This window comes from Mesoplodon densirostris, chromosome 6 (assembly GCF_025265405.1).
Source record: "Mesoplodon densirostris isolate mMesDen1 chromosome 6, mMesDen1 primary haplotype, whole genome shotgun sequence".
NCBI lineage: Eukaryota > Metazoa > Chordata > Mammalia > Artiodactyla > Ziphiidae > Mesoplodon > Mesoplodon densirostris.
The window spans coordinates 42573845-42703760 of record NC_082666.1 but is presented as its reverse complement, the minus strand read 5'-3'; the positions used below and the strand labels follow the sequence as shown (position 1 = coordinate 42703760).

General features: G+C 37.6%; 2 protein-coding genes across 4 annotated transcripts; both read left to right on the top strand.

The window, feature by feature from the left end:
• The first annotated feature begins 10743 nt into the window (after positions 1-10743).
• Positions 10744-11299, top strand: LOC132491622 (2-acylglycerol O-acyltransferase 3-like). The gene has a single exon (XM_060100476.1). It carries the CDS (start codon positions 10886-10888, stop codon positions 11297-11299), a length of 414 nt encoding a protein of 137 aa, XP_059956459.1. The 5' UTR covers positions 10744-10885.
• Positions 11300-26605: 15306 nt separating this feature from the next.
• Positions 26606-124784, top strand: NAA35 (N-alpha-acetyltransferase 35, NatC auxiliary subunit). 3 transcript variants are annotated; one of them, XM_060101652.1, is made up of 23 exons: positions 26606-26723; positions 27520-27648; positions 38840-38873; positions 44718-44832; positions 45901-45975; positions 48233-48400; positions 66369-66435; positions 66752-66795; positions 68006-68056; positions 68719-68802; positions 69631-69745; positions 90262-90440; positions 96340-96399; positions 99679-99785; positions 109789-109855; positions 111238-111336; positions 112164-112342; positions 115304-115440; positions 117165-117232; positions 119394-119534; positions 120158-120280; positions 123477-123557; positions 124391-124784. In XM_060101652.1, exons 2-23 carry the CDS (start codon positions 27525-27527, stop codon positions 124448-124450), a joined length of 2178 nt encoding a protein of 725 aa, XP_059957635.1. In that variant the 5' UTR covers positions 26606-26723; positions 27520-27524; the 3' UTR covers positions 124451-124784. The 3 variants fall into 3 exon arrangements, with proteins under 3 accessions (XP_059957635.1, XP_059957636.1, XP_059957634.1); XM_060101653.1 differs by having other exon boundaries at positions 26606-26854; positions 48233-48373; XM_060101651.1 differs by having other exon boundaries at positions 26606-26854.
• The last annotated feature ends 5132 nt before the right edge of the window (positions 124785-129916 follow it).

Genomic DNA, 129916 nt, shown 5'->3' with positions numbered 1-129916 from the left:
ACTTGGGTGGCTATTTCCTTTCCCATGTTACGGAAGTTTTCGACTATAATCTCTTCAAATATTTTCTTGGGTACTTTCTCTCTCTCTTCTTCTTCTGGTACTCCTATAATAAGAATGTTGTTGCGTTTAATGTTGTCTCAGAGGTCTCTTAGGTTGTCTTCCTTTCTTTTCACTCTTTTTTCTTTATTCTGTTCCACGGCAGTGAATTCCACCATTCTATCTTGCAGGTCACTTATCCGTTCTTCTGCCTCAGTTATTCTGCTATTGATTCCTTCTAGTGTAGTTTTCATTTCAGTTATTGTATTGTTCATTTCTGTTTGTTTGTTCTTTAATTCTTCTAGGTCTTTGTTATACATTTCTTGCATCTTCTCGATGTTTGCCTCCATTCTTTTTCCGATGTCCTGGACCATCTTCACTGTCATTATTCTGAATTCTTTTTCTGGACGGTTGCCTATCTCCACTTCATTTAGTTGTTTTTCTGGGGTTTTATCTTGTTCCTTCATCTGGTGCATAGCCCTCTGCCTTTTCATCTTGTCTATCTTTCTGTGAATGTGGTTTTTGTTCCACAGGCTGCAGGACTGTAGTTCTTCTTGCTTCTGCTGTCTGCCCTCTTATGGTGAGCCTATCTAAGAGGCTTGTGCAAGCTTCCTGATGGGAGGGACTGGTGGTGGGTAGAAGTGGGTGTTGCTCTGGTGGGCAAAGCTCAGTAAAACTTTAATCTGCTTGTCTGCTGATGGGTGAGGCTGGGTTCCTTCCCTGTTGGTTGTTTGGCCTGAGGCAACCCAGCACTGGAGCCTACCCAGGCTCTTTGTTGAGGTAATGGCAGAGTCTGGGAGGGCTCACGCCAAGGAGTACTTCCCAGAACTTCTGCTGCCAGTGTCCTTGTCCTCATGATGAGACACAGCCACCCCTCACCTCTGCAGGAGACCCTCCAACACTAGCAGGTAGGTCTGGTTCAGTCTCCTATGGGGTCAGTGCTCCTTCCCCTGGGTCCCAATGCACCCACTACTTTGTGTGTGCCCTCCAAGAGTGGAGTCTCTGTTTCCCCCAGTCCTGTCAGAGTCCTGCAATCAAATCCCACTAGCCTTCAAAATCTGACTCTCTAGGATTTCCTCATCCTGTTGCCGGACCCCCAGTTTCAGAAGCCTAATGTGGGGCTCAGAACCTTCACTCCAGTGGGTGGGGTTCAGTGGTATAAGTGTTCTCCAGTTTGTGAGTCACCCACCCAGCAGTTATGGGATTTGATTTTATTGTGATTGCGCCCCTCCTACCATCTCATTTTGGCTTCTCCTTTGTCTTTGGATGTGAGGTATCTTTTTTGGTGAGTTCCAGTGTCTTCCTGTCAATGATTGTTCAGCAGTTAGCAGTGATTCTGGTGTTTTCGCAAGAGGGAGTGAGAGCATGTCCTTCTACTCCGCCATCTTGGTTTCAGCACAGTCTATTTCAACAGCATTGCCCTCCATCCTCAACACCCAACAGCACAAAACTAGTTACTGGTGAAGCTCACTTCTCAGCGTTCTCCAGCCTTTTGTGGTGCCTGTCCAATAGTAGCACCATCCATGCTTGCCCTGGTCTCACTGTCAGGACACGTATTTCAGTTCATCTGCATTAGCCCCATGCTCGGTTCCCCTCAAGTTAGTGTTTTCATTATCTTTGAGTAAATACCCAGAAGTAGAAATGCTGGATCATATCTTAATTCTATTTTTAATTTTTTGAGGAACCTCAATATTATTTTCTGTAGTGGCTACACCAATTTACTTTCCCACCAACAGTGCACAAGGGTTCCCTTTTCTCCACATCTTCACCAAAACTTGTCATTTTTAAAAAAAAATCTTTTTGATAATAGCCATTCCGACAGGTGTGAGGTGGTATCTCTTTGTGGTTTTAATTTGCATTTCCCTGATGACTGGTGATGTTGTGCATCTTTTCATGTGCCTGTTAGCTATCTGTATGCCTTCTTTTCAAAAATGTCTATTCAGATCCTCTGCCCATTTTTTAATCAGGTTCTTTGTTTTTTGATATTAAATTGTATATATTCTTTATATATTTTGGATATAAACTCCTTATCGAGTATATGATTTGCACATATCTTCTCTCATTCAGTAGGTCACCCTTTCATTTTTGTTGATGGTTTCCTTAGCTGTGCAAAAGCTTTTTAGTTTGATGTAGTCTTGTTTGTTTTTGCTTTTGATGCCCTTGCCTGAGAAGACATGTCAAAAAAATATCTCTAAGAGCAGTGTCAAAGAGCTTACTGCCTGTGTTTTCTTCTAGGAGTTTTATGGTTTCAGATCTTACATCCAAGTCTTTGATCCATTTTAAAATTATTTTTGTATGTGTTATAAGATAGTGGTCCAGTTTCATTCTTTTGATGTATTTGTCTAGTTTTCACAACACCATTTATTGAAGAGATTGTCTTTTCTCCATTGTGTAGTTTCACCTCCTTTGTCATAGATTAATTGACCATATAACCGTGGGCTTATTTATGAGCTCTCTAGTCTGTTCCATTGATCTATGTGTCTGTTTTCATGTCAGTACCATACTGTGTTGATTACTATCGCTTTGTAGTATAGTTTAAATTTTAAGGGCACATGATACCTCCAGCTTTGTCTTCTTTCTCAAGATTGTTTTGGCTATTTGGGGTCTTTTGTGGTTTCATACAAATTTTAAGGTTCTTTGTTCTGGGTCTGTGAAAAAAATGCCACTGGTATTTTGGTAGGGATTGCACTGAATCTCTAGATTGCTTTGGGTAGGATAGACATTTTAACAATATTAATTCTTCAAATCCATAAGCACAATATATCTTACCATTTATTGGTGTCCTCTTCAATTTTTTTCATCAATGTCTTATAATTTTCAGAGTACAGGTTTTTCACCTCCCTGATTAAATTTATTCCTAGGTGTTTTATTCTTTTTGATGCAATTGTAAATGGGATTGTTTTTTTGTTTTGTTTTGTTTTAATTAATTAATTTATTTGTTTTTTGGGGCTGCATTAGGTCTTCATTGCTGCGCACAGGCTTTCTCTAGTCACTGTGAGTGCGGGCTACTCTTTGTTGTGGTGCGTGGGCTTTTCATTGCGGTGGCTTCTCTTGTTGCGGAGCATGGGCTCTAGGCATGCAGACTTTAGTAATTGTGGCATGCGGGCTTCAGTAGCTGTGGCACGCAGGCTCTAGAGTGCAGGCTCAGTAATTGTGGCGCGTGGGCTTAGTTGCTCTGCGGCATGTGGGATCTTCCTGAACCAGGGCTCGAACCTGTGTTCCCTGCATTGGCAGGCTGATTCTTAACCACTGTGCCACCAGGGAAGACCAATTGTTGTATTCTTTAACTCTGGTGGGTTCTTTATTATATTTTCTAACTCTGTTGAAGTTTTCACTATGTTATTTCATTCTTCTTCCAAGTTTGGTGAGCATTTTTATGACCATTACTTTGACTTATTTCTCAGATAGATTACTTTTCTCCCTACTGGGGTCTTTTTTAAGGTTTTTGTCTAGTTCTTTCATTTAGTACATATTTCTCTGTTTCTTCATTTTGCTTAGCTGTCTGTGTCTGTTTCTATGTATCAGGAAAAACTGCTACCTCCCAGTCTTTAAGGAGTGGCCTTGTATAGGTGATGATCCTTCTCATTCAACCATAGCTGTTGGTTGCTTCTTAAATCTTTGTGGTTGTCTACACTACCTGATTTATTCTGAATATACCCCTGTTGTTGAGGTTGTATTGTCAGTGTTCCAAGTAGAGGAAACTCATTTTGCACATATTTTCAGGCTGATTGGATGACAGACCCTTAGGCAGCTCTTAAAGTGTACAGATATGTACAGTCCTGTGGGACTGTAATTGTAATCCTGCTGGACTCCAAACCAAGAGATCTGGAGGTGCCCCTGCACAAGAATTGCAAAAATCAGGGCTCCTGACAAGTGTATATGCTCCTTTCTAGGGAGTCTTGTCAAGCTGTAGTGATACCAAGTGAGTGTACAAGGATAGTATCTCCCTGCTTACATTCCCCAAGAGCACCTCCTTAGCCTGTAGGCATGTGTGAGACCTATACCCTCTCCCTCAGGATAGTGTCATTATGAACTCATGGATTTTAAACATATTTGAAGTATTTTTATACCTTGCAGTTATCATCCTTATTAGTGCTCAAATTTCTCCATCTTTGGCCAGTGGAAATCTATTCAAATTGGTTTTAAGTCCCTTTGATACAACCCTAGTAGTCTTTGGTAGTTTTCCTATTGTCTGGTATTAAAAGATATTCCAGCCTTTTATTTTCCTGTCCCAAACATGGAAGCAGCCATTTCTCCAAGGAATCCTGGTGCTCTTTCCTACTCAGTTGAAAATACCTAAAAACAATAATCAACTGTATAGCAATGAGGACCTGTAGTAGACAGATCATGGTCTCAAACTAGCACTTTTCAGTACATCATTGTTTCTAGGTCTTTTAAGCAGTGATAAGAAATTATGGTAAATTGCAAAAATGGACACAAGTCCCTCCCCTTCCTGTATACCACATGTCTCTGACCTTGACACTTCTCCCATTGAGATATGGATCTATTTCTCTAACTCTAGAATTTAGGCTTGGCCATGATACTAACCTTGGCTAGTGGACAACAGGAGAAGTGACAAAAACATAGACTTGAAAAGCACGTGTGCAATGGGGGCTTGATCAGGTACCACTGGGAACAAGCCTGGGTCAGCTTCCTTAAGAATAAAAGACCACATGGCGAGAAGCACCCACCATCCTGGCTGTCCCAGCTGAGACCCCATACATGTGATTGATGCTGTCCTACCCAATCCCTCCCCAAATTGGCCTCCCAAACCAGAAGAACCACCCAGCTAACCCACAGAGTCATGAGAAATAAAAACATTTGTTGTTTTAATCCCTTAAGCTTTAGAATGGTTTTGTTAAGCAGTAAAAGCCAACTGATACAAAAATATGTATTTTAAAGCTAACGTGTATCATGTGTTCACATTAATACTTTAAGCTAAAATCCAATTTTACAGGGCTTTTACTTAAGCCTTGATCTTTCACTGAAACTCCTTTCTCTTACTCCAAAACTTCTTATTTTAAACAAGATGAACATGATTAGTTATTTGTTTTATCCCAAACTATACGTCTAAAGGTCTCAGAACAATAGTACAGTCGTCCCTCGGTATCCCTGAGGGATTGGATTGGTTCCAGGAGCCCCCATGGATGCCAAAATCCACAGATACTTATATCCCTTATATAAAATAACGTAGTACAATGAATACAGTTGGTCCTCCACAACCACAGGGTTTGCATCTGCAGATTCAGCTAACTGCAGTTGAATCCATGAATGCAAAACCTGTAGATACTAAGGGCCAACTGTACTAATGCTACCTCTGTCACAGGTTGGGTTTTCTGGAAGCAGAAACTGAGATGGAGTTTAGGATACAACATGAGAAAGGAAGGGGGAGGAAACAGAATTGGGCAGAAGCCAGATCAATGTGACATGATGTGATCAAGTCCCTCCAAACCTTGGCTAATCCACGGAAAATATGGGATGGATAATGCCCATCACATATGTCTCATATTGGACTGAACTTGCCAGAACTTTATATTCCTGTCCTGCTTGGTCACCAGATGTGGGCTGCACCAGGAAGGGCATGCACCAGGCAGGGCGGCTCTGAACTTGAGGTTAACCCTGAAGGAGTTGATAGCCCAAGGCTAGCCACTGACCATACTCCCTGCTCTCAAGGGGAATCTGGGCAGCACTTCTGCATGTCTACAACAACCTCCAACAATATGATTATTGAAAACAGTTTAGGATTATGTTAATAGTTTTTTATGTCCCTAGGGTATATACTTTAGGTATATACAATCAAATTACTATATTTTAAAGACATTTGGAATAATGTCTCTGTCTGTAGTTAATACTAATAACTGGATCTCTTTTTTAGTTTATTTGTTTATATTTTAATTTTTACACTTAATTTTATATTATGATTATGTGGAAACATTTACATGGTTCCAAAATCAAATATATGAACAAAATGTATTTGAAAAAAATCTAACTTTTTTCTCTGACCTCAGCTTACAGGTAAACAATTTTTTAAATTTAATGATTTGTCCTGCCATTTCATTGTTACTTCTAAATCACTTCACTAAGCAATTTTAAATAAATCATTTCATTGGGTAATTAGAGTAATTTTGTTAATTACATTTGCCTAGAACTTCAGTTTACAGAAGTCTTCTTTGATCCATGATTGCATGTGTAAAGGGCTTCCAGAAGACAATGTACCATTAAGTCTCTTTATGGACCTACTCTCTAGTGGGATGTGCTCCTAAAAGACACATTCTCCTCTCCTGAAAATTATAAAGACTTAGGCAATTTGTACTTTTTGGATCCAAGTCATCACATAGAAGTATGCATGCCAGCATATCAGAATGAGCCCTCTGAAAAATGATGTACTGTAGGTTCACAAATCTTTTTTCCAAGTGTTATTTGGCTCAGGACCCTCTCTTGGTTCCACTCCAACAGCTATATCAAATGAATAAGAAATTGTAATTCACTTCCACAATGCAGCACATACAATTTGGAAGGTGGTCGCTTGGTACAGTGGAGATACAACCAAAAAGACAAGGAAGGCCCAGTGCCTGACTCCAGAAGCTAGGAATCAAGTGGATTTTTTTAAAATTTAACTTCATTTATGTTTGGCTGCGTTGGGTCTTTGTTGCTGCGCCCGAGCTTTCTCTAGTTGCGGCAAGTGGGGACTACTCTTCGCTGCGGTGTGCGGGCTTCTCATTGCTGTGGCTTCTCATGTTGTGGAGCACGGGCTCTAGGCACATGGGCTCAGCAGTTGTGGCTCGCGTGCTCTAGAGCAAAGGCTCAGTACTTGTGGCGCACAGGCTTAGTCACTCTGTGGCATGTGGGATCTTCCCGGACCACGGCTCGAACTCGTGTCCCTGCCTTGGCAGGCGGATTCTTAACCACTGCGCCACCAGGGAAGTCCCTCAAGTGGATTTTAAAAAGCAATTCCAACAACCTCCCAGAATTTTTGTTCATTGAAAACAGTCCTGCTTCACATAGAATTTGTTTTCTAGGAAGCTTCATCAAATGTAAGACTTAGAACCAGAGTTTGGGAATATTTTTAAATGCCACTACTTCTTTATTTTTCTCCAGATTGATTGTGGAAAAACCACTTTGTGACTTTAGGATCACACCCATGGTTCTGTAAAAGCATACCTATGGGTTATCAACATTTCTGTGCAGGGTATTAGCAATAAGGTAACAAAGTGGCTCCCTCCAACTCAGAATGTTCCCATTGTGAATTTAGGAAAAAACAAACTAACCATGCTATCAAAAAGACTTACATAACATTTCCACATAGCAGCAGCTGTTTTCTCTCTGTGGTTTTAGACCACAGTCTCCAGAGAAACTTCTCTAAAACAAAGCTGAGGAACTTCCCTTGTTCCCAGATACCTGGGAATCTTGTTAAACTGCTGATTCTGATTTAGGGACTTCTGATAAAATCTTGATTCTGATTCAGAAGATCTGGGGTTGGGGCCAAGAGTCTGCATTTCCCACAGGAAAAAAAGTCCATGGACTACACCTTGACAAGCTGTGTTTGACTGAATTGCAATGGAAATTCATAAGAACTCTCTACATTTGTCTGAGCTTATCTGGAAGTGTCTAGATTAAATTTTCTGATATCAGGCAGAAAGGGGGGCTTGAGATAAAAGTTCAGTTTTGGGGGAAAAAAATTCCATTTTTATATACCAGATTTTATGACTTGAGAAATCTAGACTCACTTTTACTCTTCACTGTCCAATTCAAATATGCCCTCCTCCCCGAAGTCTTTCCACATATTTCCATGGTTGGGATTAACTATTCTTGAAAATTCATCTCTCATATGTTAGGGACTGAACGTTTGTGTCCCCCCAAAATCCATATGTTGAAATCTAACCCCCAGTGTGATGGTATTTGGAGGTAATTAAGTTATGAGGGTGAGGCCCACATGAATGGGATTAGTGTCCTTATAAGAAGAGGCCAGAGACCACAGCTTGCCCCTTTTTCAGCCATGTGAGGATACAATGAGAAGTCAGCCGTCTGCAACCCAGAAGAGGATCCTCACCAGAACTTGACCAAGCTGGCACCATAATCTGGGGCTTCCAACCTCAAGTACTATGAGAAACAAATTTCTATTGTTGAAACATCATCGAATTGATGGCATTTTGTTATAGCAGCCCAAGCTGACTAAGACATCATGTTTCTTGTAAGACTCATTTTAGTATATATTCCACACATTTCATGCATCAGTGTTAGGGAGGAAGAATTTTCCTCTACCCCTCTAGGTTCTTCTGGCTGGTCTAAGAATTAAATTGACATGAGACAGATTAATACGAGGAAATCAAACAATCATTTAGTAACATATATACAAGGGAGGGACCCAGGGAAACTGAAGTAACTCTTCCAACTGGCTGAAACCCTCACTTTAAATACCATCTTCAGCTAAAAACAAAAGAGGATGTTGGCGGTAGTGGTTTGGGACTTCAAGGGGAGGAAGGCAATTCATGTGGAAATGAAAAAGCAAATGTTTGGTAAACAAATGTTTGCTGGGCAATGCAGAGACAATGGGACACAGAAAGGAATTTTAACAGACTCTGTGTGCTAGGTTCCTCCTTGTCTACACACCTAATTCACACTGTAGTTATATCTATGGTGATACCACCCTTCTGGTCCCGTATCTACATTCTTGTAGGCAGTTAGGGGGAAAGTCAAAGGTTCTTTTGGACCTTGACTGTTTTCAGTTTGAAATGCTTAATTGTTATTAATTATTATTAATTAATAACAATTAATTATTATTAATTGTTATTAGGGCAACAACAAATTTTGTTCCCCTGCAACAGTTATTTAGTATAATGGCAGAGATAGGGTTATCTCCTCTCTTCTTCCCCAAGCAAAGTGATTCACAGAAGAGTAGTTGGTGATTGCTCCTTGAATTGAAAATGTTGGTTTAAAATATACTAGCAATAGAATGAGAATAGTATCGCAAAAATTAAGTACTGTGTCATGAAATCAAGCATTAATCAAAAAACATTTGAAAAGACAAAAATGAAAACAGTGACTGTTGGCTGGAAATTTCTCTAAGCAACAGAAGAAAATGTTCTCACAGTTTGGGGAAAAAGGATGATTCAGCTGAAACAAGTCCATAGTTGTTTAGGTAATAAGTATTTAACCTTTAAGACAGCTAAAAGACTTTATCTTCAGTAAATCTAAAATTGTCTTGTAAAGACTGTAAAGCTAATGACAGTTATCACATGCAAACTTAAAAAAATATATATTATCCAAGTTAGTTTATACCTTACAGAAAGCTGCCAAGCTTAAGTTTTCTTTCAGCAATCGTATTTCAAAAAATTAGGTATAGTAGAATTGTTCTATACATGAAAGTTAAGTTCTAATATAAAAGACCAAAACTGAGGTTAATCCAAATTCCTCTTTAAAATCCTTTAAGACATCAGTAAGATATATTATATGTATATAGTTGTAATCAATTTTCTTTTTTTGTCAAGTACATGTAGTTGAATTCATATAATTTAGATTCACGCAGTAAGCTAGATCTCCACTCTATAGCACTGGGAAAATAACAATGTTAAAAATGTGTCTCATTAATATCTATTTATAATCTGTTCTGTTTTTGTTCAGAACAGCAAAGAGCTGTTAGTCATTTGGCAAGTAAATCTAGCATGGACAACAAAGAAGAAAAGCTCTTCTTGGTTAGAAAAAAAATATTCCTCCATTCCCTGACATTAAGATTAAAGGATCTGAGCAATAAATTGTATACAAATTCATGTGCTCACATAGGATGGGAAGACATGAGCTATGAAATGATCATTGAAAATCTAGAACCTGTTTTGTTGACCATGAAATCCTGCCATAATAATCACAGTCCTTATAAAAAGGTTTAAATGGTTTACTAGCCTTACCAAAGTCAAAAGTGAAATTTAATTCTGCTTTTAGGATTTCCTGCTGTCCACCAGTGAGCTTTTCTGAAATCATTACTGAACAGCTGCACCTACTAGACCATAATCTAATAGCTGGAGAGAGCCATCCATGGTTAGCCCTGACTGTTAGTAAAACCAGTTTGTTTGGTTTCTTTCCCCTGGACTTTTATTTCTTTTGATCTATTTTCTAATTCTTGTGACAATATCAGTGTCTTAATTGCAGTAGAAATAGCAGTATCTTCATAGCTGATAGAGCAAGTCCTTCCTACCTATTCTTCTAGTGCCTTTGCAATATTGGGATCTTTTATTTCTACGTAAATTTTTTTAAATTTAAAAATGTTAATACCTTTTTAAGGGTTATTTTCCATTTACAGTTATTACAAAATATTGGCTCTATTCCCTGCGTTGTACAATATATCTTTGAGCCTATCTTACATGTAATAGTTTGTACCTCCCACTCTTCCACCCTTATATTGGCCCCCCCCCACCAAACCACTAATTTGTTCTCTATATCCGTGAGTCTGCTTCTTTTTTGTTTTATATTCTAGCTTGTTGTATTTTTTAGGTTCCACATGTAAGTGATATCATACAGTATATGTCTTTAACCAGTTTCAATTCACTTTCAAGTGCACGCAGGAGTATGACTGACACAGTGTAGTCAAAGCGATACCTCTGAGAACCGGAAGGTGTTGAAATGAGAAACTATTGGTGAGAAGGAGCGACCTCTGGGGCTCCGGATCCACGGGTCTCCTCATGCACACAGCCCCCCACAAGCAATCTCGGGGGGCCCCAAGGCCTTGGCCGCTCAGACGAGAAAGGCTTCCCGGGCTCATATCGAAACCTTGGTCGTTTGTTCTCCGGGCCCTGGAGCCCTTCTGGCAGAAGGGGAGCGACTGGGAGTCTCCACTGCCCCGCCGCCCTCCCGCAGCATGAGAACCCTGCAGACACAGCGGCTAGAAGTACTGAGCGCCTACCAGTACGTGCTCACTTTCCTCTTCATGGGCCCTTTCTTTTCCCTTCTTCTCTTCTTCCTCCTCTTCACGCCGCTCTGGTGTTTCTCTGTTCTCTACTTGGTATGGTTATTCCTGGACCGGGACACACCCCAGCAAAGCGGAAGGCGTTCCGAGTGGCTAAGGAACTGGACTGTTTGGAAACACCTAAGGGATTATTATCCCATTAGGCTGGTGAAAACAGTAGAGTTGGCCCCCGACCCGAACTACGGGCTGGTCTCTCACCCACGTGGGATCATGATCATCGGAACCTTTTGTAATTTCTCCACTGAGAGCACCGGCTTCTCCCGGCAGCTCCACGGGCTTCGGCCCCCGACAACCGCCCTCTTCTAGCTCCCAGTCTATCGAGACTGCGCTCAGTGTCTGTAACCAGATAGTGGAAGTGGGAAAAGGGGACAGAAGGCATACATACACTTGCTTCTGTAGAGTTACTTCCACTCCTAAGCCACCAGCTAAATTCAGTCATGTAATCACATCTAGCCCGAGGCAGGCTGGGAAATGTAGTCTAACCGTGCCATTTAGGAGGGGAAATGCATTCTCTCTGAATAGCTAGTAGTTCCATTACGTCAGACAACCACGCACAATTACAGTGATTTGGGAGACGATTTTCTAGGGTTGAGAGTTATTCAGATTAGGATTTAGGTGAGCCTTTCACTTTGTAAGATTTGAGTCTGGGACTGTGAGTTTGCTTTCACTGTTGGAACTAGGATGCATACCATAGAGAGACACGCAGACAGACGCGAAACCAGAGCTAATACGATTGCCATTCTTTGGTAAGAGGCACTGCTGCCACCTGGAGGATGAACACCAGAGTGAAAATCCAATTCCTGGGAAGCTCAGACAGCTGTGTGAATGCATGCTCTTTCGTTTTAAAATTTCAGGTGAAATGGTGCATAGGCACAAAGTCTTTTCCTTCCTAAACTCTACCCAAGCAACCAGGATTAAAACGGAAATATAATAATGAGCCAAGTCAAACTGTGAGGGAAGAGCTTTGAGTGCTAGTTCCAAGGCTTTGCTGTGGCTTTGAAATCTTCACGTTAGGACCTGGCTCTCCCACTATCTAATTGGTCAAATTCATCTTCTTTTTTTAAGTGCATAATGAAATAGAGAGCAATAAGTTCCATTATAAGCTGCTCATTTAAGAATTCCCTGAGTCAGAGACCTGTACTGGGCAAGGATCCAGCTCTGATGTGCAGCTGTTGTATGCTGGTTTGTCATGTACCTGAATGTTCAGGCATCTGCCATTTACATAGTCAAACATTTTTAATATCACCCTTGCTAAGATCCCCACTCAAGGATCATTCTCCCAGACTTAGGGAAAGAGACTCCTGGCCTCAAAGGAAGGCCTCCTAAAAGTCAGATTTTGATAGGATGCCTCTGCTATGTAAATGTTTTTCCCCACCTTGGTAAGGAATCTGTTCCTCCAGGGGTGGAAGGGCTATGTCACACTTTTGGTAAAGGAAATGTTTCCCTTGAAAGCTATTTTTGAATAAGATAGGATGGCCCACCTTAACAGAGAATTAGCAAGTAAAGTTGTATAGTGTCAAATTCAGTGGAGCTCTTATTTTGATTGGTTCCAGACACTACCAAGTACACACTAAATCTAAAATAAGAGGTGTCAAAGACTCCCAGAAAACAAAAGTAAATAAAACAAATGAAGCCAAAATATGTATGCTTTATATGAGCGTAAGTTTGAGAAAAACTTTTCAGGATGATAGAAATAAAAGTGTGGACTTCATGAAACAACCAGGCAATAAATTATATGTTATAACCTGCACAAATACTTTGAAATAGATTAAAGAGTTGGGTCTTTAGAGAACTAAATTTTATAATTGTTTTATACTTGGAATATATTCCTTTTCTTTTCCATGTGAAAATCAATTACTCAGTTGAGTTATGAAACCTTTGCTTAAAGGTAAATATTATCTTTACCAAATATAAATGTAACTTTGGTTTATTAAAGTATTCCTCAGTACCCCTGCTACAGAGTTATAAGATTAGGACCAAAGAGATACAAATTGGCACCCTTGGCAATGGACAATCAGTAGCTGTAAAAATTCTTTAAAGAACTTTTCCTTGTACTAGGATCTTGAACTATAATTTACAGGGCTTTAATACTAGACCATAAAATTAATTTGAAGAATTTTGTTTTAAGCATTAGTGAAATTTACTTATATCTTCTAATGCTGAAAAACTCCTAAACAAATTTATTTTTATGAATTTGAGTAAAAGGATGGATAGACGTCTTCACCCTGACTTTTATCACAGTGCAAAAATGAAATGCAAACATGACATTGTAGTTTATGCGAAGTTTGAATTTGTTTTTGGCAAAAGGCTAATTAACTGTAACTTCCTAAATTTGTTACATTTATTCTTTACACCATTATTTAAAAGTACTATATAAAAGAAAACATGGATTCAATTAAACCGAATTTTTAAAACCATTGTTATACAATTGGCTCTGGTAAATTTCCAACACTGCTGAATTATGTGGACCTACAGAGATTTTCCATTTACACTATCCGGGTGATGTTTTAAGGTGTTTTATTCTTCTGATATGTTCTTAATATTAGCAGTGATTAAATGATTTAATGTCAACTTAGATTATAGGTTCTAACTGGCTTTGAGATCTTGGAATAACAGTAAATTGAAGTAAATAGTGAGGATTCTTAGGTTGCCAGGAAATTTTCTAAAGGTAACATTTTAAGGGCTAGAGAAGATAAATTATGTCTGCTGTGTGTGTTTTAATGAACTTTTTTTGATAACTGTAGGTTCACATGCAGTTGTAGGAAAAAATAGAGGTCTCATGCACCCTTTACCCTAATGGAAACATCTGGCAAATATCAATGCAATATCTCAATTGGGATATTGACATTGATGTAGTCAAGATACAGAACAGTTCCAGCACTGCATTGTACTTTGAAAGTCACAGCCGCTTCCCTCCAGCCCACACCCCATTCTCAACCCTGGGCAACCACTACTCTGTCCTCCCTTCCTATAATTTTGTCATTTCAAAAACGTTATATAGGGCTTCCCTGGTGGCTTAGTGGTTGGGAGTCTGCCTGCCAAAGCAGGGGACATGGGTTCGAGCCGTGATATGGGAAGATCACGCAGCTGAGCCACTGAGCCTGTGCACCGCAACTGAGCCTGTGTACCGCAGCTGCTGAGCCTGTGCTCTAGAGCCCACGTGCCATGACTACTGAAGCCCGCACGCGTGCCTAGAGCCCGTGTTCTGCAGCAGGAGAGGCCACCGCAATGAGAAGCCTGTGCACTGCAACGAAGAGTGGCCCCCGCTCACCACAAGTAGAGAAAGCCCACACACAGCAACGAAGACCCAACGCAGCCAAAAATAAAAAATAAATTAATTAAATAAATTAAAAATTTTATATAAATGGAGTCCTATGGTATGTAACTATTTTGGCTTCTTTCCATTCAACACAATTCTCTGGAGGTTCGTCCACATTGTTGCATGTATCAATAGTTCATTGTTTTTTATTGCTGAGTTGTATTCTGCAGTACAGATGTATCACAGTTTAACTATTCACCTCTTGAAGGACAACTGGATTGTTTCCAGTTTGCAACTATTATGGATAAACTACTATAAATATTTATGTACAGGATTATGTGTGAACATAGGTTTTCATATCTCTGGAATAAATGCCCAGAAGTGCAAATACTAAATTGAAGGTTAGTTGCTAAATTGAAGGCTAGTTGCATTTTAAGGAACTTCCAGTTTCCCAGCGTGACTGTACCATTTTACTTTCCCACCAGCCATATCAGGTAATCTAGTTTCTCTGCATCTCCAACGGCATTTTTTATTTTAGCCATTCTGTTTAGGTGTGATTTCTAATTGTGGTTTTTATTTTCATTTCCCTAGTGGGTAATGATGTTGAACACTTTTCAAGTACTTGTTTACCATCTGTATATGTTCTTCAGTGAAATCTCTCTTTATGTCTTTTGCCCATGTTTTTACTGTATTGTTTGCTTTTTGTACTGTTGAATTTGGAGAGCTCTTTATACATTCGAAATAGTATTCTTTTTTTTTTTTTTGCGGTACACGGGCCTCTCACTGTTGTGGCCTCTCCCGTTGCGGAGCACAGGCTCGCACAGGCTCAGTGGCGATGGCTCACAGGCCCAGCCGCTCCGCGGCATGTGGGATCTTCCCAGACCGGGGCATGAACCCGTGTCCCCTGCATCGGCAGGCGGACTCTCAACCACTGCGCTACCAGGGAAGCCCCGAAATAGTATTCTTTTGTCAGAGTTGTGGCTTGCATTTGTTTTCTCCTAGTGTTTTTGCATCCTTTTATCAGGATCTCTCACAGAACAAAAGTTTTTAATTTTGATGGTGCACAATTTATCAATTTTTCCTTTTTTGGATCAAGTCTGAGAACTCCTTGCCTGGTCCTAAATCCCCAAAATTTTCTGCTATGCTTTTTTTCTAAAAGCTTTATAATTTTATATTTAAGTCTGTAATCCACTTAAATTCACTTTTATACAAGGTGTGAGTCTGAAGTTGAGGTTCATTTGTTTTTGCCTGTGGGTGTCTAATTGCTCCAGCATCATTTGCCAAAGAAGCTATCATTCCTCCATTGAATTGCTCTTGTACTTTTGTCAAAAGTCAGTTGACATATCTGTGTGACTCTATTTTTAGTTTCTCTGTTCTTTTCCATTCATCCATGTGTCTGTCCCTTCTCAGTGTCACACCATTTTTATTACTGTAGCTATGTAATGTCTCGAAAACAAGTAGACTGAGTCCTCCCATTTTACTCTTCTTTTTCAAAATTGTTTTAGCTAGTCTAGTTTCTTTGCTTTTTCATATACATTTTAGGCTAATTTGTCTATATCCACAAAAAATTTGTGAGGTTTGGATACAAATTATGTTAAACCTGTATATCAGTTTGGGAATAATTGACACGTTTACTACGTGGACTCTTCCAATCCATGAACACAATATGTCTCTCAATTTGTTTAGATCCTCTTTGATTTCTCTTATCAGCACTGTGTAGTTTCCAGCATATGAGTCCTGTACATTTTTGCTGAATTTACACCTAAACATTTCCCTTTTTTGAGCAATTGTAAATGGTATCATATTTCTAATTTTGGTGTCTAGATGTTCACTGCTAGTATATAAAAATACAACTGATTTTTGTACATTTATCTTTTAATCTGAACTTGCCAAACTTACTTATTAGCTCTAGGAGTATTTTGATCAACTTTCTAAGGAGATGATCATGTCATCTGCATTAAGACAGTCTTATTTTTTTCTTTCCAAACTATGTAACTTTTATTTCCTTTTATTGCCTTAATTGTATTGGACTAACTACTTAGAAATTCCAGTACTATGCTGAATAAGAGTGATGAAAGCAGACATTCTTGCCTTGTTTCCCAGTCTTAGGGGAGGAAGTATTCCTTTTGATATCTGCAGGGTTTGTAGTGATATTCTCTGCTTCTTTCTTTTTTTTTTTTTTTTCTTTTTTAAAATTTTGAACCTGGAGGGAATTTACAAATCATTTAATCCAACGCTTGAATTTTTTTTTTTTTTTTTTTTTTTTTTTTTGCGGTACGCGGGCCTCTCACTGTTGGGGCCTCTCACTGTTGTGTCCTCTCTCGTTGCGGAGCACAGGCTCCGGACGCGCAGGCCCCGCGGCCATGGCTCACGGGCCCAGCCGCTCCACGGCACGTGGGATCCTCCTGGACCGGGATACGAACCCGCGTCCCCTGCATCGGCAAGCGGACTCTCAACCACTGTGCCACCAGGGAAGCCCCGCTTCTTTCTTAATATTGGTAATTTATCAACTTTGTTGATCTTTTCAAAGAACCAGCTCTTCGTTTCTTTTATTTTCTTGTTTTTCTATTTAAAAATTTCATTGATTTCTGCCCTTATCTTTATTATCCCATTCCTTGTGCTTTCTTTAGTTTGTTTTACTCTACTTCTTCTATATTCTTGAGGAGGGGGCTTAGGTTATTGATTTGAGACTTCCTCTTTTCTAATGTATGCATTTAGTGCTATACATTTCCCTTTCATAGTTTTAGCTATGTTTCACAAATTTGGATATTGTCATTTTCATTCAGTTCACTGCATTTTAAAATTGCTTTTGAAACTTCCTCTTTGACTCATAGACTATTTAGAAATGTGTTTAGTTTCCAAGTGTTTGGAGATTTTCCTGTTATCTATCTGGTATTCATCTCTAACTTGATTTCATTCTGGTTAGGGAATATACTCTGTGTGGATTTTTTGTATGATTCCAACTCTTTTAAATTTGTTGATTTATGTTCCATGGACACTTGAAAAGAGGAATATATGTATTCTGCTGTTGTTTGGTGGAGTATTCTGTAAATGTTATTTAAATCCTGCTGGTTGATATGTCTTGGTGTGGATTTCTTTAAGTTTATCCTGTTTGGGGTTCACTCAGATCTTGAATCTGTAGGGTGATGTGTCTTGTCAAATTTGGGAAGTTTTCAGTCCTTATTTCTTTCAGTACTTTTTCAGCCCCATCTTCTTTCTCCCCTCCCTCCAGGACTCCAATGACACATATGTTAGATCTTTTCATAATCTCACAAGTCCCTGAGACGCTGCCAACTTTGTTTAAGTCTATTTTCTCTCCGTTGTTCAGAATGAGTATCTTCTATTTTTCTATCTCCCAGTTCACTCATTCTCTCCTCTGTCCCCTCCATTCTGCTGTTCAGCACCTCTACCAAGCTTTGTACTTGGTTATTGTGTTTTCCAGTTCCAAAATTTTCCTTTAGTTCTTTATATCTTTATCTATCTTTGCTGAGATTTTCAATTTCTTTGCTGAAGCTTTCAATCTTTTCATTTGTTTCAAATGTGTGCATAATTGCTTATTGAAGCATTTTTATCATGGCTGCTTTAAAATCTTTGTCAGATAATTCTAGCATCTCTGTCACATCATGTTGGCATCTATTGATTGTCTTTTTTCATTCAGTTGAGATCTTGGTTCTTAGTATAATAAGTGATTTTTTTGAAAACTGAATGTTCTCCTATTATGCAATAAAACTCTGGATGTAAATTAACCCCTCTGTTTTGGGAGGCTTTCTTTGCCACCCCTTCAGCAGGAGAAGGGGAAGGTGCTGTCTTATTACTGCTGGATAGAAGTAGATGTCCAGATTCCCCAGTTGGCCTCCATTGACACCTGAGGAGGGGCTACTTCAGTACTACTGGGCAGGTGGGAGTTACCTCTCCTCACATGATCTCCACTGACAGTCTCCCCAGTGAGGAGGGGGAAGGGTGCCTTGTTACTGCCGGATGTGAATAGAAGTCCAGACTCCTTCTGTGGTCTCCACAGGGGTAGAGGTGGAGTTTGGTTGCTGGAATGAAATTTCCAGCTCCCTACTCAGCTTTCTCTGCTACCACCCCTGCAGGAGGTTTAGGACCCTAGCCTAGGCTTTCTCCTCAGATTTTACTGGTGTGGGTGATGGTGAGGCCACAGTTTTTTCTATGTTATTTGGCTGGAATAGAGTGGTTATTGTCTAAAAGTTTTCTGCTTTGCCTAGCTGCCCTTTCCCTTATCCTTTGGCTAGAAAGAGCAGCCTTTGGTTGGGGCTATTTTTGTTTGTGCACATTGATGTTTCCAAGTTGCTGACTTCTTTAGCTCCAAGTCTGAGATATATGAGGCCAAAAGGAAACCCAAGGAACTTACTACCATGTTGTTCCTTGGACCCTGTGGCTCCTAGCTGGTCTGCCTTCTTCTCTCCACATATCAGAGTCTTCTCATGTTAATTTTATGTATAATTTTCAGGGTTTTTATTTGTACTTAGTGTACTTAGTGAGAGGGATCAAGAAAAGTATGCCTACTCCATCATCCCAGAAACACAAGCCTCTAGTCTGTGTTTTTCTTTTTTTTAACTATGTATTTTTGGCCAGATATAAATTTATTTCTTCTTCATAACACTTAAATTATGATGGTACAATCATTACATTTTAATCATTATCTTATATATGCTTGGAAAGATCTATTATATTTTTTGAACACTAAAGTTTTAAAGCTTTTTACTGTCATTTAAACATTGTTTGATATGACTATATACATGTTATTTATAAATACATATCAGGACATATAAAAATTAATGAATAAACTCAAACATAATGCAGAAGAGAAGACTGGAAGTTCAGAGGATTGCAACACTGAGTTTGCAGTCTGTTTCAACATGATTTAGTGAAAAATTCGTTTTGCCTTTTGTGTAATCTTCCCAGGTGGCAGAACTTACTGTTAGACCCATATGTATAATCTCACTTTTCAAAAATCTGTTAATATTTCTACTGACTCTAGTTATGCCTCTGGGTCCTTTGCCTTCATGTCCATAAATAGTTGCCAAAAAAAAAAGCAAAAAAAAAAAAACCCAAAAATCCTCTAAAGATTCCTTACTTTTGGACAAGATAAAAATTCCTAATAGCATGTCACATTCTGCTGTGGTTGTTACAAAATGTTGTTACTCTTATCAATAATCCAGTCACAGCTATAGCCATTCTTTGTTCTTAAACATGTTAGCTGTTCTCCAAAATCAGAAAACCGACAGGCTGTCCTTGCACCCAGATTGTCTTTGGTGCACACCGATGGCCACTTGGTAACACAAACGTGTACTCCCTTCCTTGCTCAGAAGCCAAGAGGGAAATGCTAGAAATAATTACGTAAGATTGGTAGGCTCCCATCCCCAGTTTTTGTTTTTGTTTTTTGTAATTGCTCTACAGTATTGTCAAAGCTGCCCCACTTGTCCATGTACTGGGACCAGATGTCACAAAAATTTCTGAGGTAGCCTGATTTACTGGTAAACATTTTTTGGTCAGAAACTGATTAGTATTCATTTTCATCAGTCCTTACTGGGGAACTTTTACACAATGCCAAGACTGAACAAGATTATTAATCCTCTCTTTTGTATTGACAAAGATTGGAACAAAGATCATTACTGGAATTAAAAGTGTGTTTCAGTAATCCAGAGTAATCCAGTACCTTGATACTTGATCAATACTAAGCAGCATTCTACCTGGACTTTAAGTTGCAATTTTAAGATGAACAGGGTTCTCTGTGAAGAAAAGAGTAAAATTGACCTTCACTAAAAATCATGGGCCCAAACTGGTAACTGTGACTGTTTGCATGATTTGGTAGCCTAAGAATACAATAATAATACATTTTTGATTGTCATATCAGTGTACAAAAAATGTAAGTATCTCTAATTTCTGTACCTGTTTTTACACATCATTCATCACTGTGTGAAGGATCACTAAGATGTTTTGTCTTTTACCTGGGATGATGGATGTGATGACTGAGCAGATGAAGGCAAACAAGTAGCTGAATATTGAGCTGGGTATGACAGAGTTCTAACTTTGCAGACTGGCACTTCTCTGTTTTATCCCATTGAGAATATACTGGGTTCCTATATTGTTGCAAAATGTCAGTAACAGCACCAGACCCTAGGCTGTGCTAAAAATATGACCCTTGCATATTTCCACATTGTTCCTGTGGTGAAACTTGCAGCTTCCCCACTTGTTTGTTTTTGCTTTTGTTGCCTGTGCTGTGGGTGTCAATTCCAAAAAAATCATTGCCAAGATCAATGTCAAGTAGCTTTTCCCCTGTGGTTTCTTCTAGGCGTTTTATGGTTTTCATTTTACATTTAAGTCTTTAATTCATTTTGTGTTGATTTTTGTGTACGGATAATGGTTCAGTTTGATTCTTTTGCAGGTGGATATCCAGTTTTCCCAACACCATTTATTAGAGACTATCCTTTCCCATTTAATATTCTTGGGACCTTTGTTGAAAATTAGTTAACCATATATGCGTAAGTTTATTTCAGGTTCTCTATTCCATTGGTCAATGTGTCTCTTTTTATGCCAGTATCACCTTTGTAATATAGTTTAAAATCAGGGAGCATGATGCTTCCAGCTTTGTTCTTCTTGCTCAAGATTGCTTTAGCTATTTGGGGTCTTTTATGGTTCCATAGAAATTTTAGGATTGTTTTTTCTATTTCTGTGAAAAATGTCATTGGGATTTTGATAGGAATTTCAACTTAAAGAAAAAAAAATTACAACTCGTAAAGGTACCTATTTTATATGTGGAACCTATGCTTTCCCATACTTGCCATGCATTTGGTCCATTTCTTGCCTTATAGGTTTAAGTTTGCACAGTACCATCCCAGTTTACACTTAATATTTCGGTATAATTATAAATAGCACCCCTTTATACTCTCAGAAGTATCCCAGTTTGGATGAGAAATTACATGTTCACCTTATACATACATGTTGTAATACCTCCAACATGAATTATCTTCCAACTCTCCATATTGAAAAGGTTCACAGCTTCCATGACATAAATAAAACACTACAGTTTGATAGAATAAAATAGTACAATTTCTACCATATGGAGTTTTACACTTTATTCAAAGATTGAGGACTAAGCTGGCCTTTATGGAACAGGGCAGCAATCCTTGGCTACATCTAAAATCTGCTCACTACTGCTATGGTGGTCATTGTCCTCTGGAATTTCATGACTCCAGATTTCACCTCTGTCAACAAAGGATGAGTATGTGCTGTTATTTGGCAAGAAATATGAGGTCAATATTCTTGTTAATTAGAATTTGTTTAGGATTATCGTGTACTCACATAGAAAAAAAGAAGCTGCTACATTGCAACAGTCTGAGAGATGGGACTTAGTTACATAGACAGGTTGACTTTTGGGGAAATTTAAGGGTAAAAATTGAATATTAGCAATATTGTGAACTATGGTAAGCCTGTATATAGTGATAATAGTGAGAAAATGTTGCATATATTGTAGTTTTGAAAGAATGCATCAAAAGCTTTCTTTTAAGGATTGAAAAGTGCCCATTTTGTATTTAAGAGAAAGCAAATCCGAAGCTCAAATGTTAAGAGATCTCATGCAGATTTAAATCTGATTAAAAAAGAACAAAGCTGAGAGACTGGCAAATAAAAATGCCATAAGCTCCTTATTTCGTGGTTTTGTAGGTAATATCTTATTCGTCCTTTCTCTATATCTGGAAGTAAATTCAAAAAATAGGCTTTAAAAAAACATGCTAATTAATTTAAATCCTCATAATTAACTAAAAGTCTATTTAAGACATAAAAGTGATGTACCATCTCCTCTGCAGCTATAAAGAGAGAGAGAATTTTATTTTGCATCATAAATCAAATTCAAAGGATCTTATTTAATAAGATGTTAAGTTGAAACTTTCACAAAAATACCCATCTTGTTCTCCTTGTGAAATATGGAGACTTGTGTGAATTTGCATTAATATTATTTAGGTTTTGTCCTCTATGAATGTAAAGTCTTCCAGGAAATATTATTTGACCAGAGTCCTTTTGAAAAACCCACTAGAAATTATTGTCATATCCTTTGAAAATAACCTCCAAAATATTCTATATTTTTAATTATTCTTCATACTTGATAAATTGTAGCTCTGAGTGTCATGTTGACTTGAAGATGCAATGTGGCCACTTTTTTAGGAACATCTCTGTATTCCTAAAGTATAAAAATACTTGTCAGATTTCTTCATCAATGCAGAAAAAGATCATTGCCAGCTTGATTCTGTTGGCACATAACTGAGAATCTGTTTTTCACTTAATTTAGCATGAGACTGGTGATTTTGAGAGACTTTTCATTGGTAACCTACATGCATTTTATTCAATAATGTTTTATATTTAGATTTTTGTGTTATTTTAAAAATACCGTTTTAGAGAATAAACTAAATAGTATAAGGCAATAGCTCCAAAACACCAATCTGTACACCTCTGTTTCCAGATAATCAAATTTTCACTGATTCTTGATGAAAGGATAAAAATAACAACAAATTACTGAACTTTACATAATACTGATTTATCCAGTTAAAAGGATCTTCCTTTATGAGATTATGTCCTTACTGATTTTTTGTATCAAAATTCTTTCTTTTATGAAATAATGATGATGGTTAACATTAATTTTTATAATTTTTTTATGTACTTGGTAAAATAAAAATTTCCAACTTTATGTTTATTATTAAAATAGAATTTTTATGTTCTGAGAGATTAAGAAGTTCAAGTCCTCTGTTATCAACAAAAGTCACACATTACTACCATTTTACTGTTCATAAAGTGTTTAAAATAACATACATACAGCCAAAATACCTGCACCAAGTTAAATTTACAAATCAGAAATACTGATTTTAGTCCAGAAGTGAAGATGCTCAGTGTACCTGTAGGCTAGGCTTCTCTTCTACTTGACCAATACTGCCATTGATGACCATAAAAGCTGGACAAAATATAGAAAACATCTACTTGAAAGCACCAGAAAGATAATGTAGTAAAGAATTGCTGGGCCAAAGAATTGCTTCCAAGAGAAGACAGGAATCTTGGCAGTTGGAGTCATTTCCTTCTGGTACATTTTTTGTGTGTGTGTGTGGTACGCGGGCCTCTCACTTCTGTGGCCTCTCCCGCCTGCGGAGCACAGGCTCCGGACGCACAGGCCCGGCGGCCATGGTTCACGGGCCCAGCTGCTCCGCGGAATGTGGGATCCTCCCGGACCGGGGCACGAACCCTTGTCCCCTGAATCGGCAGGCGGACTCTCAACCACTGCGCCACCAGGGAAGCCTGGAACAACTATTTAATGTGTGAGAAAAATATAACTAGAAACATCATACAGAGGATACTTATACATTATCCCCTAACACAGAAGTTTACTTTAACTTTTTTATAACTCTTTATTGGATTACTGTATCTTAAAATACATAAAATATAAGACTTTTAATAAGGAGAATGTAAATATGATAGAACTAACTAAACTGATATTACCTATACCTAGTAAAAGATAATGTCATTTTTCTTTTTGTCACAGAAACATGGTGATACAGTAGGATATTTTTACTCTTTCTATTTCCTTTTCTTTTCTTTCTTTCTTTTCTTTTCTTTTTTTTTTTTTAAGAGACATCAGTGGTTTAATCGATGGGGGGAATCATGTCTGAAGCAAGGTTCTGGAGTGACACCCCACTGTGTGCAGCTGACAGCAGGGAGGACACAGTGGCAGTCTTCACTGGGCTCTAAGTCCTTTTCTGAAAGCATTTCTCTGAACTGCCTATAGACTTTAGGACATCCTTAGCTTCTTTTATTTAGTGGTAAAACTGAATACATTCAAACATAAAATTCACTTTGGCAGCTCTTCTTTTATCAAAATCATGTTTTACTGGTTCCCGGTGTCAGTACAATGTGATGACGTCAAGTTAAATTTCCTCTCAACACAAATGTTTAAGCATGGAATACTTAGGATTATACAAGTCAAGACTTAAACTCATAGCAGTTAGTTTCCAGCTTTCCAAAAATGCCCATCTATTCGACATCTATAGGCTTGTTTAGGTAGACCAACTATTTGTCAATCAGTTCCTTTGCATTCGTTTATTCAATATGCAGTCTAACTAATGTGTAAAACACTCATTTTTCAACACTGTGAAGCATTATCGATGGCATCATAAGTTAAACCTCTCCTTCTCAGGGAAAATGGTTTCTAAAGCAGAGAGATAATTAGAAGTTGTGAAAATAAATTTGAATTTCAAATAAATTACGGTTTTAGTAAAGAAATTAAGAAAATCCTGTTTCACTTGGCTACTTTGTTCTGGTGATTTTTCTTTTTCTTTTCTTTCTAACTTTTTTTTTTGAGTTATTTTGGATGCAGTCTTATTTCAAAAATTTGGTGTTTTGCTTTGTTTTTTTTGTGTGCTGTATTGGTTTTTGTCACAATCTACACATAATACTGAATAACTCAAATGCAGTCAGTTCATCCTTTTCTAGATTTCTTATGGCCTCTGAAAAGATCATCAAATGCTTTTGGAGAAACAATATAAATTTCTGTTTTACTGTAATTCTTTTCTATATTCTTATCTTCAGTGTATTTAGTGAGTACCTACTATAGGTCAACCACTGCTTTTTATGGTAGGGATACAACTTTGATCAAAATAGTTAAAGCTCCTGCCCTTAGGAAACATTATTCTATATGAGACAGGAAGATGTATATTTTTCTGTTTTTAAAATCAACTTCACTGAGGTTTGATTTGCACACAGTAAAATGCACACGTTGTGTGTACCTCAATGAACTTTTACAAATGAATTCGGCCATATAACCACCACCATAATCAAGATACAGAACGTCTTCATCCCCTCAAATCACCTAGCCCTATTCCAATTAATCCTTCCTTGACACCCACCTCATCTCCTGGCAGTCACGGTTCTGTTTTGTCATGATAGATTAGTCTTTTTTAGAATGTCATATAAATGGAATCATACTCTTTTGCTCATGCTCTGATTTCCTTTGCTCAGAATAATGTTTTATGAGATTCATATTTTTGCATGTCAAGTGGTCATCCCTGTTTGTCAATAATTACTATTCATTATATGAATAATTACATATCATTGTATGGATATGCCACAAGTTGTTTATCCATTCACCAGATGATGAACATTATGGTTGTTTCCAGTTTTTGATCATTAAAAATAAAGCTAAGAAGAGGCAAAAGCCACAGCCGATCAGTGGAAAGTTAACTATGTGGAAACATCTGCTAAAACACGAGCTAATGTTGACAAGGTGTTTTTTGATTTAATGAGGGAAATTCAAGCCAGAAAGATGGAAGACAGCAAAGAAAAGAATGGAAAAAAGAAGAGGAAAAGTTTAGCTAAGAGAATCAGAGAAGGATGCTGCATTTTATAATCAAAGCCCAAACTCCTTTCTTATCTTGACCATACTAATAAATATAATTTATAAGCTTTGCCATTGAAGGCTCAATTGACTGAAATTACTTTAACATTTTGGAGATCATGTACGTCTAAAAGCATGAATTGGAACTGCACTGAAAGTCAAATTCACTTAAAAAAGAAATTAATGTGGCTTCACCAAGAGAAAAAGCTTTTGTGTGTGCACATTTTCATTCCTAAGTAAATACCTAGGAGTGTAATTGCTGGATCATGTAAACGCATGATTAATTTTATAGTAAAAGACAAACTGTTTACTAAAGTGGTTGGACCATTTTGGATTCCCATCAGGAACATACGAGAGGTCCAGCTGCTCCATGTTGTCAACATTTGATACCGTCTTTTAAATTCTGGCCATTTTAATGGCTATGTAGTGATAAGCATGCGTTACGTTTCCTACCCATACTGGTCTACTTATGTAACCCCACTTTAAAACTGATCATTTTATTAATTTCAGGAAAAATCTAAACCATGTAAAGGCTCTCTAGGAAACATAAAACCGGTGTCAGGGAGCACCAGCTCGATGGAGCTCTCGTAGCTGGGCTCTTCATGCAAGGCCCCAACAACTAAAGCCTCCGCGTACTTCCAACTCTTCCTCGCGCCTCCCCGGCACCTTTCTAAGAATTTCCCAGGGAACCGCGCGGCGCGAAGCGGGGCGGGCTCTGGGTCCTCAGGCTCCGCCCCTTACCGGCACTCACCCCCTCACTACCCAGGCCAAGGCCGCAGGCTGGAGAAGGAAGGTAGCTTCCGGTCTCGCGATTGGCTCTAGTCCCGCGAGAAGAGAAGATATCCGCCCTGGACGAAGGCTGTCGGTAGCGAGGAAGGGGGTGTGGCCGGGGAGCGCGAAGTCCCAAGGCGTGAGGGAGAGGAGGCGGGGTCGCGCGCACCGGGCGTACGCATGCGCGCACGCGGCCGGTCGGGCTGGGCTGAGAGGGGAGGGGTCGGCGGCGGCGGCCCAGGCGGCGTCGTTATTTCCGCGATTTGGGCGGTGCGTGGCAGCGCGGGTGGCCACGGGCGAAGTAGGTAGGGACCGCCGTGCGGAGCCATTGAGACTTCTTCCCTCCCGTGTCAGAGAGCCGCAGCACCCCGCGCGCGTGGCGGACCCTGGGGACGCCAGGTCACCCTGCGGCCCCTGCCCTCCCGTCGCGCTTCAGGTAGGAGCTGCGGGCTTCCCCGTGCCCGCTGCCCGCCGGGGCCCTGGCCTTACTCAGTGTTATCGGGGCGACGACCTGGCACCGGGCGTGCCAGTTCTCCCGCGCGACGACAGCCCTCTCCTCGCCTCCGTGCCCATGGGGCTGGGGCCGGGCCGGGCTGACCCGGGTGGGGCGGTCTCCTCCTCAGGTGCGCCCCCGCCCTGGGCCCGGCGGTGCGCTCCCTCACCCCATGCCCCCCGGACAAGCTGTGTAGGGGTCCGGCCGGGCCGGGAGAGGTTGGCCCGGCGAGCTCCGGGCAGGTGAAGGACCACCTTGACTTGAGTAGTTGCTGGGGTCTTGGGCTTCGAGAGGGGACTCTGAAGAGTGCCTTGGTTATTTGTGGCCAGTGTTGAAAGTAGGAAGCTCTGGAGTTGGTTCTCTTTGGGCCAGTGGTGGGATGGTTTGTGATTTTTTTCTTCCTAAATAGGCAAAGCAGCAGCAGTGTTAATTGACGTGGGATTTAATTGCAGTAAGGTAGGTTTTTACAGTGCGGTCCTCAAACTCAGAAGAGCTCTGCTTAAAGAGTTTAAGTAAGACTTTCATCCAATACTTAAACGCACATGGTTTGCAAATACTCTTGCCCTGAAAGCTACATCCTCTCTTTTACACCAATATTAATTTTATAGGAATAATGGTTATGAAAGCTTCTGTAGACGATGATGATTCAGGATGGGAGCTCAGTATACCAGAAAAGATGGAAAAAAGCAATACAAACTGGGTGGACATAACCCAAGATTTTGAAGAAGCTTGTCGAGGTGAGTTTGAATTTTTGAATTAGAAGTTCAAATTTGGGAAAGGGTGCAATAAAAATGTGGATTGTGATTTCTAAACTATCTCAATAAATGGAAAAAAATCAACATGTGTGGTTTATCGAGTTTGTTAACCACACATATTCCCTATCCTCTGATTTTAACTTTCATTTAAAGCCAGTTTATATAGGATATAGCATTAAATACAGATGTTCAGGTAGTTTCTTGGGTTAAAATTTTCTAACTTTTAAATAACAGGTTAGAGAGCACATAGCAGTAATTTCAAACTGTGGAAATAGGAATTCTGTCGCCCTAAAGACGGGAGTATTGTATATTTGAGGTTTGAAAATAATCGGATCATGTCATTCCCTGCTTCAGATCCTCCAGTGGCTTCGTGTCGCATGTAGAATAAAATTCAAACTTCTTCCCTTTGACCTATGTGATCTAGTGTCTGCCTCAGACTTTTTTTTGTACCACTGCTTCACTAGACTCATTATGATAAGTCATGAGATCCTTATCTCATTAAACACACTAAGGTCGTGTCCCCAGGTTTTACATAGCTGGCTCCTTCCTGACCACTTAAATGTTACTGTTCCAGGGACTTCTCTGGTGGTCCAGCGGTTAAGACTCCGTGCTCCCAATGCAGGGGGCCCAGGTTCCATCCCTAGTGAGGGAACTAGATCCCGCATGCCGCAACTAAGACCCGGTGCAGCCAAATAAATAAATAAATATATTTTTAAAAAAATGTTACCGTCCCAGTGAGGTCTCAACAGCCAATCTAAGCAGATTTATCCCCTCATTCTCTTCTATCCAGCTCCACCTCAGTTGAATCACCCTGCTTTATTTTCTTCATAGCACATATCTACTGTGAGAAACCATCATTTTCAATTATCTTTTATTATTAGCCTCACTCACTGAAATATAAGCTTTGTGAGTGCAGAAATCCTGTCGATAACCCTAGCACACAGAACAGTGCCTGGCACATAGTAAGTTCAGTAGATGCTTGGGCATAAATGATTGGAGAAATAAGCATGTTCGTTGTTTGAGAGGAAAGAGCCTTAGGGAGAGAATGAAGGTAAGAGAAAGGAACAAATGATAGAGTGACAGCTTGAACTTCAAGAGAGGATGGGATCAAGAACATTGTAGAGAAATTAACCTCAGGAAAAGAATAGGGACTTACTGAGACAGGAGAATGAAGGTTAAGGTGATGAAGATACAGGTATATTTCTAAGTGGGTGGGGAGGAATGGTGGAGGGATTCACACCATGATGGCTTCTATTTTCTTGGTGAACGGAGGGTTAGGCTTTTAGTGATGGTGACGTGCGTTTAGAATAGTGCTCTTAAGGAGAGGAGTAAAGACTTGGAACAGCTGCAGGTGGAAAGGGAGCCAGCTGAGTATAAGCAAAGCGATAACTCATGTGCTTACCCTTCGACTGTTTTGAAATCCATGTCCAGTTGAAGTATGCCTAGGTGAGATAGTGGAAAGAACATTAGACTGAGCGTTGGGTGACTGCCCAAATATGTCTCTCTAAGGGAGAATTAAGTGTAAGTTACAGTGTAGTTTTTGTGCTCAGTGTTCTTAGACTATTAAGTGGATCACACCTATAATCTTGGATTGATTTTCAGTGACTTATGAAGGTTTTATGAAATATATGTGGCTTGAGTTGGGCCGTAAAGGACTGGTCAAGTTTCTGTTAAGTGAATGTTAGGGAATTACTCTAAACTGAGATGAACCATTAGAGCCAAAGTTCAGTGAAACTTTTATGTTTTTTTAAATATAAATTTATTTATTTATGTATTTATTTTTGGCTGTGTTGGGTCTTTGTTGCTGCGCATGGGCTTTCTCTCGTTGTGGCGAGTGGGGGCTACACTTTGTTGCGGTGCGTGGGCTTCTCGTTGCGGTGGCTTCTCTTGTTGCAGAGCATGGGCTCTAGGCGCCCGGGCTTCAGTAGTTGTGGCTCGCGGGCTCTAGAGCGCAGGCTCAGTAGTTGTGGCGCACAGGCTTAGCTGCTCCACGGCATGTGGGATCTTCCTGGACCAGGGCTTGAACCCGTGTCCCCTGCATTGGCAGGCGGATGCTTAACCACTGCACCACCAGGGAAGCCCAGAGACCTTTATGTTTGATGAACAGTGAATAATTCTGCTTCTTTGGGGAAGGAACCTTGAGTAGAAAATATGGTTTAGTACCTGCTTCAGTGTGGATTGAGAGAGGGTGGCATATCATTTTGTTGCCAGCATCAGACTATCCTATTAAATACTCCTCCATAATTAGCCCTTGTACTGTCTCAAGTGGCTCAAATGTGAGGTATACTTCTTGAAACTAAAAAGTTGATATAGAATTAATCTTTATGTATGATTTTAGGACTGAAAGCTGTTAGCTTTTTTTTTTTTTTTTTTGCGGTACGCGGGCCTCTCAGTGTTGTGGCCTCTCCCGTTGCGGAGCACAGGCTCCGGACGCGCAGGCTCAGCGGCCATGGCTCACGGGCCCAGCCGCTCTGCGGCATGTGGGATCTTCCCGAACCGGGGCATGAACCCGTGTCCCCTGCATCGGCAGGCGGACTCTCAACCACTGCGCCACCAGGGAAGCCCCTGTTAGTATTCTTGAGCCTATGGTATTAATAATTTGTTTTCCCCTCCTGAAATAATCAGATTCATAGCCTTGATTATAGGTTAGACTTCTAACACCTTTCTGAAAACTAAATTTAATACACATACCATTACGTCTTTTTCTTAACTGTCGCGGTGGTTTCTCTTTGGTAACAGTGTGATGGCATTTGGATAGACTTTGGTGATTTCGGAGGAGGGGAGTACTATAAAATAATCTGCATACTGATGACAGCGTTTTTCATGCACACTTCTACTTATTCTTTTAGTGGCTCTTCAAAATCTTCTGGATCAAATTCTAACTTTCATCATTTATTTCTTATTGGTCCCATGGCACACATTCCTGCCACATTTCCTATAGCTGACATTGAGGCTTTTTTTTTTTTTCCAAATTATTTTGAATGTGTAGTGCCATCACTTATTTTACCTGATATGTAACATATCATTCGTCTAAATTACACCTCTGAGCTTCCCTTCTCTGGGAAACCTTGCCTAATTCAGTCCATCTCATTTTGTTACCTGTAAAGCCTCTGCTCTTTATATTCCGTTTGTTTGTCTATATTTAGGTACTTTCTGATTACAGAGTTACAACTTAAGACACTTCACTTAAACAAAAACGATCATAAAAGATACACTGCTGCTGCTGCTTCTGCCTGCTAGATTCCCTTCTTCCACCCTTGCTCTGCATAGCCAACAACCTCTCCTAGGATGTTGACACCATTAGGTGTCTAGAGCCCAGAGGTAATACAAGGTCAGCTATAATTACTTTCATTCTTTTTAAACTCTAATTTAGGAGGATATGGGCCCATCCTCTCATCCTATTTTCTTCTCTCTTTGATGGCTTAGTTCATTCTTCCTTAGTCAATCTTTATAACAGGTATCACTGTTTAGGACCCCCATAAGCCATCCAGTTCCTTTAGGTCTTGCCCAGTACTTTCAGAAAACTCCTTTTGTTGTTTTCTCTTCCCTCATTTAAAATCCAGGATGCTTAAGCCTCTTATTTCTCTTCTTTCCTGTTGCCTTCTCTCACCCAGAACAATATATTTGTTTTTAAGAATAAATGAATATTCTAAGACCATGTTTCTTCAAACCAGAGAATATCTGGATCTTGTACTTCAGAAGTATGAGAACGTGTATTACATGAAATGCTGTCATTGTGGGTGATTGCCAGGAACCAGCATAATTATGAACACAAGCTTGGGCCCTGACACTGTAGCAATAGTTGATTATAATGTTATCATCCATTTGGTCTGGAATATGTTTCTGTAATCTTTTAAAAAGGTTATCATTGAACTGATTGCATAGCATTGAACAATTATTATAGAAGAAGTATAGATCCTTGATAAAATTTTAATGGGCTTTCACTCCATCCCCTCAATTCATGAACCCCAGTTTGAGAATCATTGTTCTATGCATTTGCTGTTTGTTACCATTTTATTCTAAGAGGAAAAAGATGGACAGAAATTGTCCTGGTGAAAGATCAGGGCAACCTGTAAAACATTTTTTTAAGTGATTGTGGTTTTGGAAATGAAAATTATGTTTTCCTTGTCCGTACTATCAAGAATTTTTTTTTTTTTTTTTTGGTAAGAGGACCAATTATTCATTCATTCATTCATTATTTTATTTTATTTTATTTTATTTTTATTTATTTATTTTGTGGTACACGGTCCTCTCACTGTTGTGGCCTCTCCCGTTGCGGAGCGCAGGCTCCGGACGTGCAGGCTCCGGACGCGCAGGCTCAGCGGCCATGGCTCATGGGCCCAGCCGCTCCGTGGCACGTGGGATCTTCCCGGACCGGGGCACGAACCCGTGTCCCCTGCATCGGCAGGCGGACTCTCAACCACTGCGCCACCAGGGAAGCCCTCAAGAATATTTTTAATGGTGGGGCATGGATTGGGTGAGCAGCACTGGTAATTGTGGATCATTCTTGTTCTCCACCAGGGGTGATTTTGCCCCTCAAGGGACATTTGCCAATGTCTTGAGACGTGTTTGGCTGTCACGTTCAGGGGTGGGAGTTTGCTACCGATGTCTAGGGTGCACATTGAGGATGCTGCTCATCATCGGATGCACGGGATGGCCCCCACAAAAAATAAGTTTTCTGCCCAAAATATCAGTAGTGCTGCTTGGTTCACTCCATGTAGATTACTTTTAAGAATGTTCAGCTATCATTTAACCTCTTTGACCTTGGATTTTTTTAGGAAAGGAACACATGGATGTCATAAGACCTCTGACGACTAGCATTAAATAGCACATGCAGTAGGAAGGGAATGGGACCTTTGTTGCAGTTTGAGGGCTCTTCTTACCAAATTTCCCCTATAATCTTGTATTGTTTATCCTGCTCTATAGAAAAGGTGTCCTCAGAAGTCACCATTTTCCCCGTTAGTTGGTTATTTTAGTAATCATGATTCTAGATAGCAGGCTTTTATTGCTGTTCTTGATTCCCCCCACTCCCATTTGGGCATTATCTATGGACTTCCCCCCACATAGAGCTATGCAAATATTATTCATAGCTGAGCCAAAGTGTAAAACGGTTTTGCTTTTCCCTTCCTACACATTTCTGTTTTATGCAAAAAATATTTACTCAGAAACCATGTACTTGTCATTAATTCTACCTTACACCCTTCACCAGTTGTCTAAATCTTCTTAAGACATTCAGGCACATCAGACATCCTATTGTTTTTAATCTCCATGAAGAAATTTCTTCTCAAGTCTCTTACTTTGCTCAGATCTGGACTTTTGCCTTTTGTACCTGGTGTGATCCTGAGATCTTCCTTCATCATCAGCCTGGGGTTTCTTACTTTTCTCCCTTGTTTTGATCAGACATCTTTATTATCTTCCTGAGTAAAGCATATGGGAGATACAGTTTTTTGAGACTCTGGGTGTCTGAAAATGTCTTTATTGTATCCTCCCACTTTATTGATAATACATCTGGGTATGTTTGAGAATTTTGAGCGCATTGCTCAAGTGCCTGATGACATTCTGATTACCGAGCTTTCATATGTAACCTTTTAGTATCTTCTCTTTGTTCCCCATGTCCAGAACTTTCACAATGGTTTGCTTTGTTGATGACTCTGGAGCCCTTTCACTTTGATCTTTCAGTTCTGGGGAATTTTCTCTTTTTTTTTCTTAAAAATAGTTTTATTTTAAATCCAAATGAATTTTTAGTTTAAATCCAAACTTTTACAAAAACTAAACACTTTCTTAATTAAGTATATACCAAAAATATTAATGATTTAACTTGCTTCTGTGTATAGTTTTTCCATACATGAGCACCACCATGATCATTACCATTACAACTACAGCATTCTTTTTTTAAAATTAATTAATTAATTTATTAATTTATTTTTGGCTGTTTGGTCTTCATTGCTGCACGTGGGCTTCCTCTAGTTAGGGCGAATGAGGGCTACTCTTCATTGCGGTGCACGGGCTTCTCATTGCGGTGGCTTCTCTTGTTGCGGAGCACAGGCTCTAGGCTCGCAGGTTTCAGTAGTTGTGGCATACGGGCTCAGTAGTTGTGGCTCGAGGGCTCGAGAGTGCATGCTCAGTAGTTGTGGTGTTCGGGCTTAGTTGCTCCGCGGCATGTGGGGTCTTCCCAGACCAGGGCTCAAACCTGTGTGCCCTGCATTGGCAGGCGGATTCTTAACCACTGCACCACCAGGGAAGTCCCACAGCATTCTTTTTTAAAACTTGTTTTTCATCCAGAATTTCACACATTAATTTTTCAGTTGGATATTTAAATTCCACTATTAATCATGAATCACAGAAATGGCAGTCAAAGATATCCTCTGATCTTCCTTACTCTGACTCTCTCTTTTTTCATGTGGCTTTCTGAGTTTGGCAATTGTTAACAGATTTACGAAGCTGCGGGAAGATGCCGATGACCCCATTTCATTCTTCCTTCCCTCTGTAATTCCTATGTCTGTGTAAGGATAGGCTCTCCACTTCAATACAAGTCTTGCACAGGATGTTCTACACATATATTTTAGTATATTTATTGAAAAAAATCCATGTATAAGTGGACCCACGCAGTCCAAACCCATGTTGTTCATGGGACAACTGTAGATCCTTCACACGCCTTCTCAACACTGCACTCCACATAACCACTGAGTGACAAACATGGATGGGTTCATTTATCTTGAGTCTTTCTTCTATTATATGTGGAATCTGCTATTCAAGTCTGATAGGTTTTTGCTTCCATTTGGTCTTTTCTGTTTCACATATTCTGTGGGGAACTTTCTTGAATTACTCTATTTCCTCTTTGTTTTTTTCTCTATTCACATTATGAAGTGTTTACTTTTTGAATATTGAAACGTCTAGGCTGAGTATCTGGTTTTTTTCTTATGCTTTCTTGCCCATTTTCCATCTCTTTGTATTTTTCCTCAACGCTGTGGACTGAATGTTTGTGTTCCCCCAAATCATATATCGAAACCTAATGCCCGATGTGATGGTATTAAGAGGTGGGGCCTTTGGGAGGTGCTTAGGTCATCATAGTGGAGCCCACATGATTGGGATTGATGTTCCTATGAAAGAAGCCCCACAGAGCCTCCCTAGTCCCTTTTGCCATGTGAGGTTATAGTGAAAAGATGGCTGTCTAGGAAGTGGGCCCTCTCCAGACACTGAATCTGGTGGTGCTTTGATCTCAGACTTTCTAGCCTCCAGAACTGTGAGAAATAAAAGTTTGTTATTCATAGGCCACCCAATTTATGGTATTTTAGTTATAGCTGCCTGAGTGGACTAAGACTCTCAATTTAATTTTTCTTTTCTGCTGTATTTAATTTCTAAGATTTTTTCCCTCTGAATGTTTCTTTTTTTCATAAAAGTAGAGTGTTTTTGTTTCAGGGTTGCAATATTTTTTCTAAGAATAATAATAGTTCTTTTGAAATTTTGTTTCCCAACGTAGTGTCTTTCCTTCAACTTGCCTTTTTTAGTTTGTTTTCTTTGGTTTCTATCTTTCGTGTTAGGGGATTACTTTAGATATCTAAGAATCCTTTGTTGCCTGTCGAAGGTGGGGGGCTGCCAAAAAGCCAACTGGAAGCTCCGAATTTTTGAGTGGGACTCCTCTGCTGTGAACGCCAGTATCAGGTGATCTGACTTGGCTTTTGTGTTGGAGAACCTCTGGTGTCAGTTATTTAGCTCCTTCCTCTTGGAAAGATTATATTCTGTAGAGAAAATTTATCTAATCTCCTGCTTGAGGTTGAAGATTTGACTGTCTGCCTGTGATTTAACAGGTAAGTGGGGGAAGAGGTCTGGAATTTCCACGTATTCACTTAATGCCCCCTCTTTCCAGTACTGAACCCTACCCTTTAAATAACCTTCTGTCCCTGGAGATTTTTTGGTTTGCCCTTTTCAAAGAAAGCCTTCAGTATTATCCAAGGTGAGGGAGGGGTAGTTATCTTGTTCTGTAAATTAGGGCAGGGCTCTGGGCTGTCTGATAGCTCAGTTCTCTCTATTTTAGCCCATCTTTATATCCTCACTTTCAGAGGTAAGTGGTAAATCAGGTTGGTTTTGGCTTTCTCCACTGCTGGTTTTATTTTTCTTGGGTTTGCTAGGAAACGACTTGTCTTTCTGTTTCCAAGTTTCCCTAATTTTGTTGTATTATTTCTGCACCAATTTTTCCTCTTCCTTTAGGTTCATAGCTTTCTTCAAAAAAAATTTTTTTTTCTTTTAATTGTTTAAATGAGATTTCAGGAGGGAGTTAAAGGTTGTTGCATGTGTTCAGTTGGCCACCTTTACCCAGGGGTAAACTTTAATTCATCTGTTTAATTATCACTGTACAACGGTATTGGATTCCAGCTATATCATAGGTTCAGTAGGGTCTTCATAGCGACCCTAGCAGTGAACTTAACCATGATTTACAATGTTATGTGTAGAAAGATATTCAAAGATCTGTAACACCAGTTTTCAAATTACCTTCTCATTTATAAGAGGGTAAAAATGTATTTGTGTTGTCAAATAGTTACATGTTTTTCTCATCCCATTAGATTACTTTTCTTCAGGAGAATGATCGTATGCTTCAAGTGCTTAGCACTGTTGCAAACCCAAACTCCAGCTACAAGTTATAGTTCATTGTTCATTTCCAAGGCAAAAGGGAGGATGTCCTAAGGAACTTTAACAGAATCATCTAGTACAAGCCTTCATTTTACAGATGATAAAATCAGGGCCCAGAGTGATCGACTTGCTTCTAGGTCTGTGGAGTGTTCAGTGAGGCTATTTGGTACCCAAATCTACCCTAAGTATATGGTAAATTATTACAGCAGTTCTCAATTTGTTGGTATCAGAACCCCATTATACTCTTAAAAATACCTTCTTATGCTTTTAAAAAGTATTGTTTATGTGTATTATATGTATATTGATGTTTACGGTATTAGAATTTAAAACATTTTAAAAATACTTGTTCATTTGAAAATGGTAATAAACCCATTGCATGTCAACATAACATTTTTAAAATGAAAAATGTATTTTCCAAAACAACAACTTTGAAGAGTGGCATTGTTTTATACTTTTGAAAATCTCTTTGATGTCGGCATAATAGAGGGCACCTGAATTCCCTATCTGCTTCTGTGTTCAGTCTGTTGCCACATGTCATTTTGGTGGAAGTATAGGAAGTATATCAGGCCTCACCAAATATGTAGTTAAAAGATGGTGGAACCTTTTCAGGTAATTGTGGATATTCTTTGCTACTACACCAAAACTTGGCAGGTGGTAGTTTCTTAAAGATTAAGTTTGCAGTGTGGAATCTGAAAGCATATCAGTGGACCTTTCATGCTGTGTTACATAAAGTATATTGGTCTGTCTAGAACGTTGAATGGATCTTTTATCCATGCCTAATTTTGTAACATGCATTGCTATTTGCAAAATACTGGTTTAGTGAGTTAAGCACATTTTCCAAGTGTTGACACACTTCATTATACAGTATTAAAAAGCACATTTGTTAATGTCGCCACAGTATCCTCAGGAAAGCCTTTTTAAGTATTTGGACACTGTCAAGTTCACAGTGGCAGATACATGTTTTCCAAAATTCTGATTTTTTCTTGAAAGCTCAAATTTTATCACTGGCAATAAACCTTGTCAGTTATTTTCCTAAAGTGACAAACTCATTTATTTTCAAGAAAATGCCATATTGTCAAGTCTGAATAACTATAATTTGTCACTGTTCTTTCAAGTAAAAGTGGTGTTCCATGATGGTTGTGCAAGAGCTTTTCCTTGAGACAGTCTCTTAAGCAGAGGAAGTGTTTATGTATACTTCCCATTTGTCAAATAGAATATTAAAAAGATGTATTCAAAGATTGTAATTTAATTAGGTATATCAGGACCAGCCCTAGGATGAAGTGAGTGAGGCAATTAGGGTACAGAATTTAAGAAGGCACTACTTGAAAGTGCCTTCTTAAATTTTGCACCCTACGTGCCTTACTTGCACTCTGGTCCTGGCCCTGAGATTAATAATTTTTACTGTTCCATCAAGGACTTCTTAAGTGAAAGTGCATGGAAGTGAAGAATACACTGTTTAGCTTGGGGCCACTGTCTTGATTTGTGCTGAAGCTACAGAGTTTTGCCCTTTTCCTCTTTACACCATTGCTTTTGCATCATCATTGTAATTGTCAACACAATGAAAAAAAGTTTAGTATTATTTACAAAATGTATTAGTATTATTTTAGTATTTTAGTTTTAGTATTATAACAAAATGACTTTAACATCACAGGCTCCTGGGTTCTCAAACCATCTTTGAGAACCACTGTATGTTCTATTATGCTTCATTACAGTATTTTGATAAATGCTTCTCATTGATTTATCTGTTTTGGTACATGGAACTTTGAAAAATGAATGTCATTTAACTTATTAGCTAGGGAGATTAGTAATATTCTGAGAACTGCTTCTTTTTGTCTTCCACAGGAGTTGACCATCAACATTTAAGCTACTTAAAAATGATACAGTAGTGGTCCTCCCTTTACTTGCACATTGAAATCATCTGGAGTACTTTAAAACCACTCTATGGGTCCCACTCCTAGAATTTGATTGGTTTGGGGTGCTGATTGGACATTGGGATTTTCAAAAGCTCCCCAATTGATACTGATATGCAGCCAAGGTTGAGAACTGCTGCTTTATGGAGGATTAACACTCTTTTGATCAGCTGTTTATGCAAGTGTTTTCTACATTATTTAAATAAAATGTAATAAAAAAATAGTTTTGACACCATTCCTGGGACAAAAAGAGATTAGATTATGATGCCAAGTAGTTTAAAAACAACTTGAGAAATAGCATATAGTTCTGTGAAAAAGTTTACTTAGGGAGAAATGTATTAGTGGTTTTTTTTAAATGAGGCTGATAATTCTGGTTGTATTATTGTAGCCTGTGATGGGTCACTTGTTAATTCTCAGAATTTCAATTTATAGTTAGTGTTTAAATATTCACTGTGTAGAAGATATTATATTAGTAATTGAGTAGAAATAATATGACCATTTCTTAGAAAATGAAGTTTAAAGGACTGCAGGCACATTTTTCAGGTGCTAATATTTTGTTTCATTTTTTTCTTAGAATTAACAGTTAAATATAAATATGGTATTATTCAAAAGATTTTTCTCTTTGTTTCTTTTAGAATTAAAGTTGGGAGAACTGCTTCATGATAAGCTGTAAGTATTTGTGTCCTTTGAAATAGTGTAGTGTAATATTTCCATCTATTTTGTCTCCTGTGCAATAGTATTCCTTGAAGTCTGAGTAATTTTACATTTCAAAGCTGTAAGAATAACACTTTTTATATATTTTTAACCTCGGTCATCTGTTTTGGGGCAGCTTACCTTAGTCGTGATAGGAAGTGGTTGTACCTAGTGAAACTGTGACTTATGGTCATACCTTGAGGGTAGGTGTACAGGATGTGGAATTTCGTGAGAAAAGGTATTGGTTGCATGTCGTATGTGATACGCTGGTTGATATCCAGAGGTAGGTGATTAAATGCCTAGATGAAAGTAGATTGAGAATCCCTAGAAAGGTAAATGAAAGGAAATTCTTGATTATATTTATACTCCCATAGATAGCCTCAGTTCCCATACTGCTGTGGCCAGACTCAATTTTCAAGGTTGGGAGTATGAAATTTTAAATTAGTAAGTAGACAAGATTGGACGTTTGTTAGGGGAAGTAGAAACTTGAAATTTAGTTCTTCTCAGACTTCAGTGACATCAGAATCATCAGAAGGGTTTTAAAACACAGATTTCTGGAACCCACCCCCAGAGTTCCTTATTTAGTAGGTCTAGTGTGGAATCACAGAAGTTGCATTTCTCAAGTTCTCAGGTGAGATTGATGCGCTGATCTAGGGACCACACTTTGAGAACCACTGTAGGTCACCATTTTGATGTCACTGGCAGTGATAGGAAGGATATAATGAAATCAAACCATAAGCTAATGCAGGAAAGAACGTGGCTCCTGACTATGGAATAACATTTGAGAGAGGGCCGCTAGAGGGTCATAGCCCTCTTCATTTCCCCAAGGTGTTAGACACTGAGCCCAGGGATCATGATTGCCAGCAGCCTACCCTGGCCATCTATTAAATTTATATCCTTTTAATCCATATCTTCTTTAACTGTCATTTCTTTTTTTTTTTTTTTTTTTTTGCTGTACGCGGGCCTCTCACTGCTGTGGCCTCTCCCGTTGCGGAGCACAGGCTCCGGACACACAGGCTCCGCGGCCATGGCTCGCGGGCCCAGCCGCTCTGCGGCATGTGGGATCTTCCGGGATCGGGGCACGAACCCGTGTCCCCTGCATCGGCAGGCGGACTCTCAACCACTGTGCCACCAGGGAAGCCCTAACTGTCATTTCTTTTCCCCCTAGCATGTACGGTCTTCTAGCCTTCTATGTCATACACTTATCTTTATTGTTTGTTTCCTTCCACTAGAATGTAAGCCCCATGAGACAGGCAAATTTGTTTTGCTCACTCATGTATCTCAAGTGCCTAGAACAGTGCCTAGCACATAAGCAGGCACTCAGTATTTGTTGAATGCATGGAATAGCTAACTTACTGCTACTCTGGTTTCTGTAGCAATTTTACTAATAAAGCAAATACCTTATTTAAAAAAATTTTTTTTTATTGCAGTATAACTGCCTTACATTGTTGTGTTAGTTTCTGCTGTACAATGAAGTGAACCAGCTATATGTATACCTGTATCACCTCCCTCTTGAGCCTCCTTCCCACCCCCCACCCCACCTGTCTAGGTCATCACAGAGTACCAAGCTGAGCTTCCTGTGCTTTATAGCATGTTCCTGCTAGCTATTTTATGCATGGTAGTGTATATATGTCAATCCTAATCTCCCAATTTGTCCTACCTTTCTCTTCCCTGCTGCCTGTGTCCATGTGTCCGTTCTGTACATCTGTGTCTCTGTTCCTGCCTTGCAGATAGATTCATCTGTACCATTTTTCTAGATTCCACATATATGCATTAATATACGATATTTGTTTTTCTCTTTCTGGCTTACTTCACTCTGTATGACAGACTCTAGGTCCATCCACATCTCTACAAATGACCCAATTTCGTTCCTTTTTATGACCGAGTAATATTCCATTGTATATATGTACCACATCTTCTTTATCCATTCATCTGTTGTTGGACATTTAGGTTGTTTTCACGTCCTGGCTATTGTAAATAGTGCTGCAATGAACATTGGGGTACATGTGTCCTTTTGAATGGTTTTCTCAGGGTATATGCCCAGTAGTGGGATTGCTGGGTCATATGGTAGACTTTATTGATCTAGGGTTTTAATTGTGCCATTAACAACTTTTCTTTAGTTGTTTTCATATAAGTAATAAATGGATACTTTGTTTTTAACAAATTTAAACATTAGAGATGAAGCAGAACTTCTCATGACACCATCTGTCCAACACAATCTTTGTTCTTTGCTTGGAGATAGTCATTGTTATAAGTCATCAGATTGTTACATGTGCTGGACCTATAAAAAATATATATACTTATATACGTGAATGAAATCTATAAAACTAGTTAACTGTAAATGGGGATATATACTACAGTATTCAGCTTTGCCATTTTTTATGTAAGGGACTTGAGCATCTGTGGAGGCTCCTGGAGCTAACCCGCTGTGGATAGCAAGGGTCGACTGTGTATTCTGCAAATTGCCCACCCCCCCCTTTCAGTATATCTTGGAGATCTTTCCATGTTAACTCCACCTTGTTCATTTTAACTGCTGCTTTTTATTTTATAAGATGACTGTACCATAATTTGTCCTACGGTATCCCTATTGATGGGCATTCAGATTGCAACGTTTTTTTGGTAATGTGGGAAAACTGAAAACATTTAATTTATGCAAGCCTCTTTATACATATACATGTGCAAATGATTTTTAGGATAGAAGCCTAGAAATCAAATGACTGGATTTTAATGGATTCAGCCAAATTTTTTCCCTCACAAAAGTCTTTATCAATTTACACTAACACCAACAGCATATGAGAGTACAAATTAAAAAAAAAAAGTTTCCTTACTCCCCCCAACCCCCGCCAAAAACCAGCATCATTTTGTTTTGCATTACTTGATTACATTAGAATTTTAATAGCTTTTTACTTTTTTATTAATAGTTTATATTTTCTCTTCTGTTAATTATCCATTCATGACCTTTGCCTACTTTTCTTTGGATTATTTGCCTTTTCCTATTTGTATGAGTTAGTTATATATTCTGGATATTAACTTTTTCAAAATTACCTATATTAAAAATATTTCCCCTAGATAATTGTCAGTGTTTTAACTGACTGGTTTATTGCTGCATATAAATTTTTAATATTTTACAAAGTTGGAATTATCAACGTTTTTCTTTGTAGCTTTGTAAATTATTAAAAGAGTTTTTGTTTGTTTGCTTATTTTAGGTTTAGAACTTAGATCTGCCTGGGGTTTGTTTTATTAAATTGTGTAAATCAAAGATTTTACTTTTTCAGGATCGTTAGCCATTTGTCTTAGTAGTATTTATTGACTAATACACTGTTTTTCCACTAATTTGAAATTCCACCTTTATCATATGTACTTCCTACAAAAACATGGCTTTGGATTGTTTTTTCTTCATCTGTGTATGCTAGAATGCTTTTAATTATTACAGGTTTATAGTATCTTTGATATTTGGTGAATCCCTGTTGTTTTATTGAAAAGTTTTTTTTTCCATTTTTGCATATTTTCTCTTTCAGCTTGACAAGCTCATTGAAAAATACCATTTGGGTTTTGATTCACAACATTGCATCAAATTTATAGATGAGAGTTTTCTTCAGTATGCTCATATTGTCAGAGTATCTTAAATTGAAGCATTAAGAGGTTTGATGGATTTCAGGGAGTGTCTCCTTAAAGCTCTTCTTTTTTATTTTTAATTGAATTATAGTTGATTTACAGTGTCATGTTAATTTCTGCTGTACAGCAAAATGATTGTTATACGTATGTATATGGTTTTTTTATGTATCCATTTCCATTATGGTTCATCATAGGACATCGAATATAGTTCTCTGTGCTGTTCAGTAGGACCTTGTTGTTTATCCTTTCTCTATATAATAGTTTACATCTGGTAACCCCAACCTCCCACTGCATCCTTCCCCCAACCCCCTCCCCCTTGACAACCACAAGTGTGTTCTCTATGTCCGTGAGTCTGTTTCTGTTTCGTAGATAGGTTCATTTGTGTCATATTTTAGATTCCACATATAAGTGATATCATACGGTTTTTGTCTTTTTCTGTCTGACTTCACTTAGTATGGTAATACTAAGTATTAGGTCCATCCATGTTGCTGCAAATGGCATTATTTCATTCTTTTTAATGGATGAGTAGTAGTCCATTTTATTTATGTACCACTCCTTCTTTATCCATTCATCTGTCAGTGGACTTTTAGGCTGTTTCCATGTCTTGGCTGTTGTGTAATAGTGCTGCTGTGAACATAGGGGTACATATATCTTTCTGAATTAAAGATCTTTTTGAATTAAAGTTTCGTCTGTATATGCCCAGGAGTGGGATTGCTGGATCATGTGGTAATTCTATTTTTAGTTTTCTCAGGAACCTCCATACTCTTTTCCATAGTGGCTGTACCAACTTACATTCCCACCAACAGTGCAGGAGGGTTCCGTTCTCTCCACGTCATCTCTGGCATTTGTTATTTGTAGAGTTTTTAATGATGGCCATTCTGAGCAGTGTGAGGTGGTACCTCATTGTGGTTTTGATTTGCATTTCTTTAATAATTAGAGATGTTGAGCACCTTTTCATGTGCCTGCTGGCCATTTGTATTTTTTCTTTGGAGAAACGTCTGTGTAGGTCTTCTGCCCATTTTTCAATTGGGTTTTTTGTTGTTGTTGTTGTTGTTGAGTTGTATGAGCTGTTTATGTATTTTGGAAATTAAGCCCTTGTTGGTTGCATCATTTACAAATATTTTCTCCCATTCTGTAGGTTGTCTTCATTTTGTTTATGGTTTCTTTTGCTGTGCAAAAGCTTCTAAGTTTGATTAGGTCCAAATTTGTTTATTTTTCTTGATGTCTTACTGCTGCTGCTTTTCTGAGAGAAATGATTTAATATAACAAGGTAGGTGTCTTTATTTTCCTGGTAATCTAATGGCTTTAGACTAAGCAAAATAGTAAGTCAGTAGCTTGATGGACAGTCACTTTCTTTTAGGCTTTTCTTTTCTCATATCTCAAAGATATACTAACTAATCACTCCACACTACATCACAACTATCTGCTTCTATGGCTAATAAGCCACAAACACCAGACCATCAAAATTTCTGGATTTTACTTTTTTCTTATGTAATTGCCAAAACTTTGGGCATATAGATGGTAATGTGCTAGGTTTTTAGACTTTCAAGATGAAATGAAAAAAATCTGAAAGTTACATTTGATAATGATTATTCCAAACATAACTTTCTTTTTTTTTTTTTTTTTTTTTTTTTTTTTGCTGTACGCGGGCCTCTCACTGCTGTGGCCTCTCCCGTTGTGGAGCACAGGCTCCGGACACACAGGCTCCGCGGCCATGGCTCGCGGGCCCAGCCGCTCCGCGGCATGTGGGATCTTCCGGGATCGGGGCACGAACCCGTGTCCCCTGCATCGGCAGGCGGACTCTCAACCACTGCGCCACCAGGGAAGCCCCAAACATAACTTTCTAAGTGTTAAATAGTTAGAAAAATTATTTAAAGAAGGCAAAATGAAATCCATTGTAGATCAATTGATCTCTTTTTTTTCAAAAACTTCTAACTTTTTGAAGGAAGAACTAAAACAACTTTGGTTTTAATTCTTTTCTTGCCTCATAGTACATGTAAAATAACTTGTGACAAGTACATGGAAGAATTTTTATGTTAAAGGAAGATTATCTAATTGAAGTAGAAGTGATAGCAAGTTGGAAAGACCAAATACATAAAATAGGATAGTTATTTAAAGTACTGTAATAATTTTTGTACCACCGTGGAATCTAGGTAAGCTTATTAGTTCATAAACAATTTGTAGAGTCAATTTTTTTATTTGCAGATTTGGTCTTTTTGAAGCTATGTCTGCCATTGAAATGATGGATCCCAAGATGGATGCTGGCATGATTGGAAACCAAGTTAATCGAAAAGTTCTCAATTTTGAACAAGCTATCAAGGTAGTCACCATTGTGCCTTTTGTGTTTTCTTTTGTTTGTTATTCATATATTAAAACATTTTGATTAATAACGGAAATCAAACTTAGTATGTTAAAGTGTAATTTTCTTAAATGCCTCTCAGGTATGTAAACAAGCGTTGGTTATCTTTCTCCTTCCATTGAAATTTTAATTGTTTAAGGTCTCCATTAAAAGATTGCTCTACATTTGTGTCTGTGTGCACTTTTTAAGTTAATTTTTGAAAGCATTTGAGTATGTATTCACATACCTGGGTAATTGGCTTAGGGATTAAATTTTATGTATTAATATATTAAGTAAAATACTTGTGGTAGTGAACTAGATGTTTAATTCAATGAGAATTGATTTAGAAGTTCATTCATAGTTGCCTCATAGTTTAATTTTTGCATATTTTGTGAAGAAAGATTTGCTAAGTAAGTGGATAGTGTTAAAAAAAATTAGTAGTATAGTTAATTAGTTTAAGGGAAATGTTTAAAACATTTTTTTTTCTTTGTAAGTAGTTTTATTTTCTTTGTGAGTAGTTTCAATTTATTAAAATGCTTCATACTTATTAATGTTTAAAACTAATTTGAACTGTGCTTTTAAAATGCTTGGTAGTTTGACTCTTTTTTTTTTTTTTTTTTTCTGTGGTACGCGGGCCTCTCACTGTTGTGACCTCTCCCATTGCGGAGCACAGGCTCCAGACGTGCAGGCCCAGCGGCCATGGCTCACGGGCCCAGCCGCTCCGCGGCATGTGGGATCTTCCCAGACCGGGGCACGAACCCGTGTCCCCTGCATCAGCAGGCGGACTCTCAACCACTGCGCCACCAGGGAAGCCCTGACTCTATTTTTTTATAAAGGCCTTTATTCTGTTTCAAATTCGAGAGGCTTTGATTTTTCATATTGAAGACCCATTAAAATACATTATTTTTAAGAATACAGAGTTAATTTGGCACCTTAGTTTTATCAGATGATGAGATAATTTCCTTAGAATTGGTATTTTAAAATATTTACTGTACATAGTAACCATACATATTTTTAAAACTTATATGTCATATTTCCCCTTCTTTTTAGGATGGCACCATTAAAATTAAAGACCTCACCTTGCCTGAATTGATAGGGATAATGGACACATGTTTTTGCTGTTTGGTAAGAGTTAAGATAACATGTTGGTTAATTTAAAAACTGTGACTTACTTGAATTTCAGTTTCAAAGTATATACATCAACATTGAATATGAAATATATGTAATGCTTGGCCTAGTAAGGTGTACATAAGATTAGCAGGCCAAGTTATGCTGTAGGAAACAGCATTTTATCTTTTCATCTGGGTGGTTTTAGGTTCTTATTTTCTAGAAGGATATTTTCTTTCCAAGGAAGATAATAATATATAGGCATTATCCAAAGTACCCTTTTTATTCTCAAGCTACCCAGGGAAGCAAATCTGAAATTGGGAGGTTCCATTAATAAGCATGAAATTGAACCAAAGAGAATTTCGGATTGGCTTTGGATAAGTTTTTTTCCTAATCCAAGGTATATTGAAGTAAACTGGCCATTTTCTACTATGAAGAAAATTTTTTAGTGATTTATATATATATGCTGAATAGGTTGTCTTCCCTGGATCATGTGGTTTAATTGTGGGAAAATTCTCATTTGTACAGCCCCTTTTTCTGCCCCCTTCTTTCTGACTGTCCCTTTCTTTTTTAAACTTAATATTAAATCATTGTCCTTAGAAATAATATAAAATTTCTTCATTTGTGCATCCAGTAAAATACTCATTGATTCCAGTGTGTGTGAAGTACTTCTGTTATGTATTTTTTGTGTGTATTTTTCACTTAGGTCTTTTTTTTTTAATTATTTAATTTATTTTTGGCTGCATTGGGTCTTCGTTACTGCGTGCGGGCTTTCTCTAGTTACGGCAAGTGGGGGCTACTCTTCATTGCAGTGCGTGGTCTTCTCATTGTGGTGGCTTCTCTTGTTGCGGAGCACGAGCTCTAGGTGTGTGGGCGTCAGTAGTTGTGGCATGCGTGCTCAGTAGTTTTGGCTCGCAGGCTCTAGGGGGCAGGCTCAGTAGTTGTGATGCATGGGCTTAGTTGCTCCGCAGCATGTGGGATCTTCCCGGACCAGGGCTTGAACCCGTGTCCCCTGCATTGGCAGGCGGATTCTTAACCACTGTGCCACCAGGGAAGTCCCTCACTTAGGTCTTACATCAGCTCTGCGAGCTATCTGGTATTACTCTTCTCTATTTGCCTAGGGTTACTTGGCTAGGAGGGGGCATAACCAGAATCCTGATCCTGATTCTTCTTCCTCCAAAGCTGTCTGTTTCTCTCAGAGATGTATTTATTACTCTTTAGCCATTTACTGTCCTAGTGGAATAGGATAAAAGGAGGCAAGAAGGAGAATTTTTGTCAAAGTTGAGGAACAATTCTGTGAGACTCAGGGCTGTATCTAAGTTTGAACTTTAATAGGCAGATGGTTTTCAGTCTGGAAAGTCTCCTGCACACTAGTAACGCAAAATACACATCTTAATTAGAGCAGTTTTCATGTGCTTTTCTCATTTGGTAATGTAGCATTTTTTTTTTTTTTTTTTGCTCTATTGCAGAATTCTTGGACTTAGTGTAAATTATAACTAAATAAACTTGGGCAAATTATTTACAGTCTCTGACTATTTCTTTATATGTAAGATGAGAAAAATACTGCCTTCCTCAAAGTGTTAAGAAAAGATGAGATAAGATATATGAAAATACCTAGCATAGTACTTAAATATGATTACTCAGTTTTGGCTGCTGTTCTTCTAGCTTCTAGCACATGGTACTTGGCTCATGGTAGTCACTCAGTAAAATAGTGTTGCCTGATTATTTTTGTGTTTTAGAAGGATCCCTCTGAGTGGGGGTACTGAAGTAGAGGTGGGAGGCAGGGAAACAGTTGCATAGTTTCTTGTAGTAATCTAGGTGAGATGTGATGCACTTTACTGGGTTAGTAATAGTTGGGATGAAAAAGAAGAGTTGAATGAGTGGCTAAGAACCGGGTTAGCTGTAAAGTTGTGAATTCCTTAATTTCATGGGTTTTTATTGACTACATTGTAGAACTGATAGCTTTTGGATGTGATGTAAGGAAGCCCTGTAATTTCATTAATCTCCGAATATTTGCAAACTGAATTATATAAAAGAATGCTTCCCATATCTTTTACTTTAAGGTAATCATGTTTTTAATTCTTGAAAGACTTTAGTTAATGAAAGTGAATTCTAACTATATTTTGTCTTTTCTGACCTTCCTTTTAATCATCTTTTAAATCTTGTGATTAATCATATTTATTTGGACCTGTGGCACTCTGGCCTTTGACTGTTGGATCAGACTTTTCAGACTCTGTGTATCACCTTAAACGTGTATTCTTTTATTTCTTTATAGATAACATGGTTAGAAGGCCATTCCTTGGCACAGACAGTATTTACGTGCCTTTACATTCATAATCCAGACTTTATAGAAGATCCTGCCATGAAAGCTTTTGCTCTGGGTATCTTGAAAATCTGTGACATTGCAAGGGAAAAGGTAAATAAAGCTGCTGTTTTTGAAGAGGTAAGATTTTGTAATACAAGAATTCCTGAAGCTCATTGACCACCTTATTCACTGTGAAGTATTTAAATGATTGTGTGATATGTATTTTTTTGTCAACATTTATAGTTAAAAATAGCTTTTTAAAGTAATATGCTGTTGATGTTTACCAATATATTGGCTATAATAATCCAGTTTTCTCCAAGAAAGGACCTTCATCTTCATGTGTGTTCCTTTTGTCAGTACCATTCATTGAATATCCGTTATGTACAGACGTACTTTATTTTGGATGTTGTGGGGATTCACAAAGAAAATAGAAGAGATAGCCTCGTCCCTCAGGTCTCTTATAAATTATAACACAGAAGTTAATTTCAGTCTTTGGATAAGAGGGAGCTAAGGAAAACAAAGTTATGAAGAATAATTTAGAATATAAACGTTTTCTTCCACTTAGTACTAAGTACCTCATCCTGAGGAAGTGTTGTGCATTTTAGACACAGAAAGATTTTTTTCTCTTTATCATAAAAAAAAGATTTCAGATACTGATATTTTAAGGAGAGATGTGATAGCATTTGAAACTATTGATAAGTAATTATTTTTGTTTAATTCTTTCCTTTGTTGAAACTGGGTTTTTTTTTTCACACTGTTACTGATACAGAATAAATATCTTAGGCTCCAGCAATGGTTCAGTGTAAAGCTTTTCTAAATTTATATTATGTATATGAGAATAATGAAATATATGCCTAATGTGATTTTCACATTTGAATGTGTGGCTTATGAGTTGTTTTTGAAATACTGTGTACTTCTTATACACTCATTGGTTATTTAGCTACATATTTGAATTAATATGGATGTCATTATGGAAAGTCTTATCCATTTGGATGGAATTTTTTAAAAGATTAGTTTGAGTTAAAAAGTGAGAAGAGTCATACAAATTATTCTAAGTACATTCTCAAAGTATACCCAGAAAGACATAAAAAATCAGTGGGACAGAGAAAGGATTTTTTTACCAAATAATACTGGAACAATTAGTTAGTACTCTTGAAAATTACTTCATCAGCATTTTACATCTGCCTTAGTCCATTTAGGCTGCCATAACAGCATACCATAGACTGGGTAGCTTATAAACAATAATTTATTTCCCATAGTTTGGAAACTAAGAAGTGTAAGATCAAGGCAACAGCAGATTTGGTGCCTGGTGAGGGCCTGCTTCCTGGTTCATCTTTGCACTGTGGCCTCACATGGCAGAAGGAGGGGTGGGGAGCTCTCTGGAGTCTTTTTTATAAGGACACTAATCCCATGTATGAGGGCCCCAGCCTCATGACCTGATCACCTCCTGAAGGCTCCATCTCCCAGTACCATCACATTGAAGGTTATGTTTCAACATATAAAATTTGACGGGACACATTCAGTCTGTTTACTGCAGTTGATTGATATGTCTTAAGTCTCGATCTATAGGTTCCCCCTCTTTTTTATTTTTTATTTTTTTAAGCCTTGCGACTTTTTGTTGAACAACTCTGTGGGTTCCTCCCAAAGGCCTCACCTCCAAATACTATCACATTGGGCATTAGAATTTCACATATGAATTTGGGAGTCGGGGGGGACACAAACATTCAGTTTATAACAACATCAAAGTAAATTGTAGATAGAAAAAATATTTTAAGTGTAAAAAGTTATTTAAAAATCGGAAGACAGTTTATGGAAATAAAATGACCGTTAAACATAAGATGCTTAACCTCTCTTTAGAACTGCAAATTAAAACTGTGAGATACCATGTTCTACCTGTAACAGGCACTCACATGCTCTGTGTGTGTGTGTGTGTGTGTGTGTGTGTGTGTGTGTAGGGTATGAATAGTCATTGTTTCCCTCTTTTTAATCTTTAAAAAAAAAAAGTTTATTGGGCTTCCCTGGTGGCGCAGTGGTTGAGAGTCCGCCTGCCAATGCAGGGGTCACGGGTTCGTGCCCTGGTCCGGGAAGATCCCACATGCCGTGGAGCGGCTGGGCCCGTGAGCCATGGCCACTGAGCCTGCGCGTCTGGAGCCTGTGCTTCGCAACGGGAGAGGCCACAACAGTGAGAGAGGCCCACGTACTGCAAAAAAAAAAAAAAAAAAAAGAAAGAAAGAAAGTTTATTTGGAAATATTTTCCAAATAACAGCAGTTACAGTAACAGCACAAAGGACACCCAGATTCACCTGCTAGTAACCTATTATCTCATTTGCTCTTTCAGTTTTTCTCTCATGCATGTATGTATATATGTATTTTTTTTCTGAATCATTGCAGAGTAAGTTGTGTACATTATGATCTTCTTCCCTGAGACACATCAGTATGCACCTTGTAAGGAAAACGGCACTCTCATACACAACTACAGCACAGTTATCAACCTCAATAAATCTATAATACCAATCCTTTATCCATGTTCCATTTCTATCAGTTGACTCAGTAATGTCCTTCTTATCTTCCCCTACGGTATGGGATCCAGTCTAGGATCATGTCCTTCATTTAGCTGCATATCTCTTTAGTGTCCTTTAATCTACAACAGTTCCTTATCCTTTTGTCTCTAATGACAGTGATATTTTTGGAAAATGCAGCCCTCTCCTGCTTTCCCTTTTTTAATAGAATGTTCCTCACTTGGGGTTTGTCTGCTCTTTCTTCATGATTAGATTTATATTATGCAGTCCTGGCTGGCATATTATGTGAGTGATGATGTGGCCTTCTTATGGTATCACATCTGAGGCATACAGTGTCCATCTGCCCCTCAATGGTGATGTGATTTTATCACCCCATCAAGGTTTTCTCATTGCTATATGGTTACTTCTTAAAAAAAATTTATTTTACTGAAGTATAGTTGATTTACGTTGTTGTGTTAATTTCTACTGTACATCATAGTGATTCAGTTATACATATATATACATTCAGCTATACATATATACACATTCTTTTTCATATTTCTTTCCATTATGGTTTATCACAGGATATTGAATATAGTTCCTGTGCTATACAGTAGGACTTTGTTGTTTATCCATCCTATATATAATAGTTTGCATCTGCTAATCCTACACTCCCAATCCATCCCTTGCCTACCCCCTCTTCCTCTTGGCAACCACAAGTGTGTTCTCTATGTCTGTGAGTCTGTTTCTCTTTCATAGATAAGTTCATTTGTCATATTTTAGATTCCACATATAAGTGATACCATATGGTATTTGTCTTTCTCTTTCTGACTTACTTCACTTAGTATGATAATCTCTAGGTCCATCCATGTTGTTGCAAATGACATTATTTCATTTTTATGCCTGAGTAGTATCCAACTGTATATATACCATATCTTCTTTATGCATTCATCTGTCGATGGACATTTAGGTTGTTTCCATATCTTGGCTATTGTAAATAGTGCTGCAATGAACATTGGGGTTATAGTTTTGTCTAGATATATGCCCAGGAGTGGAATTACAGGATCATATGGCAACTCTAGTTTTTTGAGGAACCTCCATACTGTTTTCCATAGTGGCTGCACCAGTTTACATTCCCATATGGTTACTATATCTAACCTTGCATACATAATAAGCAATCTATAGGGAAACACTTTAAGATCATATAAATATCCTGCTCATTAAAGTCTCTCCCTGTATGTTTAGTATCCATTCCTGGTACTTGCTTGGACTAATCTTGACTGTGTTGGCTGCAAAACAATGATTTTGAACTCTAGCACTCCCTCCACATTTATTAGTTAGGACAGGATTCCATTATAAGCAAGATTCATACATTTTTTGATGGGAGTGTAAATTCATACAACTTTTTAAAAGAGCAGTTTGGTAGTATCTATGACTTAAAATGCATGTCTTGTTTCAGCAGTTTCACTTTTAGGAATTTAGCCTATAAATATATTTGTGCTTATCCCCAAAGGTCTACGTACAAGAACATTAATTGTAGTAACTAAAGTCTGGAAACTAATGTCCATCAGTAGGAGACTCATTAAATGACACTACACTCATACAGCCAAGTAAGTGTTGTGTAACATTTACAAAGGAGGAGGTAGGCTTACTTACACAGATGAGATTAGATCTCTAAATTAATGTAAAATAAGTCAGGTGTAGAAAAGCATGTGTAGCTTGCTACTGTTTTTGTTTTCTTTTTTCTAAAGAGATAGGTAGTTAAGTCTTCATACACAAGAAGATAACTAGGGTATTTGAGGGTCAGGGTATATACTTGTTTGTACTACTGGAATTTTTATTATATGTGTGTATTCCTTTCTTTTTAAATAAACTAAAAAAATTTTTTTATGATAGAAGTAATCAATCAAATTTCTATATAGTCTCTGGACGAAGGACTTACTAAGAGATGGGAGAAATCCTAAAGGAAAGGACTAATAGGAAGAAAACTGATAGAAAAAATTCTTAGGAAAAATATAGACAACAAAATAAACAATTTTTGTGTATTAAGATCCCATTCAAATAAAGCATAACACTAAAACCCGAATGAATAAATGCACAGTAAAATAAAAATAGCTCATTCATAGACGAAGGTTATCAAATGGCCATAATATTTAAAAAATTTAGGCTCAGTGTAATCCAAGAAAAACAAAATAATAATTAGTTCACTTTTCATCTACAAAGTTTTAAAAACGAGAATATTCAATGTTGGTAAGGATGTAATATGTTGGCCCTTTTTTTTTTTTTTTTTACTAGTTGGGGGTATGCATTAGCATAGCTGTTTTGGAAAACAGTTTAGCAATGTATATATCAAGAGTCTTAAACATATTGACACCATTTAAACTAGTTAGTTCACCTCTAGAACTCAGCCTTAAAGAAATTATTAGAAATGTGGACGCTTTATGCCCAAATACATTAATCAGTGTTTTTAATAGTGAAAATTGGTATCAATCAAAATGCCACCATTAGTGTTATGGTTGAAATAAATTATGGTTAATTTATTACACATAATTGATTACATGTAATGAATATATAGTGATGACAAAGTATTTAATATCATGGAGAAAGGCATACTTTAAAAGATTAAGAAGGCAGCACACAATGTAATCAATTATGTAAAAATAAAACTGAAAAGAAACATAAACAAAAGTTAGCTCCTAGGCTGGAAAGATGATATTTTTTCTGTTTTGCTAAACTTTTCAGATTTTCCAGATAAATTTGTCTCAGCTTTAATAATTTAAAAAAAAATTGATCTCCTAGTAAAATCCATAAGAGGCTGGTAATGAATAAATAAGAACGACTTAAATTATTTGCTTGTTTGAAATGGATGCTTCAGAAGTTCCTAAATGATTATGTATTTTGTCTCTGCTTTTTTTTACTCCTGAACTGGAGACGTTTTCAGTTGCCTAAAGATGTTTCTTTCTCGATATCTTGCTCACGTGCAAATGGGAACCATAGTTCCCCCATCAGATGGCTTTTCCTCTTGGATTCTGTATCTTGTAAAATAGTGTCTTTAGTGTTATCTTTGATTACTTTTTTTTTTTTTTTTTTTTTTTTGCGGTATGCGGGCCTCTCACTGTTGTGGCCTCTCCCGTTGCGGAGCACAGGCTCCGGATGCGCTGGCCCAGCGGCCATGGCTCACGGGCCCAGCCGCTCCGCGGCATATGGGATCCTCCCAGACCGGGGCACGAACCCGTATCCCCTGCATCGGCAGGCGGACTCTTAACCACTGCGCCACCAGGGAGGCCCTTTTATTACTTTTTTTAACCTCCAACATCCAGATCCTTTTACCTTGAAAGTGCCTTGAATCTGGGCACTGTTTTTTCTTCCCTCTCATTGTTCCTGCTTTAGTTCATGCCTCTGTCAGCTTTAGGTTAGGCTCCTGTGAGAGTTTCTGAACTCTACTTTCTGGCCTAGTCTTTTCCCTCTAGTCCATTCTCCACTTGACCATCATTTATCTTCTTAAAGGTAATCTGGTCATGTTCAGTTTTGCTATTTGACAGTTTTCACTAGGGTGTGTATTTTAATAAAAGTAATAATACTTGTACATAGTATATAAAATCGAATAGCCCGCAAGACTTACAATGAAAAAATTATAGTGCTCTGCTCTTTCCTTATCCATTCATAATAGTAGTCAATTTTTGTACCTTTTTCTACTGTCTACTTCTATGTTTCTGTATAATAGGCTTATATTCTAGTTTCTGGGTTTAAGGGTTTATCAGTTTTTAGCTATAGTATAGCAGCACATTTTTAGCATATGTTTAGCATTTATACATTACCTCCTCCTCACTCCAAATAGTAATTCACTTTGTGGTTAAATCATTCAATTCTGACATTATTGTGATTGTATATGTATTAATGACAGATGACCCAGAGTAGTGTATTCTTTTTTTTCCTCATACGAATTTTTTTTTCTTGAAGTTAATAACTACCTCTTCTTTTTGGTTTGCTTAGTTTTATGTGTACTTTTCCTTAATTCTTCCTTTCCCATTATTTTTAAACACATCAGGTAATCTGTATATATCATCGTGTATATAAACATCTATATATCTATATCTATCTATTTATATATATATATATATATATATATATATATATATATCAGGTAATTTATAATTTTTGTTTTGAAATGCTCTTCTTGAACTTCTTTGTTCTCTAGCTTCAGGCTGGGTCAGTTGCTTTCTAGGCCCACTGCACAGCTGTCATCCCAGGTTTCTCTGCACCATTCTCCTGGGAATTCCATTTCCCTCTCTTTTTGTTAGATCCCTAGTTACCTGAATCTCGTGCCTTTATTGTTCTTAGTTTATTACTTTGTGCAGTGTCTCCAGTTTCTTCGGGGAGACAGGGAGGCAATTTTTCTTTGAGACCTTGCATGTCTGAAAATGTCTTCCCTGCCCTCACACCTGATTGATAGTTTGGCTGTAATGGATTTCTAGGCTGGAAAATAACTTCCTCAGCATTTTGAAGGCTGATTTGTAATCCCAGTGTTAGCATCCTGATTCTTTACATGCGACTCATGTTTTCTCTTTAGAAGCATTTAGGATTTCTCTTTTTAATGACCATACCTTAGATTAGTCTTTGAAACCCCTTAATGATCTTTGAAGTTTAAAGCATCCTGTTCTTAGACCACCACCTCTATTTCTAAATTACTTGTGTTCTGATTCCTAGAGTTCTTCACTCTTATTTGGACTTCAGTTTATTTATATCATCGTTTCATTGTTATTAACCTCTTGACCCTCTTTTCCAAATTTAAGTATCATCATCCTTTATTACAGTCATTCCCTTGCATATACTTTCAGCTCCCTTCCTCTCTTGCCTTGTTATACCTCAATTCTAGTTGAATCTAACCCTTTGCCTACTCTGCCCTTAAACCTGCACATCTCAGTGTGACTGGAAAAAATTGCATTTCCACTGATTGGTCCTACTACCATTTCATCACCAGTAACTGCACGTAGGCCCTCTGCTCCCTAGCAATCATTACATTTCCCTAGTTCATTCACTCCACTCCCCTCAAACTTCTTACACTTTGACCATCCTCACTTGAAGCAAATGACCTACCTTTCTATTGCACTGAATAAACAGAAGCAGTCTTCCCACCTACCTGCATATGTGACCTCTTTTCTGCTGCCCTTCTGTTATGTAGATGAACTTTCTCTGCTCCTAAGAGTGATCCCTTCTGCTTGTGCCTTAGATTCCATACTCAGTCTTATATTCAAAGACATTGGTCTACCCATTCTCACCTTTATCCCTTGAGTAATGAATTTGCTGCTCTACTGGATCATTCCTTTCAGCATACAAACATGCTTTATTCATGTTACTCAATCTCAAAAATACCATTTCATGGCATAGTCTTGTCCTTCAGCTTCTGCCCATATCTCAGTTCTTTTCAGCCAGTATCCTTAACAGGTGTTTGTACTCACTGTCTCTGGTTCTCTCCTCTTTTCTCTGTTGAATCCACTCCAGTCAGGCTTTGAACACGTGTTCCACCAAAATTGTGACATTATGGTCATCAAAAATCTCAGTGTTGCTAAACCCAGTGGTTAATGTTTGGTCTTAAACTTGACCTATCAGAAGATTTTGACATAGTTAATCACGCCATCTTTGAAACAAATTATTTTCTTGGCATTTAATACGTCCTTTATCCCTGGTTTCTCATCTCACTGGTTGTTCTTGTTTGTCGTCTCATTCTCTAAACCAGCAGTATCCAATAGGAATATAATGCAAGCCACATACATAATTTAAAATGTTCTAGTAACCATGGGTAAAGTTAATTTTAATAACATTTTATTTATTTAGCCCAATATATCTAAAATAATACTTCAATATATAATCAGTTTAAAAATATTAATGACTCTAGCTGCATAGGGTATCCTGTGTGGAGGATACCAATCCATAGTACTATCACATCTGGTTTTTATTTAGTATTACTACCCACTTCTATGGAAAGCTGGGCAAGACACTAATTGTAGGGTATTCTCTGCCTGCCACTGGACCTTAGAAGTGGGGGAAGAGACAATTTACAAAACAGGAAATGCATATGGCTTACAAAATTACGGGAAAAGAATTTTTTTAAACAACTCACTAATGATCCAAAAATGCATGTTAAAACTAGGTACCATTTTTTTGGCCTGTGAAATAAATGGGTATAAATTTGAGACAACCTGAAGCTTGCAGCAGAGCAATAAAATGGACAGTTCTTTTTTCTTTTAATCTTTATTTATTTATTTGGCTGTGCCGGGTCTTAGTTTTGGCACGCAGGATCTTTTAGTTGTGGCATGCGGGATCTAGTTCCTGACCAGGGATCAAACCCAGGCCCCCTGCATTGGGAGCACGGAGTCTTAGCCACTGGACCACCAGGGAAGTCCCTAAAATGGATACTTCTTTTCACTGTTGGAGAGAGAATAAATTGGTCCAGATATTTTGGGGGAAAAATATTAAAGAAATGTTTTGAATTCTTTTTTTTCTACTGAATATTCTCAATCTGGTATGTATTTTATACTTACAGCACATCCCAGTTTGAACTAGTCTCATTTCAAGTGCTCGGTAGTTATGTGGCACGCAGCTCTAAACATTGGTGTGACTCAGGCTCAGTCTTTACACTTCTTTGTCTATACTCTGATGATCTCATGCAGTTTCATATTTTTAAATTCTGTCTCTGCTAATGAGGCCAAATTTATATTCTTAACCTAGGCTTGTTCCCTAAATGTCATATTCATATACGCTGCTGCCTGTTCTACATTCTCACTAGATGTCACACATAACATTTCCAAAATGAAGCTGCTGGTTTTCCCCTTCCAACTTCTTTCTTCTGTAGTCTTCTCAATCTCAGCAAATGGAACTCCATTCTTCTAGTTGCGCAGACCAAAAACCTGGGCATCATCCTTAACTCTTCTCTTTCTCCCGTACCCTGCATCTAAACCCTCAGGAAGTCCTTGGCAAACTACAGCCTGCAGACCAGCCCTGCTCCCTGTGTCTTTTATGGTCCTTGAGCTAAGAATATTTTTTTTCCTTTTAAATGGTTACATTTATATAGTTATATAAGTGCCTACTCAGTTTTTTTTTTTTTTTTTTTTTTTTTTGTGGTACGTGGGCCTCTCACTGTTGTGGCCTCTCCCGTTGTGGGGCACAGGCTCTGGACGCGCAGGCTCAGCGGCCATGGCCCACAGGCTTAGCCGCTCCGCGGCATGTGGGATCTTCCTGGACCGAGGCACGAACCCATGTCCCCTGCATCGGCAGGCGGACTCTCAACCACTGCGCCACCAGGGAAGCCCCAGTATTCTCTGTTTTGCCACTTGGTCTGCAAAGCATAAAATATATATAATCTGGCCCTTTAAGAAAAAATTTGCCTATCCTTAATTTGTACTATCTGTTTATTGATTTCATTAGCATATGCTGGACATTGTGGCAAGCGCTGGGAATAAAATGATGGGCATATAACTTTGCTGTGCAGAGTGAGGATGGGAGTCTAAGAGCTCCTTTCTTAGACATCCAGCTTCTTATTCCTCTAGCCCCACATTTTTTTTTAAAATTTATTTTATATTTGGCTGCATTGGGTCTTTGTTGCTGTGCACGGGCTTTCTCTAGTTGCGGCGAGCAGGGGCTACTTTTCGTTGCTGTCTGCAGGCTTCTCATTGCGGTGGCTTCTCTTGTCCAATTACTTGGCATCTTCCAAAAATTGCTTTATGTGTCTTGAATGTTGTCTTCCATTCTCTTTGTCTTCTTTGTTCTTTGGAATTCAAACTTTTCATCCCTTTACTGATGATTTCAAGAGGTGTAGTGGAAATACCACATTTAACCAAAAGTCCATTGTTTCTACTGCCTACATGATAAAATTCAAAACTCTTAGAGTATCTCTTTTTATCATCTGGCCCCAATTTTATTACTCATTTTTTATTACTTCTTAATTTTTTTATTGAGTTATATGGCATATGACATTGTATAAGTTTAAGCAGTATGGCATATTGATTTGATGCATTTATATTGCAAAATGATTGCCATAGTAGCATTAGCTAACACCTCTGTTGTGTTACATAATTGTCATTTCTTCTAGTGTTGGGAACAATTAAAATGGAGTCTGTTAGCAAGTTTAATGTTTATAATAGTTTTGTTGTCTGTAATCACTGTACTGTGTATTAGGTTTCTAGGACTTACTAATCTAATAGTTGCAAGTCTGTACCCTTAAACAACATCTCCCCAATTCCCCCACCCCTAGCCCCTGGTAAACACCATTTTACTCTCTGCTTTTACGATTTTGGTTTTTTTAGATTCCACATATGAGAGAGATCGTACAGTATTTGTCTTTCTCTGTCTGACTTAGCATAATGTCCTCAGGGTCCATTAATGTTGCTGCAAATGGCAGAATTTCCTTTTTTTCTTATGGCTGCATATATTCATTGTATAAATATACATCTTCTTTATCCATTCATTCATTGATGGACGCTTAGGTTGTTTCCATACCTTGGCTATTGTGAATAATGCTGCAGTAAACATTAGAGTGCATGTCTCTTTGGTTACCTGTTTTCATTTCCTTTGGATATACATATACCCATTAATGGGATTGCTGGTAGTTCTAATTTTAATTTTTTGGGTAACCTCCACACTGTTCTCCGCAGTGATTGAACCAGTTTACAGTCCCACTAACAGTGCACAAGCGTTCCCTTTTCTCCACATCCTAGCCAGCATTTGTTATCCTTTGTCTTTTTGATGATCACCATTCTTATGGGTGTGAGGTGATACTTCATTGTGGTATTTATTACAGGTGTACCTCGGAGATATGGTAGGTATGGTTCCAGGCCACCACAATAAAGCAAATATTGCGATAAAACGAGTCACACGAATTTTTTGGTTTCCCAGTGTATGTTAAAGTTATGTTTACTATAGTGTAGTCTGTTAAGTGAAACAACATTATGTCTAAAAAAACAATGTACGTACCTTAATTAAGAAATACTTTATTGCTAAAAAATGCTAACCATCATCTGACAATGCAGGGTTGCCACAAACCTTCAGTTTATTTTAAAAAAAATGCAGTATCTGCAAAGTGAAATAAAGTAAAATACAGTAAAATAAGGTATGGCTGTATACCTTTTTCTTCTCCCCTGGCATTTTATTCTTCAGCTGGTCCTATATATTATTCTCTTTCATTATCCCATGCTTGTGCACAGGATGTTGCTTCTGACTCTTAGGCCTTTTCTCTTCTCCTTACCCTTTTAGGGCAGAGTCTTACTTATCTTTAAACTTGGATCCCAATCTCCTGACTTCCCCAGACTTCAGTTTTGTTCTCTGTTGTTCTTTAGCATGTTCTTCTGTCACAGCTAGTGACAGAAGTCTGTACATGCTGGTCTGCATAGAACAGTCCTGCCTGACACCTTTTGTCCTGGTGTAATTATTATAGCATTCCCTCTTACTCTTAGTAGTATACCAGCTTGAATATGGATGTGATGTTTGGAGATACTGCTTCATTTTGTGAACATGAAGTGACAGATGTAAAAATCTAAAAGCCTAGGATAGTGGAGCCGAAAGAAAGATTACTTTCTAATATTCTAATGTTCATGTTATTTGGCATGCTGTAAATCTGTATCACTTAAGTCAGTGTAGTTGGATTTTTCTCTTACTTGCAGCTGAGCATATTTCTAATACAACAGTAAATAAATGAAACTATATAAGTTCTTGGCTTGTCTGGCAAAGAGTAAACACTATTATCCATTTGACGTATATCTTTCCAAGTGTTTTTGATGATATGTACCCATGTGTATTTTACTTAACATGATGGAATTATGTAGACTGTTTGCAACTTGCATTTTCCCACAGATTATAGAGAATAGATTTCTGCACATACCAGCACATGTAGGTAGATCTACCTCATTGTTTTTATTTGCATTGCATTGTGTTGAGGATATAGATTTTGAAGAACTATTTCTGGCATGAATCATCAAAGGATGATCAGACTAGTAGACAAAAGTGTAATGAGACACAGGATTTGTACCTAGCCTCAATGTATCATCCCACAAGACATTTATTAATTACAAAAGGGAAAATGATAAGGTTACAGTGTAGACACTTAGTATCTTAGCCAAGTGGCCAGAATTAACCACCAGTAATGGGATAAGTCAATACCATGTGTCTCCAGATTCAGTGATCTAAGAAGGACACAGCATCACTTCTGTGTTATTCTGGTCAAATATCCTATCAAATATTAAATTGATTTGAATTTTGGAAAAACATAAGACAAACCCATATTGAGGGACATACACAAAATAACTTTGGCTTGTACTATTCTAAAATGTCAGGGCATGAAAGACAAGGACAAAAGAAATGTTCCAGATTAAAGAGACATCAGTTTCCTGATTTGATAATTGTACTGTGGTTTTGTAAGAGAATGATTTTTGTTTTTATAAAATCACACTGACATTTACAGATAAAGGGGTATCATAGTCTGCAACCTAGTCTCAAAGGTTTCAGGGAAGAAAAATAGAGAATTATCATGTAAATGTGGTTTAATGTTATCATTTGGGGAGTATGGGTGAAGGGAATATGGGACTTCTCTTTACTATTTTTGTAATCTGAATTTTTTTCAGAATAAATGTTAGAAAAGCCTCTGGGGAGTGAGACCACATAAGTTTGTGTTCTTACTCTGTTGCTTACTAGCTCCGTGGTTTTTCGGAATTTAACCTTTCTATGCCTCAGTTTCCTCATTTATAAAATGTAGTTTATAAAAGTACCCACCTTAGAGCATTATTGTGAGGATTAACAAAGTTAATACAAGTAAAATGTTTAGAACAGTGCCTGGCACATGATAAGCACTTAACATTAGCTGCTATTAGTAGTTGTAGGAGCAGCAGCAGCAGTAGTATTCCACTGTATGTACAATAAATTACAAGCCACTTACTAATGGACATTTAAATTGTTTCAAGTCCTAATCTGAATTATCTGTGCTCATGTTTTACCCTTACTTGTACCCTTACTAGGTTACCCAGTATCTGGTCTGTGGTAGGTACTCAAATTTTAGTTGAATGAATCAGATTATTTTAGGAGCCCCTGAAATATTTATGCAAAGTATTTTATCTGTGAAATGAATGTTTAAAGCAGTAATAAATCACAACTGATACATTGTGACTATTAAGTTTTAGAAGAGGTTGAAACAGTTTTACTTAATTAGAATATTAGTACAATCAAGATTACTACTTTGGTGAAATCACATTCAATTCTGATATTGGGTGTTCTGTTACAGTTATGATTGTAAATATTTACTATTCTAAATTTCTTTGTAAGGCTGCATTGTTTCAAATGCTGTTTTATAGAATGCTAAATATCCCTTATAATTTTCTGCAGTTATATCTTGGTAGTATTGTAAAGATATTGTAGAGTACAAGTGAAGAACATGGGCTTTATCTGTCAAGACATCTTACTTCTGTCCCTGGATAATAAGCTCTATAATTGCAGTGGTAGTATTTTACCATTGTATCCCTGGTATTTAACCTATACCAGCCATCATAGGGTGCTCAGAAAATGATTTGTCCATTGCTCAGAAATGGACAACATTTTTTCCCTACTAATTACTCACCTCTAAAATCTTGATATCAAGCATACTATCCTTTGATCCATACCACTTAGTTGGATTCCCCTATTCCTTCTGTCCTTTAGTGCCACAGAGACCTCCAATTCATAGGTGCTGTCGCTTTAGTTTTCTCTGTTACTTTCCTCATGTTCTCATTTCCATGGCCCAGTTAGTGCTAAAATCACTTTTCAAACACCCTTGCTCCTCTAATCTCATAATGTGTCACTTATCTGACAAAACCCCAACCACCTGCCTACTTGCTGCTTGCACCCAAACAACAGAAGGTAGCTAGGGAAAATTCACATCTGTGTGTCTGTTCTCACTTTAATTTTAGGACTGCTCGTCTCAGATGGGCACTCAACACTAGAGACAATCCTATTCTACAACACTTCCGTAGCAAACTTGCTTTTCTAGTCTCTAAGATGACTTTTTCCCATGTGTTACTTCTCAGACCTCCAGTGCCAACTCTCATTGTCAGCTTGCTTTCTACCATAATGGGATATTAGATACAGTCAGATGCAATTAGAAGTATCCCATCTTCTCATTATCACAAATGCTAACCTGTTATGGTATCCACACACTCTGTTGTTGTTAAAATGAAAGTATTCCTGTGACATTCTAAGCTCTCAGCCCCTCCACTGTGTTCTAGATTCTATCCCCTCTAGCCTACTGCAGTTAGTATCCCTTTCTTTGTATTGTGTTGCTGCTGTATCCTTCACTACAAGATTATTCTTACTGGCATATAAACATGTTTTTACATGACTCAATTTAAAACCAAAACACCGCAGTTCCCTTGATTCCATGGCTCCTTATATCTACAGTCTTATTTCTCTGCTACCCTACATGTATCAAAAACTCCTTGAATGAGCTGTTAATATTGATTTATTTTACTTTCTCTTTGATTCTCTTCTCGCCCACACCAATTGGACATTCTTTTACCACTACAGAAACTGGTCTTAGCAAGCTCCTTAATGATATCCGTCTTGCTAAATCCAGTGTTCTCACTCCTCCCTCTTCAGCCTGTCGGCTTCATTAGACTCAACTGACCACTTTTTGAAATACTTTCTTCTTATCTTCCTATTATGACAATCTGTTGGATTTCTTTCTTTCTCGCTGGTGAGTCCATTTCCTGTGCTTGCTCCTGTAGATCTCCAGTTCTCTTGGGCTCTCCCTGGGTTGACTTCCTCTAATTCTGTGGCTTTTAATGCCAACTATAAGCTGATGAAGTCCAAATTGATATCTCTAATCCTGATTTCCTCCTCTGACTTTCAGACTAAAGCAAGTGCCTTCCTGAAACCTTCCCTTGGATGACCAAAGAAATTACAAACTTAATATAGTTAAAATTTTACTCCATTTCTGCCCTTAAACCTGCTCCTCCCAGACTGCCCCATCTGAGTAAATGGCATCATAATTTACCAGTTGCTCAGACGGAAAACCCTTGATTGTACTACAGTTTACCTCATATTCAGTTCTTCAGCACATCATGTTGGCTTTACCTTTTAAATATATGCTGATTCAATAGCTTCTCATCATTTCTGGTTATGGTATCAGTCCCGTTCACCATCAGCTCCTGCTTGGACTGTTGGGTGGTATCCAGTATCTGGTCTCTCTGGGTTTACTTTGATTTTTGTCCTCCTTAAGTCCACAGAGTTTCAGTAGTGATATTTTAACGGCAGCATCTGTTGACATAACTCTTCTGCTTCAGACCTCCAATGACTTAGATTAAGTTCTTGTTACTGAGGTTTGTATTTATTACACAGACCTGTGATAGTCTCCCAGATGAATGCTTTTCCTTAGACTCTTCTTGGCAAACTTAAGGGTCCACAGATGGGGCTTACAGGTTGCTTTTTTTCCCCCCCATTTTGTTTTTTCTACACAGTGTTGGTCTGCTTAATTTTTTAAAACTTGGTAACATTAAAAAGTCTGATGATTTTACTTTAAATTAGGTTTTTGTTCTGAAAACCTAGGAGACCTTACCAAACTAGTGCCATATTCATTCATGACCATAAGAGGTAAGCAGCGGCCTACTTCCTTTAGATGACACGTATGTTCTCTCATTTGCCACAATCTCCACCACTCCTCAATGTAACTTGTAACCAGCCTGATGTTCTTAGTGAGGTTAACGGCCAAATGGCCCCTGCCCTGAAGTAGCTCATCATTCCTTCAACAAATAGGTTTGAACAGTACTCTGTGCCAAGCGCTATTCTAAGCCCTAGAGATAAAGCACAAATACAACAAAGCCCTGAGCTCAGAGATTATGCATTCCTTGGGACAAATAGTCAAGGTGTAAGTAAACAAATTACATATATAATGTCAGGTGGTGACAAGTTCTGTGAAGAAAAGTAAAGTAGGGAAAGGGGATATAAAGTGGTGGAGGGTGCTATTTTAGAGAGAATGCACAGGGTAAACCCTTGTATGAGAAATTGACATTGAAACAGAGGCTGGAATATAGTAAGGGATGGAGCTTTGTAAATATTTTGAAGAAAATCAGTTTGGGGTGGGGGTTCAGTGGGTACAGAGGTCCTGAGAAGAGTGTGTGTTTGATATGCTTGAAGGACAACAAGAAGGCCTGTGTGGTTGCAGTGCAGTGAACATGGAGATGAGTGGTAGGTAGGAAATGGGGTTGGAGAGGGAGACCAGGGCCACATGATGGAGGGCCTTAGAGGCCATGGGGGAATTTTACTGTGAGGAAGAAAATTCCTGAAAGGTTTTAAGTAGAAAGTGACATGAAATGGCTTATCTTAAAACAATCCCTTTGGCTTTTGGTGGTGAATAAATTATATAGCAGACAGTTGTGGAAGGTGGGGGACCTGTCTGGAGACAGTTATGGAAGTGAGAGATGGTGGATCCTTGAACTGGAAATAGCTGTGAAAGGAGTCAGACTTGGTGATTAGAATTTGAAGATAGATCCTACAGTGTTTTCTGATGGATCTGATATGGGTTTCAGGAAAACAAGATGACTTGAAATGCAGGTTTTCAGCCTGAGTAAAGGGATGGGGGTGCCTTTTAGCAATGTGGTAAACACTAGGAGAGTTCCTATTTAGACATGTATAATTTGAGAATCCTGTTTGATGTCCAAGTAGAGATAGAGTATAAACTTCATCTGGAGGATAAGTTTATAGCTTTGTAATACAACCTGAGACTTTTGAAAGACCCAGTCCTGTGAGGCATACATTTCTGAGTTCTTTGAGACTAAAGACATTGTTTGTACTTCTTTCTGTTTGTCAGATATAGTACCTGACATGAATTGCATGCTTACTGATGTTTTTGTTAAGAGTTCAGAAATTTCACTATAGTTCTGGCCACTGCTGTGAATATCTGTTATTTCATTATATTAGGCTTTTATATACATTTTTGTAAGAATCGTAATATGGCAGAAACACTCCTTTAATAGAGCTTCTAACTTCATAGCTGAAATCAGCCAGATATTATTAAACTCTTCATAGTGAATCCAGCAAACCACTTAATTTGCTAATATCCCAGCAGTGTTTTAAATGATTTGGGGAGTGGGAATCCATGTATGAATCATTTGTTTTCGTTACAGTGGGCAGAAGCGGGAATGTGGTTTTGCTGTCACTGAGTAATTCTATTTGAGAAGACTTAACCTTTTAGCCTAACAGTGTGTAAAATGACATATAATAAGTTTTGAAGAGTCTTGTTTAAATTTTGCAAATAGTAATTATTACATATTTATTGTTCACCTGTGAATGTGAGAATTCTTTGTAAGTGGGGATTATTTGTGATATTATCATAAGCATTATTTTGCAAATGAACATATTAAATGCAAGTATGTTTAAATAGCCTGAGGACAGCAATTGAAATTAAGGGGACAGAGACAACATTAGAATGTGGTGTTTTAATGGTATGCCTGTAAAGAAAGCTTGGATGTATGATAGCAATATTTAGGGTGACATTCCATTACTGTTTTCTTATTAGCAAATAGTGATTTTGTAAGAGAAATATAATGAAAGGTTTTGCTACTATTCAAGGGCCTAATTACTGCTTTTCTGTATAGGAAGATTTTCAGTCAATGACTTATGGATTTAAAATGGCCAACAGTGTGACAGATCTTCGAGTTACAGGTAAAACCATTTATAAATATAATTCACAAATTTTACATTTGGATTTGTTTCCTTTTAAAATCATTGTCTCGGGCCTCCCTGGTGGCGCAGTGGTTAAGAGTCCGCCTGCCGATGCAGGGGATACGGGTTCGTGCCCCGGTCTGGGAGGATCCCATATGCCGCGGAGCGGCTGGGCCCGTGAGCCATGGCCGCTGGGCCTGCGCGTCCGGAGCCTGTGCTCCGCAACGGGAGAGGCCACAACAGTGAGAGGCCCACATACCGCAAAAAGAAAAAAAAATAAAAATAAAAAAAATAAAATCATTGTCTCTCTTTCTAGGCATGCTAAAAGATGTGGAGGATGACATGCAAAGAAGAGTAAAGGTATATATTTTTTTCTCTTTTCTTTGGTATAGGATATTTATATTCTTCTAAATGTCAGGTTAACTTTAGCTAATTACAAATAGCTAGTGTAGGTAGGACCACCAACTTTCTTTATATATGCTGTACTGTTTTTTGGTAATGAATTAGAACACTGCTAGAGGGGTTTCTTGTGAAGTAGTGTTACTTTCAAGTACTGAAAATTTAACCCTTTCAAATTTTTTCAATTTTTTGCCAGTGTTTTAAAATTTTAGTATGCTATTTTAAGAATAGCATAAGATTCTAGAATTTTAAATTCCTCAAAGGTAAGGACTACCTTCTTCACCTTTGTATCATTAATAGTTAGGGCACTGTCTAGAACATAGCAGAAGAGCTCAGTAAATGGAAGCTCCTCAAATCTGATAAAAGCCTTCTATGAATGACATCCTTTGGCCAGATGATCCTGATGATTTTGTTCTCATAGAAATTAAAAATGATAAAAAGTTACATTTCCTCTATTTTTTTATACCTGTATAACACAGCATGTTTGTCAAAACAATTTTGCATTATTGTCTTATTGGATATTTACAGTTATTCAGTGCATTAGGCAATAAAATGCACTTTTAGATGAAGAAAATACAGCTGAAAAGAGTTAAGTAACCTGTCTTGAGTCTTATTAAGGGCATGCCATTAGTTAGTGGCAGCTCCAGGGCTAGAACCCCAATCTACCAGATCTTCCTGTGGTACTGCCTTGGAATTTTGTCAGAATAGTCACCCATATGTAACACATGTATTAAAAAGATGTTTTGCATTTTAGTATAGAACTGATCAGTATTTACCATGTGACTTTATGATGTGATTTTGTAAAGGTTACTTTTTTTTCTAACAGGGTTAGTTTGGAGAGCATCAGGAATTTCAGTTAATAGATTTTTTAAAAGCAGGAAGTACTATGTACCATGTGCTTCTGCTTATGTTTTTCATTGTTTTGCTTTTGCTGTTTTTAATACCTTATTCTTTTGTGTGATCTTTATAATTTATATCAAAATGAACTTTCTGTACATAGTATTAATAGGAAAATAAATAATTGATACGGCTTTTTTCTTCCAAATATTTTTCTTCAAATAGATTCTTGCATATACTCAATAAATTAATTTATTGCTTTATGTTGTATAATTGTAATCTAATGCTTTTACAGGTTTGTGTGTGTTTTAATATACCTTTTTTAAAATTTTAGAGTACTCGAAGTCGACAGGGAGAAGAAAGAGATCCAGAAGTTGAACTAGAAGTAATTGAACTTATTTTCTGGTAGATAATATCAGAGAAGTTAATGTTGTAGTTTTATGAACTACGTTATAATTTATGGAAGCCCTTTTTAAGGTATTTCTTTACAAATTGGACATTGCAAGGGAGTTTATTTCCCTTGTATTTATTTTGATAGAATTATAATATAGCTCTTTCAAATACATGATTTCAAAAGCTCTTCAATATTCCTGTGAGGTAGGAAGAAAAAAATGATTTTTTTTAACAGATGATCCACCAAAAGTTGGCAGAATTCAAGAACTTACACAGTATCAAAAGTTGTCAAACCTTTGTTAAGATCCTAAATTTTCTGACTCTGCTTAAAGCACCTTTTTATCAGTCCTTTTAAAAATGCTAATTAAATCAGTTTTGAAATAATAGTGTAACTCCTGACTTAGGGAAAAATCAGTCCTCTTGATACATAAGCTTTATTATGTATTTCTATTTCAATAAAATAGGCTTTGTTTTATTATGTTTTCTGCGGCTCATTTTTCAGACATTTAAAAGACTATAAGTGAAGGTGTTTGTAATGTATTCAATAGTAAGTTATTAACACTGAGATATAGGACTTAAAATACTATATTTTAAAATGAAATTTCTTTGACAGACTTTGCATCTTTTAACTTTTAGTCCTTTCTTGTTTTTTAGCACCAACAATGTTTAGCAGTATTCAGCAGAGTGAAATTTACTCGAGTGTTACTGACAGTGCTTATAGCTTTTACTAAGAAAGAGGTAAGGGTATTTACTATAACCTAAATTTTAGTGTTTTTGTTTTCGATGGAATGCTTTATTTTGGTAGTTCTGAGACTTTTCCATTGAAATGTATATGCACACATACACAGCACTCAGTATTTGGTGTGTTTACATCAGAGTATCCCTGATTTTCTCCAAAAGTCACATGAATTTTACGTTCTGCTCCATAACATGTCCATGTCTGTTGTTGATATAAAAATAACATATTACATATTAGTTGGTAAAATAATAGAAGCTGAAATTGCTTCTGGGTAGTTATTGTGAATTGGAGAAATTAAAAATGAGAGTTTTAGGTAGGCCTCTTTCATTCAGTTAAATAATTAACTTAGATTTGTGTGGAATAGATGGTGAATATTTTTGTGTGTATATTGCATTAACTCTAAGTAAATTACAGACTAATTTGTAAATGGTTAATAAGTGGTAAGTAGAGATCCAACCTTTACTAACTTCTGTAATTCTGTTCTTTTTTTAAAATTTCACCTTGATGAATGATTTAGTAGGAATGTTGCAATTTCCCATTTTCTAGTTGATTGCATCTCTCTCTTTTTTTTAAATATGAGATTAGTAGAATAAACCAGAAATGTTTCCTATTGTTCTTTAATGGCTCCTACATTGTATAGATATGGGTAAAAAAATTATTTCTATCCTAACAGGATCTGGGCATCCTATATTAAGTGAATAGTTTGTGAAAACCAATGTCATTACAACAAGCATTTAATTTCATTATTGTTTATAGGATTTTCCTATTTAATGTATATCTTTCAGTGAAAGAATATGTAAGAATGTTTTTGGTGATTTATTTGCTAGACCAGTGCTGTTGCAGAAGCTCAAAAATTGATGGTTCAAGCAGCAGATCTTCTTTCTGCCATTCATAATTCATTGCATCATGGCATCCAGGCCCAGAATGATACTACAAAAGGAGGTAATTGTCTGTTTTGCTCCTACTCTTTTTTTGTTCTTTCCCATCCAGCATGTATAGTGTTTGGTTTGTTCTAAAATATCCGTTAAGTCAATCTATGCAGACTTTGGAATGTTTTGCTCCATAGACTTACATAGAGTGTTTATGGTACCTTCTTTTTAAATTTTTTCTAGACCAGTTTGCCATCTCCTGTATCTTACTGTTTGGGTTCTGAGTCTTTACCCTGTCTCGTGATCAGGCTGTGATGTCAGCAGTAAATCATTCTTTTTTAATCACGTCTCCCCTTTACTCCTTTGAGAGATCATCAGCTCCGTTACAGTCTTCCCTGACTCCACCAGGCAGGCCTAGGTATTCCCTCTGTGGCCTCATTGCATTCATACATGCCTTTGTTACATTTTTTTAGTATATTATATTATAGTTTACCTTTTGTCTTTCCATGAGATTTTTAGTACTATTAGGCCAGAGTCTCTTCTTTGCTTGTCTCCACAGTGCTTGGTACGTTGTTGACAGGCAGTAGATTTTATTAATGAATTAGGCCTTAAAAATAAAAGGAATAGTGTACTTTTATTGTAAAAGCTCCGACTGAGTTAGCATTTTAGTAATGTGTAGCAATTTTGGTTATCCTTAAAACCATTAAAATGAGATGATATTTGTATTTTAAAATTAGTTTTTCACAGTTGTTAGTCCTCTGACCAGGAAATCCAGTTTTATTGATTCACACTCCTTTCCTTTTTCATCCTTTCCCCTCCTTTTAGGGACAGAAGTTGTGACATTCCCCTTCCCATGAATTTTTTTCTTAATCAAAGGTTAGGTAGTGGAGCAGTCCAAAAGGTAATTTGGTTTAGGAAATCAGTATTATCTTTATGGTTAATAATTATACTGAACTTATAAATTCATTATTAATTCATTACCATTTTCTCATTTTCTCCAGGAGAGGGGAAGATAAGTGACTATTAGATGATTGACTAGGTGACATTTTATAACCATGGGACCTTAAAAAAGAAAAAGGTTTTTATGCATAGCAAGCTATCTAGTACATGTTTACAGAGAGGTAAACATATCTACAACTCTTCAATACTTTGTAATCTAGTGCAAGAATACTTTATGAAAACCACTGTAAAATACATTGCTTCCAAGTAATTTGCTTGGTTGGTTATGTATCAATAGGGTATTATGATGCGAAACAAGAGTCTTTCAAATGACTATTCTGATGCTCCTTTTGCCATATCCTGACTACTGTGGGCTGTTCTGGTCTATAACTGAGGATAATAATTGCCATGGGAGCATTAGTTGCCCATGTGCTTTGTGGCTTCCCTGTAGTTCAGATCAGTCAGCACTTAAAAACAAACAAACAAACAAACAAACCTGTGTGTATATTCTCAACTATTTCTCTGGTTTTATGGGCTGTTCATGAGTAAGCTTTAGGAAGATGGTTTGCATAAAGTTGGTTTGAATAAACTAAGCAAGTGAAGTTTTAAATTTAGGGAGTATTCACTCTGTGCTTAGTTAAACACTGTTTAAGCTCACTTAATTTAACTTTGTAATTATCCAGCTGAAGCATGAAGCTAAACAGTTCTATAATAAAAAAGTGAATGCCTTCCCAGCAATGTTTATTCTAAGAAAATGGTGATAAAGCCATAGTATAGATTAGTTTTGGTCTCAGGTTATTCATTTTGCCTTCTTAATATTAGTACAACCCCAGCTAGTGACAAAGTGACTGTGTAAAGCTTGAAATTGCCGAGCATTAATTTTAGCTTCTCATTGAAAAGCTACTTAATCAGTGGGAACTTGGAAACAGTGGTGTAAAGGGAGAAAGTAGGAAGAATCAAACTTGATTCAAGGATTACTTGCTGGTGGGTTTACTCAGTGGATGTGATGTGTTGAAGATGAAGGAGGCAGAAATGGTTTGGGAACAAGAGATGCTTAAGGAAGGCAGTTCAGGTATGACAAATGGGATTTTTTGACGTGGTGACATGGAACAGTCCACCCACCGACAAAGTAAATATTTTGCTCTGGAAAATGGATGGAAGAGCAGGTTTTGGAGTTATTTTCATGTTAAGTGCTAATTAAAATTGAAGGAGTGGATATGGTCAGGGCTTGCTGAGTTCAGGACCTTGAGTTAGAACTTTGTTGAAAAAACAAGAAGAGGATCCAGTGAAGCACATGTTGCTCCTCGTGTTTGCTTATGCTGTTGTATTGCTTGTGAATTCTATACTTCTTTTTATATGTCAGTGGAATTCTTCAAAATAATGTTCAGATAATTTCTTCCAATGAGATTTTCCATGTTCTACTTGTCAAAATTTATTTCTCTTTCCCATATTCTTTTATAGTTATCTGTGGGTTAGGCTTGGTTTACTCTTTAGAATGCAAGCATCTTTTTTTTTTTTTTTTTTTTTGCGGTACGTGGGCCTCTCACTGTTGTGGCCTCTCCCGTTGCGGAGCACAGGCTCCAGATGCACAGGCTTAGTGGCCATGGCTCACGGGCCCAGCCGCTCCGCGGCATGTGGGATCTTCCCAGACCGGGGCACGAACCCATGTCCCCTGCATCGGCAGGCGGACTCTCAACTACTGCTCCACCAGCGAAGCCCAAGATGCGAGCATTTTTAACAGTTGCTAATGGAAATGAAAAATTTAATTACACTTATGTTGCCTGAAATTGGTAGGTACTTTTGAAGTGTATCTCCAAATCTGATGTTCAGTTTCAAGAGGCCTTGGAGAATTCCCTGGTGGTCCAGTGGTTAGGACTCTGTGCTTTCACTGCTTCAAGTAACGGGTTCAGTCCCTGGTTGGGGACCTAAGATCCCATAAGCTGCACGACACGGACAAAACAACAAAAACAAAAAGAGGCCTGTCATCCTTTTGAAAAAAACTTAAAAGGCGTTTGATTCAAGTGGTAGATTAAAGATATGCATTTACCTTCTGAAACCTTAATGAAACAATGGTAAGTGTTTGGATTTTTTTTAAAAAATAGGTATGATCAATAACGAGGAAAAGGAAAAGAAGACAATAGCAACAAAATTTTAGAAGCTGGAAGGACATTGAGCTGTCTGTCCACAAGTAACTGAGTTCTTAGCCACTGATTGGGAAAGTCAAGATACAGTCCAGTTTATACTGCAGATCCTTTGAATGGCCTCATTTTTAGTATACCAGGTACCTCTAAAAATGAGGATGAGAATTAATGGTGATGAGAACTGGTTGAAAACTGTTTAGAAACAGAGATTTCCTCCCCATTTTCTCCATGGTAACATTCCTGAGCCTCAGAATACTAAAAGTTTATTCTCTGGAATAGGGGAGCAGAGAGATTCTGAATTGAGAAGATACCAGACACTGTTGAATGATACACATTATGGGGAGCTAAGTGGTAATTTAAATACTTATTGTAACACCTATTCTCCCCTTTCCTGCACACCACGTCAAGCTCTAGCTGTTTTTTCCCCCCTACTCAGTTTCCAAAACAGTGCAGCCTGGCTATTGCACTTCACCTAAGAATTTGGAAGACTCTTAGGGAAATCTGGCAAGCCCAAGAGATGGAGAAAAGCATCAGCAAAATCTAAATTTATTGGTATTAGCAGTTCTCCTGATAAAATGGTTTGGTAGAAAAGCCTAACGTAATTCACAGAGGTCTTAATGAGGTTTTGGTCCTTTAGTTTCAAGCCTGAGTATATAGTCATGGGTGGAAATGTCTAGCCTATAAAAAAGACCAAAACAGGCAAGCAAACAAAAACCTTTAAAAAAATGAAAAAAAAATGCGTATGTAAAACAAAAATAGGATGTTATTTAAAAAAAGGGAAAAAAGAGTATATTTGAGGTTCACGATATAAGATCAGAAATCATTAAAAAAATAGAAAATATAGAACATAAAGTTGAGGAAATCTTAGAGAAAGTAGAATAAAAATGAACAGGTTGAAAATAAAGAGGAAAAAAGTAAAAATACTATAGGATGAGTCCAGCAGGTCCATTGTCTAATAAAGATAAATAATAAATAAACAAGATAAATGAAGGATAAATTGGTAAAAGTTTTTCCAGAAATAGAGATCAGATAATAGAAGCAAAAAAAAAAAAAAATCACTTGATCATTTACAAAGATTTCCTGGAAGGAAATGAAGCAAATACCCAGGTTAAGAGGGCCAGTAAAGAGTTACCCAGCACAATTAGGATGAAAGTAGACTTCTATCAAGGCATATCATCATGAAATTTCAGAATAGTGGGGAAAAGTAGAAGATCCTAAGAGATTTGAAAGAGAAAAGCAAGTTGCACACACAGAATCAAGACAGAATGTAATCAAACTTCAACAACAGGAATGGAAGCTAGAAGTTAGTGGAGCAAAGAACAAAGTTGAAGTGGTCACACTTCTTGATTTTAAAACTTACTGCAGTGCTACATTAATCAAGAGAGTTTGGAACTAGCATAAAGATAGACATAGATTAGTGGACTAAAATTGAAAATCCAAAAATGATCCCTCATGTTTGTGGTCAGATGATATTTGACATGAGTGCCAAGACAATTCAATGGGGAAAGAAAAGTATTTTCAACAAATGACACTGGGACAATTGGATAACCACATGCAAAAGAATAAAGTTTGGTACCCTCCCCCACCCCCTCTTCACATCATAAACAAAAATCAACTCAAAATGGATCAGTGACATAAATGTAAGAACTAAAAATATGAAACTCTAAAACCTAGACATAAACCTTAAGGATCAATAAAAAGAAAAATTAAGTCAATGAAAAAATAGGTAAGGGATGTATAGAAATTAGGCATTTCTCTGAATAAGATTGACAGATGGCCAATAAGCATGTGAAAAAATAGATGTGCCATGGGAAATGCAAATCAAAACGAAAAGATACCACTTCCCAACCACTGTAATCAAAAAGACAGATAGTAACAAGTGTTGGTGAGGTTATGGAGGCACTGAAACCTTCATACACTGCTGGTGGAAGTATAAAATAATGCAACTGCTTTGGAAAACAATCTTGCAGTGTCTCAAAACGTATAATGTAGATTGATTACATGACCCAGCCATTCTAATATTAGGAGTATATATACACCCAAGAGAAATGGAAACATATGTCTACACAAAAAGTTGTACAGTAATGCTCACAACACTATTATTCATGATAGCCAAAAGGTGGAAACAACCCAGGTGTCCCTCAGCAGATGAGCCGATAAATGTTGTGCATCCATGCAATGGAGTAGCATTTGGCAATTAAATGAAGTACTAATATCTGCTACAACATGGAGGGACCTTGAAAACATGCTAAGTAGAAAAAGCCAGTCACAAAAGATCATATATGATTTTCATTTATATAAAACATCCAGAGTAGGCAAATCCAGGGAGACAGAAAGTAGATCAGTGGTTGCCTAGGGCTGGAGGAGGGTGGGAAGAAGGAGGACTGCTAATGTATATGGAGTTTTTTCTTAGGGTGATGAAAATGTTCTGTTTCTCATGGTGGTGGTGGTTTTATAACTCTGAATATACCAAAAAACTATTATGTTGTACACTTTTAATAGATGAATTATATGGTATGTTAATTATATCTCAGTAGAGTTGTGATTAAAAGAAAAGCAGTGGACCAGTGTTTTCAGAATTTGCGGGGGGGAATGGTTTCTAATCATTGAACCCTTTTCCAAAACTATCATTTAATTGTAAAGAAAGATAATTTCAGGTATTTAAAATCTTACAAAATTAATCTCCCCAAAAGTTTTTCAAGGCTACTGGAATGTGCTCCATTAAAACAAGGGAGTAGGGCTTCCCTGGTGGCACAGTGGTTGAGAGTCCACTTGCCGATGCAGGGGACACGTGTTCATGCCCCGGTCTGGGAAGATCCCACATGCCACAGAGCGGCTAGGCCCGTGAGCCATGGCCGCTGAGCCTGCGTGTCTGGAGCCTATGCTCCGCAACAGGAGAGGCCACAACAGTGAGAGGCCGGCGTACTGAAAAAAAAAAAAAAAAAAAAAAAAACAAGGGAGTAAATCAAGGTAAAGGAAAGTATGGACTTCAAGGAGTATAAGAATCCAGCATAAGAGAATAATGAAGGAAATCGTAGGGTGATAGTGCAGCAAGATCATAAGATACTATATATCTGAGCATAATACATGGAGGACAAGTCCAGATTGAACAAAGTCACAAGGCTTGAGGGTAGATGGCTCAAAGTAGATACAAGATCTGTTGTCACCAATGAAATTGACACAATAGCTGTTCTCTTTAATGTAGAAAAAAGAAATTTAGAGAATTGGCAAAGGATTTGGGGTTGAATTAAAGTGTTAAGTATATACAAATAAAGCAAACAAAAAGTAAGAAGTGATTAACTTCAGAATATATATGAAAGTAATACTTATTTCCATGTTTGCAAAAGTTATCCATGGCCCAAATATGAATGTAATTTACTTAATCATAATGGTGCTGAACATTGATAATAATCAAAATTTTGATCTAACTGTGTTGGAGGTGAGAGGACAGAAGTGTATATATGCGTATAATTTATATGTGCTTATAGCTGCTACTTCATATTTTTTTCATTATCTCTTTTTTACACATATCTCCTTTTGAAGCTGGAGTAAGTCAGGTAACGTGTAAAACTGAAAAAATATGAAGTAAGTAGCACTATAAGCTTGTTATTTGGTGATATGGAGGTAAATATCAAAAGAGCTAAGAAGAAGTGGAAGACACTACCTCTGGGAAGAGAGGGAATAATGGAATTGGCAGGAGAGGGTGGGCAGAAGATTGTTAGTTTTAATAAAAACCTTGTTCGGCTATTTTATTCTCAAGTGGTATGCATTTATGACTGAGTAAAAGAAACAAAAGTTAATGTAAATTAAAAGTAGATTAAAATATAGTTTAGAATTATGATGGTTTATTGTCTGGTAGTATTGCACCTTTAACTTCCTGAGGGCTGTACTTGGTGCTAAAGCAGAAATTATGCTGCCTCAACCCAGTCGACTTCATATGCTGGTTTGGCAGTGCACAGGAGAGGTGGGAACTGACTTCATTGTAAAATCACCACCCATTAGAGAGGCCTGTGTCATGAGGTACTAGTGCCAGGAACTTGAGATGGTTTTACTCTTTTAAAACATTTTCTTTTTACAAAAGATAAACATACATCCTCACACATGTGAGGGATATGTGTAATCTAGAGGACTTCTGGTTTTTGGAGTTAAAGATATTTCGGCTGCTTGCTTCTCTTGTCTACAACCAATTGAAAACTATAAGGAATACGAGAAACAGAATCCTCTCAACTTCTTAAAAAATAGGAAACCTTTATAACCTTAAAAAAAAAAAAAAAAGGCAGCCAAACACTGTAACAGTAGGACCCAGATGAGAGAGAACATTGAGAATGGATTCCAAGATTTTCCTGGTATAAACAGAAGAAGTAAACGATCAAAGCACGGTGTTATCCAAAGTAGTTGGCATGATCTGAAGGACAAAACTAGGGATTCCTTTGGAATAACAGCTAAGAGTGGGGCACACAGGCTGGCTGTGGGAACCTACCTGGTTAATATCCTGGAGAGGCAGAGGAGGTGGGACTCTCTCAGAAACCATGCAGAAATGCTGTTTTTGTTACTCATGTAAGAGAGAGGAGATGCTATAGATGTTAGCAGCTTAGTAACTGGTAATCTTTGTCAGTAAAGGAAGTAGAAAGGTAACTTCTCTTGCATACTCACACAGGTATATCACATGTGGCTTAACTGCAAATCAGTGAGGCTTCCTGATAGTCTAGAGTGCTATTGTAACACCACATACAAATTACTGGCTCAGAAAGCATTCACTGAATGATTTAATAATAAAAAAAGAAACTGCACAGTAGTATTTACACACAAATATTCGAGGAAATTAATGAACAAAAACAAAAGGTAAAGGCAGATGAAAAACAGATCAGAAACATTTTTTTTGAGATTTCAAAAAATTTATTAAAAAATAACCTCTATAAAACAAAAGCACAGGGCTTCCCTGGTGGCGCAGTGGTTGAGAGTCCGCCTGCCGATGCAGGGGACACAGGTTTGTGCCCCTGTCCGGGAGGATCCCACGTGCCACAGAGCAGCTGGGCCCGTGAGCCTGTGCTCCGCAACAGGAGAGGCCACAGCACTGAGAGGCCCATGTACCGCCAAAAAAAAAAAAAAAAAAGCACAAAACAGATATTAGGACCAAAGGAAGAAATAATAACAGAGTACACGTGAGCAGGCAGAGTTCAGGAAAGGAGAGAAAAATCTGAAAGTGAAGACCTAATTAAAAATAGCAAGGGGCCTCCCTGGTGGCGCAAGTGGTTGAGAGTCCGCCTGCCGATGCAGGGGATATGGGTTCGTGCCCCGGTCTGGGAGGATCCCATATGCCGCGGAGCGGCTGGGCCCGTGAGCCATGGCCGCTGAGCCTGCGCGTCCGGAGCCTGCGCGTCCGGAGCCTGTGCTCCGCAACGGGGGAGGCCACAACAGTGAGAGGCCCGCATACCGCAAAAAAAAAAAAAAAAAAAAAAAAAAAAATAGCAAGAAGTATGCTAAGCATTGCTGAAAAATTGTAAAGGACATGGAGATCAGGACTATGGGGGAGGTGGGTGTCAGTGATAGGAGCCTGTAATGGGCTGAATGATAGCCCCAAACATATCAAGGTCCTAATTCTCAGAACCTGTAATTATTACCTTATTTGGGAAAAAAAAAGATCTTTCCGGATGTGATTAAGTAAGAATCTTTCCATGAGGAGATAATTTTGGATTATCTGGATGAGCCCTAAATATCATCCTAAGTGTCCTTACAAGAGAGGCAGAGGGAGATTGGACACACACAGAAGAGGAGAAAGTGATGTGATGACAGAGATAGAAGTTGGCATGATGCAGCTGTAAGCCAAGGAATTCCAGTAGCCACAAGAAACTGGAAGAGGCAAGGAACAGATTTTCCCTTAGAGCCTTCAGGAGTGCAGCCCTGCCAATACCTTTATTTCAGCTAAGTGATACTGAAGTTAAACTTCTGGTCCCCAGAACTGTGAGAGAATAAATGTCTGTCATAAAACACCCAATTTGTGGTAATTTGTTACAGCATCCCTAGAAACTAATGCAAAGATAGATTGCATACAGTGGAATTGATCATATATATAAATGTATTGATAATTATGCTTTGCCACTTTTTTTTTTTCTTTCTTTTTTTTTTTTGTGGTATGCGGGCCTCTCACTGTTGTGGCCTCCCCCGTTGCGGAGCACAGGCTCCGGACGCGCAGGCTCCGGATGCGCAGGCCCAGCGGCCACGGCTCACGGGCCCAGCCGCTCCGCGGCATATGGGATCCTCCCAGACCGGGGCACGAACCCGTATCCCCTGCATCGGCAGGCGGACTCTCAACCACTGCGCCACCAGGGAGGCCCGCTTTGCCACTTTTTTCAGACTTGAGGAACTGACTTAGAGTAATTTCTAGAAAGGGAGAAAACTAGATTGAACTCCATGGTATTGATTGAAATTAAAGATATGGGTATAGTACATAGTTTCTAATATATATAGGTTGATACAGAAATAAATGTACATGTAAATATGCATATGTTTGAATGTGCATTTGCATGTATATAAACATACTTGTATGTCCACATAGCAGTGAGCACACTTAACATCTAGATCTTGCTTCCTAAAGACGATTGTCTGCTAAAAGGAGCCGGGGGTGGGAGTCAACCAAGATGGTGACATAGGAAGTGTCCCTTCCTCCCATGGGCACACTGAATGTATACCTACACATGGAATGCTTCCCTCTAAAAACAATCCAGAAACTAGTTGAGCAACTTATACACATTGGACAGTTGAGGAAATATCCACATCAAAGGGGGTAGGAAAGGCTGAGACACACTTGTCAAAAACTCCACCCCTGACATAGCACCACACAATTGGGAGAGGACCCCCAATTCTCAGGTTCTATCTGAGGAGTGAAGCATTTGGAGCTTACATCTAGCACCCCAACTTTGACTCCTTCCTGAGGGATAGGCTCCCAAAACACCTAGCTCTGAAAGCCAGTGGGGCTTGTGTCCATGAGACCTATAAGACCATGCCAACCAGAGGAGCAGTTCCTATTGGGAATGCAGTCACTTGCTATGACTATCCCCACAGGGATCCGCTCGGAGGAAGCAGGCAAAATTGCCCATCTCCTAGTCTTTCCTTGAAAGGAAAGGAAAAAGCTGCTGTCTGAGGACCAAGCTTCTAATTTAGCAGGTACTAGGGGCCGGCTGCCTGGCTTCTGCCTCCAGCCCACTCCAAGTCACCGGCATCTGCCTGGAAAAGTTTGTACATACATTTGCACCCCAGCTTTTGTGGCTGCTGCCTGAAGCATGGGACCCAGATCTCCTGGCAGTGATAGCCAAAGGGGCTTCCACTCATGAGTTCCAGAAGACTATAGCAAAGAAGCATTCCTTAACTGACTCTACACCCCAAGGTTCAGCACACAGAGAGCAAATGAAATCACCCGTCTTCCAGTCTTTCCCTGAAATAGGTTTAACTCTGTACTTTAAAAGCTGCTGCCTGCATGCTGGGCTTCTAATTTAGCAGGTATCTACGGGCTACCTGAGATCTTCCCCAGAGACAGGGGAAGCCAGCAGGCATCTCTCCCACCTTCTCCCCATTAGCTTGCTCCAATAATAAAACCCAGTTGATAGCGTCTCCCAAAAAAAGCTTGTACACACATCTGGTGCCCAAGCTTTTGCAGCTGCCATCTGAGGGATGAGCCCCCAGGTCATCTGGCTCTAATGGCCAATGGGGTTTGCATTCAAGAGTCTTACAGGGCTTTATCAAACAAATAGTTGTTAATGAGTGCAGGAGAACCCTTTCCCATGGCCATGTACCGAGGTCCAGCAAAGAAGGATTAGGCAAAAACAACCTTCTCCCACTTTCTCCCTGGAAGAAGTTTAACTACATACTTATCCAGCTGCTCCCTGAGGGTCCAGCTTCTAAGCAACATACATCTAGGTTCTGATTGTGATCCTTCCCTTTTGGACACTGATGGGTCTTGGCACACCCTCAACTACTGGGAGCCACTAAGAGCAAAGGAGGAGGCTTGGATGGTCACAAAACTTTGGAAGAAAACTAAGGCCTTGGTCTGGGCTGATTGACGAGGTCCATCTCTTATATGACAGTATTTGTCTCCTACATGAGACCACTCTGTCAAGACTGGAAGATGTGACTGTTGTATCTAATGCATGGAAACCAACAGAGAGTCAAGAAAAATGAAGAAATATGGAATATATTCCAAACAAAGGAATAAGGTAAATATCCAGAAACAGATCTTAATGACATGGAGATAAGTGGTTTACCTGATTGAGAGTTTAAAACAACTGTTATAAAGATGCTCACCAAGGTTAGGAAGCAATGCATGAACAAAGTAAGAGTTTCAACAAGGAAATAATAAGTATTAAAAAGTACACAAGGGAAATCACAGAGCCGAAGAATTCAAAAAACGAACTGAAAAATCGAGAGGTTCAACAGCAGACTAGATCAAGTGGAAGAAAGAGTCAGCAAACTTGACAGGGCAGTGGAATTCATTCAAACAGAGTAGGAAAAAAACGAAGAGATAGATTATGGGATTTGTGGGACAACGTCAAGAAGACCAATATATGCATGATAGGGGTTCCTGAAGCAGAAGAGAGAGGAACAGGGCAGAAAGCATATTCAAAGAAATAATGGCTGAAAACTTTCCTAACCTGGGGAAAGAAACATATCCAGATCCAGGAAGCTCAGAGAGTTCGAAAGAAGTTGAATCCTAAGAGACCCACACTCAAACACATTATAATTAGTCAAAAGTTAGAGACAAAAGCTTTTGACAATTGTCAAAAGTTAGAATCTTAAGAGCAGCAAAAGAAAAGCAACTGGTTGTGTGCAAGGGAACCCCCCATAAGACTATCAGTAGCTATTTCTGCAAAAACCTTGAAGACCGGAAGGGAGAGGGATCATATATTCAAAGTACTGAGGGAAAACAAAACAAAAAAGCTGCTAACCAAGAATATTCAGCAGTTGTCCTTAAGAGTTAAGGAAGAGAGAGAAAATTTCCAGACAAGCTGAAGGAGTTCATCACCACCAGACTGACCTCACAAGAAGTGTTAAAGGAAGTTCTTCATTTGAAACAAAAGGACACTAGTTAGTAACAGGAAAACGTGCATGTATAAAACTCACTGGTAAAGGTAAATTTATAGCTAAATTCAAAATAATTCTAATATTGTAATGGTGGCAGGTAGACCATTTATATCTCTGGTATGAATGTTGATAGACAAAAAGTATTTAAAAAACTATAACTGCAGTCATTTGTTATTGGATACACAGCATAAAAAGATGCAAATGGACTGTTACAAATATGTTTTATGCAAGGTTCATGGCAACCACAGAGCAGAAGCCTATAGTAGATATGCAAAAGGTAAAAGGGAAAGGAAGCATACCAGTACAGAAAATCATCAAATAATAAAGGAAGAGAGCAAGAGAAGGAAAAATGGAACAAAGGAATTGCAAAACAACCAGAAAACAATTAACAGACAGGAAATGGTAAATCCATACCTATCAATATTTATGTTAATTGTAAATGGGCTAAATTCTCCAATCAAAAGACATAAAGTGTAGATAAAGGTTTGTCAATTTTATCTTTTCAAAAAATTAGCTCTTAGTTTTGTTGCTCTTCTATTCTTTTTCTTTCTCATTTATTTCTACTCTGATCTTTTATTTCCTTCCTTCTGCTAACTTGAGCTTAGTTTGTTCTTTTTCTAGTTCATTGAGGTGTAAAGTTAGGTTGTTACTTGAGATCTAATTTCTTAATATATGCATTTATCACTATAAACTTGCCTCTCAGAACTGCATTTGTAGTATCCTATAGCTTTTTGTATGTTGTTTTTTTAAAATTTTTCATTTGTTTCAAGATTTAAGAAAAATTTCTCCTTTGTTTTCTTCTTTGACCCATTGGTTGTTGAGGAGTGTGTTGTTTAGTTTCCACATATTTGTAGATATTCCAGCTTTCCTCTTCTTGTGTTCTAGTTTCATACCATTGTGGTCAGAAGGGATAGTTGGTGTGCTTTCAGTCTTAAATTTGTTAAGAGTTGTTTTGTGTCATATCATATGTTCTATCATGGAGAATGTTCAGTGTGCCTTTTTTTAAAAATTATTCTTTGGCTGCGTTGGGTCTTCGTTGCTGCGCATGGGCTTTCTCTAGTTGCGGTGAGTGGGGGCTACTCTTCATTGTGGTGCACGGGCTTCTCATTGTCGTGGCTTGTCTTGTTGTGGAGCACGGGCTCTAGTGTGCAGGCTCCCGTAGTTGTGGCTCATGGGCTCTAGAGCTCAGGCTCAGTAGTTGTGGCACATGGGCTTAGTTGCTCCACGGCATTTGGGATCTTCCTGGACCAGGGCTTGAACCTGTGTCCCCTGCATTGGCAGGCGGACTCTTAACCACTGCGCCACCAGGGAAGTCCCTCAGTGTGCCTTTGAGAAGAACGTGTATTCTATTGCTCTTCGATGAAACGTTCCATATATGTCTGTTAGCTCCATCTGGTATAATGTGTAGTTTAATTCCAGTGGGTTTTTTTTTTTACTGATTTTCTGCCTGGGTGATCTATCCATTATTGAAAATGGGATATTGAAGTCTCCTGGTATTATTGAATTATTATTTCCCTTTTTAGAGCTCTGAATATTGGCTTTTTTTTTGTGCTCCTGTGTTGGATGCATAAATATTTACGTTTGTTATATCCTCTTGATGAATTGACTGCTTTATTATGTAATAACTTTCTTTGTCTTTTGTTATATTCTTTGGCTTAAAGTCTATTTAGTCTGTTATAAGTTTAGCTACTTCTATGCTTCTTTTGGTTTCCATTAGCATGCTTTTTCAATTAATGCTTTTTCTAGCTTTATTCACTATAGCTAAGGTATGGAAACAACTTAAGTGTCTATTGATGGATGAATGGATAATGAAAATACAATATATATACAATGGAATATTAATCAGCTTTAAAACAGAGGGAAATCCTCTTGTTTGTGACAACATGGATGAACCTGGAGGGCATTGTGCTAAGTGAAATAAGCCAGACAGAGGAAAACAAATACTGCATGGTGTCACTTATATGTGGAATTTAAAAGAGATAAAGTTTAACTTATAGAAGCAGTAGAAACATGGTTGCCAGAGGCTGAGGGAAATAAGGAGAGGTTGGTAAAAGGATACAAACCTTCAGTTAGAAGATGAATACGGTCTGATGATATGATGTATGAAATGGTGACTATAGTTGATAACACTGAACTATATAATTGAAATTTGCTCAAAGAGTAGAACTTAAATGTTCTCATCAAAGGAAAAAAATAAATATGTGAGGTGATGGATGTGTTAAATTAACTCAGTTGGGGGAATCCTTTCAAAATTATACATATATCAAATCATCACATTGTACACTTTAAATATCTTACAATTTTATGGTCAATTATACCTCAATAAAACTGGAAAAAAATATAAAAAATAAAAGGAACTAGTACATCTTGGAGGAATGGGTGATTCCAGGGCTAGGGCAGGGAAAGAACAAGATGAGCCTGGAATGTCTTATTAGCTGGAAGTGAGTAAATGTTCAAAGAATGATGGGACAGGTCAATTAAACACAGAAAACAACTTGAACGGGCATTTACACAGTCCAAGTTGGGGACAACTTGAGCATCAAAATAAATAATTCTGATAGATCATAACCAATTGAATAAAAGAAGAAGCCATGGTTCCATACTGATATAAATAAATGAATTAATGAGTAGATAGTTTGATGATAATGAGCATATTTAGGTGTCCTTCCCCTGCACCCCAAATATTTATTAACTACAAAGGGAAAAGCTAACAATAGTGAAGAAGCCTGGCAGACACCAACTTAATCAAGTGATCAAAGTTAACACCACTAGTAGTTAAAATCTCCACTTTGCTGATGGGTTGCAATGAGAACAATATAATGTCACTTCTTTTATAATCCAAAGGTTAATAATTTGAATCTAATCACAAGGAAACAGGAAAACCACATTGAAGGGCAGTATACAAAATTATTGGCATGTTATTCTTCAAAGTTGTCAAAGTTATCCATAGAAGCCAAGCAGAAGAACTGCTCCAGATTGAAGGAGACTAAGAGACAATGAAAACAAATACAACTTTGTGATTCTAATGTCGATTTGAAGCATATTATTGGTACAGTGTGCAAAACTTGAATGAGGTCTGAGCATTAGATGGCAGTAATTGGTCATTGTTAGTTCCCTAATTCTGATTGTTGAATCGTGAATATATAAGGGTATGTCTTTATAGGAATAACACTCTTATTGTATTTGAGAGTGATTCGGTATTGACTGCACTTGCAACTTTACTATAAGTTTGAAATTGTGTCAAAAGAAAAATCCACCTTAAAAAATAATGCAGAAAAGCAGATCAGCGTGTATAAAATGTTGATGTTTTGTTTACAAAAGTAACATTGTTTGAATGGGCAAACAGTGGTATCCATACAATGAAATGGTTTTCAGCAGTAGAAAAGATTGAATGTTGATGCACACAACATAACGGATAAATCACTGAAACATTATGCTGAAAGGAGTTAGATATAAAAGAGTACAAATTGGGTGACTCTTTTTGTATCAAAGTAGGAGCAACTGATTTATTCATGGAGAAAACAGTGCCATGGTTGCTGGGCATGGAAGTGACTGGCTGGTAAGGGAACCTTTTGGAGAGATGAAAATGTTGTATACGTTGATTGAGGTGGTAGTTACATGGTTGTATATATTTTTCAAAACAATGAACTATAAGCTTAATATTTGTATTGTATAATATGTATAATATACCTCAATAAAGTTGAAAAAATATATATATATAAATAACCACACATGAAAGAAGCTTGTAGTAGTGGTTAGTTCTCAAGAGATTAACTAGTCACAAGTGGGCAGGAGAGTTGCTTTTCTTTGTACCTCCTTTTGTTGCATTTGCAACTTTTTAAATCTGTTGCATGGATACCTATTCAAAAATACACACTAAAGAAACTCCAAAATTTGTAGATGTGTCTGTAATATCATTTATATGCATATTATATTGCTTATATAACTTACTCTGACCAGTGATTAGGATACAATATTCATTGAGACTATGCTTTTTGAGGTTAACAGTTGTGGTTAAATACCTTTTTATAACTTGTGTGTGTGTGTGTTGAAATATTTATAACATGAAATTTGCCATTTTAACCATTTTTAAATGTAGAATTCAGTGGCATCAAGTTCATTTACATTGTTGTGAAACTGTCACCACTGTCCATATCCAGAAATTTTCATCTTACCAAACTGAAACTCTGTACTCACTAAATATTAACTCCCCATTTCCCCCTCCTCCAGTCCCAGACAACCACCATTCTACTTTCTGTCTCTATGAGTTTGACTACTCTATGTACCTCATATAAGCAGGATCATAAAATATTTGTCCTTTTGTGTCTGGCTTCTTTCACATAGCATAATTTTATAACATTTTATAAAGGAAAATCAAGTAGCCAAAAAGTGTAGTATAATATAACAAAACCTCAGCAGCTTCTACATTGTTTTCTAGAATTCCTTCCAACTTCAGGGCATCTAAAACTTATTTCAATAAGTCTAACTGTAAATTGCCTAACTTGGGAGAGATGTATTTGTCCAAAAATGATATAATGTCTCTTATCTCTTTTGACTTACACACTTCCAAATCTTTAATTTTGCTATCTAATTAATTTTAGAATAACTTACTTTGTTAAGTTAAATCAAAGCACATTGTTACTATAAATCTTTTATCCAAGGACCTTGTGCTGTTTGTAATAGTTTTCTGCTATTGATAGTGAAGGTCAGTTATCTAGCAAGAACTTTAGTAACTAAACCACTCTAAACCAATGTGCCATAATATTTTGAATATAGTAATTATATGTTATTATTGTATACTTAAAAGAGTGCTAGTGTGAAGGGAAAATCATTTTATTTGGCGTTGAAGAATTTTATGTATCTTTAACTGGAAAACCAAGATAATTTTTGTACACCTACAGACTTGTAAAGTCAGAAGAGAGTCTAGAAGTTGTCTGATCTGTATCCAGTTTAATTCAGGAAATCTTTACTGAGCGTAGCACACAATGGGTAGAACGTGATGTGAATTAGCATCTTTTCTAGGCTCATTTAGTAAGGGCTATTCAGGTTATTTTAATATAAGACAGTCTTGAGATAAATTGTGTGATAGAGATATATGAATTTTGGTGGGAAAATGTTAGACCGGTTTATTCTGGGAGGGCTTGTGTGGTAAAGCTGTCTAACTTTTTGTAGTTTGTGTTGCCATTAAATCAAATGCAAACTCCTGCCTGGCTTTTATCCCCACTCCTCCTTAACTCTTCTATATCCTGAATAACGGCTTTGATCTCTTATTATATCTCAGTTCTTATGCTCTTTTCTAGTTAGGCAAGTTACTATGTCTTGTATAGGATGGTTACAAAGTCCTTAGGCATGAGATTCAAGAACAGCTGAGACTTAAAAATAGCTACTAGGAACCACTTTAGCACTTAACCATTTACAAGGACTATGTCCAGAAAAATGTAGGGGGGAAATTTAAATGTGTGTAGAGAATAGAGAGAAGCATGTAGATGATGCTAACTTTTGTGTCTAGGGATTTTGTCCCCACTCTATTTATATGCATCTATTTTTACTTTTGAGTTCAGAGAAATTATGACTTGGAAAATTGCAGCTCCCTAAGGGAAAAAGAAAAAGAGCCATATTATCTGTCTTCCAGGCCTTTGATATGCTTGGAATACTTTGTCCTAATATTTTGTCCTTTAACTAACTTATCATTTAGGTCTTTTTTAAAAAAAATTCTATTTATTATTTTTGGCTGCATTGGGTCTTTGTTGCTATGTGCTGGCTTTCTCTACTTGTGGCGAGCAGGGGCTACTCTTCATTACAGTGCGTAGCCTTCTCATTGCGGTGGCTTCTCTTGTTGTGGAGCACGGGCTCTAGGCACACGGGTTTCAGGCACATGGGCTCAGTAGTTGCGGCACATAGGCCCTAGAGCGCATGGTCTTCAGTAGTTGTGGCACATGGGCTCAGTAGTTGTGGTGCACGGGCTTAGGGTGCATGGGCTTCAGTAGTTGTGGCGCACAGCCTCAGTAGTTGTGGCGCATGGGTTTAGCTGCTCCGCGGCATGTGGGATCTTCCCGGACCAGGGATTGAACCTGTGTCCCCTGCATTGGCAGGTGGATTCTTAACCACTGTGCCATCAGGGGAGTCCCCATTTAGGTCTTTTCTTAGACTTCACTTCTATGAAGTCTTTCATCTAATTTTTACATGGATAAGATGCTCCTCTGACATCCTGAGCTTATCCTTACTGAATTACACTTGCATCTTGTGTTCATCTAGACCAGTGTTTCTCAACTGGGGCTTCCCAGGGACATCTGGCAATGTCTGGATCCATTTTACAATTAGGAGGTTGCTACTGGTATGTAGTGGGTTGAGGTCAGGGATGTTGCTAAACATCAGCTGTGCAGGACAGCTGAGTTAGTTTCAAAAGTTAATATTGTTTTATATTGTACTTTTTTGTTTGTATAAAATTGAAGTCAGAATATATTGTGTTTGTTATCCATTTCCCATTAATACTTACTTCTTTCCATGGTAATATAAATTTTCATGAGTGTATTATTATGTATTTATCTTCTACTTGTGGTTTAAAGCCTAAAAATAGATGTATTAAGAGTAAATGCATATTCCTGGGTAATATTTCCGTGCATACTAGAATACTTTCAGAGAAAATCAGTGTAATGGACTATTTAAGTATCTGGATTCTGTGTGTTTATCATTAAAGTCTGCAATGTATTCATGTTAATATGGTAAAGAAGCTTCTTACAGCATCGTTACTACTACTTTTACCTTAGTCCTAAATGAAGTATTTATAAATCAGAAATTCAAATTATTATAGTGGTGGCAGTCTTTCATTTTATTTTGAGCATGCATATCTTGTCATTCAGCAAACAAGTATCCAGTGCATGTTATGAGCCAGGAATTTGGTGTTTGGGATCCAACCCTGTTCTTGCTTTCAAAAGAACTCAGAGAGAGAGACAAATGATGTAATCCCACACAGACAGTATAGTAGTATATATACACAGAACATTGTATATACATCATTGGGGGGACCAATGATGAGAGAGAATTCAAGCTATATCAAGTTCAGGCTAAGAACAAGGGGGTAGGTTTTACAGGTAGAGAGAATAGTTTGTATAAGCAAAGAGGCATAAAAGGACATGATATTTGTAAGTCACTGTGCTTGCTTATATCTTATAGTACTTAGGGAATAGGGAGTATTAAAAGATGATTTTCAGACAAAGGTAAAACCATGACTCTTATACAGATATAAAAGTGAACATGTGTTAAGGATTTTGTTAAGCTCATTCAGTGACACAACCAGACATGAAAAGTTTTAAAACACACATTTATATGGAGTAGTGGAATATTGAAATAAATTATAAATGGAGGCAAAACATTTTTCTATAGAGTATAGAAGAAGTCGGTTGAATCTCTACCAGACAGAACAGAATTTCATGTTTATCAGTTACGTACAATTTCTAGATTTGTAAAATAGCTCCCATAGAGTCAGTCTGACAATGCATACTCCATTGGAGTACAGAATTTTTTTCTATAAAAGTGGCAGGAGGGCCTCCCTGGTGGCGCAGTGGTTGAGAGTCCGCCTGCCGATGCAGGGGATACGGGTTCGTGCCCCGGTCTGGGAGGATCCCATATGCCGCGGAGCGGCTGGGCCCGTGAGCCATGGCCGCTGGGCCTGTGCATCCGGAGCCTGTGCTCCGCAACGGGAGAGGCCACAACAGTGAGAGGCCCGCATACCGCAAAAAGAAAAAAAAAAAAAAAAAAAAAAAAAAGTGGCAGGAAATTTCAAGTTGAGAAAGACTTAGTTTGGAGCTTTGTACTATTGTGAAAAGTGAGATCACCAGAGGACAAAGAATGGAAGAGAGGGACTCACCCTCAGATCTCTTGTGATATGTTATTTTCATTGTGAATTTCTGGAATTACATCTCAGTGCCAAATGCATTCCAAACTCATGGGATTGGGATGGGGACTGTTTTCCTCTGTCGCTTTACATTACTATGTAGTTGACTGTGAATTGATTCTGCAGTTCAGAAAATGAAGGGAAGACAAGCCTATGTTTGTGTTCCCGTTTGAAACGTTTCTTCACAGTCTCATGGTTAATACAGCATTGCCCTTTTATTTATTCTGAGAGAATATGTTAACTCTGTTTTATCCCATTCTTGGCTTGGAGTTAATTTTGAGGTAGAAACCTTTCTCTGTCACCACTACCACCACCATGTCGGGAGGAAGTACAATTTTAGGTTATTAAATCTGCTTATCTCATTTTTAAAATGTGTGTGTGTAGATACATTAATTGTAAATTATAAAATCCATTTAGAGAATATTGTGATTAGAATTCAGAGATGCTTTTGCAACTGGCCTTTTTCTTTTTATATTTAGTAGTATTTGAGGTTTAAAATTCAGAGAAATGTTGAAAATATTACCTTTTTTTTCTTTTTAGATCATCCCATTATGATGGGTTTTGAGCCTCTTGTTAACCAGAGACTACTTCCACCCACCTTCCCTCGATATGCAAAAATAATAAAGAGGGAAGAAATGGTCAACTATTTTGCAAGATTAATAGATAGAATAAAAACTGTCTGTGAGGTGGTCAATTTAACAAATTTACATTGTATCCTGGTAAGTACAAATCTCTATTCTGGAATGTAACTTTGATTTAACAACAGAATAGTTTATTACTTTTTGGAGACTGACCGTCCCAAGGGTAAATAATGCTGCTCACCTCTTATCTGTGATATCTGGAGAGTTAAGTCGTGTGTGTGTGTGTGTGTGTGTGTGTGTGTGTGTGTGTGTGTGTACACTTTTTGTATTTAATCCTCATAAGGATTTTATACTATCCATTCTAGAGATTAAGAACCTAAAGTGTGGAGAAGTTAGATAATTCACCCAAGTTTTAAGAATGGGACTTTGAATCAATTCTGTGTTCAGAACCTTTTGTATAAATAAATATTTGTATTTATGCATGCATGTATACATATACACGTACATATATATGTGCATATGTATAAATATTTTTTCATACAAAAATTAGATCATGGTATTTGGTAACTTGCTTTTTCATCACTAGTCTCTATACCACGAACATCTTTTCATGTCAACAATATACATATTTCTACATTATTTTAATGGCTACATGGTATTGCATTGTAAGTATATACCATAGGTTTTTTTAGTCCATTCACGTTGAATTACGTTTAGGTCATTTTCAGTGTTTTACACTTATAAACAATACTAAGATGAACATCTTTGTAGGTAAATCTTTATATCATGTGCTTCCTTACCCCTTAAGATAAATTGCTAAACAGTGAAGTTATTGGGTAAAAGAGTATGTACATTTTTAAGCTAGCATATTTTGGATTAATCTTTTTTATGGGTTAAAACATAGGAACACAAGGTTTATTTGGGGAATGTTAAAACATTCAGAGATGGAGTTTTATTAATTGGTAAAGCTATAATGACATATACTTCAATTATAAAAAACAGGCAAAAAATAGTGTTATTTAGACATAAGTACACTGATTTATTTTGCATGACTATACATATATATGCATTTGACTGTTGCTCCCCCTCAGTGTTGAGGTACATAATTTCTAGCCCCATGTCATTTCCTCTGTGAAGTCTTCCCTTTTGGTTTCAGGTTGCTTCGGTACCTGTGTTCCTTGAGGTGACAGATTATCTAGTTTATATTCCTAGAATTTAGCAGCAGCCTCTGGGGTATAATTGATAAATGGTCAATAAAGATTTGTGCTTCTGTTATGCTCTTTCTTATAGTAAATTTATTTTCCTTTTTAAAAAATTTTTTTTCTTTTCTTTTTTACATTTATTTATTTTTTATTTATTTATTTTTGGCTGTGTTGGGTCTTTTGCTGCACGTGGGCTTTCTGAAGTTGTGGTGAGCAGGGGATACTCTTCATTGCAGTGTGCGGGTTTCTCATTGCTATGGCTTCTCTTGTTGTGGAGCACAGGGTCTAGACGCACGGGCTTGAGTAGTTGTGGCACGTGGGCTTCAGTAGTTGTGGCTTGCGGGCTCTAGAGTGCAGGCTCAGTAGTTGTGGCACATGGGCTTAGTTGCTCCGTGGCATGTGGGATCTTCGTGGACCAGGGCTTGAACCCGTGTCCCCTGCATTGGCAGGCAGATTCTTAACCACTGCACCACCAGGGAAGCCCTCCACTAATTCTTTATCATTAAAGCCCAGCTTAAGTCTTTGTTCCTTAGTGAAACTTTCACTGATTATGCCTTTATTACCTCCTTTTGTGTTTCCTTTCTTTTTAGTAGTTTTTCCTTATTCTCTCATAAGAATCATAGAATCTTAAAAGTAAAAAAGATTATACGCACAAGCCAGTTCATTTTGCAGTTTATTGTACAGCTAAACAAACTAAGGTTTACAGGGCTTTATAACCAAATTAGATGGTTAGTTAGTGTCATAAGAGAATTAGAATAGAGATTTTATTGTTCTGCTGCATCTGCTTTTCTAATCCTTAATTGATATATGAATATATATTTGTGTTCACTAGATTAATTGTAGGATTTTAGAAAAGGAGAAGATCAATATGAATTGAATAAGAAAGTATAATGCAACGGTTGGAACCTGATATTCTGGCAAAAGATTATGGATTGCCTTGTCAGGGGCAGGGTGAATGCATAATGACACATCATAATAGAGGGGAGCTGGCGGAGCCAGGCCTGGACTGCTGTCACTGGACATGAAGAAGGCATAGTAATGGAAGAATTTGGATCTCTGAAAGACTTGGGACAGAGTGGTAGTGCAGCAGGGGCCACGAGTAGAGAAAAAGATTAAAGTTATGGAAGATAAGGGACCAAATAGTCTGGTGGATCTGCATAGGAAACCTGTTATTATTAGGATAAAGTGCCAGGTTCTAGAGAGCACTTCTACATATCAGTAAGATAAAAATAAACATCCCATTGAAAAATTGGGAAAGGACACGAGCATACATATTTAAAAAGAAATAAACATGAAAGATGCTTAACCTTACTAGAAATTAAAGAATTGCAATTTATAACAGCTAGATTGACAAGCACAATAATATTTAATGTTGGTAAAGGGAAGTAGTCATTCTCTTATTATACTCCAGTGGCTGTCTCTCTCAAAAGTCTTAAAAATGTGTATACTTGGCCCAGAAACTCTCCTTCTAGACATTTAGAATAAGAAAAAAGGGGGCTTTCCTGGTGGCGCAGTGGTTGAGAGTCTGCCGATGCAGGGGACACGGGTTTGTGCCCCAGTCTGGGAGGATCCTACGTGCCACAGAGCGGCTGGGCCCGTGAGCCATGGCCGCTGAGCCTGCCCGTCCGGAGCCTGTGCTCCGCAACGGGAGAGGCCACAATAGTGAGAGGCCCGTGTACCAAAAAAAAAAAAGAAAGAAAGAAAGAAAAAAGGTGTCTGTTGCATCATCCTTTGTAATGTTCAAAAACTAGTAACAGTTTAAATACTGAATGGTGACAATATCCATTCTGTGGTATGTTTACAATATATGTCACGCAGCCATTAAAAAATATGTTATAGAAAACTCTTGACATGGGAAGTACTGACATTGGGAAATGTTTGTGAATGTCAAGTTATGTTTAATGTTCTTTTTTTAATATAGATTTATTTATTTATTTATTTATTTATGGGTCTTCATTGCTGCATGCGGGCTTTCTCTAGTTGTGGCAAGCAGGGGCTGCTCTTTGTTGTGGTGCATAGGCTTCTCATTGCTGTGGCTTCTTTTGTTGTGTGGAGCACAGGCTCTAGGCGCGCAGGCTTCAGTAGTTGTGGCACGTGGGCTCAGTAGTTGTGGTTCATGGGCTCGAGAGCTCAGGCTCAGTAGTTGTGGCGCATGGGCTTAGTTGCTCTGCGGCATGTGGGATCTTCCCAGACCAAGGCTTGAACCCACGTCCCCTGCATTGGCAGATGGATTCTTAACCACTGCACCACCAGGGAAGTCCCTGTTGAAAGTTTTAAAATATATTTTTTATATATGTTGTTTCACACAGAAAAGATATTCAGAGACAAAGACAAATTCAACCAAATTATTTCTCAAAAGATTAGAATAACAAATACCAAAATATTAATTATGACTATAGATAGTGGAATGCTATATGATAGTTCTGTTTTTTTAATTTTTCTGTATTTTCAAAGTTTTTGGTATTTTGCATATAGGGCAAAAACCAGTGGTAAGGGGGAGGGTAGTGACATTAGTAAAGGGAAACTCATAGTTTAGGAACCCATAAGATGATATTTTGACAGCTGTGGATTAATTAAGAAGATATACCTAGTTTAAATTAGGTAAATAATGGACTTTACAGACTGTATCCTGTTAGAGATGTACACTAGCAATAAGAAATTGAGTACAGACGAACTGTGATAGTGAGTACAGTATATGTACATTCATCAGTTCAGCCAACATGCTTGTTTTGTGCTAAGTGCTGTGCTATGGCTGGTATACAGTGATGAGCAAAAGCATATCTTCCATCTTGCCATAGGGCTTACAGTGTAGTATGAGATAGAAATCGATCAAATAATCATAAAAATGATTATAGAATTACAAACCAGTGTAGGGAGTATGAAGCAAAGGAACTAGAACATATAGCATATAATGAAGGAACTGACCTAAATGATCAGAGAAGTCTTAAAGAAGTGAAGGTAAAGCTAAGATCTAACAGTTAGGTGAACATCATTTGGGACAGTAGGGGGACAGTTCCAAGTGCAGGAAGCAGAATGCTCCTCCATGTGACAGGAAAGAACATGATACATTTGAGAAACTAAAAGAAAAGTAGCAGAATGGAGCATTGAGTGATGGGGATGGGGGATTTGGTGAGGCTAGAGAGGTAGGCAGACCAGACAAGGCCATTTAAGCAACATTAAGGATTTCGATCTTTATCACAGAGCAAAGGAAAACCGTTAGTTTTGTCAAGAAAGATCAGTGTGTGGGGGGGACGGTGACATAATAGGATCAAGAATGTGCAAAGATGTGGCTGCATTGTAGAGAAGGGATTGGAAGGGACCAGAGTAAACACAGTGTGATAAATTAGGAAACCAGTACTGCAGTCCAAGGGAAGAGAAGATGGTAACTTGGACTAAAAGGATGGCAGGGAGTTGGTGAGGTTGTCAGTGTTTGAGCTATGTGTGAGCTAAAATTGATAGAATATTGGTGGTGAATTAAATATGGGGCACGAGAGAGCTCTGAGGAAGGTCTCTAGGCTTCTGCCTTGTAAGTCTACATGCACGTTTGGTGCTGTTCACTCAAAGGGGCATATTCTCAAAGGACCTTTGAGGGTCTTAGTGAAGTAAAGTTTGAGGTACCTTTAATATATTTAAGTAGAGATATTGTATAGTATTGGCTATATGGATAGAGTTTAGAGGTCTGTGCTTAGAGTTAAAATTTTAGAATTATTACAGTATAGATAGTAATCGAAGCATGAGTGTTTATGCTTCAAAATTTACGAGGAAAAAATATATAGGTTAAGAAAAGAAGGTTTTCTGGAACTAAACTTTGAACCTACAGAACAAACTGAGAAGTAGCCAGAGGAAGAAACATGAAAGTCATTTAAAAGGTTTTTCAAGAAGGAAGTCACACTGCTGAGAGGTCAAGTGAATGAATAAGGTCCAAAATCAATGTCCATTGGATTTAGTAATGGGGGACAAGTGGTGACTAGAGCAAAGAACCAGGTTACATGTGTTGAAGGTGGGTGAGAGTTGAGTGAGTAGAGACAGTGGGTGCAGCCAACTTCTGCAGAAGGTTTGGCTGAGAAGACAGCAGTTGAGAGGAAAATGTGACATCACGTGATGATCTTCTTTTCTTTTTAAAGATGAGAGAAACCTGACTGTTTAAATGAAAATGGGAACGATCTGGTAGAGAGGAAGAATTTTAATATCTAGGAGAGCAAAGTATGGATAATTGACAGTATGTAATGTTTGTGAAAAAGCCAGAAGGAATGGAGTCTTTAATACATCTATTGTTAAAGTAGGCAAGGAAAGGATCTGTGTACAGATGTGGATACAACTAGAGGTTTAGAGGCTGAAGTTGAGGGATTTTCTGTGGGGTAAATTGTTTTAATTTTCTTTGTAATGTGGAATAGTAGAATCTCTCTGTGGTGGAGAATATTCACTTTGAGGAGTGTGTGCAAGGTGTAAAAATTAATTATGAAAAAAAAGAATGTGAATTCAGTTAGCCTGGTTACTTGGTATTTATTTCTGTGAAGTAGGAAGTAAATCTCTGTCATTAGTTAGTAAATTATTATTGATACTGTTATTTTCATTATGTACAAATTTAATATCAGTATCCACATAATACTGTTACTGGTAAGTTTGTTAAAAATAAATTTTAGGCTCTAAAATTATCAATTTTTCCATTCATACAATTAGACAATTCTTATAGAAATGATCTTTAGCTATCTTTCTTATTTTAACTTTGGTAGTGTATCATTCCCAGAAGGTCTGGTAAAAGTTATACTCTGTATACAAACATTTTCAGCTTTTATTTAATCTATTAATGACACTTTTTTCTGTGTATCTATTAGGATTTTTTCTGTGAATTTAGTGAACAATCACCTTGTGTTCTTTCAAGATCTCTATTACAAGTAAGTTCCACTTAGTATCAAAATATGTCTTTAAACATCAAATACTGTATATTGACATTGTTTTATTGATTGATGGAACAAAAGGTAGATGCTTTTAAAGGATATTCCACAGTTAGTAGTATATTTTTTTTAACAGAAGTATTGACTTACAGTGTTAGACATTCATCAAGATCATATTCTGGGCCATAAAATAAACCTTAATAATTAAAAAAAATTGAAATCATACAAAGTATGCTCTCTGACTATTTTGGAATTAAATTAGGAATCAATAACAGAAGTATCTGGAAAATTCTCCAGATACTTGGAAATTAACACACTTCTGAAGAACCCATGGGTCAAAGAGGAAGTATTGAGGGTAACTGGAAAATATTTTGAACTGAATGAAAATGAAAATATCAGAATTTGTGGGATACAATTTAAGCAGTGTTTAGAGAGAAATTTATAGTACTAAATGTTCATATGAAAAAAAGGAAGAAAGGTCTGAAATTATAATTTAAGCTTCTATTTTAAAAAAGTAGAAAAAGAGCAAATCAAACTGGAAGGAAGCAGAGGGAAATAACAAAGATAAAAGCAAAAATGAGTAAAATAGGAAAGAGACAAACAATAGAGAAAATCATTGCATCCAAAAGCAGGTTCTAAAATTGATGAACCTCTAGATGGAACAAGAAAAAAAGAAGATACAGATGAATAATATCAGGAATTGCTATAGACCCTAAACAAATTAAAATGATAATATGGGAATATTCTAAACAACTGTATGTCCATAAATGCAAAAACTTAAATGAGATGGACCAATTCCATGAGGGACACTACCAAAACTCACTCAAAAAGAAATAGAAAATTTGAATAATCCTGTATCTATCAAAGAAATTGTGTTCATAGTTAAATGCCTTCCAGCAAAACTCCAGGACAATTCTATACACAGTCTCTTTCAGAAAATAGAAGAGGCAAGGGCACTCATCATATGAGGCCTGCATTACCTCAGTACCAAAACCAAACAAAGACATTTCAAGCTTAGAAAACTATAGACCTATATTCCTTATGAACATAGACATAAAAATCTTAAAGTATTATCAGATCAGCAATATATAAAATATATAAATATATAAAAAAAGAATACATCATGACCAAGTGGGTTTTATCCCAGGAATGCAAGGTTGGTTCAGTGTTTAAAGTATAATTTACCATATAATCTAAAGTCTCAATAGATTGAGGAAAACCATTTGACAAAACCAACGTCCATTCATCATAAAAACTCTCAGCAAAACTAGGAATAGAAGGTAACTTCCTTAATCTGATAAAGGGCATGTGCCAAACACCTATAGCTAACATCATACTTAATGATGAAAGATTAAATTCTTTCCTCCTACTGGGAGGAAAGCAAGGATGTCCAGTCTCGTCACTCCACTTTCACTCAATATAGTACTGAAAATCTTAGCCAGTGGAAAAAGGCAGGAAAAGAAATAAAAGGCATACAGTTGAGAAACTGAGAAATAAAGTTTCTTTACAGACAACATGATTATGTAGAGTACCAAGGAATCTGCAAAGAAGTTCCTAGACCTGACGAATGAGTTTAACAATATCACAGGATATGAGGCCAATTTACAAAAAGCAATTTTATTTCTATATACTTGCAATGAACAATGCAAATCAAAAAATTTAAAGCAGTACTATTTACAATAACATCAAGAATGGAATATGTAGGTATAAATCTAATACATGTTTGGAGAACTGAAAAACTACAAAGTACTGATGAAAGACATCAAAGGAGACTTAAATAAATGGAGAGATACATCTTGTTTGTGGATTGGAAGAATTGATATTTTTTTAAGATGTCAGTTCTCCCCAAAATTGATGTACAGATTTAGAGCAATCCCAAAATCATAGCAGAACTTTTTGTACATGTCAACAAGCTGCTTCTAAAATTTATACGGAAAGGCATAGGAACTAGTACAGCCAAAACAAATTTGAAAAAAAAAATAAAGTTGGGGAACTCAATACTACCTGACTATGAGACAAGTGTGCTGTTGGCCAAATGATGGACATGTGATCAGCAGAACCAAGGGGAAAGTCCAGAGAAGTTCTGTTCCTTAATTAGTCCTTTATTATGTAGTACTATATGTGAAACCATAAAACTGTTAGAAGAAAGGATAGGAGAAAATCTTTATGACTTTGGGAAAGGTAGAGAATTCTTAGGTATGACATCAGAAGCACAGTCCACTTAAAAAAATGGCAAGTTGATAAATTTGAAACTTTAATTCTGTGGAAGACACTGTTAAGAAAATGAAAAGAGACTCTACAGAGTAGGAGAAAATATTTGCAAATCATCTCTGACAAGGGACTTGTATCGAGAACATAAAAAGAATTCTATAAACGTAACAGTAAGAAAACAGTTAGGGAAATGTAAATTAAAACCACAATGGAATACCACTATCCACCTATCAGAATATCTTTAAAATAAAACAAGAAAAAAGAACAAAACTGAAAATATCAAGCACTGGAGAGGATGCATTACTGATAGGAATATGAAGTGCTATAGCCACTTTGGAAAATGATGGCAGATTGTTACAAAAACAAATATACAAATTTTACTCCTGCTTATTTACCCAAGAGAAGTGGAATCTGACATTCTCCTAGAAACCTGTATGCATGCCTGTGTTTAAAGCTGTTTGGTTCGTGATCACCAAAAACTGGAAACAACTCAAATGTGTTAGGAAATCAAGTAAGGTATAGTATAGTAAATATTCAGATACATTGAGATTGTTAAGGGCAGAAAATTAAATGTAAATTATTATTAAATAGTAGTGTATTTCAATTTAATAATTTATTATTTTAACTATATTTTTTCCAATTTCAGAAAGTTTGTATGTATTCCAAGGTGTTTATTAGAGATAAGGTTATCGACTGACTTGATATTTATAACCATTAAATATTTCATAATTTATGAAACCCTTTCTCGTATATTAGCTCATTTGACATACTCAGACTCATCAGTTCACTTTCACTAGTTCAATATTACTACTCTTGACCTGAGAGATTTTTTTCTGCACATTTTTTGTTCTCCTGCATCAGAATACACCTTAAATAGGGATTAATAAGTAGTACCCACTGTGGAGGCATTGTGGAAAAAGGAATTTTCCACCAACTTTTTACATTTTAATCTCTTTTGTATTCTGTGGCATTTATAAGAAGTATGTTCATGTCACAGTAATGACAACTACATGTACAATATGTCAAGATTGTGACAGCATTACTAATATATATAACATTTGTTTTAAGACCACTTTCCTGGTGGATAACAAAAAGGTCTTTGGAACCCATCTCATGCAAGACATGGTGAAAGATGCACTTCGGTCATTTGTCAGTCCTCCGGTGCTCTCCCCAAAGTAAGTGTCATAAGACATTGTGTAGCATGTGTGTTTCTTAAAAGCCCAAGTTCTCTGTGCTCCTTTATAGCAAAGACATAAAAACTGTTGGAATCAAGTCTCCACATGAAAAAATAACTCAATCATGTTAAAATTAATTGATTTCTGCCACATATTATTTAGATTTTTTAAAAAATTTATTTATTTTTGGCTGCATTGAGTCTTCGTTGCTGTGCGCAGGCTTTCTCTAGTTGTGGTGAGCGGGGGCTACTCTTTGTTGCGGTGCACGGGCTTCTCACTGCGGTGGCTTCTTTTGTCGTGGGGCACTGGCTCTAGGTGGCGGGCTTCAGTAGTTGTGGCTCATGGGCTCTAGAGCACAAGCTTAGTAGTAGTTGTGGTGCACGGGCTTAGCTGCTCCGCTGCATGTGGATCTTCCCGGACCAGGGCTTGAACCCGTGTCCCCTGCACTAATAGGCGGATTCTTAAACCACTGTGCCACCAGGAAAGTCCCAGTTATTTAGATTTAAATTGAGGTTTTTGTCAAGTTGATATTGGGTCTAGTATGAGAAGAAAAGCTTACAAGGAGTGATCAGAAATTCAGCAAGTTGTATTCACCCTTACTGTGTGCAGAGCACTGAGCTAAGTAGGCATTTGGGGAAATAATTATGAAAAGATAAGATTTCTTCTCAATAATCTGATCTAGATAGAAATAGAAAATGCAGATAATCGATCCTTAAATTATATTCTGGTAGAGTCACCTCCCCAAAAACATGCTGCCATAAAATTCTGGAAAGGATCATTAGAGTTGGCATTTTGGAAAACAGTGCCAACTTTATTGGCATTTGCCTCAGGGAAGGAAGAAAGGAGATGTTATTTCTTAGGAAAGAAACCAGGATGTGTGAAGATGTGGTGTATGAAATTATATATTTTAAGAAAAGTTAGTGGTTCAGCATTCAATTTGTTGAATAAATCATGCCACATTTCACATAAAACTCTGGTAGCTTCCTGTCTTAGTTTGGTTCTCCAGAAGCTGACCCTGGCACAAAGATTCATATAAATGTAATTTAGAAAGTAATTCCAGGAAAACTTGCAGGGTTGCAGGCCGGTGGGACATAAAAAGGAAGAAAGCCACTTGAAGGTGTGCTTCACAGTTGGTAACTTTGGTTTGGTCCTGTCAGGGAGCCCTGGAGACTTGTGTGGATTATACCTCACAGTTGTCCTGACAGGGACAAGGGAACTTGAGAATTTACATATCTGTCAGTTAAGGACTGCCCCTGGGAGGCATCCTCAGTGTTCGTTACATTTCCAGTTTCATTGACAGTAAAGGCCAAAGTCCTTATTGTTGAACCCATGAGACCCCATGTGCTCGGGGTTAGACCCCTGTCTTGGTGCCTCTCTGACCTCATCTCTTACCATTGTCCCCTTACCTTCTTTGCTTCAGCCACACTGGCCTCCTTGCTATTCTTGTAACGTAACTGTCCCTCTCTCACCCTACAGCGTTCACATACAATCTGGGGTAGAGGGTATTTTCCTCAAAACTCCCCAGGTTGACTCTCTCACTGCCTTAAGTCTATTCAGTGTCACCTCAGTGAGGGCTGCCCTGATCAGTCAATTTAGAAAGTATAATCCTTCCCCATTCTCCCAACCTGCCCAGCACTCCATTTCTCTCTCTCATAACAATTATCTTCTTACATACTATATGTAGAGGGGTTCCCAGACGCAAGCCCAGTGTGCGTGCATGCGTATGTGTGTGTGTGTGTGTAGGCTTCCCTACAACAAGCAATTCTCAGATGCCAGCAGGGTGCCCAAGAATTCAACTCAATTCTGACACTTGTCTACCTGGAAATAGAATCAGATTCCATAGGTAAAGGGCTTGGTCCCATAAGACCACCCTCCACTTCCCAGGTTGTTACCTGTGCTTCTGACTGACCGACTGGCTACAAGTTAGAGGTTCTGACCAACCCCTCCTCTGGTACAGTTAATTTGCTAAAATGACTCAGCTCAGGAAAAGCCATTTGCTCACTAGATTACCAATTACCAATTTAATAAAAAGATATTAAAGGATACAAATGAACAGCCAGATGAAGAGATGCATAGTGTCTGAATGGTGGCACATGGAAGCATGTTCCCCAATGTGGAAGCTCTTGGAAAAGGGCCAGAAAGCTTTCCTTTTCTGGTTTTTATGGAGGTTTCATTAGATAGTCATGATTACTAAATCATTGGCGAGTGGTGATTGATTGAACCTCAAGCCCCTCTCCCCTTCCAGAAATCAGGGGGTGGGACCAAAAGTTCCAACCCTCTAATCACAAGGTTCTGGTAACCAGCCCCCAGTCTTAGGTGCACTCCAGTCACCTCATTAACATAAGGAAAGACACCTTTATCACTCTTAACCCTTAGGAAATTCCAAGAGTTTCGGTAGCTGTGAGCCAGGAACTGTGATGAAGACCCAAATATATCTGAGAAATATATATCTGAATGACAAAATACATATTTATTATAAAACATATTGCACTATATAATTTTCTTGTTCATTATGTTTACTTCTATAAGAGCCTGTATAATTCTTCATTATGTTTATTTCTACCCCCCCCACACACACCCCATATATATAGAACTATATAAATTCCACAAGGTCAGCGCCTATTGTTTTGGCTGTTTATTCACTGTTGTGTAGTAGGTGCTGGAACAGTGTCTGTCACACAGTAAGCACACTTTGTTGAATGAATGAATAAACAAAGAAATAAAAGTTGAACGGTTAGGATAGTTTGGAGTTAGAGTCCAGAAAGTCTTGAATCGTTTGGTAAAGTTTGGTCTTTATTTTATGATCAGTGAAGAACTGATTGAGTTTTTAGGAGGGAATTGGCATAGTAAAATATGTATTTTCTAATTGGATGCAAATTGGTAGTAATAATGGAGGCAAAATGTTTAGCTAGGCTAATTCCGTTGTACAGGTGAGAGATGAGGAAGAATTAAACTCTGGGAATATAAAGGAGGAGGCAGATTTGAGAAACATTTCAGTAGTAAAATTTAACAGGAAGCTAATTTAATAGGGGAAGGAAAGCAGGGGGAAAGTAAGTTGATTTAAAACAAGAAACAGAAGCTGATTATATAAATAATACATGGCCACACTTGAAAATTTAAACATGGTAGAAAAATATGTGGAAAACAGTAAATATCAGCCGAAATCTTACCTCTGAGATAACTACATTTCGATGACCATCACTGTGGATATCTTTGTGTATAAAGACACACACATCTATGACTTTATATATATTTGGGATCACATTAAACAGTTTGATTTTATCATGAACTTTTAAATTATTTTTTATGGATTGCTTTTTTAAATTAAAATTTTTTATTTTAAAATTTATCTTTTTTCCATTCAAAAATACATCATGATTTTATGTCTCAGACTACCTAGTTAATTCTTTTTAATGGCTGCCAAATGTTTCATAATATGAATGTATTTTACAGGGCAGGGTTACTGGGTGGGAGGACATGTGTAGTTTTAATTTTAATATAAGCAGATGGTATTCTGAAAGATTTCAACAATTTATATTTCTATTAACAGTATAAGAGAGTACACTTTCCCTGCATCCTGACCAGCACTAGGGGTTATCATTCTTTAATTTTTTCCAGTATGTTGAGTGAGAAGTGATATCTCATCGTTAGTTTAATTTTAGCACTTAATATGATATTTATTGTACATTTAAAATGGTTTTTCTATAAATTGCTTGTTTATATCCTTTGCCCATTGACTTTTTTTTTTGAGGGAATAGTATAGTATTATAGAACATTTTAAATAGAAGATCTAATGAGCAGAGTCTTTTTCTCTTTTGTTTACAAAAAAAGTTTTCCAGTTTTAAAGTATTCTTGTTTTTGAAATAAGAAAGTGTAAATGGAAGACCTCTTCCCTTTGCTTGATAAACTACCACTTCAAGTATTTCAAGACGCAACTTGTTTCCCTTTCCCCTGACTTTCCCCTCTCCTACTCCTGTAGGATTTTTTTTTCCACATACACACACTGTATTTTATTTTTATAAGACATAAATAAACTGACACCAAGCATTGTAAATGGATGACCACAACAAAAGCAACAATGATTGCAATTACCAAACACGAAACACACTCATACTATGTCATAATATTGACATTCAGTCCAGTAATCCTCCACTGTAACAGCTCCTTTACTTTGCAGTGAAAATTGATTTGTATATTTTTTGCCTCTGAGTCCTTGTCGGATTTTTTTTTTTTATTCAAACAGAAAGTCACAAAAATTATAATCATCCTCATTAGTTCACTCAGTCCCATGTAATTAATTTTTTTTCATCTTGATCTTTTGTTAGCACTTTTATGAATTCATCAGTTTTCCATTAGAGTTCTGAAAATGCTTATTCATTCAGTTCAGCAGTATAGTCAGTTACCAGAAACCTGTACTTGTCAGAGTCTTTTCCATGAATTCCTTGAAGATGAAAAACTTTTTTTTTTTTTTTTTTTTTTTTTTGCGGTACGTGGGCCTCTCACTGTTGTGGCCTCTCCCGTTGAGGAGCACAGGCTCCAGACGCGCAGGCTCAGCAGCCATGGCTCATGGGCCCAGCCACTCTGCGGCATGTGGGATCTTCCCGGACCGGGGCACGAACCCGTGTCCCCTGCATCGGCAGGCAGACTCAACCACTGTGCCACCAGGGAAGCCCTGAAACCCTTTTATAGGAACATTATTGCAAAAGCATCAGAGTACACCCAGAACTGTCTGTAAATGACGAAAGACTTAAAAATGACCACGGTTAAAGATCTGATGAAAGTTCATAATAATGCAATTGACAAGGAGATTTAGTTGTTTCTGAGGTATTCGTTTTAAAGTAATAACTAGAATTATGACTTATAACATTATACCAGAACATATAAAATTTTTAGACGTTTCATGTAATGTCTGAAACATTTATATTAGCATATTTCCATACAAAGAACCCACCAAAAGTTTAGTATTAGTTGTTTTTTTGTTTTTTTATATTGCAGGTTCCTATTAGTCATCAATTTCATACACATCATTGTATACATGTCAATCCCAATCACCCAATTCAGCACACCACCATCCCTACCCCACCGCGGTTTTCCCCGCTTGGTGTCCACACGTTTGTTCTCTACATCTGTGTCTCAACTTCTGCCCTGCAAACTGGTTCATCTGTATCGTTTTTCTAGGTTCCACATTACATGCATTAATATATGATATTTGTTTTTCTCTTTCTGACTTACTTCACTCTGTATGACAGTCTCTAGGTCCATCCACATCTCAACAAATGACTCAATTTCGTTCCTTTTTATGGCTGAGTAATACTCCATTGTATATATGTACCACAACTTATTTATCCATTCGTCTGTGCCCATTGACTTTTATTAAGTGGTTTACTTTTTTCAGAAAATTTGTAGTATCTCTTTGTATATTATGAGAGGTTAATCCTTTATCTGTGATAGGCATTGCAGATTTATTTTTTTCCTTAATCTTTTGTCACATCAAAATGTGAAAAATGCTATTTGAATTTTGATACGGATTACACTGAATCTGTAGATCACTTTAAGTAGTATGGACATTTTAACGATATTAATTCTTCCAATCCGTGTGCCTGGAATATCTTTCCATTTATTTGTATCTTCTTCAGTGTCTTTCATTAATGTCTTACAATTTTCAGTGTACAGATTTTTCACCTCCTTGGTTAAATTTATTCCTAGGTATTTTATTCTGTTTGATGCTATTGTAAATGGGATTGTTTTCTTAGTTTCTCTTTCTAATAGTTCAGTGTGACAGTTTTTTATATTGAGTTTGTATCCTACAACTTTACTAAATTCATTTATTCTAACAGTTTTGGTGGAATCTTTAGGATTTTCAATACATAATACCATGTAATCTGCAAATAGAGATCATTAAAAATTATTTTTAAATTTCTGTGATTAAATATATCATATATTCAGATGTATGAACTGACAGACACCTGTACTGCCATCCATTTTAAGCAAAGTTTTTATTTTGCTTTTATAAATTCCATTACTGGTAAGGAAATTGATAAAATTTTATAAATACTAAATATATTATTAATATGAATTAATAAATTTTATTAATTCCCTTATTTAATAAATATAATACGTTAGTATCTACTATTGCCGGATACCTTTCTGGGTTCTGGAGAAAAGGACACTCCTGCTGACAAGGAGCTTGCCTTGCAGTGAGAGAGACTAAACAGTAGACAAATATATAATGTCAGGTCATAGTACTGTATAGAAAGATAAGATAAGATGGTTCTCTTAGATGGGAGGCCTCTTGGAAGTGGTGATGCATGTAAATAAACAGAGTGAGCTATGCAAAATCAAGGGATGAAGTGAGTGAGCTATGTAAAATCAGGGGATGAAGCTTCCTGACAGTAAGTAATAACTGAAAGGTCTCAAGAGTAGGGCTGAGCTTAGGTATCAAGGAGTGGGCTAATTTTAATGAATTCATTCTTAAAAGATATTAAGGACCCAAATAGCTTTTGTTTATATGGGTCCTGTTTATTGATACCTACTATTTTAGAAATTAAAACAATACTTTAAAAATATTTATTCTTTTTGAAAAACAGTAAATATATTACATGTTAATATACATACATACATTCATAAATTGCATATTAACATAAATAACATTTTTATGGAAAATAACTTTTTAAGAAAAATTAGTAAGAAAAGTGGAATTGTTTTACCTTTTTGCAAATCTCTTTCATGTCTGTCTTAGTAGAAGATAGCTGGATTATTTTAACCTGCTTCTACTTTCAATCTTTTGTAATATTACATACCATGTAGCCTCTGGAAAAGCCAACTGTACACTTGTGAGAGAATGAGTGCAGAAGGCAAATAACAGCTTAATGTCATTATGAAAATAGTTTTGACCTTGTGTTCTCCCCAAAAGCATCTCAAGGGCCACCCCTACCATCACCACCAGGTGAACCTAGGGCACATTTTGAGAACTGCTGACTATAATTTCAAATCCTCCTCCCTCACCCCATCCTTTTCTCTTACTTCGGTCCTAGAGGTAACCACTACGTTACAGGCTATGTGTTTCACTTTTATGAGTGCTTGTATACTTTACCCAAATACATGTGTCCATAAATAATATCAGTTTATTTTATGTTTTTAAACTTAGCATAAATTTTGTCACACTATATATATATCCTTTGCCACGTGATTTTTTTCCTTCAACATTAGCGTTTTGAAATTGACCAAGTTTATCCAGCAAATTTATTTTATTCATTAAAATCTGATTTTCATCTGTACTGCAGTTTATTTTGCTTTTCTCTACAATTGGATATTTACCTTGTTTCTAATTTATCACTGTTGAAATCAGTGCTGTAGTGAACATCTTTGAATTATGTCTCCTTTTGCACATAGACTATATACTTTAAAATATACTTAATTGCCAACCATAGGCATGTGCATCTTCAGCTTTACTGGTTTTGCCAAATTGCTTTCCAAAATAATTGAACCAATTTGTATGCCAGCCAACAGTGTATAAAGATTCCAATTTCCCCATAGTCTAGGCATTATCAGACTTTTCTTTTGTGTGTGTGTGTGTGTGGTACACGGGCCTCTCACTGTTGTGGCCTCTCCCGTTGCGGAGCACAGGCTCAGGACGCACAGGCTCAGCGGCCATGCCTCACGGGCCCAGCCGCTCTGCGGCATGTGGGATCTTCCCGGACCGGGGCACGAACCCGTGTCCCCTGCATTGGCAGGCAGACTCTCAACCACTGCGCCACCAGGGAAGCCCTGACTTTTCAATTTTTGACAATATGACGTATATGAAATAGTATCTACATCCTCTTAATTTGCATTTTGTCTTTTCTATTTAACAATCTTTAACACTTAGATTCCACATTGTCACACTTATCATTATCCATTTAGATTTAACTACAGTTTGATCTCATTACTTGCAGATTCTGTATTTGTTAATTTGCCTACTTGCTAAAATGTATTTGTTAACCCTCAAACCAATATTCACTCTGCTCCTGCTGTATTCATGGACACGTGCAGAGTGGCAAAATATTCAAGTCGCCCAACGCTGAGGTCAAACAAGGCAACTCTGTCTTCTTGTGCCTTATACTGTAAACTCTATTAGATACCCCTGTTTTTGTGCTTTTTGTTGGTGATTTTGTAGTTTAATGGCCTCCAAGTGTAGTGATGTGCTGTCTAGTGTTCCTGGCACAAGAAGGCTGTGGTGTGCCTTACAGAGAGATTATATGTGTGTTAGATAAGGTTTGCTCAGGCGTGAGTTCATTGCTAATCAATTAACAATGTACATTACGTATAGTGTCTTTAAAAAGAAATACACGTAGGGGCTTCACTGGTGGCGCAGTGGTTGAGAGTCCGCCTGCCGATGCAGGGGACACGGGTTTGTGCCCCGGTCCAGGAAGATCCCATATGCCGCGGAGCAGCTGGGCCCGTGAGCCATGGCCGCTGAGCCCGTGAGCCATGGCCGCTGAGCCTGCGCGTCCTGAGCCTGTGCTCCGCAACGGGAGAGGCCACAACAGTGAGAGGCCCGCGTACCGCGCAAAAAAAAAATAAGAAAGAAATACACATAAACCAAGGTTATACATTGATCAGTTGATTAAAATGTTGGGACCAGAGGCTGGCAGGAACCTAACCCTGTATTTTACCCTAGCAGCAGTGTTTCAGTATTCTCTATTCAGGGTCCACAGCAAGATTATAGGCCGTAACTATCACAAATACCAAGAATCAACTGTGTATATAGGAAAGTTCATTGCATGGTAGCCTATAGATGTTATCCTGCTGTTTTAAAAATTCCAATGTTACATATGTTACAATGTTTTTTTCCTTTGTGAGTGACTGGACACTTTCTTCTGGAGGATTGTAGAGTTTTTCTTTATTTTAGGAGTTCAAGAGTTTTACCAGATGTTCATGTGTGATTTTCAACTATTCCTATCTGGATATCAGTCATTAAAGCCTCAAGTCTTCAAATCAGATCATTTTTCCTATTTTATTATTTATTTAATTATTGCCTCACCTTCATCTGTTTCTTTTTCTTTTTCTTCTTTTTTTTTTTTTTCCTGTACGTGGGCCTCTCACTGTTGTGGCCTCTCCCGTTGCGGAGCACAGGCTCTGGACGCACAGGCTCAGCGGCCATGGCTCACAGGCCCAGCCACTCCACGGCATGTGGGATCCTCCCAGACCGGGGCACGAACCCGTGTCCCCTGCATCGGCAGGCGGACTCTCAATCACTGCGCCACCAGGGAAGCCTCTTTTTTTTTTTTTTAGAGCTCCTTATATACTCTATCTTGTAGATTTTTTCCCCCTGTATTCCTCATGACATTTATCTCTTACTTCTGCTGTGTTGTAAGAAAGTTATTCCCTAGATCTTCAAGGCTACTATGAGCATCTTTCACCTACTAAATTTTTTAATTTGAAAATCCTAATTTTCAGATCCAGAAAGTCTTTTTTTTACGGGCTTTATTTTTGTCATCTTAAGTAATTTTCTTACTTTGGGCCTCCCAGCCCAAAGTAAGTGGCCTTCCACTTCTGTTTTGCTGCCACCTGTTCCAGGTGTCCTGCCTTTTCTTTCTCCTGGCTGCTGCATGCTTTATCATTATCTTTTGCATGATCATGACTCTGTTTATCTTTGAGGTTCTGGTCAGATTGCTCAGTTATGGCAAACACTTAGGAGCAGCAAGTTGTCAGCTCCTTTCAGTGCACCAGGAAAAGTGTTTACTCTTTCCTATCTCCTTAGGTGCACAGGCTACTGTCAGTCCCACCTCAGGGAAAGAAAAAAAAAATCTTTCCAGCTATTCAGCCCTGTATTTCCTCCAGGGCCAGGCAGGTAGCAGATCCTCCCAAACTGTAATGTTAGCAGTCTTCAACTTAGCAATGTATTTGGTTCCATTTTCTCATTTTTCCACTTTCCCTATGTGTTGGTAGCAGCTACAGTAATCACCACTTCTATTTGTAGACCAAATAGTTTAATTTTAATAACAAGAATATTATCTTACAGGTGCTGCCTATATAATAATCACCAGGCTAAGGACTGTATTGATTCCTTTGTTACTCACTGTGTTCGGGTAAGAACTACAATTTGGATCATTATGGTGGACACTTAAAAATCGTGGTGTGCAGTATCTTCAGTAGCATTAATTTGTGCTAATTTTTCATCTGACATTTCTTATTCATCTTCCCTGAAATTCGTAGGAAATTTCTGTCTCTTCTTACACTCAAGTGGATAGCTTCATAACCTGTAGTCTTCCTGGAAGGTTGTTAGATACTGAGGGCACCTTTTGATGCCCTTTCACTGTAACCCTTGGGGACCACAGAAACAGAATAAGCTATGACCCCCATCTGGGAAGAAAGGAGTTTACTTTTTTTTTTAATGGACACAAAAACTTTATTTATTTTTGACCTTATAAACAAAGAATATGGATAACATCCCCAGGCATTTATCTTTGTACTGCCTTAATGAGAACAGGATTGTAGTAAAATTAAAATTATCACTTTTAGGTGAGAGCATGAACTTTTTTCAAATCTCAAATAATTTGGAAAAATAAAAACCTTGTAGGTGATTAATTATAAATCATTCTTATTTAATTATAAGCTCTTTATAGACAGCTCTTTCTTGCCTAATAATTCCAGTTACTAAATATGTGTGTGTGTGTGTGTGTGTGTGTGTGTATAGATAGATAGATAGATCTATCTATCTGTATAGATATAAAGGCAGCATGGTTTGATGAAAGGAAAACCAATAAAAGACCAGATTTTATTTTTATTACTAACATTTTATTGTTATTAGGCAGATCACTTTTCTGTAAACTTCTCAATCTTTAAAAAGTGAAACGTTAATACTGCCTCTATACCTCTTATTGGCTACTTATCAATTAAATGAGATAATATCTGTCAAAGTATGCAAATGTAAAACATTATTATCCTTAATCTTAAAATGCATACTTCTTAAATCAGAACAAACTTCTGATCCTGTCTGTTGTCTGATTCATGAAATATTACAATATTTTATATGAGAATACTGTGTAGGTAAGAATAGGAATAAAGAACCTTAGGGTTTGTAGGTATTAGCCATTATCTAATTATTAGGCATTCTGGTATATTTAAAGCAGCAGAGAAGTGTCAGCCTTGAACATTGGCTTTTGGCTTGACATAAGCAAAAAAGAAACGGTCCTCTTTAATTTGTGGGAAAATATCTAAAGATTGAAGGAAGATATTTTTGTCATATGAAAACAAGTTTCATAAACAGCCACTCCTCTAGCTATTGATAAATTCCAGTATTGAGTTTCTTAAAAAGAAACACCTATGTAAAAAGTATGCATAGCATGATTCTTATATACATTTTTTCCCTTAAACAAGATTTTGAAAACTTGCTAACTTTTGAATGTTAATTTTCTTTAGTATAAGCATATTTCATATTGATGGTTAACAAACTGTTTGTGTATTGCAGCCATTCTGTAGTCTCATTCAGATCCATGGACATAACAGGGCTCGACAGAGAGATAAGCTTGGTCATATTCTTGAGGAATTTGCCACCTTGCAGGATGAGGTAAGAGCCAACAAGTTGCCCTCTCTTCCAAAATTAAGCAATTCATATACCTTGACCAGATTTTCAAAAACAATTCTTTGGAACAATAATTTGGCTATTTAATTTTTCAATATGGTGAATTTCCTTTTGACTTAAAATGTAACAGTTATGTATACCAAAGAAAGGGTTTACAGAACAAAGCAAAACAATAATCCAAACCTTGAAACATCTTAAATTATTTTTGTTGATAATTGGGATGAATTGTAAAATATGTGTAGAGCTGTAGTTATAATTAGAGCAAGTTTACATTATAATAAAAATGTATTAATCTTCAAGTAAATTTGTGAGCAGAACCATAATAATATAACTAAAGATACGAAGTCAGTTATTTTTACTTTTGTACTATAAAATGGATATCTTTTTTTTTTTTTCTTTTTGCTGTATGCGGGCCTCTCACTGTTGTGGCCTCTCCCGTTGCGGAGCACAGGCTCCGGATGCGCAGGCCCAGCGGCCATGGCTCACGGGCCCAGCCGCTCCGCGGCATATGGGATCCTCCCAGACCGGGGCACGAACCCGTATCCCCTGCATCGGCAGGCGGACTCTTAACCACTGCGCCACCAGGGAGGCCCTGGATATCTTTTTAATTTAGGAAATGTTTAGATAAATGTTATGCTTTGAGAAATGAGAAGTTTGAATGTAGACCTAACCAAAGGTGCATTTGAAAGTATGAATTCTTGAGGTGGTGAGATTTACATTTTCTGCTCGTGTGCTATTTTTAGCTGTATGTTTTTTTAATTCCCTCATTACCTTAAAAAGAAAGTTAATGTTACGATGTTTTGTTGTGATAGGCAGAGAAGGTTGATGCAGCCCTTCACACTATGCTGTTGAAACAGGAGCCCCAGAGGCAACATTTGGCCTGTTTAGGTACCTGGGTCCTTTACCATAACCTTCGAATTATGATACAGTATCTTCTAAGTGGCTTTGAATTGGAACTCTACAGCATGCACGAGTACTATTACATATATTGGTAAGAGAACGATTGGAGTTAAAATTGGTGGTGGGTGGGATACGTAACATCTGAGAGAGTATCTGTAAAGTAGAGTGTAACTTTAAGGTACTTTTTTATTTACTGTATTTGAAATTTAGTTGTGGGACAATTGAAAAATATCTGTTAAAATTAGAGCTAGATCATCTTAAACATCTTAAGTGTCATAACAATGTACAAATATATTTTTTCTAGCCATTGTAATATTTATTTAAAATTCACTAATAAAGGTGGCTTCAAAGTAAATGGATTAAGTGACGAGCTTTTGTCTGTTTCCAAAGAGAAGAATTAACATACATTTTGCACTGACTTCAGTGATGCTATGTACTAGCTGTGGAATGTACTTAACTGAATTAAAGTTTCAAAATTTGAAGATCTTTCTTCTGAGAAGAAATTATGGCTAAGATTATCATTGGGAGTGTAACTTGCAAACTATGGCCCTGAGGATTTGTCTCAGGAGCTTTGAAGGAGTTGATAAGAGGTGATCTTCAGCAGAGTAAGTTCTTTGCTTTCAGTTGGAGATGAGATAAACCTAGTAAGAAGATGCTTGAGAATATTTTAGGCGTGAAAAAGCTGTCACAGAAATAAAATAAGAAAATTGAGAGCTAATGAATTCAGTTATCTTACATCTTTTTCTTAATCTAGTAAAGTATGGTAATTTAGTTGTGGTAATTTTAAAATGGTAATGACCTATTATTGCCCATCACAAACAGCTAAGTTTAATATATTAGACCTTAATATATCTAAGATATATCTAATATAACTAATTAGATCTTAGTTCATCTTTTTAATTCATATTTAAATTATTTAACTTGGTATTTAAGATATTGTATATTCCCTGGAGTCACTGCTGGTGGAGGCAGGAAAGTCATTATTTTCTACACTGTTAACATGGTTTTGTGGTCATGGCTGCTAGGGCTCTTAACAGGTAATTCTTGGTTATGAAAAACAGATAACAACTCTTACCAACAGGCGTTGTTATAGCTACTTGAGATTTTTTTTATTTTTAATTCATACTAGACACCCCTATTGAAACGAGGCATTTTATAGTGGAACATGCTCAAGTACTGTGGTTTGAGGCAGCTAACTGGAAGCTTTTGTGCTCTTGATTTCTCAAGATATAATTTTTATATGTTTTATTGCACAATGGATTGGCAGATGATATTCAGATAAATACTCCATTAGAAATTTACCTGAATACTTGAGCAGATTCATTTCTTCTCTTGTTAACAAAAGAAATTTTAGTTCTGCTTGTAAGTACCCTTCTGGTCTACTTTCATGTTAGTTTTAACTGCTTTTTAGTTTCAGAATTACAGATTGGGCTCCAATATTTTCACAAGGTATATATACACTGTTGTTGTTCTTCATGAATGTGATTCCTAAAGCATGTGGACCCTTTCAAAATCAGTAGAAAACAGTGATTCTTAAATTTAGCGTGCATCAAAATCGCTTGGAAAGCAACTTGCTGGGGCTCTGTTCCTAGAGTTCCTGGTTTACTAGGTCTAGGGTAGGACCCACCGAATCATTTGCATTTCTAACTGCTTTCCTGGTAAGACTGCTGCTGGTCCTGAGATCACAATTGAGAATTGGTATAGAATATTAGCACACTGACTCTCCTTAGATATAATTGTGTATTAATTTTGATAAAGCACTTAATAAAAGCTCATTGAAATATCTGATATTTGAAAGGAAAGTCCTGAATTGTGCCAGCTATCCCCTTTCATAGACACACATACTGGTTTGCTTTAACTGCCAGGAAGCGTAGTGCTCAGTTTAGCTTTAAGATACAGTACCTAAGTCATTCCAGGTGTATCTTTTCATTTGTTTTTGTTTTTTTCCCATGCCACATGACTTGCAGGATCTTAGTCCCTGACCAGGGATTGAACCTGGGCCACTGCGGTGAATGTGCTAGGTCCTAACCACTGGACTGCCAGGGAATTCCCTTGTTTTGCTTTAAAATGTTCTTTTTTTATGTTTTATTTTTTTAATGTGTTTTAATATTGTAACCTGCCTTATAACTGTTTGAAAAATTGGGGGAATAGGTGTCATACCCTCAAACTTGATCATAATAAAATTTCTTATAAATCTTTGATTTTCATTAATGTAATAGTGGTCCTTAATTGTATTTAAAGAATATATATTCATATCCTAGATTTAAATTGCTTTTCTGGCTTAAGAGAAAGTACTGTTTGTTAGTTTAAACTTAGGAAAATTTAGTATCTCGTGGAATAATCTGTATCCCATTTCCTTATTGAGTAAACTCAAGTAAATTATATGCTTGCGTGTTTATAATTTTTTATTTTTTCTGTATTTGTTTCCTTTTGTAATTAATAACAAAATAAGACATTTACTTAATAGGTTTAGGAGAAATGTGACCTATATTGATATAGTAAAAACAATTTAATGGCCATTCATTTGATTTACATATATGTACATAATTATCAAGAAATCTCTTTTTAATTGAAGTATAGTTGATTTACAATATTGTGTTAGTTTCTGGTGTATGGCAAAATGATTCAGTACTTTTGCAGATTCTATTCCATTATAGGTTATTACAAGATAATGAGTATAATTCCCTGTGCTATGTAGTAAATCCTTTTGCTTATCTTACTTTATATATAGTAGTTTGTATCTCTTAATCCCATACCACTAATTTGTCCCTGCCTACCAGAAATCTTTAGAAAAGTTGTAAAAGTAATATCGTTGTAGGAAATTAAACAAAATTTTCCATATTGTGTGGCAACAAGTAAGGGAAATTTAATCATTTGTAATGCCCATTTCTTGTAAGATCTAATCTATCAATTATCTAATTGAATAATTTTGTTTTTGAAAAAAACTTTTAAAGCATTATAAAAAATATCTCTTTATTAATACTAGTACTTGCATTGACCAAGCTATCTCATTTAGACATCTGCCATTAACTAACATTTTCTTTCCATTAAGGTATCTCTCTGAATTCCTTTATGCATGGTTGATGTCAACATTAAGTCGTGCCGATGGCTCTCAGATGGCAGAGGAAAGGATAATGGAAGAGCAGCAGAAAGGCCGTAGTAGTAAAAAAACAAAAAAAAAGAAGAAAGGTAAAAAAAAAAAAAAAAAAGGTGCTGTGAATTTTTTTGGAATTTATTTATTTTTATACAGCAGGTCCTTATTAGTTATCTATTTTATACATATTGGTGTATATATGTCAGTCCCAATCTCCCAGTTCATCCCACCACCACCACCACCCCCGTTTCTCCCCTTGGTGTCCATATGTTTGTTCTCTACATCTGTGTCTCTGTTTCTGCTTTGCAAACCAGTTCATCTGTACCATTTTTCTAGATTCCATAAATATGTGTTAATATACAATATTTGTTTTTCTCTTTCTGACTTACTTCACTCTGTATGACAGTCTCTGGGTCCATCCACTTCTCTACAAATGATCCAGTTTTGTTCCTTTTTATGGCTGAGTAGTATTCCATTGTATATATGTACCACATCTTCTTTATCCATTCATCTGTCAATGGGCATTTAGGTTGCTTCCATGACCTGGCCGTTGTAAATAGTGCCGCAATGAACATTGGGGTGCATATGTCTTTTTGAATTATGGTTTTCTCAGGGTATATGCCCAGTAGTGGGATTGCTGGGTCATATGGTAATTCTATTTTTAGTTTTTTAAGGAACCTCTATACTGTTCTCCATAGTGGCTGTATCAATTTACATTCCCACCAACAGTGCAAGAGGGTTCCCTTTTCTCCACACCCTCTCCAACATTTGTTGTTTGTAGATTTTCTGATGATGCCCATTCTAACCGGTGTGAGGTGATACCTCATTGTAGTTTTGACTTGCATTTCTGTAATAATTAGTGATGTTGAGCAGCTTTTCATGTGCTTCTTGGCCATCTGTATGTCTTCTTTGGAGAAATGTCTGTTTAGGTCTTCTGCCCATTTTTTGATTGGGTTGTTTCTTTTTTTAATATTGAGCTGCATGAGACTGTGAATTATTTTTAAACTTAAGAAATAAATAACATTGGAGTGAGCTACCTGTGCATTTTAATGGGTGAATTGGTCATTATATTTTAATTCTCACCCATCTTCTCTTCAGAAGGTGTAAGGGTAGAAACTGAGTCACAATATTGGTACAAACCTTTTGGTTCCTTTTCTTGCTTTTCTTTTACTACTTTGCTATTTCATGTGTCAGAGGACCTTAGGGCAAGAAGAAGTAGCCACATGGAATAAGATAGGTTAAGGAACAAGACAGCAGGAGACTTTTGATACTCTTGACAGAAGGCTGACAGCTTAGGAAGGAAGGAAATCTGGAGTTGTGCTGTTACAGTCAGCACAGAAAGATGATTACAGAGCACTTCGGCATACTGCCCAAGGACCATGAGGAGAAAGAAATGTTTCAAAGGGACTCCCCTGTTAATCACTCATGGGAGGGTAAGATAGGCTACAATTGTTACAAAATAGTGCTTTGTGTTCCCTTCAGATTTCAACACTTTGGGTGGGTCATTAAATGACTTGTATCCATGGCTTTCCTATAAAAGAAGTCCCTGTATTGTGACTTGAGAAGAAATTACAATTAATTCATACTAAAATCTTGAGGTATTAACTATTTGGGAACACAGTTATTGTTTAAACTTTCTGCTATATTTTATTATTTGTAGAGTGGGCCATAAAATAAAACTTAGCCTGTAGGGACAAACTGTTTGAAATTTTAATTTAGTAAACAAGGTAGAAAGAAGGGTTTTTAAAATTTAGATTTCTCCTGCAGTAATGCAAGAGGAGGAGGGAAAGAGTTTGGATAATTTTCTTTCTAATTACAGTTCGCCCATTGAGCCGAGAGATCACAATGAGCCAGGCGTATCAGAATATGTGTGCTGGAATGTTTAAAGTAAGTTGCTACATTGCTATTACATTGTTTACTTCTTGGGTTGGCCAAAAGGTTCGTTCAGTTTTTTTCTGTAAGATGGCTCTGGTAGCACTTAGTTGTCTTTAACTTCATTCGAAACAATTTTGTTAGATTGTATGCGACAGCTGTCATATTCAGTGTGCATTTAAAAAAAGACATCAAAATTGGTGAATTTTTGTGTAGCCATTTTAATATTGAAATGGAAGAAAAGCAACATTTTCGGCATATTATGCTTTATTATTTCAAGAAAGGTAAAAACACAATCGAAACACAAAAAAAGATTTGTGCAGTGTATGGAGAAGGTGCTGTGACTGATCGAACATGTCTAAAGTGGTTTGCAAAGTTTTGTGCTGGAGATTTCTCGCTGGACGATGCTCCATGGTTGGGTAGACCAGTTGGAGTTGATAGCGATCAAATTGAGACATTAATTGAGAACAATCACCATTATACCACGCGGGAGATAGCCAACATACTCAAAATATCCAAATCAAGCGCTGAAAATCATTTGTACCAGCTTGGTTATATGAATCACTTTGATGTTGGGGTTCCACATAAGTTTAGTGAAAAAAACCTTCTTGACCGTATTTGTGCATGCGATTCTTTACTTAAACGTAATGAAAACGTTCCATTTTTAAAACAAATGGTGATGGACAGTGAAAAGTGGATACTGTACAATAATGTGGAATGGAAGAGATTGTGGGGCAAGTGAAATGAACCACCACCAACCACACCAAAGGCTGGTCTTCATCCAAAGAAGATGTTGTGTATTCGGTGGGATTGGAAGGGAGTCCTCTATTATGAGCTCCTTCGGGAAAACGAAACGATTAATTTCAACAAGTACTGCTCCCAGTTAGACCAACTGAAAGCAGCACTTGACGAAAAGCATCCAGAATTAGTCAACAGAAAACACATCATCTTCCATCAGGATAACGCAAAACTGCATGTTTCTTTGATGATCAGGCAAAAACTGTTACAGCTTGGCTGGGAAGTTCTGATTCATCCACCGTATTCACCAGACATTGCACCTTTGGATTTCTATTTATTTTGGTCTTTACAAAATTTTCTTAATGGAAAAAATTTCAATTCCCTGGAAGACTGTGAAAGGTACCTGGAACAGTTCTTTGCTCAAAAAGATAAAAAGTTTTGGGAAGATGGAATTATGAAGTTTCCTGAAAAATGCAGAAGGTAGTGGAACAAAAAGGGTGAATATGTTGTTCAATGTAGTTCTTGGTGAAAATGAAAAATGTGTCTTTTATTTTTTCTTGAAAACCGAAGGCACTTTTTGGCCAACCCAATAAAATGAACCCTCTTCTGTGATTCTTTCCAGGTTCTAATTTCACCTTTATTTTTACTATCTGCTTGAAAATTACCTTTTTTCCAAGGCTAGTGGTTTATATTAATTTGTTTAACAAATATTGAACCCTTGTCATGTGTCAGATATCTTGTACTGGCTACATTGAAGCATACCAAGTCTAATCAGATGTGATCCTTGTGTCACATGCCTAGTTAATGACAGGCCAGGTGACATATATGTGGCATAGGTACTAAGAGAAGGAAGAGTTTACTTCTGATTGATGATCAGGAAAGGTTTCTTAGAAGAGATGGGGTCTGGATTTTTTTTAGAAGTGTATTAGGAATGGGGCAAGCTCCACAGTAAATGGCTTAAGCAAAGCAGCCATTTTCAGGAGTTTGTAACTCTTAAGTTGTGCTTGGCAATTCAAGAAATTATTTAAGGCAACTTATATTAAAACACATAAAACAGAATATGGCCTTCTGTTTGAAAAACAGGACCAATGCTTTTCTTATAAAAATTATATTCTACTTTTTCTTCAGGAGCTTTTACTTGAAGGTTTCAAAGCTATTATAAAAGCATTAGGAAGAATAATGTGCATGTGGCATCATTTCACTAGGAAAATTAGTAATATATTAGACACTGGAACTTGAACATTTTTTGTATAAAAGGTGGCTCAGGATATCAAAATGAATACTAACGCCAGTTTTTCTCTTCCTGTTTCTGATTTCTGAGCCTTTTTTTGATTAACTATGTGTAAATAGCTGTTTTTTATTTTCTAGTCTGTATTAATGAGGATGTTCACATTTTCATATTAATACCATCTGTTTTTCTCTCTTTTTTTTACTGTAGACCATGGTAGCATTTGACATGGATGGCAAAGTACGAAAACCCAAGTTTGAGCTCGATAGTGAACAAGTTCGATATGAGCACAGATTTGCTCCATTCAACAGTGTAATGACACCACCGCCAGTGCACTATCTGCAGTTCAAGGTGAACCTGCACCTTAGAATAATTGTAAAATAGTTAGTCTTAGACCTCCTTGGAGATGGGCTGTTCGTACCTAGCCATTTTGTTAAAATAGTCAAGTCAAACTAGCATTGGATCGATGGGAATAAAGTGATAAAATAGCAGTTTTAAGTAGTAGGAAAATTATTTGACTTTGGATATACTCATCACATTAACAGTTATTTAAATATGACAATAATATGAGGTGTGGTATATGAAGGTTGAAAATTGAATAGGAAAAAAATAGGGACATGCCAAGTGTTTGCTTTAGTGTCTGTATGTGAATGGATAAACAATGTAGAATTATTTAATTAAAAAAAGGTATTTTAGGGCTTCCCTGGTGGCGCAGTGGTTGAGAGTCCGCCTGCCGATGCAGGGGACGTGGGTTCGTGCCCCGGTCCGGGAAGATCCCACATGCTGCGGAGCGGCTAGGCCCGTGAGCCATGGTCGCTGAGCCTGCGCGTCCGGAGCCTGTGCTCCACAATGGGAGAGGCCACAACAGTGAGAGGCCTGCGTACCGCAAAAAAAAAAAAAAAGGTATTTGAGTTTTTTCATATTAAGCATGTTTTAAATAATAGTATTTCTTTCTTTTTTTTTTTTTTTTTTAGGAAATGTCTGACCTCAATAAATACAGCCCTCCTCCTCAGTCTCCAGAACTGTATGTGGCAGCTAGTAAGCACTTTCAGCAGGCAAAAATGATATTGGAAAATATCCCAAACCCAGACCATGAGGTAAGACTGTAGTCACAGTAATTCTAGAGGAAAAGCTTGGCAGGAAGTACCTATCTTACTACTGGGTGACAGTTTAATTATAAAACGAACCTTACAGTATTAATAAATGAAGCCTGTCAATGTTTCTGCTAAGGATTTCAAATAGCTTTGCTAACCTAACCTTGTCAGACTTAAAATTATTTGATGAAAGAAGTGATGTAAATATCTCCTTTGTGTACATTTAGAAATCAATGCAAAGAGAAATGAAGACTTAGAACCATAAAGTAAACAGAAAGAATAGAAATAAGATCCAGATTGATGCACAGTTCAGTTAAGATTAACATTTTTGGGGGCTTCCCTGGTGGCGCAGTGGTTGAGAGTCCGCCTGCCGATGCAGGGGACACGGGTTCGTGCCCCGGTCCGGGAAGATCCCACATGCCGCAGAGCGGCTGGGCCCGTGAGCCATGGCCGCTGAGCCTGCGTGTCCGGAGCCTATGCTCCGCAACAGGAGAGGCCACAACAGTGAGAGGCCCGCGTACCGCAAAAAAAAAAAAAGATTAACATTTTTTGATTTATAGTTTACTGTGTTAAAATATAATTATATAAATCTTAAGTCTAAAAAATGATCTGGTCAATTATCCCAGGAAGTAAAAACAACTGTATTCCACTTGACCATTTAAAATAAAGACTATTGTTTTTGAAGACTATTTTGAGTATCATTCTACAGAGTTTAGAACTTGTAAAATATAAAATACTGTTTCAGCCTTTTGTTAGTCTCATAATTTATACCTAATTTTATTGAAATGCATTTATTCTGTAAATGAGAGTTACCTGTAACACAGAGACCATTTTGTGGAGTATATCTTGGTACAGCCTCCATGGAAGGGTATTTTAGCAATCTGTCAAAAATCACATGTCCTTAGGCCCAGAAATTCTGCTTCTTGGGATTTATTTTATAGATACATGTGCACGTGTGGGAAATGATGAATATACAAGAGTATTTATTACAGCAGGATTTGTAATAGTAAAAAAATGAGGAAACTTTAGTGTCCATCAGAGGGAACTGTTACATGATTTTTCATCATGCAGTAGAGTACCATGCAGCCCTAAAAAGGACAAGGAAGATATTTATTTACTGTAATGGAATGTTCTTCAGAATATAAGAAGTTTAAAAAGCAAGCTTAAAATCTGTATGTATAGTATGCTGCCATTTCAGTCAAGGGGAAGAAAGGAAGACTACATGTATGTGTGCCAATATTATATGAATATAACATATCTCTGGAAAGATACATAAGAATTAATAACAGTGTTTGCTTCTTAGGAGGGTTGCTAAGTGCCTTAGGGAAGAGGGGTAGGAGAGAGATGACTTTTTAAAAAAATCATATATAGTCACGTAATGAAAGAAAATAAAAGGGGGGAGTGTAAAAATGAGAGGAAGGTGCCTGTAATAGATGGAATATTTCTTTTAGTGGACTTCATTTAACTCAACAAATATTGTTGAGTGCCTACTATGTCCTAAGCACTCTGGTAGGTTCCAGCAGGGAAAAAACACAGAAATCTGGGCCCTCCTGGGGGCAGGGGAGGCAAGCAGTAAATAAATAAATGTTATATAGTGTATTAGAAGATCATAAGTACTATGAAGAAATATCAAGCTGGGAATAGGGATAGTGAATGCTACAAGGAGGCAGGTGGAGGGGATTAGACATTTTTAAATAAGTTGGCCGCTGAGCAAGTCCTGGAAGAAGGTGAAGAAGCAAGTCACGTGGCTCTCTGGGGATGGAGCTTCTAGGCAGAGGGATCCACTATGTGTAAAGGTGCAGAGGTAGGAGTGTGCCCTGTTGTATTTGAAGAATAGCCAAGGGCTTTTTTTTGTTATGGCCTCTCCCGTTGGGGAGCACAGGCTCCGGACGTGCAGGCTCAGCGGCCATGGCTCACGGGCCCAGCTGCTCCGCGGCATGTGGGATCTTCCCGGACTGGGGCACAAACCTGTGTCCCCTGCGTCGGCAGGCGGACTCTCAACCACTGCGCCACCCGGGAAGCCCACCAAGGGCTTTGTGTTGGAATGAGGTGAACAAGCGGGTGAGCTGTTGGAGAGTTTTGAGCAGAGATGTGACCAGATCTGATTTTTGTTCTAAAGGATCACCCTGGCCACTGTGCTGAAAACAGACTGTGGTGGGACCAAGGGTGGTAGCAGGGGAGCCAGTTAGAGGCCATAGCTATGATCCAGTTGAAAGGTGGTGGTGCCAGTGGATCAGAAGTGATTGCGTCCTCTATGAATTTTAAGGCCCAGCCAATGGGATTGATTGATGGTGATGGATTGGATGTGGGGTAAGAGGAAGAGAGTCAAGGATGGTTTTGAGGTTTTTGGCCTGAGCACCACCAGGGTGGATTGAGTCATGTAGGGAAGACTGCAGACTGGAGCACGGGGGAGGTGGGCTGGGAAGGTCTGGAGCTCAGTTTTGGACATGGCTTTTGGATGTCCAAATGGAGTAGTCATGTAGGTAAGTGGATATGTGATCTGGAGCTGAGGAGAAGCAGTTCCTGAACTCGTGGTGACGTGTCAAGTGAGGTCACTAAGAAGAGGGCAATGGGAACTTGTTTTCCTTCAAGTTGCCCATTACTTCCTCTTAAGAGAAGTGAATATTCCATTCCATTGTTATTCATGTGTTCAGGAAAAGCCTTTTAGACAAATGGTTGTCAGAAGTAACAGTTAACACTTAAAGGACACTTATTACCTGCCAGGTGTGTGTCTCAGCTCATAATATATATTAACTCACTTAATCCTCAGAACAAATCTTTGTGGGATAGGTAAATTATTATCGCTGTTTTTACAGATGAAGAAACTAAGGAACAGAGAGGTTAGAAAACTTCCAGAGGTTTCATAGCTAGTAAGTGGCAAAGCTGGAATTCGAAAATGGACAGCTTAACTCCAGAGTCCGTGCCCCAAACACTATATTGTATTGTCTTTGTAGGACTTTGCAGCGTAATGTTCTTTCGTTTTAATGAAAATGAGATACAGTAGCCCTTTCAAGTTTTCATGGTTGACTACTAGAGTCCTCTGTTACTAAAAGACGTATGATGGTGTTCATGTTTTTAAATTGCATTTTAATAAAATATCAACACTTACATCGTGCCAATTTCCTCTTATTATCTATAAATCAATACATTTTGACTATGAATTTTATGTTTTGATAGCTTAATGTTGCTCATTGTTTAGGTCAATAGAATTTTAAAGGTTGCCAAACCCAACTTTGTGGTTGTGAAGTTATTGGCAGGAGGACACAAAAAGGAATCTAAGGTAAGTATATTGTAGGGAAAATAAATGGCCTTAATTTATTGTAAAACTTCATTTTTTTTCCAGTAAGATGAATAAATATTACAAAACGCTTATAAAAACCATTCTGAAAGAGATTCAGTGGCAGAAAATAAATTAGAGCTTGCCGTTTTTCCTTGAAACTTAAAGATTTTGTTGACTTAAAATCCCATCTTCGCTTCCATGTAAATTACTGAATGACTTAAGGTAATAAAAGAAAATGTGTGTAAACAAATTTATGGAAGAGTTATTTAAAAAGTCATCTGCCTTTTGAAAAGTGAATGCTTCAATAATTAGAGACTTTAATGGCTCAGGGCATGGAAGATTCTGTAAGCTTCCATTGGTAATGCTGTTGTATCATTAGTGCTGTATCAACATTCGGTGCAGAAGTTAAGAGGCCAACCACTGAGGCATTTTTGGTGGCATTTGCCCATTATATACATACGTCTGTTTGTTTACTCCCATTGCTTTTCTGTGATCTCTCTTATCTCCTGCTTTGCTTTAGCAGTGATTCATTTAATTGCTCAGGAGTATCAGCGACCCTGGAACTAAAAAAAAATTGCTGGCCCATGACCTTTTCCTGTAATTTAAGTCCATTTTCCTTTGTTAACTATTCTCTGAAGTTAGAAAACCGCTGCTCAGCATGTTTTCTAATGACCTTCATAAATCCAGAGATAAGCTACATCATTTTCTTTTAAATCTCTTTTGTGCTGCCTTGTCTCTAAAAACATGAGAAACTCTAAAATTATAATAGTCTTTATTCTGTTTACTGTCTGAATATGTATAAGATACATTAATTGACTTTGTTTTCTTTACAGGTTCCTCCTGAATTTGATTTCTCTGCTCACAAATATTTTCCTGTTGTGAAACTTGTTTGAAAGAGAGACTGAAAAGGTGACCAAAGAGGTGAAGTCTACTTTCAGATTCTACTCTTAGAGGATCTATCCATCAGTCTTACATGAAGTGAAATGGATTTCTTGGGTAACAACCCATTATAAGGAATACTTTTAATTTGACAGCCTTACATGACATGAATGAAAACTGCTGTTTTAAAGTGGTTTATTATGTTCCATGGATGAAACTGGTCTTATTGAATGCATTGATGAACATTATATGGTTTTATTACAGATTTACTCAGAAATCATTTTTTATGAATGATTGAGTGAAAATAGTGTTTGTAAAGGTTAATAAATTTGACAAAAAATGCACTACTGGAGATGAAAAACAATAGCACTTTGTTGATACATATTAAGAATTGAAGGTGTTTATTACTCTTAATGTTTGAGTAGTTCAAACAAATTATCCAAAAGAAGTTTCAAATTAAGGGATTTTTTAAACACATGGGATTTGGGCAAAATACATTTAAAAGGGATTGGGGGGGGGTGCTCCTAGCTATATAGGGAGACAAAATTACATGGGGATTGTGATTTTATGTGTCATGGTATCTTAAATTATATACCTGTCAGAATATAGATTTTTTTTAATCCTTTAACTGTTACTTTTGGCACTTTTAAAAGATTATACATCATGTTTGCTAGTGACATTATTCAAAAGATAAGACTGTATAGATTTGTTCATTTTTAGAGTTAGGTTTCAACACGGCATACTCCTTTTTGTTTACTACTTCACAGTTTAGCCCATCAGACATTTTCAATCAGGGTCTTTCCAGCATCCTCTGGCTTTGAAAATTGACTTAAATCACCTATACCTACAAACGCCCAGTGCCAGTGGCTTCACCCTTCTTCCTTTGCTGCCAATTCCTCTTCCTGTCTCTGCTCTGCTGTTCTGTGTCAAGCTGCCGGGGCCTCTGGGGGCCTTTCCTTCTCCTCCGCAGGAAGCAATACTATTAGCAGAATGAGCTACCCTGCGCCTAACTTAAATTGACTTTTGGCTTGGCTTAAGACTAGCAACCATTTTATATTTGCTCTGTGGTTTCTGAGTTTCAAATATCCTAATTCTGATTTGACACCTTTCTTGCAAATGTGATTATTGAAACTTTATTTCTGGAAATATTTGCAAGCAGCTAACCTGAGCAAATCTTGCCAGCTATAGAGTAAGAACTTTCCTGACCCCCTCCTTCGTGGCTGTTGAAGTAGACTGGCGACACATGTGTCATCCAGGAACAGCCAGTGGGCATCCTGAAATCTCAGAATCCAGAAATCTTTAAAAATAAAGTAGGCTGTACAGTAGAAACTTGAGCTATGAAGAGATAAAGAATATACATGTTGTTAGCTATTCGGTTAGTTTTTTGAGAAGGAACACTGTTCCTGGCTGGTAATTTCTGAACACTTCAAACAAAAAAGACAAAGAAATGGTAGAAAAGAGGCAGTAGAAGAATCAAAAGATAATGCATGGACGATAAAAAACAGCAAGATTTTGCAAACCGCCAAGAAGAGCCTGAGGCAAGCTAGAAGAATGCGGGTCAGGGCCACCAGGGACTGTTGGATTAAGAGGGCAGTCTGGCATTTTTTAAATGATGTCTAATTAGGTCAGCTAATGTAAATGAAAGTTACTGAGCAAGTGTTCTGCCTAATTAGAGAGCATCTAAGGCTGTTTTTTCAGGAGTGGGTCTTCTTAAGAGCAGAGTGTTCCTAAGTTTTAACTGCAGGTTTCTAAACAGAAAAGCTGAAAGTTACATTTTTTTAGAACTTTAAAAATATCTGCCATTCGAGGTGCTAAAAAAAATGATGGGGGAAATAAGACCACCTCTCCCCTCACAGATCTAGCAACCTTAAGAATGCAGGAAAGCAGACAGGTCTTTATCCTGGGGAAACGCAGTATGCTGGTGTAGGAGAACCACCTCACATAAAAGATTTATGGAGAAAGTCTCCATCTCATCTGGGTCCCAAAGGTTAATAAAGAGGCATTAGCTGGTAAAGGGGTCCTAGACAGGGACACAGATGTGCACAAGCCTGAGATGAGAAGGTGGCAGTTTGACTAAAGTATAGAGCAGGACAAGGGACTGGAGGGATGAGCTTGAGAAATAAGAGGCCAGTCCTCCAGAACCTGGGAAGCCAGGTGAATGAATTTGACTGTCTGATGTTGGTGGATACCACTAAAAGGTTTGATTCGGGGAAACAACAGGATCAAATCAGATCTGCTTGCTCAAGACTGCTGGTTCAAAAGGGGACAAGGCTGTAGGCAGGGAAGCTCCTTCGGTTAGAGGAAATGATGGTTGGTCTTAAACTTAATTAAGTTAGTGGCAGAGGGAATAGAGGAAAGTGAATAGAATCAAAAGATAAAGGAGGTACAGGACTCGGTAATGATTGGGTGAGTTTGTGGGAATCAAGGGTGATGATTCATAGGTTTTATGGCTTTGATAACTAGATGGAGTGGTGCCATTTGCTTATATAGGCAAAATAGGAGACGAGGTTTGGGGATAAAGATTGTTTTAGATGCTGTCTTTTTTGTTTGTTTCCTTTTTTGGCCGCGTGGCTTGCGATATTTTAGTTCCCCAACCAGGGGTTAAACCCAGGCCCCCCAGCAGTGGAAGCGTGGAGTCCTAGCCACTGGACCACCAGGGAATTCCCTGTTGAGATGTCGTTGAAAGACATCGTAGTGAAGACAGCAAGTAGTCTGGTGTGGATCTGAAGGGTGCATTCTTGGGCAGACATGAACTGAGGACTAAGTGGCTGCAAAGATGTAAACTAAAGCCTGGACTGGGAGTTGCAATTGCTCAGGGAGCCTTTAGAAGAGCCTGAGATTAGTCCCAAGGAATAGAGTTGGGACAGCCAAGTTCTAAGAGTGGGCCAGGGAACAGGGGTTGGGGGAGCAGGTAGATGAAACATAAGTGAGCACCTTAAAATCATGCCCTGCCACCTTCTGGCAAAGTTTTTATGTCACTATTTTCATAAGACTCTGACTTTTCTAAAACATTACCTCAGTTATTGGTCAAAGAGCACCCTGTTTAGAAAACTTTAGGAGAGTTCTGCTCCGGCTATGCAAAAGCATGCAAAGGAGATTTAGCCAGAAAATTAACAATGCAGGGCCACAAACAACTGAAAGGCCTAAGATAAGGACCAAAATGGGCCCATTGGATCTGACAATGGTTGCTGGGGACAACAGGGATACCTTTCTTGAAGAGGTGGGGCAGAATCTGGAGAGTAAACTGAGGTGTGAGTGAGTGGGGTGAAGTAACGGAGACAGAGTCGTTGCGAAGAACTGACTTCCGTAGTCATCCTTGCCCCACCCTGTTCTCGGAGGAGCTGGTATGATCGTAAAAGATCCACTATTCTCTGGTTAATGATATAGTCTTCACCCACCGACGCCCAATTTGGCCACTTCATTTCTGACCTCTCCCCTTGGCTTCTGAAGCTGCAGCTCTGTTGCTTTTCCTCTGACCAGCAAGCCTCTCCTCTTGGATAGCTTCCCTTTATCCTTCGAGTTTCAGCTGAAACTCTTCAGAGAAGGCGTCTCCATCTCCTGGTTTAGGCCAAACCCTTTAAAAGTGCTTAGCATTTTCAGTTGTAATTTAAATAGTTAATTGTTTCTGTCTTCCCAGCTGTAGTATAAACTTGAGAAAAAGGCCTTCATTGCTCCAGAACCTACTCACTCAATTAATGGGATGTGGATCTTTTAAAAATGTAAAAGATATCCTGGAGGCAATTTGTTGGAAAACTGAATAGAGGAGGTAAAACAAGGCCTCCGGGGCTCCCTTTAATATCAGAGACACTTGATGGTGAGAACACAGGACACTAAGTGCAGAGGAATTTGGAAGTAGGACTTAGAGGTGGCAAGTTGGGAGTCTGGTAGCTTTACCCCTAAAAGTTTGCTTCCAGTGAAGTGAAGAAGTTGCATTCACTTAACACTATAAGACTTTTTTCTGTAGTCCTCTGCTAACATTGCCTTCTACTCCTATTTAAAAAGAGAATGTGTCAGCTTTTCCAGGATCACATAAAGTTATGTAAAACTCTGAATTTCTAAACTACTGCAAAGATAAAGATAAAATACCTGCAACCTTCTGTTTAGAATTCAAACATTAAGCCAAGTTTAAAGGAAAGTGTGGTGCTTTGTTTTGACCACAGATGTGTTATCTTTTGACTTCCCAAATAACTTCTGAATGAACCCATCTCAAAAAACGAGAGCAAGGATGTTATTATACCAAGATATCCTTCACAGGGAAAAAACTGGCAGTTGTAGACTGCTGGTTAAGGTCACAGAACTACTTTTTTAAATGATGCTCAGATGTTAAATGTTGATAATGCAGCAGCTTTTTTGGACTGAGTTAAAACATTCAGGTGAAGGTCTGATTTCTGGATAAAGGCAGACATGTTATATACTGGAGGTTCCATTGCATTTCACTACAGCTTTGAGAGAAATTAGTAAAAAGCAAGCTCTAACATCAGGAGCTCTTCCACAAAGACTCCGGCTTACCTCTTAATAAGCCTTGAGTTTTTATCCTAATTCCCATGTGTTTATTAACATTCATTCTAAAAAGGCATTTGTTCATCTAAATCTGTTTATAAAGGTTCTAAAAGGCAAAACACTTGTCAGTCACAATCATTTACTTGGACTTTAAATAGTCAAATATTTACCAAGCACTCCCACAGTATTAGAATCTCTGTAGGGGTATGAAGTGTTAAGCCTATGTCACCTGACTCAGGATTTTTGTTCTACTTTAGAATATTTTTTTTTAAGATTTTTTTTTCTTTTTGATGTGGACCATTTTTAAAGTCTTTACTGAATTTGTTGCAATACTGCTTCTGTTTTATGTTTTGGTTTTTTGGCTGCGAGGCATGTGGGATCTTAGCTCCCTGACCAGGGATTGAACCTGCACCCCCTAAATTGGAAGGCAAAGTCTTAACCACTGGACCAGCAGGGAAGTCCCTAGAACATTTAATTTTATTCTAAGGAGTAAGGATAAAAAATAGGCATTTGTCTTGGTTAGGGTCCTGGTTTATAAAAATGTCACCTTAAGTTTATATATAGTTTACAGATGAGAATATTTCAAGTCATGTAACTTTCCCTGAGATGTGTTTCACAGGCGCACCAACAAGGACAGAAGCATTTTAGTTTAGTATTTTTGTTTCTTTTTTTTTTTTTTTTTTAAGTGCATGTCAATATAACTACTTCTGCGTAATCCTTCACTGTACGTTACCAGAATTTTACAAACCAGCTGTTATGGAACAGTGGCTTAGTTAGTACACTTTAAGAAAGTGTTGCCCTCTGAGCTGAAATAGTACACAAACATACAAACATTTAAATACATGAGATAGGCCATTTCCCCAACTTTCTAACACTAATGAACATTTTCAGTCTAAGCTAACTATGTGAAAAAATGTTAATATAACCTACAGTTAATGGAAACTTTAAAATGTATATATTTGGGGCTTCCCTGGTGGCGC

What these genes read in the sequence shown, in the direction of transcription:
- LOC132491622 (XM_060100476.1), top strand. Translation starts at nt 10,886, where the DNA reads ATGAGAACCCTGCAGACACAGCGGCTAGAAGTACTGAGCGCCTACCAG.
- NAA35 (XM_060101652.1), top strand. Translation starts at nt 27,525, where the DNA reads ATGGTTATGAAAGCTTCTGTAGACGATGATGATTCAGGATGGGAGCTC. An exon ending in TGCACTATCTGCAGTTCAAG is followed by an intron (nt 119,535 to 120,157) that starts GTGAACCTGCAC and finishes TTTTTTTTTTAG; the next exon opens with GAAATGTCTGACCTCAATAA. An exon ending in TCCCAAACCCAGACCATGAG is followed by an intron (nt 120,281 to 123,476) that starts GTAAGACTGTAG and finishes CTCATTGTTTAG; the next exon opens with GTCAATAGAATTTTAAAGGT.